The 141411-nt window shown below is 31.8% G+C and overlaps 17 protein-coding genes and 2 long non-coding RNA genes across 38 annotated transcripts in view; 8 read left to right on the top strand and 11 right to left on the bottom strand.

Annotated features, from left to right (window-relative positions):
- Positions 1–6485: 6485 nt before the first annotated feature.
- On the top strand, positions 6486–10877 carry LOC114380160 (aldehyde dehydrogenase family 2 member B7, mitochondrial-like). The gene is made up of 11 exons (XM_028339110.1): positions 6486–6866; positions 7506–7640; positions 7903–8045; positions 8157–8310; positions 8566–8795; positions 8915–9004; positions 9225–9398; positions 9492–9629; positions 9752–9889; positions 10124–10185; positions 10274–10877. Exons 1-11 carry the CDS (start codon positions 6785–6787, stop codon positions 10545–10547), a joined length of 1620 nt encoding a protein of 539 aa, XP_028194911.1. The 5' UTR covers positions 6486–6784; the 3' UTR covers positions 10548–10877.
- Positions 10878–10946: 69 nt separating this feature from the next.
- LOC114380167 lies at positions 10947–14080 on the bottom strand. The gene is made up of 4 exons (XR_003659672.1): positions 13954–14080; positions 12485–13760; positions 12039–12132; positions 10947–11295 (listed from the first exon to the last, which is right to left on the bottom strand). It is a non-coding gene; the product is annotated as an uncharacterized LOC114380167 (long non-coding RNA).
- Positions 14081–16617: 2537 nt separating this feature from the next.
- LOC114380173 (U-box domain-containing protein 19-like) lies at positions 16618–19002 on the top strand. Its single transcript, XM_028339129.1, has one exon. It carries the CDS (start codon positions 16624–16626, stop codon positions 18763–18765), a length of 2142 nt encoding a protein of 713 aa, XP_028194930.1. The 5' UTR covers positions 16618–16623; the 3' UTR covers positions 18766–19002.
- Positions 19003–21586: 2584 nt separating this feature from the next.
- On the bottom strand, positions 21587–27694 carry LOC114380184 (RNA-binding protein 25-like). Of its 11 annotated transcripts, none has more exons than XM_028339212.1 (9): positions 27140–27315; positions 26692–26773; positions 26435–26488; positions 25707–25963; positions 25224–25376; positions 24182–24596; positions 23379–24047; positions 22716–23299; positions 21587–22102 (listed from the first exon to the last, which is right to left on the bottom strand). In XM_028339212.1, the coding sequence occupies exons 4-9, from the start codon at positions 25929–25931 to the stop codon at positions 21851–21853; spliced, it is 2298 nt and encodes a 765-aa protein (XP_028195013.1). In that variant the 5' UTR covers positions 25932–25963; positions 26435–26488; positions 26692–26773; positions 27140–27315; the 3' UTR covers positions 21587–21850. The 11 variants fall into 11 exon arrangements, with proteins under 11 accessions (XP_028195013.1, XP_028194995.1, XP_028194985.1 ...); XM_028339194.1 differs by having other exon boundaries at positions 25707–26167; XM_028339184.1 differs by having other exon boundaries at positions 25707–26167; positions 26435–26544.
- Positions 27695–29720: 2026 nt separating this feature from the next.
- On the bottom strand, positions 29721–36604 carry LOC114380230 (deoxynucleoside triphosphate triphosphohydrolase SAMHD1 homolog). 5 transcript variants are annotated; one of them, XM_028339232.1, is made up of 19 exons: positions 36153–36593; positions 35113–35150; positions 34996–35018; positions 34359–34465; positions 34221–34272; positions 34051–34135; positions 33182–33272; positions 32711–32749; positions 32525–32583; positions 32345–32428; positions 32115–32170; positions 31953–32026; positions 31767–31859; positions 31594–31695; positions 31349–31429; positions 31116–31204; positions 30984–30999; positions 30318–30428; positions 29721–30216 (listed from the first exon to the last, which is right to left on the bottom strand). In XM_028339232.1, exons 1-19 carry the CDS (start codon positions 36249–36251, stop codon positions 30100–30102), a joined length of 1416 nt encoding a protein of 471 aa, XP_028195033.1. In that variant the 5' UTR covers positions 36252–36593; the 3' UTR covers positions 29721–30099. The 5 variants fall into 5 exon arrangements, 4 of the variants coding, with proteins under 4 accessions (XP_028195033.1, XP_028195042.1, XP_028195050.1 ...); XM_028339241.1 differs by having other exon boundaries at positions 32366–32428; positions 36153–36588; XM_028339249.1 differs by lacking the exon at positions 32345–32428 and having other exon boundaries at positions 36153–36590.
- A 4955-nt stretch (positions 36605–41559) lies between these two features.
- Positions 41560–44190, bottom strand: LOC114380259. Its single transcript, XM_028339265.1, has 4 exons — positions 43293–44190; positions 42922–43134; positions 42595–42686; positions 41560–42484 (listed from the first exon to the last, which is right to left on the bottom strand). The coding sequence occupies exons 1-4, from the start codon at positions 44019–44021 to the stop codon at positions 41797–41799; spliced, it is 1722 nt and encodes a 573-aa protein (XP_028195066.1). The 5' UTR covers positions 44022–44190; the 3' UTR covers positions 41560–41796.
- A 1982-nt stretch (positions 44191–46172) lies between these two features.
- LOC114380267 lies at positions 46173–49057 on the bottom strand. The gene is made up of 3 exons (XM_028339275.1): positions 48840–49057; positions 48591–48712; positions 46173–46519 (listed from the first exon to the last, which is right to left on the bottom strand). The coding sequence occupies exons 1-3, from the start codon at positions 48992–48994 to the stop codon at positions 46500–46502; spliced, it is 297 nt and encodes a 98-aa protein (XP_028195076.1). The 5' UTR covers positions 48995–49057; the 3' UTR covers positions 46173–46499.
- A 10092-nt stretch (positions 49058–59149) lies between these two features.
- Positions 59150–62227, bottom strand: LOC114380278 (polygalacturonase 1 beta-like protein 3). The gene is made up of 3 exons (XM_028339283.1): positions 62102–62227; positions 61425–61784; positions 59150–61317 (listed from the first exon to the last, which is right to left on the bottom strand). The coding sequence occupies exons 2-3, from the start codon at positions 61479–61481 to the stop codon at positions 59488–59490; spliced, it is 1887 nt and encodes a 628-aa protein (XP_028195084.1). The 5' UTR covers positions 61482–61784; positions 62102–62227; the 3' UTR covers positions 59150–59487.
- Positions 62228–78958: 16731 nt separating this feature from the next.
- Positions 78959–83735, bottom strand: LOC114380289 (uncharacterized protein At4g28440-like). Its single transcript, XM_028339291.1, has 3 exons — positions 83635–83735; positions 82833–83065; positions 78959–79512 (listed from the first exon to the last, which is right to left on the bottom strand). The coding sequence occupies exons 2-3, from the start codon at positions 83053–83055 to the stop codon at positions 79322–79324; spliced, it is 414 nt and encodes a 137-aa protein (XP_028195092.1). The 5' UTR covers positions 83056–83065; positions 83635–83735; the 3' UTR covers positions 78959–79321.
- A 2333-nt stretch (positions 83736–86068) lies between these two features.
- Positions 86069–89684, top strand: LOC114380297 (uncharacterized protein At4g28440-like). The gene is made up of 3 exons (XM_028339303.1): positions 86069–86203; positions 86776–87008; positions 89157–89684. The coding sequence occupies exons 2-3, from the start codon at positions 86786–86788 to the stop codon at positions 89345–89347; spliced, it is 414 nt and encodes a 137-aa protein (XP_028195104.1). The 5' UTR covers positions 86069–86203; positions 86776–86785; the 3' UTR covers positions 89348–89684.
- Positions 89685–92415: 2731 nt separating this feature from the next.
- Positions 92416–102987, bottom strand: LOC114380301 (carbonic anhydrase 2-like). 3 transcript variants are annotated; one of them, XM_028339313.1, is made up of 10 exons: positions 102859–102987; positions 102377–102448; positions 97396–97457; positions 96909–97049; positions 96053–96101; positions 95433–95549; positions 95020–95073; positions 94117–94202; positions 92948–93053; positions 92665–92829 (listed from the first exon to the last, which is right to left on the bottom strand). In XM_028339313.1, the coding sequence occupies exons 2-10, from the start codon at positions 102431–102433 to the stop codon at positions 92665–92667; spliced, it is 837 nt and encodes a 278-aa protein (XP_028195114.1). In that variant the 5' UTR covers positions 102434–102448; positions 102859–102987. The 3 variants fall into 3 exon arrangements, with proteins under 3 accessions (XP_028195119.1, XP_028195114.1, XP_028195121.1); XM_028339318.1 differs by lacking the exon at positions 102859–102987 and having other exon boundaries at positions 92416–92829; positions 102377–102433; XM_028339320.1 differs by lacking the exons at positions 102377–102448; positions 102859–102987 and adding an exon at positions 97820–97975.
- Positions 102988–104723: 1736 nt separating this feature from the next.
- On the top strand, positions 104724–107038 carry LOC114369554 (AMSH-like ubiquitin thioesterase 2). The gene is made up of 6 exons (XM_028326785.1): positions 104724–105125; positions 105302–105391; positions 105492–105554; positions 105648–105722; positions 106317–106379; positions 106907–107038. The coding sequence occupies exons 1-6, from the start codon at positions 104934–104936 to the stop codon at positions 107036–107038; spliced, it is 615 nt and encodes a 204-aa protein (XP_028182586.1). The 5' UTR covers positions 104724–104933.
- Positions 107039–112708: 5670 nt separating this feature from the next.
- LOC114380320 lies at positions 112709–113823 on the bottom strand. Its single transcript, XM_028339325.1, has one exon. It carries the CDS (start codon positions 113657–113659, stop codon positions 112925–112927), a length of 735 nt encoding a protein of 244 aa, XP_028195126.1. The 5' UTR covers positions 113660–113823; the 3' UTR covers positions 112709–112924.
- Positions 113824–118870: 5047 nt separating this feature from the next.
- LOC114369564 (probable glycosidase CRH1) lies at positions 118871–120912 on the top strand. The gene is made up of 2 exons (XM_028326797.1): positions 118871–118875; positions 120226–120912. Exons 1-2 carry the CDS (start codon positions 118871–118873, stop codon positions 120755–120757), a joined length of 537 nt encoding a protein of 178 aa, XP_028182598.1. The 3' UTR covers positions 120758–120912.
- A 706-nt stretch (positions 120913–121618) lies between these two features.
- On the top strand, positions 121619–125577 carry LOC114369572 (proline-rich receptor-like protein kinase PERK12). The gene is made up of 7 exons (XM_028326809.1): positions 121619–122048; positions 122160–122246; positions 122865–122935; positions 123033–123109; positions 123728–123875; positions 124298–124459; positions 124975–125577. The coding sequence occupies exons 1-7, from the start codon at positions 121619–121621 to the stop codon at positions 125272–125274; spliced, it is 1275 nt and encodes a 424-aa protein (XP_028182610.1). The 3' UTR covers positions 125275–125577.
- A 2481-nt stretch (positions 125578–128058) lies between these two features.
- On the bottom strand, positions 128059–128919 carry LOC114380329. The gene has a single exon (XM_028339333.1). The coding sequence runs from the start codon at positions 128725–128727 to the stop codon at positions 128272–128274; it is 456 nt and encodes a 151-aa protein (XP_028195134.1). The 5' UTR covers positions 128728–128919; the 3' UTR covers positions 128059–128271.
- Positions 128920–132120: 3201 nt separating this feature from the next.
- Positions 132121–133248, top strand: LOC114370396. 2 transcript variants are annotated; one of them, XR_003657824.1, is made up of 5 exons: positions 132121–132184; positions 132307–132412; positions 132509–132578; positions 132711–132874; positions 133143–133248. It is a non-coding gene; the product is annotated as an uncharacterized LOC114370396 (long non-coding RNA). The 2 variants fall into 2 exon arrangements; XR_003657823.1 differs by having other exon boundaries at positions 132711–133242.
- Positions 133249–133332: 84 nt separating this feature from the next.
- On the top strand, positions 133333–138761 carry LOC114380350 (type 2 DNA topoisomerase 6 subunit B-like). Of its 2 annotated transcripts, none has more exons than XM_028339356.1 (4): positions 133333–133412; positions 135726–135921; positions 136470–136614; positions 136873–137682. In XM_028339356.1, the coding sequence occupies exons 2-4, from the start codon at positions 135818–135820 to the stop codon at positions 137161–137163; spliced, it is 540 nt and encodes a 179-aa protein (XP_028195157.1). In that variant the 5' UTR covers positions 133333–133412; positions 135726–135817; the 3' UTR covers positions 137164–137682. The 2 variants fall into 2 exon arrangements, 1 of the variants encoding a protein (XP_028195157.1); XR_003659697.1 differs by lacking the exon at positions 135726–135921 and adding an exon at positions 138257–138761 and having other exon boundaries at positions 133334–133412; positions 136873–137856.
- Positions 138762–139066: 305 nt separating this feature from the next.
- Positions 139067–141411, bottom strand: part of LOC114380336 (ADP-ribosylation factor 2) — a 3229-nt gene continuing 884 nt past the window's right edge. For both annotated transcript variants that reach the window (XM_028339340.1, XM_028339346.1), the window contains exons 3-7: positions 140979–141049; positions 140716–140835; positions 139879–139997; positions 139710–139791; positions 139067–139433 (exon numbers count right to left, since the gene is read on the bottom strand). In XM_028339340.1, the coding sequence (XP_028195141.1) occupies positions 139428–139433; positions 139710–139791; positions 139879–139997; positions 140716–140835; positions 140979–141049 (398 nt within the window). In that variant the 3' untranslated portion in view covers positions 139067–139427. The remainder of the gene's footprint in view (positions 139434–139709; positions 139792–139878; positions 139998–140715; positions 140836–140978; positions 141050–141411) is intronic.

Below are 141411 nucleotides of genomic sequence, written 5' to 3' on the forward strand. Positions count from 1 at the left end.
ATATTAATTAGGCGCATTATTCCTTCCTTTTATTTCTAAAGTGCACTTGCTGTCCTTTAAAAGAGGTTAGTGTAATTTTAATTACCTCTTTGGGAAGAAAAAAACATAATAAATTATAATAAGAATAATATAATTTCAAGAGAATTGAAGTGAAAATATTTAACTTTTGAGAATGCTAAATGTAATCATATTAAACTTTATTGTATTTTATTATAATAACGATATATATGAAAGTTTTAATTTCACGTTCAATTAATTCTTCTCTCATCAAATTAGCATACTTTGAAGTTAAAGTGATATTTTCAGTAATTGATAAAAGTACACCTTGTGACAACTAGAAAGAGAAGAATAAGTAATTTATAAGATTGATAATGACTCAGTTTGGTTAAACTTATATATTGAAATTTGTTTAAATTTATCTTTTAAAATAAATATTTATTTAATAAAAAATAAGTAATTTTTTTTATTTTTTATTGTGTTTGTCTAAATTATTTTTAATTAAAAAAATAATTTTCTATTTATTTTAAGAAATAAATATTATCTATTTCTTAAAAAATATTTATATTAAAAAAAATTATTTTAAAGTTTAAAGAAACTCAGTCAATATGTTAGTTACTGTAAAATAGAAATAGAAAAAAAAAACTAAAAAATTCTTTATAAAGTGTTTATAAATTTTAAATTTTTTAAAATATCACCATTCATGATTCGCCCACTCAATATAAATCCTCTCAAGAAAGATGGTCCAAACTCCAATAGGGTCCAATAGAAAGTAAAAAGGAATCTGGTTTTCTTTTTTTTCATTGAGGTGTGTTCTGATTTGGCAATGTGCTTCCGACTGCAGTACATGCCAAGATCCGCACACGTTAGTTTACATGAGTAGTAATTTGAAAAGTACAAGTGTGAATGATAAGGCTCTCAATTAGGGTTTCTTTTGGATTAATAGGATATTTGACTAACATGCTTTTTGATTTGCATTCGTCACTGACATAGTGTAGATGTAGAATCTTCTCACTCAAACCTTACATGAGTTACATCACAAAGCGATGCTACCACGCCCTTTTGGCTTTTTATATTATAAATATAGTTGTAATGATATTTGGATATGATTTCATACAGATTATTTAAGTTTCTAACCACTAGTCTATTGTTAGTGACTTTTATATTATATACCATGTTATATGTAAATATTAATGGATATACTTTGGCATTAGTTAAACAAATAAACAAATATTTATAAAAGAATATTTCCACATTAAAATAAAAATTGTTAATTTTTTTAAGTAAGTGAAAATATTTTATAGAGCTTATTAAATGCTCCTCAATTAATATACAGTTGTTAACACAAACAATAAGGCAGCAAATTCAAGTAATTAACTTCTATTTTATATAATAAAAAAATGCATAAAAAACGACATCTACACAGTTGGCAAAACATATGATGAGAACGAGCTAAATTTGGCAGGCATTAACATGTGATGAAAAACTCATGACTATTAGTTTAATATACTTTACTAAATTTATCTTCAATGTTAACTTTTTCTATAGGATAATGCCAAACTATTCTATAACTCAAATTTTATTCTGATAATATCAAATAAATTAAGATGATAAGATATATTTTTGGTCAATCTATATATTTTTTAAGCTTAGTAATAGTTTTACTCAAACATATGGAGCTATTAGATCAACCAAAGTCAACCTAACGCCACATTCACACATAAAATGTTAGTTTTTATTACTAAAAGTGAGAAACCAAACAACTAAAATTGAACAAACATATTTTGAATATTTAATTCTCAAAGGTGTATGTAAATTATACTTTTCCTATTTGCATGTCGAAAAGTAGATGAAACAAATAGAAGTGTTGACAAGTTTTAATGTGTGTTTGGATTGATGGTAAGAAAAATGATTTTAAAGAATTGATTATTTTAAAATTAATTTTGCTATAAGTAGAAGATACTCCTACTTATTTTAATTCTACCATAATTTTTTCATCATAATTGAATCTATCATGATTTTAAAAATAATTCAAATATATAAAATTTAATCAAAATCAAAGTTAATCCACTTCACCATGATTTATTATGATGGGAAGGTCATCCAAACACACACTATTATAAGATTAACAACCCATTATTAAATAAGTTATTACAATTTATTGGTGGTCATACTTTAATTGAATCATGGATCAACAATTATATTAAAAGTGTGAAAAAAAATATATAACATATAAATTTTCTTATTTTGAGAAACTAATGTAATTGCACTATATATTCAGCAACAAAATGGCCTTTTACCTTACAATTACCTTAAATTGCAAATACAAGTGGAAACAATTGTTTCCTGATCCCAACTCGTGAGAGGAGAGAGAGAGTAATAAGGTTACAACCTTAAAGGTTTTTAATTAATTAAGCAAACCATATGACTGATAGTCGATCCAAGAAAAATATCTGCATATTATATTTGGCCCTAGAACGAAGAATCTTGGAATGGAATAAGTCAAAATACTGTTTGGAAAGAGGTTGACATCCTCAATCAGAAGATAATAAAGACAAATATGAAATCATAATTAAATTATTCAATGGTCTATCTCGAGATTTGGGTCACCATTCCATCTACACCTAATGCATTGTAATTTATAACTTATAAATCAAGTTAATTTATCGAGCAAAATACATAAATATTTTGGGATCCCAAAATACTCATTATTTTGGGATTTCAATCACATTAATATTCCTTTTTCAATAATGATATTAATTTTGTTTACCCAGAATAGTCATGTGTTGGTTACATGATTCTTTAAGAGATTTTTTATAACAAAAATATTCATATCTTTTCTCTAACAACAGTTTAAATCATATATTTTAGGAATTTTTCATGTCTTTGTTGATTTTTATGTGATTCTTGTTAGTCAAATTGATTTTTTTATGCCCTTGTTTGATTTCTTTATGCATTTGTGAGCAATTGTTCTACCCACAGTTCAAGTTGAATCGCAACCAAACCAACATTGACCAACTCAAATCACCGACCAAACAAAATTGTCGAAGCCAACGCAATCGAACACCATTGTGGAGAAATCAGTGGAGGAATATACTTTTAACCCCAGCAAATGCATGCGGTGGCCGTCGAAATCCTAGCATACAAAGATGGTGGCCATCAAACTCGAGAGAGAACTCAAACCTTAGCATAATACATTTTGGGGGTTTCAGAACTATGAAGGATAATTTCGATGTTTCACAAGCCCACTAACAATGTTAATTAACAATTTCAATTAGAGGTGCAAAAGAAATGCATTTTAAGAGAGAAAATGCGCATGTAATATGTTTAAACTTGAGAGAGTGTTTGTGTAATTTGCTCTAATCTATTTGATGTCAGGCGGCTTCGGTATCCAAAGGCCCGAAAGAACATTTTTTTTTTACCGATGATACAACATTATTATAATCCTTCTTATTGCTAAAATAAATTCTTAAACTATTAAAATACTTTTCACTTTAATTAATGTGTGTGTATGTGTGTAATTAAAATTAAAATATTTTAAATTTAAATCAAAATTTTATTTAACCATAAAATCTATAAAAGATTTATCAAACAATATCTTGAAAATTTAATTTTTTCATCCTAAAATATCTCAAACCACCAGCATGTACCACCCTGATTTCATCAAATCCTAATATATTAAGATATACTATCCAATAAGTTTACCGAATATAATTTTCATCAATCAAAGTGTAGGATTATACTTTTCTATTATACGAGTTGATAATTTAACTAGGCTTATGCTAAATAAACCTCCCATTTGTACTTTTACACCCCTTCCACTTATTGAAAAAATAATAAGAGATAGGAGGTGTACAAGTAAAGAGGGATGCGTGTTTAGAAAAGCCTTTGACTCGTTACCAAATTAAACCCTAATTGGTAAGAAATAAAAAAAAAAGAAAAACAAAAATGGGCCATAAGTGATTTTCGGGCAATAGAACCACAAGTGATTGAGTGCAAAAATGGGTCAAAATAAAAGGAGAAAAAAAATCCAGAATAAACAAAAATCAATCTTTTGCTATATCCACTTCTTTATTTTGCTAAGTACACTTATATTTATTTACTTGTTGTGATATATACCCTTTTATACCCATAACATTGATAAAAAATTATTATTTTTCAGAATTTAATTTCTGGAACAAATTTTTATTTTTAACATTCCAAAAAATACTTTTCAGGATGTTTAAAAACAAAATTGTGTTACATTTTTTTCCTTAACCTTTCCAGAATACTGTTTTGTGTTTCAGAACGTATTTTTTGAATGTTAAGAAGAAAAAAGTCAAGCAGGATACTAGGACCTTTAAAAACCTCACATGAAAGGAAAAATTGTACAATAGTGAAGCCATTGAAGTGGAGAATGCATGCAATTGATATTGATCGTTCAATTAGACAACTCTAAGAGACACTCACTCCACAACAGTAACTTGGAATTTGGGGGATGAAAAAACCCTAATGATAGAACAAGAGACTAAGCAAGGGAAGCATAAAGGAAACCAGGAGACATCGAAGGTGATGAAAGGAGTGAAAGATAGGAGGGGGTGTGATGAAAGAGAAGAGACTGTGTTGTTATGAAAAAGAGAATATGCTGTTGCGCTGAAAAGGAGAAGGTTATTTAAGTATTTTTATTTGAAAAAAATAAAAGAAAAGGACATTGTACTTAACAAATAAAATGAATATAATAAAAAGCCGAGAAAACCAGCTACATAGTGATGTGAGCTTCAGGAACTACTTTCGGCCCAATAAGAAAAGAAAACAGAAGAAGAATAATGAAAGCCCAATTTAATTACCAATTAGTCAAATTAATTTAATTGATCACTCACGAATTTATTTTAATATTCCTTATAGTTATTAATTGTGTATTAAATATTTTTTTAATATTAATAAAATCACTAATTTTTTTCTTAAAAAACATCACTAACATTTAATTGGTGTCCAATGATGGATTTATTTAAGTTTGTGAATTTTTCTCCAAAAGAAAATTAAAACATCTTTCAAATTTTTGTGAAAGGGTAACATTTCATCAGTTTTAAAAATTAAAATATCAATTTATTTATTTTAATAATAAATAGATTAAATTAAACTAATTAAATAACTAGAAGAACTAAACTAATAATTTAGTTTCCACAAAAAAAAACCCTAATAATTTAGAAGTAAATTTAACTACACACAATTCGATCTACACCTCGTACATAAACAAAAATCAACCAAGGAGAGTCTAACTTTAATTAAATAAGTGTGTCAGTGTTATAAATCTTTTATACATAAAAAACAAAAATCAATCAATAAAAGAAGAAAAAGGAAAGGCAAATTTGGATTAGTCATCATAACATGGAATGCCAAATCAGTCGACACAATGCTGGCCAATCACAACAATATATTTCCGGCAAAATTTTGAATAATTGAATCACAGTCATAGTGACGTGTACAAAAGAAATACTATATCTTCCCAAAATATTAATAATATTTAAATAAAAAATATCAAATGAAAAAGAGAGAAAATGTTTCTGGTCTTAAAATATTAAATACATTAAATTTAATATTTTTTATTTTTCAAATTGATTAATTAGGATGATTCAAAACTTATCTTTGAAAACCTGGATCCCATTCATTTACATTAAATGTTAATCAAGAAAGTAAAAAATAAAAATATTAACCTTAAAAGGATGACTGTATTAGTTAAAACTTAAAAGGATGAAGATGAACCTTAAAATAAAAAGGTTACCCAATTTAACCGGAAAAAAACTGAGTGTCAGGATAAGGATAAGAATAAGACATAAAAGCTAGGAACAGATCAACAAGAAAAATAAAAGCTTGGAATATGGAAAAATAGAAGGAAACAGCCAAAAAGGCTGAGATTGCCGCCATAATAGTCTTTCCATTTATTCAACGCTCAAATTGGGTAATCATAAAGGCTGGTCGACCAACGTGTGCTCATCCCTATGGAATTAAATTTGGATATTTTGAATAAAATTTTAACTTTAGATTTCATGAATGAAAATAAGTAATTAGGAAGAGAAATTTTATTAAGAAAACTAATCAAGATATTTAACATCAATCATAACATAGTAAAACAAAAAAGATTTGGTTGACACTGAATGTTATTTAATATTTAACAAGAGAAAAAAATATAAAAGTAACATGTAATGAAATACTGAGATAACAAAAAATATACAAAAATAATAAGTATTAGTATTAGTAGAATACTTGATACAAAGAGATGCATATGTATTATCATTCAAAACTTTTAATAATGTCTAAATGAAATGAGTTCATAATATCTTAAATTCAAGTTTTCAATAAAAAAATAATTCTGACATGATTAATAAATAATTTTATTCCTTAAGTTCATAACTATTAGTTATTGACTTTCAAGTTATCATTGGTTCGAAAAAAAGAAGAAGCAGAAAATCTATTAATAATAGCCAGTTAGCTTTCCTAACAAAAATTGAAAACTAGTAGTTCATAAAGTGACATATATTTTGTACCTATAACTTGATTGGAAAAAGAACACCTATTATGGAAGGTGTGCTGAGCAGAGATGTCAACGAATTATGGTTGCTCATATGTTAATGTCACATTATTTCTGGGGTGATTGATAACAACATTTAAGACTTCGTTCACAATGGGGTAAAGGGTCAGTTTCCCATTTGACTGCAACTATATAACACTCGTAACAATTTCACAAAGTTCATAAAACTTTACTATAAACAGTAGTGGAGAGAGGGAGAAAAACCAAAGAAGATTGACCATGGCTTCTTCATTGAGGATCTCAAGGCTCCTCTCTCGTTCTTTTCTTTCTGCTTCCACTACTACTCCTTTGTTTTCTAGAGGTACTTCCTGTTTATCATCACTTCCAAGATTTTGGGGTGGTGATCTTGTTATTTTTTCTGCTTGGTTCTTGAGGACATGTAGAACATGAAAATGAAGTGACTCAATTTTGCACCTTTTTTATTTGATTAACTTGGTTTGTGAGGGATTTGGATGATAGGATCATTTTTTTTTTAGGAATGTTTTTTATATTGGCAAATGTTACTTTGTTATTTTTGTTAAAAATATCACTGAGATATTCTGAGAATTAAAACTCGCAACCTTTCTTCCTTTGTTTTTAAGCTTCTTTTCCATCCATTAGACCAACCTTATATCTACTCTTATCCTTAGTTAAAAGGATCCATAACTAAAGTGCTATTTACGGTGAGGCATTATGAAGTCTGAACTGTACTTTATTGGCTGGCCCCTGTTCCTTTTCAGCTACCACCTGTTTTTTTCACAGTTTCACTGCCCTTTCAAGTACATGTTTTTTCTTTCACAATTGGAGGCTACTTTCTGGGACCATTTCAATATATGCCCCCTGCCAAGATGATGAATGATCATGCCTTTTGATTGGTGTTTTTAGGCTTTGCTTTTGCTTTGGGGCTTTCATTAATGGTCTTATTTTTTTAAATAAATTGACCCTTTCTTCTGATATTCAGGCGGAAGTGGTGCTCTTGGTGCAGGGCTCAGTAAATTCAGCACTGCTGCTGCCATTGAAGAACCAATTAAACCACCAATTAAAGTAGAACACACCCAGCTCTTAATTGATGGAAAATTTGTTGATGCTGCTACTGGTTAGTCCTTTTTTTTCTCCCTTCATAGTTTTATCCCCATCTATAAAGTGTGTGGTTGGGTTAGCATTTGCAAATCTAACTTTGAATGAAATTAATTTTACAAAATTGACTTTGATGGAAATTGAGTTTGAAGTGATGTGATTTATATTTGGATTTTTTTATTCCAAAAGCCAACATAATTTTTTGTTATTTAATGCAAATATTCATCATTTGCACAAAAATTAAGCATTTTAAGGTGGTCATAACTTACTGTTGACATCAGGCAAAACTTTTCCAACGTTGGACCCCAGGACAGGAGATGTGATTTCTCATGTTGCTGAGGGTGACCATGAAGATGTTGATCGAGCAGTTGCAGCTGCTCGCAAAGCCTTCGACCGCGGACCTTGGCCAAAGATGACAGCCTATGTATTTCCACCCTTCTAATTGTTCTTGAATAATGTGCAAAGTCCATGGTCTTTGGTCCCTTGATTACTCAACTAAATCCTTGTTTTGTTTGCTTGTTGTGTAACCGTGTAGGAAAGACAAAGGATATTGCTGCGTGCTGCTGATCTGTTTGAAAAGCACAATGATGACCTTGCTGCACTCGAGACTTGGGATAATGGGAAGCCATATGAACAGTCTGCTCAAATCGAAATTCCAATGCTGGTTCGCCTATTTCGATACTATGCTGGTATGTCGAAATGTTAACAACAGTCTTTCAAATAGATTCTTTAATTATTGATGAAAATATTGAAAATCACAATTATTGGGGGTGTCACTTCTTATTTAACGAGTTTCACTCAATTTTATAATTGTAGACGGTATGCTAGAACATGTGTGTTAGAGAGTGTGCTGTTAGCATTTCTCATGTAGAAATAACTTGTCCGATTATCTCTTTGTTGTTCAATGAAACCAGTACCAACACTTCTAATTCCAAATTGCTCAGGTTGGGCAGATAAGATTCATGGTCTCACAGTTCCAGCTGATGGGCCATATCATGTGCAAACATTGCATGAACCCATTGGTGTTGCCGGTCAGATCATTCCGTGGAACTTCCCTCTTGTCATGTTTGCCTGGAAGGTTGGGCCAGCATTGGCCTGTGGTAACACCATTGTTCTCAAAACAGCTGAGCAGACTCCATTATCTGCTTTGTATGCATCAAAGTTGCTTCATGAGGTGGGTCACATTCCATACTTTTTCAAAAACAGATTGGTTTTAGTTTATTTTGTTGGAAGAAATGAAAAGATTTGTATATATATGTTTAATGCTTGTTCCAAATTTATCATTTCTGACAGGCTGGACTGCCTCCTGGTGTTCTGAATATAATATCTGGCTTTGGTCCAACTGCCGGTGCTGCTATTGCTAGTCACATGGACATAGATAAGGTATTAAGATATTTAGTCTTTCAATAGTATTCATTTTCACCCTCTCCACCCTTTTGACAGTAAGCTATTCACTTGTTTTCTCAACATTGGCAAATCCCTTTAGTGAAAGTGTGAGGATTTTGATTGTGGTAGGAATGAGTGTCTTGTGTATTCACAAACAAGAAGCTTATAAAAGTGTGTGTATAAACTTAAGTCTTTGCTTTGTTGCATTTTGTTGCAGCTTGCTTTCACTGGTTCAACCGAAACTGGAAAAATTGTCCTTGAACTGGCGGCTAGAAGTAACCTTAAGCCTGTAACTTTGGAGCTTGGTGGGAAATCCCCATTCATTGTATGCGAAGATGCTGATGTAGATGAGGCTGTTGAGCTAGCACACTTTGCATTATTCTTTAATCAGGTATATGAGTATATCCCAAATATCAAGTTGTTTATAAAATTGTCTTTCATAGAGTTCAGAAAAAAATTAATTGGTGGTTTTTGTGACATTCAGGGACAATGCTGCTGTGCCGGGTCTAGAACATTTGTACACGAACGTGTGTACGATGAATTTATTGAGAAAGCAAAGGCACGCGCTTTGAAGCGTGCTGTTGGTGATCCATTCAAGGGGGGAATAGAGCAAGGTCCTCAGGTAACATACCCATACGTTTAGTATCAAAATGCATAGGAAATATTACACTAATTTGATATTTCCTTACTTTTTTTTAAATGTCCGACTCTATTGACGAATTTTGTGTATGATCCAAAAATCAGATTGATTCAGAACAATTTCAGAAAATACTGAAGTATATTAGATCCGGTGTTGAAAGTGGAGCTACTCTTGAAACCGGAGGAGATAGATTTGGCAACTCGGGCTTCTATATTCAGCCTACTGTCTTCTCAAATGTTAAGGTATAATTATAATAAGAGGAATGTTAGCAACACATTCTCTGATAGATACTCTGCTAGAAAATTTTTGTAATTTTTGATATATTTTTGTAAATAATAGAAAGTTTGTTTAAAAGATTGTGTTATAGAGTTCTTGCTAGCATTTCTCTAATAATAATATCTTTTAATTTCACTCTCATTGTATCAAGGATGCTTAAAATGTGAATTCTTTGTGTTACTAATTGTAAAAACAACCAGGATGACATGCTGATTGCGAAGGAAGAGATCTTTGGCCCAGTGCAAAGCATATTAAAATTCAAGTGAGAACATTGATTCCTATTGGCAAATAATATCATTATCTTTGCACTTTTGCTTCATACACTAATTGTCTTTTGTGTTTGATCACAGGGACCTTGATGATGTGATTCAAAGAGCAAATAACACACACTATGGCCTTGCAGCAGGGGTGTTCACAAAAAACATTAACACAGCTAATACTTTGACTAGAGCATTGAGAGCTGGAACAGTGTGGGTGAACTGCTTTGATACATTTGATGCAGCAATTCCCTTTGGAGGGTACAAAATGAGTGGTCAAGGAAGAGAAAAAGGAGAATACAGTCTCAAGAATTACTTGCAAGTGAAGGCTGTTGTTACATCCTTGAAGAACCCAGCTTGGCTTTGAACATCATTAGCTTTAGATTTATTTGATGAAAAGATTAATAAATAGGCTCCAATAATAAAGATCATTAAATTGGGTTTATTCCATTCATAGTTTCTGATAATGATGAAAATAATCTAGTTTCTTTTTCTGTTTTCCCCCCTGCATTTTATGGGTAGAGCGAAATATACTATGGAGTCTATGGTATAAAATTCAACGTAGAGGTGAATTTCTGGTTGGGACTGGAATCAAATTTGTATAATGATGGATGTAAATTTCATATTACCTGTTCTCAAAGGACATTGTTCGTTTTTAGTAAATGGCAATGTTATGATTTGAACTGTGATTCAACTAGTAACGACTTAATATATATTTTTAATATCATATAATCGAACAAGAATCAAGTTACTTGAGAGTTTTTGTAGTTTTTTCATTCAAAAACTCATTGTATATGTAATATTTTAACAATTCAATTCATATTTGTTGAAAATCTACCATCTCCAAACCATGTACCTCCTTCATCAGTCATCACTGAAGAAAGGAAGACCACATGAAATTTATTTTTCTAATCCTTCAACATTGACCATTCTCCAATCCTTTTTGTTTAGAGTAGTAGCCATTTTCAGATGCATATATTAGGTACGACCCACTCCCCATTACTCTCTACATTGACCCTTTTCCATCCTCATCTTCCACCAAGTATTCAAATGACATGTTAGAAGCATCACACGCTTCACCTTTTTCTAATTATGCCTTCTATTGCTTCAGTTACCTGATATAAGATTTACAATACAATAGTTAGTAAATGTTATCATACTAGTTGCATAACCCAAACATATGTGCATTTTCAAATTGATTTAGAGTCTCTTTGGATGAGACAATTTAAAATTTTAAAGAATTTTAAAAATTTCAAATACTTTAATTGAAATTCTCTCATTAATTTTGTGTTTGGATAAAGAAATTGAATTTTTTCATTTTCAAAATTTCTTATTTTTATAAAATAGTCAAATGCATTTTTTTTTAAATTTTATATTTGAATAAAATAATTATTTTTTCATTAATAAATTCCATGTACTATTTGTCAAGTGTGATATTCCAATAAATATGTACTATTTTAATCTCTTTCAATAAAAAAATATATTAATTCACCTATTTAAATTGTTATTCTATTTACAACCCACTACAAAGCTCTATAAGCTTTTAAGGTAGAACTATTTAGTAGATAAAATGACATATATTAAATGTGATCTTAGAACCATCACAACATAAAAAATATATAAATCAAAATTCACAAGATTTTTTTGACAATAAAATCTAAGGTATGAATGTGCAGTTTTACCTTGGAATGTTATTTAAAAGCCTACAGATAAAACTTATTTTTTCAGAATGTACAGCATTGTGGAAATTACATTAGAAGTATCGTTCTGTCATCATTGGTGTGAAAGTGAATATATATGAATATTAAAAGGTATCATATCAATTTTCCTAGGGTCATTGCATAAAGGCATATCTTACATCTGTTCCACCCATGGTTGGTGCCATGATTAATGGGATTAATACGAGCGAGCCAATGAAAGGTAGTGCTGCAAGCCGTAATAGATAAGAGGTACTGCAGTTAAAGATAGGTAAATCAAAAGAAGTAACAACTTCTTTAGCAAGTCATAGAAGCAGAATTTAGCCAATTAACTTTGCTACTTATGAATATCATAGTGACAGTGAAGGTGATTTGTTAATAAAAATGGGGAAGGGAGAGATTCACAAAGCCCCTTCATCAAACAAAACTTGATAAATGGCCAGAGATGTGTCCTCTCTCTCTCTCTCTTCCACTTAAATTACTACTCTACTTGTCTTAAACCTTGTTATTTTGAAAAGTATTCAAACCAAATTGATGGCATCCATGCTCAAATCCAAATAACAGATACATCATCAACAAACTAATTTATCAAAATAAATGAAATTACATTATTAAAATTCATAACGCGTGGACTTAAACTTGAGGATCAATCTCCAGCTTATAATTGAACAAACTGTTGTTGGTCTTGTGATTTGTGAATACCCAAACACAGAAGCTAGTAACATTACTACATACCAGAAAGTTAGAATGCAGAAAAAATAATACTATGCCATTCAAAGATCATATGATTAATGAAATTGATTAGAATATACTATATTACCATCAGGCTAAGGCATAACTGTTAAGACATTGAATTTTAGTAACCAAATTCAAGTTAAACCAATCAGACTATTTCAGAATTATCCAAAATTAGCACTCTAACTTAGACGTGAGAAACATAAAATTAAACTCAAACTAAGCAAGACCCGGATTTTTTGTGATCTCGTACTTCAATCCAGATGCTCCCTGCCACCCTCTACCAACAGGTTCCTCCCCCTCTGGAAAAAGATTCACCTTCACATCTTCAGCTACCCCTTCCTCTTCCTTCTTCTGCTCTAGCAGAGGAGCAACTGTAGGAACTCCATGACTATTAATATCACGATTCGTGCTCACTGTCATTCCATTAGCATCTCCATTCCCTCTTAACCCAATTTTCTTGTCACCATCACCAGCCAAAGGCAAAGCAGGCTCATCCCCAATTTTCCTCTTCTGATTTTGGCTCCCCACTGCACCATTCCACACATCCTTTTACCTCAAAACTCTCTCATTCTCACCCCTCATGTCTCCATGCTCGGTCACAAAGACTGGTTTAATCTCATTGTCTCAATTAGGCCTCGCCAATCCCAGCACCAGATCAATCTCTATCTTTGGAGGGGACCCTCCTTCTCTCTGATCATCAACACCATCAAAATTCTCACTAGCACTAGTCCCAGCTTCCCCAGAGTAATCAGACACAAACCCAGTTCTCTTTGCCCATGACTTCAACTCTTTAGGATTATGATCACTTCTTGCCACAAAAGGCTCAACTTTGCATCATTAACAACATCATGTCTCTTGCCAGTGCCACCCCTCATAGCCTTCCTTCTATCTAAGAACTCCAAACTCGACCCGGTTTCCATCGAACCATTTTCTTTTGCTTTCTTTCAAAATTGGACTGCCAGTTTCCACCCATCCACACCGCAAAATGATTGCATGAAATTGAAAAGATTCTCTCCGACCTTCATCGCCAGCCCCTCGATTCGCTTCTCCGCCGCCATGTCTAGCAACGGCAGGGACGCCAAATCCTCCACCGACAGGGGGGAGCATTGTGTTTATGTGCACGAATATTTTGAATCTAAAACATGCTATTACACCAAAGAGACAATAACAAGAACAAAACACAAATCAAAAACACAAAATCAATGAATTGAAATCGAGATTAAGAAACAAAATAAAAAGCACAAACCAATGACAAAATCTGAATCAAGAAACCCTAGATTAGAGAAGAAAAAAAAAAGCAGAGATGAGAAATCAATGAACCAGAGAGAGCAACGTAACTGCGAAAGTGATAGTGAGGGAGGGTGGGGCGAGAGTGTGAGGAAGGATCGGATGAGCCAACGCAAAAATTTTCAAATTCTCTCCTTTTTAGTCGGGAATTAAAATTTCTTAATTTTAGGTAACTGAAATTTTTGTTTAAAATTTCTTAAATTTTAAAATTTTTTAAATAAAAATCCAAACGAATTTTACCTTAACTTTTTTTAATTCTTGTTTAAATTACTTTTCCTATTTTAAATACTTCATCCAAACATACTCTTAACTTAAACTTGTATTAACCTTTTGTATTTCAATACATCATGCGCTTCCTCTGGATCAATTCACAATCGACTTTGTCTTCCAGGTTTTTGATAGATTCTTGATGAATAATACCCATTTCTTGTATCAAGTCACTTTCTATCCCAGATGGCGGGAAAGAAATGACAGTAGACTTATTATGTGATCTCTAAATTCTCCTTTGAACAAACATGCAATTTCTAGAAGTATGTCCTGCTCAGTAGGATTGATATAAGTGATCAAAACTCATTTTTAACACTAGAATTTTCACATTTGGACTCTTTTGGAGCTTTCTAGATTCACTTTTCCATGCTTCTTTCCCAAAACTTTAAAGGCAAAGGATTGCCTTTGCAATAGGCAATTACACTTTCTGATACCTTAAAAAAAAAAAAATTCTGATAGCTCTTCATATCCTTGTTAGGATGCTCTTCTCTGAAGGCATTCAAATGGAAAAGTAGAAAAAAGTCACAGTCATTCAATTCATTTACCTCACATATCTCATCAACATGGCTAAATATGTGCTTATCTCTAGTTGATACAATCTCTCTACTTCCTGGTCCTAAACAATCAAAATCACTGATTATATCTTCTAACTGTTCTGAGGAAGACACATCATCCAAAACAATTAAAACTTTTTTACGTCTAAGTCTTCTCGTTATAAAATAGGATTCAACTTTGGCACATGTGCATGAATATTTTTTCTCGTGGGAACAACTCAGGAAAGTTTGTTGCGAAAGACATCCATGCTTTTCTGATTGTTCCCTTATATTTGCAAGAAAGTTGACTGTCAAATTTAGAAAACAGTCTTACCTCTGCCTCCCATTTCCCATATTCCAATCACTCAAATATTTATTGAGCCAATTTCAAATTTCAATCTTGGCATAGTTCCCCGAGTCCAATCAGTTCTTTCAATTCATTGGGTATATGAGATTCAGTTTGTGTAAAACATCTTTTAAGAATGTCCTTAATGATTCGGCCTCGGTCCTAGCATAAAAATGGTAAGAACATTAAAGGAAAGAATGTATCACAAGACAATCAAATAAAAAATCAGAATAAGAATGAAAATATGGGTGATCAATCACAATCTATGGACAAACAAGAGAGTTGAGGATGAAAAATTCATTTTCTTAAAAGAAGCAACTATTTTTCTCTTAATTCTCTATCTTTACTAGGCAAAGCATTCCTCCAGCTTCAGCAGCCCCCAGAACTTGTTGAGCAATTGCATGTGAGGCTATATAAAAATCTAGAATGTACAAATATCCTCAGCAGCATGTGAGAATTTTGTATACAAGGTCTCACATGTAGATAGAGGAAGGAGTTGGCATAAATGGATCTTTCACGAATCTGTCTAGAGAGATCGTTATTGCAAGATAAGGTGCCTATCTCTAGACGTCCACAATGAGATCAGAAAAACTTGGTATGGTCCACTCGATGAGTATCCCTGGAATTCACCTTCCAAATTGTAAAGAGAAGGTCTTAGTCCCTACCGTTGAATGCGTGTGGTCAACTGTGTAATCGAGGAAGCCAACATTGACTGAAAACATATTGAGACAAATCCTCTAAATGATATACTCAGTATGGCACAAGATAGAGTACAATATTTAATAGCATTGTGTTGGCAACAAGTGATGTATTATCACACCTTGTGGGTTATCCATGACCTCTTCTTAATAAACATTTGCCTTTTTCAAAAAAGAAAAATGAGTCACTTTTGGTTTGTCTGTCTTCGGCCCCTTTTCCCCTAATACTAATAGCACACAACATCCACTTTTTGCAACCAACTTGGTCCTCTCTGGGCTGTTGCTTCCTGCACTTGCCAAATTATTCTTACCTTTCGAATTGGTTATTAAGAAACCAAAAAATGCAAAAAGAGAGTGCAGGAAACAACTGGGAAGTGCATGAAGCAACAGCCTTTCTCTGTGTTTTTGGTTAGATAGACATGGGCCAATAGCCCAACAAAAGAAATAGGGCTAATTGGACACTTAGGCCGAAATAAGCCTGATCCAGAAACCAACTTGCAACTTGTGTTTACCAAAAAGCAAAAATCAGAAAGTTTGACCAGAAAATGGATAGAATAATTAATTAATCTAAAATCCAAATAATTGGCCAACCCTAGTCCCTAATTTCTTTTATTCCAAAATTGACGTTGAACTTACAATTCCACGTTGTAAACCTCGGCAGCTGTCGGCTCCCTCTCTCCAAGCAGCTTCAGAAGCACGTTGGCATTCCACTTCTCCCGCGCCACGCGTCACTCCCTCATAGCCCTCCTCTTCACGGATCCACAGAACCCCACGTGTCTTCCGCCTCAAAATCCCAAAACTCCACCACCATTGAATCACCTCTCGACGCGTGTCCCCATCCCTACACTTCCTATAAATACCCCAAACCTAAGTCTCCATGAAAACAAAACAAAACATAGATAGTAGAATCCAAAACACTAAACTCCAACACGTACCTTTTTCCATGATCCGAAACACAAACAGGTCGGATCGCCGGGTACTAACCTCCCCGGTGGTTCACCCATGCGATAACATCGCTCTCTCTACCCTTCTCCCTTCCCTCATCACTCTCTCCAACGCCATTTCCAATTTCCAACACAGTTCCTTCCCTTGCAACAAGCGAAACGCGAGAATCGCGATTCGCTTGACCCGGCTTCTCCAACCCTTCCTTCACGAGATCCGAGACCATCATTCGGGTCTTGCAGACCCGGCAACCCTGAGCCTCTCGGAGCTTCATTTAACCTTCCAGAAGCTTCTTTTCCTTCTTGAAGATCTCACACGTAAAGGTGCCAAGCTTTACATGTTAATGGAATCGGATCGAGTCGCAACTCAGTTTCGGGTCATATCCAGATCCGTGGCCACAGCTTTGGACGTTTTTCCTTTCGGTTCTGTGGAGATCTCTGAGGAAACTAAAGAGCATGTTTTGTTGCTGAACGAGCAAGCAAGGAGGGCAAGGCTTGAATTTGAGCAAGAAGATAAACGGGTTGTGGTGAGTGTTGTGTCGGGTTTGACCCGATTTGAGAACCGGGTTCCCCCGGGTGAGGGTGATTTGAAGTGGGTTCTTGAGTATATTGGGGTTAAAAAGTGGAGTGAGTGCAACAAAGAGGTTAAGTTTTTGGAGGGTGAAATTGGGTTTGAGTGCTTGAAGAATGAGGAGAAGGGGAAGATGGTTTTTTTGAGTAGTTTGATGGGGTTCATGAGTTATTGTAGATGTGTGGTGATCGAGGATGTTGATTGTGAAGAGAGTAACAAAAAAATTAATGTAAGAGAAAGTAGTGTTGAGAGTGAGGTGAGTCTGAGTTTGACTTTTCTTAACTCGGATGATTTTAGATGTCCAATCTCTTTGGAGTTGATGAGTGATCCTGTGACTATAGAGACAGGTCACACTTATGATCGTTCTTCGATTCTGAAGTGGTTTAGTAGTGGGAATTTGATGTGTCCCAAGACGGGTAAAAGGCTTAGCAGCACTGAAATGGTTCCAAATTTGGTGCTTAGAAGGTTGATTCAACAACATTGCTATACGAATGGCATAAGCATTCCCTTTGTTGATTCGAGTCATAGGAATCGTGAAATTACTAGGACAGTGGAGCCAGGGAGTGTGGCAGCAGAGGGAGCAATGAGAATGTTGGCTAGTTTTCTGAATGGAATGATTGAGAATGGAAGTGGAGAAGAGAAGAATAGAGGTGCTTTTGAGATAAGGCTTCTTTCCAAGACAAGCATTTTTAGTAGATCTTGTTTGGTGGAAGCTGGTTTGGCTCCTCTTCTGTTGAAGTTGTTGTCATCGAGTGATTCGTTGACTCAAGAGAATGCTGCTGCAGCCCTTCTCAACCTCTCAAAATGTGCAAAGAGTAGAAGTGTGATGGTTGAGAAATGGGGTTTGGAATTGATCATTGATGTCTTAAGGAAGGGGCTGAAGATTGAAGCTAGCCAGCATGTTGCTGCTGTGTTGTTTTACCTTAGTGCCGAGTATGGAAACTTGATAGGTGAAGAGCCAGAAGCAATACCATCATTGATAAGGCTAATCAAAGACGGCTCTTATCGAAGCAAGAAAAATGGGTTGGTTGCAATTTTCGGCCTTCTTAAGCACCCGGAAAACCATAGGAGGGTGCTAGAAGGTGGAGCAGTTTCTTCGCTAGTTGACATCTTAAAAGGGTGTGAAAAGGAAGACCTTATCACAGACTCGCTCGCAATTCTAGCAACTCTGGCAGAGAGGAGTGAGGGGATGTTAGCAATCCTTCACGGAGAGGCTTTGCATGTAGCTGTTGAAATTTTGAGTTGTTCTACTTCAAGGGTGGGAAAGGAGCACTGTGTGGCTTTGTTGCTTTCTTTGTCACTACATGGTGGAGAAGATGTGGTTGCTTATTTAGTGAAGAGAACTTCTCTAATGGGATCTTTGTATTCCCAACTCAGTGAAGGCACATCGAGAGCAAGCAAGAAAGCCAGTGCTCTCATCAGAGTCCTCCATGATTTTTATGAAAGGAGGTCCTCTGGTTTCAAGGCTTCAGTTATTCCACAAGAACAGTTCATTCATGTTCGGTAACCCAGTATTTTTTTGTTCACCTGGGTATTCTTTCATTTGTTTGAATTTGTAGATACTGTTGTATAAATGTGCCTAGTTTTTTTTTTTTTTTGTACTCTTGTTATTAGCTCAAGTTTTAAAGAGCTAATAATTTCGTCAGCTTCTGTTTTTAAAGGTGAAGCTTGTACAAATTGTTGTAATTCATTGCTCTGTATTGATCGAATAAGATTGTATCATGTCTATTAATCAGGAATAGTATTCGGATTTGCCTCCTCTTTTCTTGTTTCTTAAGGCTAAAGTTTTAAGCTCACGTTTCTATGCCTAGGCCATGTAACTTTCTGTGTAGATGCCTTCTGGATCCACACCTGGCTGGCTTTATTTATTGTGTGACAGTTACTGATTAATTTAGTCCTTGAAACCTATAACAACTTCGTAATTTGATTTTTAATGTTATATAAAAAAGTAATTTCGTCACTGATATTGAGAATTATAAGTCATTTTAGTCTATGATTTTACTGCGTATTAATTAATTTGATCTTTAACATTAAGAATTAAATTCAGTAATGATTTTAAAACAGGTGAGCATCAGAAAATCACTTATGATTATTAAATCTGTAAACTGAAGGTCTGCTTGTATTGCCATATGACCAACGTGAACAGACGTTCTGTGGATGTTGAAAATTTTGGCTTCCTTACTGTGCATAAGAAATTGGGCGCCAATGTTCCGAAAACCGTTGGTTATTAAACTTGGTACTTTTTCACTTTTGGTTAAATAAACAAAATTTGACTAATAATAACAATCTATCAACAATCTGACCAAATTAACGTTTTATACAAGACTCCGGTAAACAGGTTAAAATTTTGGAAGAAAAACCTAAGGGATATTTAGTGGTGTCAAGCCAAAAGGCTAATCTCACAGTAATGCATGAAAAAAAACACAGCATATTCTTAGCAAAAAAAAGTAATTGTTCCTAAGGCATTCTTGAGTATTGAAGATAGAAAATTCAGAGATATGACATCCTTGAGCAAATTTTTGTCCTGAAATGCTAAGACCAATGGAAGAAATAGGGGAATTTTTAGTTTGTCCTGAAATGCTAACTCACCACATGGAACTAAAGATTTAAGCTCATAAAATTTCATATTTCACTTCTGTAGTTCTTTTTTACCTTTCTGAAAACTAATGTAAGAGAAATTTTCAACACCAGCCCAAATTATTTTCCCATTGAATTGTAGTGACGATGTAGACACTGGAATTTCAAGAATAATGACAAAAGGGGAACATAGTCACTCTGGATCAAGGTTGCAAGGTGAAAGAAAATTCAAATTGACCTTTGCTACTGAATCGATATGTGACACGAGACCAAAAACAAAGCCGCACAAGAGAAAAGAAAAAAAAAAAACTAAAGGTGAATTCTACCGTGGACCATATTAATATATGGTCCATCACTGGACCACAAAAAATAACCTGCTATCGTAGGTAAACACGCTTAGTTCCGGTATGTACAATGTTTTTTAAAGATTTCGAAAATTGCAACCATAGTGCTTAAGAAAAGTTTTTAAAATTGCAAAATAGCCCTCGAAACTCAATCATCCTCTCACCCGTGGTTTTTTACTTTCCGTCCAGATCTGCATTTATCTTTCATCCACATCCATGATTTTTTCCTTTCCAAATCCAGATCTGCAAGCCTTTTTATCTTTCTTTTGCTTTTCTTTGGTTATTATTTTGAATTTTGAAATGTAATTAATTTTTTCACAAAAAGCTAACTAGTCATATGTTAAACTGATTGACTCGAAAAAACTTCAGAAAAACACTTCAAACATGATTCAGACATAACATAGTTCAGAAATACTCTTGAATCAAAGGAAAAAAATCAATGGAAATCTTGTTTGCACGATTCAGAAAGAACCAAAAAAGACCCATTCATAAACAATCTGGGATCTCATATGAATCAACAAATCATATTAGGTTTTACAAAAACCCAATTAAAAAAATTATTTTTCAGAAACACAAAAAAACTTGCTCTTTTACATTAACCACTTTGTGACTCAGATGCTTTCTTGCTTAAGAGGTCTGCCAAGCCTCTGACATTTCGATCTGATCCTTTTTCTTCCAACGAGTAGGAAAAATGTTGAGAACCACAAAAACGATGCATGCGAGACTTGTTTGAAGATGGATTCAAAACTTATTCACAAATGTTTCTTGAACAACCTCGTGTCATCATAGAACAGTCACTCACGGCAATTGTCGCACCTGAGACATACAGTACTTGTGGTAGTTGTGCTTTGAGGCAATTGTCACCACAATTGTGGTACGCAGTGGTGTAGTCGAACTTCTGCATTGTTATCACTAGACTTGTCACCATAGTTGGAGGTGTGACTTCCAGGAATTGTGCTATTCTTGGAGACTAGGATTTGGTCTGCATCATCATCATAATTCGCCACTATTCCCAAATCTATCATGGTTATTAGGGTTTCAGTTGGGCTCAGTTGACGGTGGTGCTCTAAGACTAGGAGTTGGGATGTGCCTTTGCTCTTCTCTTCTATTAGGGTTTCAATTTCCCAATCATTCAAACGAAAATTTACAAATAGATCCAATTCTTGCTTTTGATATAAGGACCTAACTGCAAATTATCTAATTCTATATGAATAAGTATCCGGTATTCTATCTCATTTAATCTTATCCATTCAATTTTTTTAGCAATATATCTAACGGTTATCTTTCATGGTCCACAGGTGAATCACTTAATTCATGGTCCACCGTAGAATCTACCAAAACTAAAAGGTTAAGTATTTTTTGACGGTATTTCTTATTTTATTTCCAAAGAAATGAAAGAAGCAGGAGTTCAGAACAATCATTTAAAAAAAAAATCAAAGTTCTACACTATTCACTTACAAAAATTGCCACCGGATTCTCATGGATGAAGAAAACGGGGTTTTAAACGGTAACTACTTGAATGCTGAAGCAATACATACTGAAAAATTACATTCAACCGTTTATGATTATGCAGCCATTTTACAATTTAGGGTAAAGACATGTCAAGGATCAATGTTAAAATATCAATCCAGCAGCAAAGGAAAGGAAGAACATATAATAATAATAAAAAAATCATGATTTTGACCTCAAAGCTAGCCCTGACTCTACCTTCTTTATTTCAAAGATAAGCATCCTCCACATCTTCAGAACGAACATTTCAGCCTCTTCATCCAAAATGATCTGAAGTCGCTCAAGCATTTGTGATGCTTTCACATGTTCTTGTGTACTGGAAACAATATAATCTATCAATGTAGTTTCTTCTTCCCCCAAAAACTCTTGGATTTTCTTTGAAATCCACGGTCTCATTCTATCATGTAATTGATGCTGAAAAAGAACATAATATAAAACCAAATATTTAGACCATAAAACAACATTATCAACTTTTCAGACTGCACAAACTCAAATAATAAAAAAACAAGTACAAACAAAAACAGTTTAAACAGTTCCTGTGCAAGAGCTGTTCAACTCAACTGAGCTCGAGTGATGCAATCTTGTTCAAAAATAAAGGATGTTCTTGATGGATAAAATTTCAAAAAATGTAAAGTTGATTATATTTCTAAAAAGATGAGAAGGTTCCCATCTGGCCTCCACTCATTCATATTTTTATGTTTCTAAAAATCCCAAAATATATAAAGAAAACAAGGGATCTAAAGGTGTTTTTCCTTTCCAATCATTGGTGGGAAGTTCATTCTTAAAATTCTATAGACTCCTCAAACTTTTTCGTGGTTTTTCTAATTTCTAGGCTCCCAGAACAGTTCCTTCCACACACAACTACTACTACAATGCTTCACTCTTTCTGCCAATAACCTTACACAAAAAGCAATCAAGGTATACCAGTCTGACTCAAGCCAAATGAAATATAGATCTGCCAACTCTCTTTTTATTCATTCAAAATCAAATAGTAACAAATCAAAATCTGCAGATTAGGATCATGTACCTTATCATATACTGCCCAGTCTATCTCATATGAGAACAACTCCTCCTTCGTCTTTGGTATCATATCAATCAATTGTTTTGCATCCAAAAGCCTCTTGTTATCAGAAGTCCTGAGTTTCTCCGATCCATGATCTCGATCCCTGTCACGGCCAGGAATTCTCTCCTTGTTTTCATCTCTGTTGTGAGTGCCATCATCACTCCTGTCCCGGTGGTTAGACTTCTCATTTGAACGCCTACTTCTATCCCGTTCACCATCCAGCTTCTCTTCCTTGAAATTTGTACTGGATATACGCTTTGCAAATTCTGCAGCAGCAGCCAAATTTGGTGGCGTTGGCCCAGAAACCGTAGGTTGAACTGCCTGCAATTCTTCAGTTGAGTAATCAATTGGAACCAATGGCCTCATTTTTTTGGCCTCATTATCATCCTCTTCATGGAAAACAGAACGGACAGATGTTCTTTTCCCTGAACCAACTAGACCAAACCCCAATTTCTTTGTAGGAGCATTGCCACCTGACTGTGCATCAGTTGTAGCAACAGATGCTATTATTGATTCATCATTGATGACATTTATTGAATCACCGTCACCTGTCGTTGTAAAGCATTACTACATTTAATTTGAGAGAGAGAGAGGAAACCAAAAATTGAGAATAGTTATTAAAATTACCAATATGATATTCATGATGATAATCAGCTACAGTATCTTGTTCAGCAACGATGCTTTTAACTTCAATAGTAATCTCTTCAGTAATCATATTTTCCTTACCAGCATTTACCACATGCTCAGATAATAGCTTTAATGCATCTCTTTGTTGCTTCTGTTCCTCCTCGGCCTTCTTTTTGGTCTCAGCAATTTCTTCCTCTTCTTTTTGTCGGTCGACCAGGTCATCTTCCTTCTCACGCAGCCTCTTCTTTCTCTTATCCTCTATCACACTTCTGCGCCACCTCTTCCTAGAATCCTCATCCTCATCCTCTTCATCATAAAGTATCTCCTTTCTCCTTTTACGTTCCCTTTCCTTCTCCTTCTCTTTTTCATACTGACGCTCTTTCTCTTTCTCTCGTTCTCTATACTCCCAATCCTTCAAATATGTTTCATACTGACGCTCAGTCTCCTCAACCCTTCGTCTTTGTTCCCTCTCTTTCCGAACACGTTCCCGCTCTGCTTCTCTTTCATATCTTTCAAGTTCTCTATCTTTTTCTCGTTTTAGCTCCCTATCTCGGTCCCTCTCTCTGCTTTTTCTATCATGCCTTCTATCAGGACTTTCAGTCCTTTCATGTTCACTGGTTGGTTTGTTATCATTGTTTGTCTCTTTCTCATTTTTATTTTCAGCAGATTCTACACAATTTGAAAAGAAAAGTTTCAGAATAATAAATTTACAAATAAGGTATCCTGATGATAAAATATAACCCTGTTGGGTCTACACTCAACAGCAAAATAGATACAGGAATTGAAGTGTCTTTTTCCCTTACCATTCTTCTCGGTATCCACAACAGAGTCTCCATCCCTTGCTTTAACAGGTTGTTCTGAAGTTAAATTTACAGAACCATCACCAGTCAGCTGAGCAGATGGTGCAGGCAAAGGTCTAATCTTCAACCTTTCCTCTATCATCTTTGAAATCTTTTCTAAAGCCTCACGATCAGCTTCTCTATCTTCATCAGTGACAATCCCAAAGTTTGCCACATCATGTGATTCCTTGTTTGATGATTCAAGAACCTCTTTATTTGAGGGTTCTGTGTCAGCCTTTGCATCCTTGTTTGCATTAGAAGGTTGTTCACCTTCGTTTTTTTCACCTACTCCTGCCTGAGTTTTTTTGTTCTTCAAGTTCTCAGTTTTTGTCTTATCATACCGCTCCAGATTTTCTTTCATAGCTTGATTCACATTGACCTGTTAAAAAATATATAATAAATGGCTAAGATCCTTAGATGTACAAGGGAAAAAATGTATTTGGTCAAGATGACTTTTAATATAACAATTATGTGTCTTGTTCAGAGAAATTTTATACGATTGGAAAATGCAGATGCAATAGTACTATCAATATAGAGCTCAACATTCATGGAATGCACCAAACAGTTACGTCAAAGACATTCTTCAACTAATTCATACCCCTCAAGAAAATTGGTTAATTTAGTTAGTGACATTAAAATTTGTCCATAATTTGTAACATTCTTCCAAATAATTTGTTACAAATTTTAAAATTAATCACCTCTCTCTTTCCACTTGCTTTTCACCAATTTTCTACTTATCTTCTCGAATCCTAATAAGAGAGAGAAAGTTTATCTCATTAATTTCTAGCATTTATTTTTCTTTGGCTAAAAAATTTGTTAACTAATTAAGGGTACTTTAGGAAAAAATAATTAATGCAACAAACAATTAGAAAAGGGTCTTATAAAAAGGGGAGGAGGGAGTATTATTAGCCAATTAGTAGCCATGCCCAAAAGCAAAATATCAAATTGATACCTTCAATCCTATAGTAATATAAATAAGGCAAAGACATAAAAGATGAAGACATACCTTCAATTCTTGCCCATCAATATTCAGTTTAGTAAGGAGACGCAAGGCACGAAGAACCCCTTCTGCAGACTCAAACTCATAAAACCCAAAACTTGTAGGAGTTCCAGTTGATAAATCCTGAGGACGTTTCCAGGTCTTGATAGTTCCACATAACTTTAAAAAAATAATAGAAACAGCATATTTATAATTATAACCAAGGACTTTAAGATACCTAATGTCTTGTACATATAAAAAAGTCTGGAAAGAGAATAATTGAGAAAAAGTTTTTTCAGTTAAAATATGTTAAAAATATTATAACTACACAAGTTTTTAAAAGAAAAGGCAAAAACCTAAAAAAAAGTTGATTTAGTGCTTTTCTCAAAGCCAAAAGTAGCAGCTTCTAAAAAAAAACTCAAAAAATAGAAGTTGCATAACAGAATCCCTTGCACTAAATAACTAAACCCTGTTCTCACCCCAGAAGAAAGAACAAACTTAAAAATTTACTTGAAGGAGAGAGAGCATGAACTCATTTTCCACAGTTGGTGCAATCTTGCCAATGTAAACTGTGTTTTGAGGCTTCTCAGCTGGAGTAACACTAGGGGCTACCACAGGTCTGACTACAGGCGGAATAATTGGGCGAACTGCAGGGATCCCTGCAACAGGCGGGCGTGATATTGTAGGTATGTTAACTGCTCCAGGAGGGCGTGCAGGAAATACAGGACGAACCATAGTTCCATAAGGAGGGGGGTAACGAGGAATTCCTGTACAGAGTAGAAAAACATCTATGCAAATATATTAGAGCAGATTATGAGTGAATATGTATACACCATAAGCAAATCAGTACAACACTAAAGATATACGCAAGAAGAAAAAAATGTGGCAAGAACAATGGAATGCTGTTACCACACATCAAAAGCACAACAGAGATGGCAGCACAGCCAACAATCACCAGCTGAAATGACAACCTGAAGAAAACAATAACAAATGCTATCGAGTTTTGAAATTCACGAATGTGTAAAAAGTGCTTACCTTTGTCTGACCCCTTGCAACATAGCAGGCTTCTCAAACTATCTCATCCACCAATTGCAAATAGTAACTTGCATAATCTTATGTACGTGTGGTTTAATAAGAAGAAATTCTAGTTGAATTATAAGTTCATTTTTATACAGCAGCATACGTTGCAGCATTAAAAAATTAAATGAAACTGTGATAGAGAGAAAAGATTGCAATACCTCATGACACAAGGCCAACGTGTGCATTCATTCAGTTGCAAACATTGTCGGCTTCTGGAATTCATAAAGCCATTGAAGGGAAAGTACTCTTATAACTAGCAGAAAGTGGCCTACTAAAACGAGAGCACGACACAACCATACATTATTTAGATCTACAAAAGAACAATCACTCTTTCATTTTTTTTAGTCAGCATCGCTTCACTTCCAATTCCAGTAAAAGACAAGACAAGCTAGAAACCAGACAAATATGTGCATACCAAAAAATGAGTTGTTTGTAGAGAGGTGGTCTTTAAGCAATATGAAGCCCTCCAACCTTTCTCAATGAATTCAATCAAGACACTGTAGGAGAAAACATCCCGTCATCGATACCCCTTATCCAACCATTAAGAACTCTCTCAAATTCTCAATCTCTCCGAACACAACCCACTCTTCCAAAACAAACCCATCCCCTAATAAAACAATAACTATTAATCTATCAATCAACGCCATGACTGTCTTCTATAGCCACCACTCACTCAATAAACAGTCTTCACACATTTTCACAGCGCAATAAAGAAACCACATTGATAATAACTAATAATTCCAAAGTCATAAAACATTGAAGCAACCAACGAAGGAGCGTTGAATTAAACTAAATTAAATCAAATTTAAATGCAAATTCACAAAGGAACATCAAACGATTGAATGAATGAATGAATGACCCACCCGCGGGAGTTATGGTCGGAGCTGCAGCGTAACCGTTGGGGATCGGAGCGAAGGGCCGCAGGGCCGGATTACCGGGTTGAATCTGGTACGAAAGCATCTGCTGCATCTGCGGCGGCGGAACTGCCACGGCGGCGCCGGTCACGCCGGGCGGAGGAACGGCAGGGCTTTGGAAGGCCGGGTTGGGCGAGGGGACGGGGGAGAATTGCGGAGCGAGCGGGCGGAATGAGGGAGGGAGTACGCCGGGGACCTGCGGCGGAGTGCCCGCCGGAAAGAGGAGAGCGGGCGGCGGAGGAAGAAGCGTTGGATTGGGATTAGGGTTTGTGGCGATGGGCGTGGATGAGGGTGGTGTTGCGGATTGGGGGAGTGGATCTGGTGCGGATTCGGAGGGTTGGGGATTGAGGGGTAGGGTTGCGGGGGAAGAAGCGAAATCCGCCATTGAAGAAGTTTGGGATTTGTGTGTGAGAGAGTGAAAATTGATCTCTGTGTGTATGTGTGTGCGTGCGTGCCCTAGATACGATGCAATAGAATAGAAAATGCCGCGTCTGTGTTTCGGTACGATTTTTCGGTAAAGTTCGTGATGATGCGACTTCGCTCCACGTAAGAACCCTGTCTGAAATCGGATGCGTTTTACACTATTTTTCCAATTTTAGCCAACAAATTAAATTGACAAATTTTATCCTGAAAATTTTAAGAAACTTATAAATTTTACTTTCCATCATTCTACTCCAATGGAGAGTTAGTATCATAGCTAGTCTAAAAGATTAAAACTTGTTAAAATACTTTAATATCTCATCGAAAAGCTAAAGATCTTAATTGCAGTAGATGAACACAAACATATTCTCTACCCTTGAGTTATGCAAATGAAGTGAAATGAATTAGAATCTAATAGGATGAAATGAATTAGATTGGAATAGAATGGAATAAAAATACTTTTTTATTTTTTGTATTTTATAATGAAATCAGTAAATAAATCCATTTCATCGTTTGAAGATAGATGACATTGAGTTGTAATTTTTTAATTCTATATTATCCTTTTTTGTGGGATGATAAAACAAAATAAAAAAATAAAGTAAAAAAAAAGGAAAAGGTGTAATTGTTATAGGCTTGAGAAAAACAATATTGCATAATGACTTAATTTTTTTTATAATGGGAACAATTACAACTTGTTTGTTTGGAAGAAAAGACATGTATAATGGTGGTCTAATTTGTGTAATGAAAGTTGAAAGATTGTCATGGCCGATTCATATGAAGATAAGGCATACAATGGTGAGTGTTGCTTCTTGCACCCTCTTGAAACCCCATTACAGTATATAATGCCCAATTTTTAATGTAATTTTGTATTATGAATTGTGCATTCCGTAATATAATGGGTGCCTGAAGCAAATTTTGAAGGTGCAAGAAGTTTCACTCGGGTAGGATTGGATTGGGTCTATGCAATGGGGGTGACTAATTTTAACTTTTGTTGCAATAGTGATTATTGGACTTGAGAATTGAAGAAAACTTAGTTAAACAACGTTGCATAATCTCAAGAAGATAAACTAAGAATAAATTGTTTTGAAGGATATTAAGTGTGTTTTTAGTGGGTGGACAATAGTTATTGACTATAGTTGTGTTATTCAAAATAATAATTTAATATCTTTGTAATGGGTTTTACATTTTAGTGTATTTATGTTTCTCACTGTTTAAAAGTAAAATAAAAATAAAAATAGAAGAGTCAAAGGTAAAAATTGTCAAGCGTCAATTTTAAAATACTTTTCATGGGGTGCATGATTTTAGTCCCTGCAAATACTTTTTTTTATATGTAGGAATCAAAGACAATATCAAAATATTTATAAAATTCACATACTATGTTTAACTAACTAAAATTAAAATCAATTTTAAATTCAATAAAATTAACCTTTCCATTATGAAAGGACGTATAAGATGAGATATATGAATTGTGAAGTGTAAGAAGAAAAGGCCTTACATGATTGACTAATTTATAAGAATCAAACTTTACATAAATTAGTTAATACTTAATAGGTAGTCGGTCTCGGACTTCAATCATGCGAAGTACTATTTTTTTCCCTTCATCTCTAACGACCATTTCTTAAATGCTCCATTTTGTAGGATGTCTCATTTCCTTGATTTTTGGTTCTGGTCCTCCATTCATGTACAATTTTATTTCATTTTAACCAATTAAGGCATTTCTTTTATTAGAAAATAGAAAAAATTTCCGAAGGAATGACAACCCAGCCCAAAACAATAAATCCAAAGCAAGAAAGCCTCTTAATTCAAAGAAACGCTTACACAAAAACATTTATATTTACTTCACTCCAAAAGACAAGTGGGGTTTATTTTACTCATTCACTTTAGAAACATCAAATCTAAACTTTAACTAGAAAGAAGAAGAAAAAATAGTTACATGGTTATAAAGTGCCTGTTTAATTTTAACTTTACAAAAACAATCACTTTTTATCTGAAAAAAACACTTATTTATTTTAACTTTTTAAGATTTTTTTAGAAAAAAAAACGAAACAATCATTTCCCTAAACTTAAGCAAAATCAAATGTTAAAAAACAATTGACAGAAAAATCAAATGTTATAACCACTAGTCCACTAGTCGATAAGACATTTAAGTATCGAGAATTCAAGATCATTCATTTCCCTTGTTTTCAGGTTACCATCACGACTCATTCATTTCATATTCTTGCCATCAAAATTAATAACTAAACAATCTACTCGTTCTAGGCCTTTTCTCAATATATTGAAATTTTGTTCGAGCAGAACCTGGTAGACACATTCGTCAACACTTCAAGTACAAAAACACTGTATTTTTGTATATGTGGAAAAGTTTCCATGGAAATGAAGAGGCTCCACACAACCAGCGTCGAACGCAAGATATCAACTAATATTTGCTATTGGGTCCAGACACTAGACCCGCTCGTGGCTTAAGATGAAGATTGTTGAGTAGTAGATACTTACAAGCTTGGAAAGTACTTTGGACGTTTCTTTTTCTCAGGAGTATCGTGCACTTGTTTTTTCCTTCCAAATGTCTTAAGCTGATAATTTTCAAAAGCATTAGAAACAGCTTCCACCTATACAATAAATGTCGAAAAATCAGTTCATGGGCATAAAGTGCATATTGAAAATAATTCCAAATTGTGAAGGTACTATGTTCCTTCTTGTTGCTACTAACCTGCTCACGTTCCCTACTGTATACTCTCACTATCACATCTTCGCAATATGCTGGTAACAGATGACTGATGCAATCGTTTGGGATGCGGAATTTTTCTTTACTACCGTACTCCTGATACAATTACATAAATCAGTTGAGCCCTTGCCATCTGAACACATTAAGAAAACTAGCGGATTCAGGAAAGAAAACAATTTGAACAAATTATAAAATGGTAGTAAGAATACAAGATGTTATTTGGAATATGATAACTTGATGATGCTTCTTGCAAAGAAGCTCTATATTTTTTTAAAAAAGAAAATGTACATTACTTGAGTTACACATAAACAGAGAAAACTCAAACGCCATTATGACAAAAGTCGGCACTTAAAATCACCACCCAACCACCAATTGATTAAAATAAAATACTAATTCAAGATACTCTATTTCTTCCAATTTTTTAATATTTTTGTTTGCCTTCAGTAAAATATGTCACTTAATCAACTACCACAACATTTGGAGTTAGTTGCAACATCCAAACACTATCTTGCAATATTATCAGTTGAAAGTAGTCAATTAAAAAAATTTCAATTCTTACTTCATAGACATTTATCAATCAATATATTTCCCAAAAAAAAAGAAAGAAAATGAAAGTAAAGATAACAGAAGAGAATTCAAGTGAATTAGTACCTTGAAAAAATTAACACTGGATCAGGAGATGCGTGCATAAAGAAGAAATACCACTAGTCATATATTATGTTGCCAAATAGAAAATGTTCAGGAATACCTAAATTTATTAATAATTGTTTCTTCAGCAAGTACCTTCCAAGAGGATTTGCCCTTCCTCTTGTTAAATCAATTTTAACATAGCTCACAACAACATCCTCTTCTTTCAGATTGGCACCATTAGTCTATTTGAAAAAAAAATGGCAATGAGATATAATGAGACAAGTATCACATTTTGCAAGGCACCCAAAAAAGAGAATGTATACATATAATACATGTATTGAGTGAAAAGGCAAAATTTGATCTTATTAATAAATAACTTTTTCAACCTGGGAACAAACGATATCTTGGGGTGTGATACTTCTGAAGTGGTCCAGTCTTTCCTTGGGAACAGAAAATTCATTGCAGTACTACAAAAATGGAGTAAGATATTTTGTCAACTTGTCACATACTATGCATGTATTATTGTATCTACACAAGGAGTATTAAATTCTCTCTTCCGATTAGAAAACAAACAGAAAAAAAAAAGGTAAGGAGTAAGGAACTCTCCTCATAGATTTATCAGTTAGAATACCTGGTATAGATCCCTTCTTCGAATGCGTTGGATCAAGTCCCTGGATTCCTTCAGCTCTTGTTGAGAAGAAGATTCAATCGTTTTAAGAATTGAATCATCTAACTGAAATTGAAGAGAGTTCCGTAAGGCTAAATAAAAAATCCAAGCACCAAAAACTTGCAATGTACTAAGACCTTCCAAAATTCAGATGGTTGATGAATTAAGGATGTAATTTGAAGAAACGGATTTGCTTTGACCAGTGCATCTATGACCATCAATTCTATTGCCTGAAAAAGAAACAGTACAAAAGTAATGTGTTTTCTTTCTAAAACACAATAAGATTTCGAGTTCAGATCACTAAATTTTGGTAAAATACTCACTTTTACTTTTGCATGTGTATAGACTGTTTGATGAAGATCTGCCCGAGTTGCAAATAACTTGTGAACAGTTAGATCTGACCAACATATTAAACAGGAATGATGTACTATAACTTCCAGTCTTCCACATTAACAATGATATCAAAGTTTTCAGTAAGTACTAACAATCATTAGCACGGTAACAAATTTCATCATCCACAACATGCATGGTCTCCATCAATCTGCATAGTCAATAAAAACAAATGTTCAGTTACAAAATTGCAAACTCCATTTTGAGAAAATGTTCATGGAATGAAGTAAGCGCCACATATTTCAAGAAATCAACATCATTGCACTGGTGACTGGTGAACTATTGTCAAACTCAGAGCAGTCAGCCCAACAAAGTAATGCCACACCTAGAATATAAAAATAAACACCTCTCATGCTGAAAGTTGCACCCTAGGCCACAAGCCCGGGAATCACGAACAATGTAGTCAAACCTGCAAATTGAATAACATATAGTTCTACCCTCAACAGATTGGGTATCAATAAAGTTGTACAAAAGGAGAAAGAAAGGCAGAAAAATATCAACTCACTTGTCAACATCAATTCCATTGCGACCATTTGCAACAATATCATACAAGAACCGCTTTTCCTTTATATAGGAGTATTTTTTTTTATAACAAGGAAATTTGTAACAAATAGTGTTAGGAAGGCAGTATGGCATATATTAAATCATAAAATAAAAGGAAAACAAATCCTCCGACACTAGGATGACCTACTCTTTGTGAAGAATGGCCTGGGCTAGAAGTGATCATTTCCTGCAAAAAGAATTAAATGCATCAAAGTTCCTTGTCTAGAAACTGAAACCATTGGCCTAAAGAATTATAACATCAAACTTTTTTACGTGAAATACTTTCATTAGGCAACACTAATGAAAGTAGAGGTGAAACAAAAAGGTGTTCATTAAAACATTCCAGCACCAGAAGAGCAGACTGCATCAGTGTTCAACAAGCATTTACTTGCCACATTTCATGGTATAAAAAGAAACAGCCATTTCTAATATCTCATGGAATTTCAGCTTTGGAAAAACATATAAAGAAAATTTCAGCTCTAGAAGAGCAGACAGCATCAGTGTTCGGCACATTGCATGGTATGAAAAGAAACAGCCATTTCTAAAAGCTCATGGAATTTCAGCTTTGGAAATACATATAAAAGAAAATTGAGAAAAAATCATCTAATTACAGTCTAACCTTCACTTTCTTTAGGAGTTCAGAATCCAGATCAATTTTGTGTTGATCAACAATGTGATCTATCATCTTCACAGACATTTCCTCGTGTGACCTGAAAGCCTTAATATTAGCAATTCAAAAGCATGGATTCTCCAGAATGAAATTATTGTAGTTCTGTGAAGATCTAGTTAATTACAGAAAAGTTATTAAACAGTTGAACAAAACATAATATTTTGCATACAAAGTCAAAATAATAACAGAGTAATATATTATTGTTGAAGGCTTGAAGCAAGATCCATGTCAAAAGCATCTGAAAAGGTAATATCTGAGCTATAAGCCACAGTATCAGAGAAGAGAAATTTTGCTTCAATTACAGGCCTAGAAAAAGGTGGTGGTGTGGCTTCATGTCAAACTACTGATTTGTGCTGTAAACAATGAGTTATTCAAACTTAAAAGAGGCTTTGATATTTCATCATTTGATATTTAAACTAAAAAAGGAATGATAGTGGCATAATTAAAATTCATCAAATCTACTAATTGGTTGCTCAACTTAAAAACAAAATTTATACAAGTTGGTTCTCATGATCTAAAACTTCATAAAATATTATGATCTCAAACTTCGATTTTAGGGGGAAACATTGCTAATGAAATATCTAACAGAAAATTAAGCAAGAAAATTTACAACAAGCTCTAAGTTGTGAAGTTTGCTATCCACAGTTTTGGTTATTAAATATTTTTCTTTTTGACAGTTATTAAATATATTTTTAGGAAAAGTAATTAGAAACATATAGTTATTTTCATTGGAAGCTAAAAAATAATAGGCAAGTTATTAAAAGATTAAAAGGGGAAAAACCGTATTAAATTGTTTTATCCAGAACACGAATAAGTACCAAGTGGAGCCCTGAAGAACAAGCGGAAGGAATCCACGCTCAAAAGTGTGGCTGAATGGACCATGACCAACATCATGTAGCAATCCTAGACACAAATGATTAATTAATAATGGAGTAGTAGAATTATATTCGTAAAAACAAAGAACTAATTTGGTAGATATGTCAATTACCTGCAAGTTTTACTGTCAATACATCAGTATGTTCAATACCAAGCTCTTGGCCCTAAAAGGATGGCATTATTGGTAAGTAATATAATCTCATAACTTACAAACAGTATCTAGATAAGACAATTTAAGAACTATATTTACTTGGTATTTTTTAATGGCATCAATAGCTTTTCCAGCCAGCCAATAAACACCCAGTGAATGCTCAAAGCGAGAATGGACGGCTCCAGGGTAAACCATATAACTTAGGCCTGGATCATATGAGTTGGCAATAAAGTTAAGTCCATTTAAATTGAGTTTGCTTTTATCATTTAAAATTAAAAAAATACAACAAATATATCTCCACTTTTAAATCACCTTGGTTTCTTGGGTATAAACTGATAAAATGATTAAAATCACATTCTATAAACACTGATAATCATTTAATACATGATTGACAACTATTCAATTAGAGAAAAGTAATATCTCTTTTATCTATCCTTCTTTATGGTTCATGACTTGATGCTTATTACAGCTGCAACCAATCCCACAACGACAATAAAATAGCATGCAAAACAAGACACAAAAAAATGATGCTAGCAGAATTGTCATAGTAATGGATAAAGAGAAGCTAAAAAGTTGAATATAGATTGTCTTAGATAAAGCATGCTGATATTTCGTGCAAGACACGTTTCAAAGAAATTGTTCCGGGTGGTGAATGTTAATTGCTAATCCTAAAATTATTCCCTGATAGATATTCATTTAAAACGTATCAAGCGGTGAATGTTAATTGCTCACTTACCAAGTTGTTTCAAATCACGAAGTCTGCATAATGAACAAAATCGTAAGAAATAAATTAAATAAATAAGAGTACATTAAGTGTAACTATTTGATTCTATTTTTGGTAACGTATACTTGCCTTTGAAATTGTTCCGTGTCCATAAAGCTCAAGAATATCTGTGAAACAAATGAGAAGTTTCCAAGTTCCACCAAAATATATTGAATGAATAGTGAAGAAAAAACTCCAATGCACTTTTTTACCAAATAAATTGCATACTTGGTCAATGATTAGTAAGATACCATACAAACAAACAGTTACGAGCCAATAATTAACATAATATAGTATATGCTACTTCTTTTTTTTTTACAGAATAGTATATGCTACTTATACAATTACATCAATGTGACAGTAACGTCAAACTTTCGTGTTCCATACGAATAAGCATCCCTAGCTAATGGAGTACATATCAGAATATCAAATGTATCTTTATTTTATTTTTTTCAAATCTCTTTCGTTGACTACAGGACAAGATTTACAATGTATTACATTAGCCTAAACAGATTATATTCTCAAATTAATTTAAAGTAAACCGATATTTTACTATTCTATACTTATAGTAGTTCATCAAAATCAGTTATAGGAATTCCTCATTTTCTTTCACAGATAACGTTAACCAAGACAACTGCATATTCTAACTCTTAACGAATCTACTTCAATCTCCTCACAATCAACGATCCAAAATTTCATGCAACAACTCTGCATTACAGAATGTATCTTTATTTTTTTTTTTCCAAATCTCTTTCGCTCGCTACAGAGCAAGGTTTACAATGAAATACATTAGCCTAAACAGATTAAATTCTCAAATTACTTTCAAGTAAACCAATATTCTCCTATTCTAGACCTCTAGTAGTTTCATCAAAATCATTTATAGTAATTCCTCATTTTCTTTCTCTGATTACGGTAACCAAAGCAATTGCAGACTTAAATACTTGAAGAATCTACTTCAATCTAATCATAATCATCGATCCGAAGTTTCATGCAACGAATCTACATTATAGAATCATCGGCGCACAATACTATACAACGGAAAACAGAGAGAGAATCGTCAAAGTAGAAACGCATTATTCGAGAAGGAAAGTTTCAACAAAGAACGGAGGCGCGAAAAAAAAAACGGTTACCGGCTCCAGCAAAATGTTGCCGTGAACGTTGTCACGGATATGCTTAAGGAATTTCCTTTCCGTATTGACGTAGCCGAGCGAGGAAACAGGACCAGCCATGGCAGAGTCAGTGATCACGGAACGAGGCAGAAAAACGAGAGCGAAATACAGTGTTTGCTAGGGTTTCTAACAGAGAAGAAGAGAGGAAGAGGAACCGTGAAGAAGGTGAAAGAGGTAGAAGTGAAAGGATGGAAGAGGAGGAGTTTAAATAGACAGCAAGCGAAAGTTGTTTTTGAAGTGATCGTAATGAAATGAAAATGAGACGTGAAATGATGCCGCCAAAAAGGAGTAAAGGACACTCTCACTCGTCACCGGAGTGTTAGGCGCGTGTGCACGCGATTCTTATCTGGTTGAAATGTAAGGCCATTTTTTGGATTATGTGGCCTGGGATGGGAAACAGAGAACTAAAATGGTTTTCAATTTTTCGTACCTTGCCCGTCCTGAAAATCACTTCTGAACAGATTTTTTTTTTTCATTGATTAATGATGAGTGTCAATGCTGAACAGCTGTTTTATAGCAGCAATAAATATGTAAAGTGATAATCACTTTAGCCCATATTACCCTTAAAAAATAGTTAAATTAGGAGTGTGTTAGATTAAGATTTTAAAAGATTATTTTGGTAATAATTTTAAAAGATTTTGTAAAAATTAGGGGTGTGCTAGATTAGGATTTATGTGAATTTTAAAAGACTTTGTAAAAATATAATAACTTTTAAGATTTTTTTTAAAAGATTTTTATAATTACGATCTTGTGGTTTAGATTTTAATGAATTTATAAAATATCTATTCATAAAATTTGAAAAAATATTATGGATGTTTAAGATTTTAAAGGATTTTATGAATTTTTATTAACAATAATTCATAAATTTTGTCCACCTAGTACTTTAAATAAAACTTATCTTATATAAAGAATTTTAATCAATTTCTCCTAACATATTTATAAGCACAATAGATTTATTCTCCTTCAATTATCAATCATGTTAATTGTATAAAAATTATATACTACAATGTTTGTCAATAATATGAATGAATATTTATATATTTATCTACTTATATATAATTCAATTTCTCATGTTCATTAAAAATATATATTTCTCATGTTCATATAAGCACGTAGTCAAGATGTCCCCCAAATTTAAAGAATTGAAAAAATCTCTTATATTATGTTCCAGGACATGTTGATCATTGGTAAAAAATTATGAATGTCTATCACTTTCAACAAATATACAATGAATTATATGTGATGGGAAAAAGAAATCATGTCAATATGCACAAAAAGAAAAAAAGAAAGTCTTATGAAATCTCACGGATTGTATAAGATTGTTTAATGTGTATTTTTCATAAAAAATTTCATAAAATCCAATAAAATTTATCATAAAAAAGAGTGCATCAAAATTTGCATACTTTTAAAAATTAAAATACTTTTTTTAAGTTGTAAAAAATCATAATAATCTTGGTTGAATAACACGAAATTTATTTATATTATTTAAAAACCTTTTCTGAATATTTTAAGACTTTTTTCTTAAAAAAATTAAAATTCTTTAAAATCCTAATTAAATACACTTCCCTTAATTAATTTTAATTAATAATATTATAAAATTAAATTTTATTTTAAAATATTTATAGAATTAAATAGTTTAAGTCAAATTTTAAGATTGAATTGGACTAACTAGTTGGATTGGTTTGGTTGATCCATTAACTCTGGACCATTTCAAAATCGGTGAGAAACAATTAATCTAGTCCAAAAAACAATTTGAATTGATATTTTTAAAAAAAATTATTCTTTAATTTCTAAATTTAATTTGAAATATTTTAAAGATAAATAAAAATATATATTTAGTAAGGATTAAATATGTATGAATTATATTCAGAAAAAAATATATGTATGAATTATTCTATCAATTATTTTGTTCTTAAAAACCTTTGAATTATGGTATATTTGATTTAGACTTTTATGTATATTTTGAATGTTAAAAAATTTAAAATAATGTTTTATTTTAAATTTTATTGTTATAAAGCTATGATATTGTATTGATTTAATTATTATTTAATATTATTATTATTACTTTTTAGTATCGGTTCAATCATGGTTAAAACATTAAATCTTTAATAAATATTTTCACCGATTTAGTATGAGTCTGATTTTAGCTTCTGTAAACACAATTTGTTTCTAGAACTATTTTAGGTTTTTTAATAAATATATTTAGTGGGAGTAAATACTCATTCTTGGTGTTATATGTCGATGATATACTGCTTGCTAGCAACGATATAAGCTTCTTACAAGAGACTAAGAAATTTCTAATGAAAAATTTTGAGATGAAAGATCTTGGGGAAGCCTCTTTTGTATTAGGAATCAAGATACTAAGAGATCGCTCTCAAGATATCCTAAGGTTGTCACAAGAAAGTTATGTCGATAAGGTCCTAGACAGATTCGGCATGAAAGATAGTAAACCAGGAGATACCCCGATAGCTAAAGGAGACAAATTTAGTCTCAAACAATGCCCTAATAATGACCTTGAAAGAATAGAGATGCAAAAGATTCCTTATGCATCAGCAGTAGGAAGTCTAATGTACACTCAAGTTTGCACTCGTCCCGATATAACATTTGTAGTAGGAGTTCTGGGCAAATATTTGAGTAATCCTGGAATGCTGCATTGAAAAGCAGCAAAACGTGTGATGCGTTACCTAAAGAGAATAAAAGGATACATGCTCACTTATCAGAATTCTGAGAATTTGGAGATCATTGGGTACTCAGACTCTGATTTTGCTGGATGTCAAGATAGCAAACACTCCATATCTGGATACATATTTATACTGGCTGGAGGAGCTATCTCTTGGAAGTCTGCTAAACAGACTCTCATAGCTTCTTCGACTATGATCGCGGAGTTCATTGCTTGTTTTGAGGCATCCAACCATGGGATATGGCTGAGAAATTTTGTCACTGGTTTGTGTGTGGTTGACGGTATTGAAAGACCATAAAAGATTTAGTGACAATAACTCAACAATTCTTTACTCCAACAACAATAAGAGTGCAACCAAATCAAAGTTTATTGACATCAAGTTTTTGGTTTTTAAAGAAAGAGTTCAGAATAGACAAATTTCCATAGAACATTTAAGGATTAATGATATGGTAGCTGATCCACTTACGAAAGGTTTGGTACCTAAAGTTTTTCAAGAGCACACTGCTCATATGGGAGTGACTCCTTATAGTACCTTAGTTTAGTGGGAGTCTCATTTATGTTCTATATATGCCTTATGTTTTTTAGATATTTGTATAGATTGATTTTCTATAAAATAAAGTTGAAGATTATCATTTCATTTTGAGCTTGTTTTGTTTGCAATATTTATACTGTGTTTGGATTGATCTCTATAAAGAATAAAGTTTGGGCTATTTGGAAATGAACATGAATAAGATCACATTGCATGTTATTTTCATGTCGTTTATCCATATTTGATTTATGTCATCAAGTATATGTGACATTAGTGATCATTATGGCTCAATCACGTTGGATTGTGAGGAAAGCTGTAATGATTCTGTGTTACTATATAAGATGGACCAGATTGTTTAAGGAAAGTCTAAAAGTAAATAACATATGATTACGCGTCTAAAGACTTTTGCAATATAAATGATTAAGGTTAATATGAAGCTCAAGTGGAAGATTATTAGGAATTTTATAATTCTTAATTAATTAATTAGTGTGGGCTACATATTATATTTATCATTTATATTAGTTATTTACATTTATGGACTCAATAAAAGTGATCTAATTTGGTGAGCCTATTGGACTATCATAAAAAATTAATATGGACTTGATAAGCGGAAACCAATTTAGTCCGTTAGAGAATAATGAGAACTCTAACAGGTTAAAACCTAAAGCAATGTTGTGGTTCCCAATACACTAAATCAGAAATTGTATTCTCTTCTCCCCATCTGACGAGAAACCTAAGGACCCAAAAGAAAAATGGTAATTTGGTTGAGAAATAATACAAAACTAACCGTTTATCAGACTCATCAATTCCGCTGCTTACCATGGATCCAGGTATTTTTCACAACCTTTATTGATAATCTAATGTAACGTGTTTCCGGTGATTATTGATATTTTATTAAAATCCCTAAACTGCCAACAAGTAGACCCCAAATTAGTTATGGATGTATCTTTGACTATGAAGTTTAGATATAAGATACTAAGACACGGGTATGACAGTATATGAATATAACCATAAGATAAATTAAGGATAGATATGTCTTTGACATGTTAATAAAAAAATGTAAAAAATTATATATGTATGCAAACATGCAGATTTTTTTTATGAAAATGGATTTTTTCTCCTTTTAGCATTTTTTTATTTTAAAATTTCAATGCAAAAATATTAAAATTAAAACAAACTTTAAAAAAATTAAAAAATACTCAAGCTGTATTGGAACTGTATTCCAATATGGATTGAAGCGTGTCCCCTAACCTAAGTCGTATCTTAGTCGTATTCATGCCTTATTTATTATCTTTTAAAAATATTTTTTTTCAATACTTTCCGGATACGTATCAAGGATGTATTGTGACCGGTACGACACCGATACGTTGATAGCTTCACAAATCTTTGATAATAGAACTTATGTTTTAGTCACTACCACAAAATTGAAATTAGCATTGTAAAATTGTCGAAATTGAAAACGAATATGCTTTGGCCACACTATCGCCAGAGGCCCTCCCCCTGTTCTTTTTTTCTTTTCTTTTCTCCTATTTTTCGTCGTTTCATGTTCGATGAGCTGCTAATTTGTTTGAGAACTAACTCCAATACCTATTCATTATTTGTTCTAGAAAATGAATTAAATGACAATTTCAATTTTTTCAATGCAATGAGATTAAAACGATGAAGCAAGTCACACTATAAGGAATGTCCACTCAAATCGTTACTCGCAGGCTACCCCATCTTTTCTAAGTAAGAAGCACGTTTGAACTCTGCAACCTCAAGACTCTCCAATTTAGGGTCAATGAGAATTAGTTAATGCAATGAAATTTTGAAAGATGCAAAACCTGCTAAAAAGGAGAAAAGTGTTAATAAGGAAAAGGAAGAGAAGGAAACAAAGAAGGGAACAAATGGTTGTATAGTACTAAAACGTACATTATTTTTAAGTGTAGGGAACAGATGTATATTTTTAGGCGTAAAGACCAAAATGTACATTGTTTAGATATAAAGACCAACAAGTAAAAATAGCACAAATATTAACGGCTATAAAACATAAAGCACAGACATGGTCAATGTTGTGTCATTGCCATAAACTTGAGTTTTTGCTCTCAGAGAACTAAAATGAGTGGTTTCTAGGTGTATACTAAAAGATAAAGATTACATAAGTATAAAAACCAAGTGAGTAATTAAATCTTCAAAATTAAAGTTGACATTTCATTTATTTCAGAATTGCTTGAGTTGAGTGAAGTGGCCCAAGATTCTAACCAAACAATATCTATATATGTATATAATAAAACAGTAATGAATATTACAAACAAATATCAACTTTAAAAGACTCAAGTGGCACGTGATAGTAGAATTGATCTCTACTAAGTATCATACACATCTTGAACCTTCACCATTTGAACAGAATTATATCATCAAGGATTTTTCATCTTTATTCTCAACTTTCGAGCAACTTGTGCTGCTTTAGGATGACCAGGCCGCTTGTTACTTTGGCACTGTTCTACCTCCACCCAGTTCATAACTTTCAGTATGAGAGACTGAGGAACTTTCCTGACATCACCATCTGATGCATCCTTTGTTTTCTTCAAACCTGTTTCCAATGCCTTCTCAATGAATTCCATAAACCAATTTCCTGCTTCAGTTTCTATCTGCTTTCCCAGTTTGATTGTGTTGCTTAAGCTGCATGATCCTCCTGGTTTCTTATTCTCATCATTTTCAACAATAGGTCCCAGAGGCATTTTTGTAAGAGGAGTTGAACCTTTCTTCTCCAAAATCTCCTTTTGGTTGGTACTGGATCTTAGGAGCCTCCCCATGTTTGCTTTTTGCTCATGCTTTTCAGGAATGACAGCCATTGACTTGTACAAAGCACCCCTTCTTTTGGACAAGTTTGATTCACTATTCTCACAATTGTCCATAACTTCATGCAAAACCTGCAGTTCTTGTTTATCTGATTTCTGAGCCAACTCTGAGGCTGAAGTAGCAGCTTGAATGGACACCATTTCATTAACTGCTTGCACAATCTCCATATGGAATTCCAGAAACCGTTCAAAACAAGCCTTGGGAGCATCAGTTCGAGCGGACTTGCACAAATTCGAGAACATCCTGAAAGATAACAAACACAAACAAGAAATTTTACATCAGTTGCTAGATTGGTAGAAAAACAACAAAGCTCAAATGCAAAAAAAAAAATTGAAAGAATCAAAGAAATATACTTGAGGGACCGAACTACTGTCTCAGTAGCTGAAGCATCTCTTAAAGCCTGAAGGGCAATCTTTTGAGCCACTTCTCTTTGCTGCACAGCTTCCTGTAAAGCAAAAAACAAGTAGAGTTCAATCATAAAAGAGCTAAAAAAAACTTGCAACATATTTAAAGTGGACCAACTTAGTTCCTAAGGTGCAATCTTGGTGATTCGCATAATAGAAGTTTGCATTATTAAATGTCAACATAGATTATAGATTATTGAAGTGATGAAACTACAATTTTAATTAGAAAACAACACAAAGAGTACTTATCTAACTTTAATACTTCTAAGATTTTACCTTTCCCAGCGAGCTCAGCTTTCCTGGTAAATTCATGGGTATGCTGAGGTTGTTGCAATTATCAAAAGCTGAATTAGCAGTAGACTGAGATTGGGATTGAGAAGAGGAAGAGACACTCGTGTCCGTGTTTTGACCCTGAGCATCCCCATAAGAAGAAGAAGTTATCACTCTCGCATTTCTCAACCGTGGTGGCGTAGTCCCGAATTTCTTCTCCTGCACACGAAAAATTCATCACATTCACACACAAAAAAGACCCTACTACTAACAAATACTCTATATTTTTGGAGATACCACATGTATTCTTCACCACATACTCTATTAGTTATTGTTAAGCATTTAAACATGGAAGTGGAAACGAAAAATGTACCTACAGCTGACTTGAAGGGGCTAGCAGGGATTCTATGTTCCCTTTCAGAAACACTCCTGCTCCTAGCAAATTTCGAATTAGAAGTAGCAACCACGCAACTTTTCCTAAGCAACGCAGGACTTTCCGCTTTAGCATCACTCATTTTCGCTAGAAGAAGCCCTCCACCAACAGAGCACCGCACAGCAGAGCCTGGAGTCCCTCGAATCAACGGCGACGACGACACCGGTTGAAACCCGCCATTCCTCACTTTCACAGGGGTACATTGGTCAAAGTCCAAATTCACCGGCTTAAAATTAAAACCCCCGTCGCCACCGGTTCCCCAAGACCCTCTTCTGGGAACAGAATTGGGCTTTTGGTTTTGGTCTCTGAGGCCCATTAAGGGCTCTGGCGTGCCGATCAGAGGGTGTCTTCCGGGGAGAGGCTTGGCCCCTTTGAGAACCGGAACCGGCGAGCCCGGTTCGAGCCGGTCGACGTAGATGAACTGCCCGAGCTGCATCTTGTTGCTGAGAACGACGTCGTCTTGGTCCGAGGGAAGACTCGCGTAGATAGAGTGAGAGGAATCGGAGACCTTTATGAAAAACCCTTGTTTTGGGATTAGGTTTTTTTCGTCGAGATCGGCGGGGACGATGTCGGTCACTTGCAGGAGCGAGCTGCGGTGCTCGTTCGTGGGTTTCACGCCGGTGTTCAATCCGTTGAGGAGCTTCAACAAAATCCCGGGAGCGAGTGTTGCCATAGTTAACAGTGATGTTGATGTTGGTTACAGAATCTATGAGAAAGTTTTTATTTATTTATTTATTAACAGTGATGAATATGATGATCAAGAAAGGAATGAAAAATGATGAAGAAACGTGGTATTCTTGGTTTCTTCTTCAGAGTGATCTTTTTTTTTTCTTTTTTGTTTTTTCGCGAAACATGAGGCCGTTGGTAACGGTAAGTAAGACGAAAACTTTTCGAAATTCGTAAAATTTTGGGAACGTTGGGACTAACGGTCGTATTTAGTGCGTCCGTGATAAAAAAATAATACAGTTAAGTTAACCTAACAAATTTTTTTTAGGATTGATTTTAAATAAATAAAAGTAGAAAGATTTTGTCCAGAAATAGAATGTTTGTTATGACAATGAATATTGTTTTTATAAACTTGTTTTACTTTTAATGACTTAAATAATATTTAATCTTAACAAAATACGAAATGTGAAAGGATAATGCTATTTTTACGTAAAATCTTTTCATAAAATTCAATCAATTAAGATACATTTTTTTATATATTTCTAATTATTGTCTAAAAAAAGATACACCATTTTCTTTTTCAATAACACAAATGTTTTGTCCTGATAAATGGTAAATTATAATGTTCAATCAACAGATTAAAGGTTTTTTGTAACACTCCCACATTCAACCAGCTAAATTCTCTTAGTATTTAAAGGTATGTTTGATTGTTTATTTTAATTAATAACTATTTCATAAGCAAAGTTTTAAAAACTAAATTTTAGATTATAAGATACAAGAATTAGGGGAGAAGATGAGATCATGCAAGAAAACTAAAATCTAAAAGATCCTTCAATTGTGAGGTTGAAACTAATTTTATGGGACTAAAATCACAATTGTGATATTTAAAAAAAACTAAAATTGTACCATTACAATACTCAAAGACTCAATTAACACAATTGAAATCTAAAAGATTAAATATCTGATAACAATTGCACAATGGTGATGTCTAAGAAACCAAAAAGTGTAACTAAGCAAAATAATATATATATATATAAATAATTTAAAAAATAAGAAACAAACAAACCTCTAGTGGTATGTTTAATTTAGAAAGGAATGAAAAACTAGAAAGAGATTATTTTTAATTCCTGTTCCTTTTGTTTGATTGTGTATAAAGGAAAATAGAAGCAAGTTTATAAAATAACATAAATGAGACAGTCCATCCTGGTAAAATGAGAATTTCGGATCCCAAAAAAAAATCAAGAATTTTTTAATATATTATTAGGATAAAGATGCATAGGGAATTTCATAATAATATGATGATACATAGGCATTCATATATCATGAATACCTATTTAATATTTTCTCTATTTCTATCAAATCATATAAACTATTATATTTATACATACCTCTCCTCTCCCGCGTATTTTAATTTCAAGTTATAAAATAAGAACTTTTATGAAAATATTTGTACGCAATCTTTGTCCCACACAAATTCGTACCACTAAGCATTTTTCAATGGAGAAACCTTATTGGATAATTTTAAATTCATCAAATTTCACGAGTAACTTTCGTACCAAATAGCAAGATTCAGAAGCACTGTACCTTCTTATTTGAATATGATGATTTTAAATTTTTAATTATTGTCTACTTGATGTCAACATAATTGAAGGCAACCGAAAAACATGCAAACACTAAGTGGTAAATAAAGTCAACACAGCTTATCAAAAACCTTCAAGGCTTTCAACCCAAACCATAAACAATTGTGCCAAAATTGGGTAGTCTACGTATAAGTTGAAGATTGGTATACACATGAAAGTTGAAACCACTTTTAAATTCACCTCTGTAGAGCTAAGTGCTCCATTTATTGACCTACTAAGCTTATCGATATTGTGCCAAAAAGTTGTACAGGAGATTTACATCATGAATGGATTTAAGATAGTTCATTCGGCAAGGAGACCCCTGTACACAAGTTCTTGTGGTAAAGGCTTAGTCAAAGCCAAAAGAATGGTATTTTACATCATGAATGGATTTAAGATAATTCATACGGCAAGAATGTGCACAAGTTCTTGTGGAACCAAAAGAATGGTGATCATGGAGTCTAGGATGTAGCACGCATTTGTAATGTATGAAATGCCATACAGATATGGACAAAAAGAAATTCATAATTGTCACAGAATGACAAAAACAGGAGATCACATAACATAATAAAAAATTCAATTGAAGATTCATGCAAAATAAAAACCACTTCAAAATCTGGCATTGATTTTACATGGAAATTTCCCCCAAATTGAAGGGTTAACTATCGTGAATAGACTGATCTTTCTGAAAGCTTGAACAGCACAGTCACCTTGTAAATGTCAGCAGGACAACAACGCATTTTGACAGTCTCAACAGATAGAGAAAAATTAATCAAGTTACATTGTTAAATAATCGCAGAACCTACTAGAAACAAGTATTGAAACAAAACCAGCGCCTAATGGTATCTGGAAGTATCATTCCCATGTTATAGAGGTGTTGCAAAACCTGTCATAACATAAAGTAAATGTCAGGGTTCTCCAGTATAAAAGGAGGTTTCTTGGGTATCCCAAGTTTTTTGGTAACGTTAAATTTCTATAATTAGATGCTGCCATCAAATTCATAAAGCAGCCATCCAGTGGTCAATAATACTGCTAACTGCCACTGGGTAGGAGTATCAACCTCAGGGGAACTAGCGAATTAAAACACCCAACACAAACTTGACAGCAATCTATATATCAAATTATCAATGAATAGAGAAATATGTCAAAAAACATATTCAAAATGATATTGTTTTTTTTTACAATATTACAGTGGAAGATTTCAAAAAGAAATCCTATCAACACTATATATATTGATCAATGAAGCTACATAAGTATTATGATGATAGGCTCCATAAATTTTTTCACAAAGAAGCAACTTTAGCTATTATCTAAAGAAAAAACATTATAAACTGATAAAAAAAGGCATCTAACTATCAAGCAAAAGAAAAGAAAACACTTTAAAACAGATACTAGCAGACATAATACTGGCCTTGATGTTATTTTATCAATACACACAGTTTAAAACTTTACACTAAATTGCTCAAGAACAGCTAGAAATAGAATGTAGCATAAACTGTCAACTAAACATTCTAGTGAAACCCTGTTCATAAGGTTAGCGTTAAGCACCTGTCTCAGAAAATAAGAATAGACTTGGTGCAGCCTGCCATAAGTACTTTGTCAAACTTTTGTCATAATACAATTACAAGCCAACCTTTTCTTCAATTTGGCTTAGTTGTAAATTAGGGGAGCTACAAAACAATGTGTAAGCCTCTAACCCACCAAGTCTTAATTTAGTTAAATTAATAGAAATTATTATAAAACAATACCTCAGAAAATTCTCTCAATCCATTTGATTGAGATTTTTCTTCAATGCAAACTAGTGTTTCCATCTTGGCTCAGTTTTCAAGTGTTTTACAAAAGCATTTTCAATAAACAACCCCCCATCACAAATGCACAAACAGACTCTTAGTTGAATATTGCCATTATGCAGCAGGGGTTGCTATAGATCTCCTCCTTGACTGCCATTTCTAATTGTTTCTTCAATTGGCAAGTAAGAGTATCTCTCAAATTTCATCTGTTTTTCCTCATGGCATTAAATTGATTCCATAAACTTTCCTCATGGCATTACATTGATTCCATAAACCCCCTTTAATCAAGCCAATGTTAATTAACAAACTCTTTTAGGCTCAAATTTCACTTATTTGTCACTCAATTTGCCCATATCTGTCAGGGACACAGCATGAAAAAGATATTTCAAATGTCTGTTGGTTCTCCCCATCATCCCATGCATAAATTAAGACTTAAACCCTTCTAACATTATTAATTCAGAACCATTTCACTAACTGCAGTTGCTAATGGAATCAGGATTAATTGTTGTGAACTGATTACAAACTAACTAATCAGGAAATAAACGCAAGTATGAAGTATCATGTCAAAAGACCATTACAACCTTACCACTCCCAGCCACAAGAAAAGGCAAGTTTAGTGACTAAGGTCTTGTTTGGACTTTGGATAAACTTCTCCATAAACACTTTATAAAGAAGAAAATAAGAGGATAAAATAAATTGAGTTTTTTCACATAAGTTAAAATCTACAAATGCACTTAACTTTTATAGATGCTCTCTCTTTAACTTCTCCAAAAGCAGCATTGCACAAGTTGATTTTAGCTCAGGAGAGAAGCTCGAATTATTTTACCCTTTTATTATTATTATTATTAGTCTTCTATAAGTGCTTATAAAGAAGTTAATCTAAAGCCTAACAATAAAATGTACAAAAGAATATTATTATCCTTGAAGAAAAATTAAAAATGGTTATGTTAGGACTTAGGATGATCACTATATTATCTTATACCTGAAATGCCAAAGGTATCATCATCATGCCAATTTTTTATATTACGGTTTCCCCATGTTGGTAATCCAAAAAAAGTAGTTATTAAGATTAAATGCATGGCATTAACAATTAAAATGAAAAATGAGAGAGCAACAACTCTTCCAGTGCAAGACAATCCATCCAAAATGTGAAGAAAAAAAGGGTACCTTCTGAAAGACAACCCCAGTTAGTGTTGTGCAGAGAAAGCAGAGAAGTGAACAAGGCAGAGGCAGTAACACTATGCAACGGCGTCAAAGACACTTGTCCACCAACCAACTGCACCGGAAGCCTAAACAACAGAAACCATAATAAAAATTGAAAATTTTATCCATTTCGATATTTCACAGTGGAGTGAAACAAAAGGGGCAGAGCAAATATGAATATGCAGTGAGAGAAAAAAAAGTGATTTTTATTACCGGGAAAACGAGAGGGCGCGTTTCTTGGAAGAAGAAGAAGAAGAGGCAAGTCCATTGAGCTTAGTGGCGCACGAAGATCGACGAGAGAAGAGGGTTCTGGTGGCAGAGGAAGCTATTTGGAGGGTTTTTCTTGCAGAATTGGCCGCCACCGCCATCTCTTTGTGCAACTCTGCAACACTTTCTCTCACTTTGCTCTGGAGACAGAAGGAAGGAAGGAATTGCCTTATATGCTGGGCCTAATTAAATGGTTTTCTGTCCACAACCAAAATGGCCCTTTCGTGAAAAAAAGGCTTTAACTATTTCCACTGCCCCTTATTACTAGTACACTACCCTTGATTTTCCCACCCAAAAACAAAACACACTCCCCTTTGCACACACCCATACTTCCCACTCCCAGCTTTGCCCCAAATAATAAAAAAAAAGTCATTAGCCATCAAACCTACATTTAATTTGGAAAACCACAAATTCTCCTAAAATCATCATTCCCTTCACATTTAATTTTTCCTTGTTGCATCGTGGCCACAAGAAGCAAAGTTGGTGCAAGAAACATTATCGATTTTTCACTGTTGCTGGATTTTACGGAACGCCAAATACAACTAAAAGCACAAGACTGATCCTTTCATTTGCAAATTTCAATTGCAGAAACCAAAAGGGGATTCTCTCTCCTTCATTCGATCCCTTTTTCTTTTTGAAGAAGTTGCCCTCAGATTTGCATCGCTGCTTCAGTTTCCCCTTTCAAATTGTATTGTGATCTCAAATTTCGATTTATTTGACATAAAAAGCTTTACCCTTTTGTAATTTTTTCAGTTTGGTGCAAAAAGGTGCAGAACTTGTGTGCTTTAGGTTGTTTTCACGATTCTGGAGGGAAATGTGCTTCTCATATTGCATTTGGGAGTCCCTTGTCAGAAACAGATGGTTCTTACTATCTTCCTTAAATTTCCCTTCTTCTTCCATTCATTCCTTAAAAAAAAGGTATTATTTGCATAATTGACATCACAATCAATCTTCTAAGATTCAAGTCTCTCCACGGTCGACCAAGCCTCACCGTCTCCTTCGTCACCATTTGTTGCATCTGGGGTGGAGAAGCCTTCTCTCATCGCCAACAGACTTATGGAGAGAGATGAAGGGGAGTGTTTTTACGGGATATTTTTGGAAAATAAAATTAAAAGGAGAGTCTATTAGCAAAAAGGGGGAGTACAAATAGCATTAACAAAAAACACACAAAGATTTGCTTTGCACTTTTTTTGGGCTACTGATAAATTCAGATATTATTATATTATGGATAAAATTAAGTGGGAGGAATACTAGCAATATTTTCTCTATTATTAACTAAATTTTATTGAAAATTACATATTTTAATAGGTCTTCTAATTCCGGAGAGTTATTACATAAGAAAGGAGACCTATCAAAATTTATATTTTTAATAAATTTAACCTAATATTAGAGAAAATTATGATTGTGCGAAAAATGGATTTTTTTTTTAAATTCCGAATTGATTCATTTCTAAACCACTTTATAAAAGTTATTCGGTTAATCAAACCATTTTTATAAAGTGAATTGATTTGGTTTTTTTCTAAAATGGTTCAATTTTTTATATTCGATTCGATCCCATTCAGTTATCCGTTTTATACCTATATATAGATCGCTTTCCTAAAGAATTGAACTAAACTTCCTTTTATACTCCATGCTTAACTGGAAGTGTGTTTAATAATTTGGCTATTCTAAAAACTAAAATGCAATGAGTTCAATTTAGATCAAAAAATGAGAGATCAGAACCATTGATAAGTAAACCTTGATATATAAAAAAATAATTCATATTCACCGCAAATTATAGATTTGTTAGATTCTATCCCTTTGATTTTCTCAATAATAATTAAGATTCCTCACTTTAGGAGTCAAATGCAACACGAATGGATAATTGAATCAAGCAACCCCTCACTTATGTTCTGTTTAGTTAAATATGCTAAAAAAATATTTTCAACTTTGATCCATGTGCTTTAGCCATTCCAGACTTTAATAAAAAGACAAAAGTTGACGTATAATTGAGTAACCTTTTCTGTGATGGCACTATCGAATTATCAATTGAGGTCAGTTTGGTACTAGTGTAACTTAATCTAGGGAAGGTTTTGTAGTTATTTTAAGAAAAAGGAATAAGATCAGACCACAAAAAATTTCACATTTCTCTCTCTGCTTTACCTTGCAGGGTCACAGATGGACAAACCGTGTTCTCTTACAAAGCCTTTTATATTTTATGTAATTCCTAGTTAGAGAACACTAGTGCTAGTACTTGAAACTAGAGTGTACGTAAAGGCATAACAGCCAAACTAAAAACATCAAGAAATTCACAAATCAATCCAAATCAAGAGATGCTACAAAATTGAAAGGCTTATTATAAACAATAGATTTATGCATACCCAACCCTGCAGCTAGCATTCTGAGCTGCATACTTTACTCTGAAACAACTCCACTTCTTAGTTATACTCTTGTTTATCAAATATTCAAATTTAAATATCAAAATTTGTACAAAAAGAGAGTTTGTGCTGTAGTTCACATGAAAGTTAAGGATGTAGTGTATATAGTTATTAGTTACTGAAACATGTGACATGTACAGTTTTACCCAAACTACGAACCATTGCTCCTTCATGACAATTTTTTTGAGATTCAAACGAAGTTCCACGTGAACTAGCACCTAACTTGTGCGAAAAAGCATAATGCTCCTCGTGTCCAAGTCCCACATTGCTCACGTAGAAGAACTGAAGTCAAGACTTCGGCTAGAATTAATTGTAATATGTTGTCATCAATTAATATAGCCTTTGAACCTTTTTGATACATGTGTTAATGGCCTTTTTTTTTAACACTAACTAAAGTTGGTTTGGTTTAGAGGTTGAAGTCGTACATGGTATTTTGAGACCTGTTCCTTTTATAAACCTTTCCTAGTATAATGAATGGACATTTATATCATGCAATGCCATTATTAATTATATCGGACACTTTTTATTACATTCTGAAATTCAGAATAAACTTTTCATAATGTAATGGGAGATATAATATGTAATCATGAGGTGTAAGATTCAATAGCCTAATGAATAATATGATGAGTTGAGATTATGTAATTATCATCTAGCGACAAAGTGGGAGTGCATGAATCATCAATTGTTCGGAGAATAATGAATGATATGATTGAGAAGTTTATCAATAAAACAGAAAAAGTACACTAGACAATCAATTAATCACAATTTTAATACAAAAAAAAAAAACTTTACTTTAGTTTTGTTTCTTATTTCTTATTCCACAACCATGAGTGACACTTACGATTTGTTTGGTGAAAGAATTAGGGTGGACAGACAAGAAATAGAAAAAATGAGCGTCTTTGTTAAATAAGAAATGAGAGAGGAGAGAAATAAAAAAAATATGGGTCTCACTTTTTTATTTTTCTTCTAAACTGTGAAATGAAAAAAGAGAGAATAGAGAATTTAAAAAAATTGTCATGAAATGATCATCGATTGTCTACACCCATGCATGCAAAATGTGTGCTTTTGAAGAGTGATAATCAGTTATGAGTTTGATATATAATTGATTATCAAATTATTATTGATCTTTTTTCTGTTTCTCTCTCTCCTATTTATTCTGTATTTTTTCTTAAACCAAACGTTTATATTTTTATTCTATTTCTTACCAAATTTAATTCATGCCATTTTTATTTTCTCTATTTCTATTCATTTTATTTCCATTTATTTATTTCCTTCGCATCAAATACCTGTTAGAAAGCATCGGATCGAGGTCGTATTTGAGATGGTGACAGAAACTTTGGAAGCTAAATAAACACTGGTTTTACCTTCATTGGTATATCACGTGGGGAGGGAGACATTTTACTAGACAATATAATGATGTGGTGGTATTCCAGACACTTTATCTTTATTTAGGATGACCATCTTGCTAAATAAGACACCTACATATTTTTTTATAGAAATTAAAGCACTGAACATTCATATATACTTCCGAATATCATAAAATATTTCTTGATAATATCATAGGTTCATCATATGAATATCTTGTTTGGGATTAGGATGTGAGATCCTGCATGCATGGCACGCCGGTAGTTAAACATGTGCTCAATTGCCAATTTGGAATTTAAACAAGAGCTATTGCTAAGAAGAATGCTGAAAGAATTAATATAGGTTTTGTTAGTTCTCGTCAACTAATGTCTTTTAAGATATTAGTTAAGTAATTAAAAAAAATATTTATTATGAAAATTATATAAGAGTATAAAAAAATATAAAAAACACAATTTGGTGTATTTCAATATAAATATTTATCTTTTTAATTTTTTAATTAATATCCTAATTAAAGGTAATGTTTGACATTTTTCAAAAGAATATAATTATTATTTGTCATTGGACATAATTGCTGGATAAGTAAAAGTTGCCACAATACATTCTTTTTTTTTCACACTTATGCCTTTAATTACTTCATGAATTTAATTACAACACAATACTAATGTAAATAATTTTTATATTATCACTCGATTGGTCATATCATTAAAAACCGATCTTTAATATGAAGATAAAACCATACCATATTACCATTGCATGTCTTCGAGAAAAATGTTATGAGAGCTAGCAATAACTTCAGCATTAATTCTCTGCTGAAAGTGAGTCAACTTCAAACATTTTGAGAACACAACAAATTTGCACATCATTTATTCCTGTCAATAAATTCTCTTATTTTAATGTACTTGTTGCATCTATGGTTCCCTGATATGACTATACAGAAGAGGAAGAGGAGAAAGATAAATCTTTTTTATATTAATGTAGAGATATTATAATTATAACTACTCATGCATTCGTTTTTTGATTAAATAGTTCTGTTTCATATCAACTTCTAATACAAAACTCATAGGGGATTTTTTAATCAAGGACTCCAAAACAGAAAACAACTCCTCTTGCAAGGATTTAATAATTTTTAACAAGATATTTAATTTTTTGAAGAAGAACTTATCTTCAATTTTTATCAAGATATTAATGACACTCAAAGTCAAACAACTGGAATCACAGTAAAACAACAGAAAGCAACTCCTCTTGCAAAGACTTTTTTATTTTGGTAACTAATCAAACACAAAACATGACAAAAAAAATTTGGTAATATTGATGATGAGAATAAGAAGAAGAAAACAAACCAATAATGGACAGCGATTTGCAAAGCCGACGATTGAAGCTTTTGCTTCTTGGGCATGGTGGTATGAAGGTTTCAGAGAAGGAAATTGAGAGTGAAAAGGTTGAAGGAGGGGTGGGAGTAGAGGGGCAAGCTGGGAAAAGAAAATAAAATAAAACATGCAAAATAAAATATACTAAAAACACCTACTATAGCCGGTTATATTTCTTTGACCACCAAAGACAAAGAAATTTCTTAGTGCACCATAGCCTGTGCCATTAATGACCCCAAAATGTGGTCTAGCTGTATGTTCTATTCCATGGTACAAAATACTACTAGTACTCTAGAAGCAGTGGTTTTCCAGTTGAACTCTTTTATGGCTTCCAATTCCTAGCTACCAAATTTATGGTTTGGGTTTCTCATTATTTTTCAGTGGTCCACTGCAGTGATTATAGGTCAAGTTAGATGAGTAACACTAGGTAAGCTGGTTTGAAAAATCAAACTTCTTCTGGCTGACAACTTAACTAAGGAATAAGGTGAGCTTGACAACAGAAGCAAGGTACTAAGGTGTGAATGTCTAGTGTCTGCCTCTGACTTCAAAGTTCAAACCATTATTATATGTTCCATAATATAAAATTGTAGCCTTTGCAGCACGGCACTGTCTGTAAGTGAGCTGAATGATTAATGTACAACTTTTCTTTCATACTACTTCCATTTTTCTTCTGGCTAGTTTGAAAAGTAAGAAATATAATTAGTATATTCTTGTTGATATTAAAATTATTTTTAACTTCTCAATATAGATCTATTTACTATTTCTCTCCAACCATGATAATGATGTAAAATCTTTAAGAATCAGATAAAGGTAAAGAAATAATTGTAGAAATAATAATTATTACTATTGTTTAATCTTTTTAAAAAAAATAGTTGATTAAGGTGAAAAAAATAAGAAAAACACAAATACTTTTTTTCCTTACAAATATCTTTTTTTAAACAACTATGTTGAGACAGTTAAACATTAAATACAATTTTTTTTTATAAAGATATAAATTGTGAACTGTAATTTACTGTGCGGAACAGTATTAAACTGTACTCCTATTCATTAAAAAAATAATATCTCCTACTTAAAGAATTAAAAAATTTATTCTCTTAATTTTTATATATAAGATTTAAGTTTGAAATATTTTCTTATAAAATTCAATTTATAATATTTTTTATATTAATTATTCTTAGACTATAAATATCTCTTAATAAAAAAAAATATTAACAAACTATTAAAAGAGAATAAAATATTAATAACAATAATAATTTTTAAAAAAATATAAATTTCAAACAAATTTATTATTATTAATTAAATTAATATTTTTTAATCTTAATAAATTAAATAATTAACTATTATATACTACTACTATAAGAATGGAGGGAGTATCTTTTCCTTATTCAAAAAGTGTCTGTATTTATTGGAGGTGTTGCCGTGTTGCAGTCTTCCAGAACAGGCAAAAAATCATATCTGATCCACACACCACCACCCATTGATTATGAATGACAAAGTTAGGTTAATGTATTTAAGTTATTCCTTGGGGTTTGCACAAAGTTTTAATGATGTATGTAATCCTCAGGCAGCTACATTAATGCATATAAATTTGTACCTGGGGCAGTTGAAGCATTACTAGATTCTTTAACAATCCTACCTTATTCAATTTCAGCATCAAAGCTCATCAAAATTATTTTTCCTAGTTGAAGGAGAGTTTCTATCTGTATTTTTTAAAACTAAAAAGAAAAAATAGTTGAAGTATAACGGCAAACAATTATATTTTGAATATTCATAAAAGAGATACAAATAATTATATATATTAAAGGATAGTTTACAAATAAAAAATATATTCACCAAAATAAATAATTACATATTCAGCCTGCACCAGATAAGTTACCAGTTTAATGCTTATATCACCTGATTAACGCGCGGCGGAAGTAGAATAAATATATTGGGTTGGCAATCTATTTTCCAAACAAATAAATTGTTGTTATTGTTATAAAATAAAAATGAAGCTTTACAAAAATTGAAAATAAAGGATAATTTTTTTCTAATTAAAAAAATAATAATCATTAGAGCATAAACACCAAAGGTACATGATTCATCCCTGGTGCACCTAACCCGCAATACAATATTTAAAAAAAAAATAAAAAAATGTACATGAAAAGGAATAAAACCTCTCTAGAACTTCTTTATATATGATATATGCACGATTGACACGAATCTATCTATCTTTAGTAACTATTAACTAAAACTCGATAATTCAAAACAAGATTAAGCAAGCTCCTTTATTCTACAGCGGCATTAGTTCTTTGCTGAGTGGAATTAGATCCTTTACGGAGTGGATTTCTTGAGTTAAAGTGCAAAAGAGCTTCCATTAGCCATAGGTTATTTGATGGGCTTGAATTCTTGTCTTTATGTTTTATTAATTATGGCTTGAGTTCTTTTTAATTTCTTTATTAAAGTGCGTTGAAACTTTGCATGCTATTTTTATTAACGTTCTACTATAAGTAATTAACGGTCGATTTGAAAGTAAAAGTTGAGAATTTTATTGGTTTTCAAATCAGCACCAATTCAGCATCGTATTCTTCTTCCCTTTAATCAAACACCCGAATGACTATCTGTCATGCACTGATTATCCACTATGTGAAGTAATAAAAATTTTAATCATGGTACCGTTGTGCTTTCCCTTTCGTCGTTGCCCATGCACATTGCATTCAATTAGTGACCCCAGCTCATAGTTCAAACTACTACACTAGCAAGTCAAGATTTTGGAGTGTCACGCTCAAAACAAATAATGCTTAATTTATACACACTGATTGCAAGGAAAAGCTTACGTTTGTTTCATTGTTTGGAATGCTCATATTTTTATTTTTATAAAATTATAAAGATAGATAGAAAATGTGCTAAAGTTCTGTAATATGATTCTTTTAAAAATGTTGTGATATTACATCATCGGAGCAATAATAAGCCACAAATAAAACCAAATTATGAGAAGACCTTCTCTACCAGCATCGATAAAATAGTCGTTGGATAATTGGAAACAGTGCAAGTAGTGAGAAACAAAAGCCACATTAGGTAGTTAAATGGTTCGTTTGATCCTTCGCATTATTGCAATAATTAGCATATATGAGAAGTTCAGTCAAAGACAAAAACAAAGTTAGGCAGGCCCCAAATTTTAGAAAATAAAATAAAAATAAATAAAAACATAAAATAAAAGGCAGCTACCTTTTCTAAATTTATGTATCAAAAGAAAAAAAGAAAAAGAAATAAAGGGTTCCACCTTAGGGAGTTATCACATTATAGCCGCAGTATGCTTTCACTTGAAGTTCATTTTTCACACTGGGTTTTTTGGGGGGGACATAGGGTCCCCTGCCCTAAATTTTTGTGGACTATTCATGAAGATGTAGTAGAAAGATGGAGAGAGGGAGCTTGGTATACTTGTATCGTTACAAAATACCATGATGATACAGATTAGATGTTCATGTTTGATCATACCAAACACATGACGAAGTTGGGAATACAAGGGATTCAATAATTCCACAATTTTCGGTATGACATGTACCACTATAATTGTGAACCCTTTTTAGTGATAATATCATCAAGCATTATGATCAATAAGAGTAAATAGTATCGTACCAACTCATGTAGTACTAGGAATTCAATAATTCCACAATTTTCGGTACCACTATAATTTGAATCATTTTTCAATTACTAATATCAATCATTAAAATGACAGAAAATAGTATCTTACCAACTGATGTAATTACATAGGTAATTTTCATGCTTCAAGTTCCAAAAGGGGATGTTAGGAAGGTCCTGCTATTAGGAAGTTAGGGGCCATTCATTGCGTTAAGGCATGGTTTGAAATGTTTCAACTTGATCCATTGCTACCGAAGCATAGGCAAGTTCTTCCATTGGTAAGGTGCAGTATGTAATCATGCTTGAGGGAGATGCTCAAGTGCTCTGTTTCTAGCATCATTGATATCATGTGTACATATTGGATCTTGCTTCCAAGTTCCTTTTCCTAATGTCGTAAAGAATACTTTTACCAAGCACTTTCCAAATCGGTTATGCGTCACGTTTTTTCAGACCTATCACTATATTATTCGCATTGCCCATTTTTGTCCAATAAATATTTTTTTGTTGTTACTAACATTGATTTTGTGCGGAATACAGTAAAACATATTTACTAGACTATGTTTGTAACGATTTTGCTAAGATTTTTTTGTCCACTGACACATTTCTTATGTCATCTAACATAAAAGCACCATTGTGATCAAATTAGGAGTGGTATAAATAGATCCATTAGGGTTTGAAGTATTTCTCTCTAATTTTTATTAATAAAAAATCAAACCGATCTTTTTCTTCTTTCTTTTATAACCACCCAAAAAAAAATTATATTTTCTTATACATATACATAATAATGAAGATTCTATTCGAATATTTCAGTTCAGGACGAGACCATTAATTAATTATTTGTAAAAACTTTGATTTGATAAAACTGTAAAAACATACTATAACAAGAGTTCACGAGTTAAAATTTCACAACACACATTAAGACACGTACATACATACGGGATGAGATTGAGAGCATGCCCCTCCTTGGAACTAATAAAAGCAATTTAATTAAGAATGGTCTATTATTGAAGGGGACAAAAAGAAAAATAAAGAGGTGATTAAACGTATTGTTGAAAGAAAAAAAATCAGCAATTTTCTGGACTCTAAATTTGAGATGACCTTAGAGCTGAAGCCATGGTGGATGGAAACGGGACTTACTCTCATTATTATAATTTTCTTTTAGTCTCTCATTTGGACATTGGCCAACAATAGCTGTCCCGTGAACTCCTCCCAGACCAATACAAGAGCATGTTTTGGGTGGTTTAAGGACCACCTCATCCTTTAGTTCACATGGCTTTGTATATATGCGGAAAATCCAATTGTTCTCCCCCCTCTAAAATTTATCAACATGCAGAATCTGGATCAGGTCTCTTTTTGTCTCGTCATGAAATGTTCTAGTGTGTTCTTATCAATGCCCCCATAATTGAACCAAACCAATCACAAGAACCGAAACTCAACAGTAGCATGCCACCAAGTGAAAATTAAAAATCAGTGAGCGATAAAAAGCAATTAGTAACATTTTATTATAAGAGCATCAAATCTTGATTCATTGCCTCCAATCATTAGGAAAGACATTTACATACATCTTGCCAAGCTAATAATAACAACAATGATCATGAGTAAATAATAATATACCTTCTTCTTCCAAATGTAGTAAAAAAAACATGACTTAAACTTTTCTATCCAAAAAAAATAAAATTACATTACTTAATTTTTAAATTAAAAACAAATAATTCTCGAGACTGCTAAATTTTCTTAGCAGAACAGAAGTTCTTTTTTTGTTTTAATTTAACTTTAATTTCCTATAGAAGTGACTCTTATTCCTTATTCTGATGGTCTCTTTTCTCAATCCGCAATGGTCCACGCCATGTCGTTCTCAAAGATCCAGTGGCACACCTCGATCCGACCCGGGACCGACCCGAGCGAGAGAAACGCTCCGTGTGTGGGGCTCCAATCCGATGTATCCAAGTGGCAGATGGCAACTCCGCGGTTAATCTTAGCTTTTGTTTTCGGGTCGAGAAGATCCGCTTCGTAGACCCGAACCTTAGGAACCGCGTGGCAGTAGTAGAGCAGGTAAGGGAACAGGCTCTGGTGGCACGACACTGATTGGGTGACTTTACCACCGTTGATTCCCCTGACGGGCCCCACCACCACACTCTTCTTGGACCCGTTCACGTTCTGGGTAGTCCGAACGGCGACGTTTCGGCCCAAAACAGAGGTTGCAAAGTCGATCATGTCCTCGAGCGACCCAACGCAGCGTTTTGTCTCGCCGCTACTCGGTGCACGCTCGCACTCCTCCAACGAGTCCTTCATCATCTTCTCCATGGAGCCGTTATCAGAAGCCTTGAAGACTTGCTTCAACTCATCAATCTTCGAAACCGAAAACGGTAATTTCGATAAAATGCTCCGGGGCAAAAACGACCTTTCCGGCATTTTATCTTTTATGTCAGGCATCGGCATCACGGTTCCTTCCTTCATCATCTTCTCACGAAAAAACTTACCCGGCTCCACCCACTTATTTACCAAACTGCCACTGACTGATGAAGCTGAAACTGAGAGGGTCGTGCTAATGTTGGTGTACCTGGCGAATGAGACAGTGGTACCCTTTTTCTCGTAATCCTTGAAAGTGTTGTTTACGCCGTAGGAAGTGAACCCTACTTTTGTTTCGCCATCCGAGGATTTAGCGTACGTGGTGAACGTGTCGGTTCCCTCGTTGAAGGACTTGCCGTAGTTCGAGAATCCGATGTCTGCGGCGTTGGCGGCTTTGGCGTACGAGGTGAAGGAGTCGGCGCCGACGTTGGCCTTGTCGCGGTAGCTGGAGAATCTCTCGACGGCGCCGTTGCCGCCGGCAGCGTAGTTGGAGAACGTGTTGGTGGGGTTGTTCATGTCTATGCCGTAGCCTTTGAAGGTGTCGTTGGCGGCGTTGGCGGTCTCAGCGTAGTTGGAGAACCCGGACCCGACAACGTTGGACTCTGTTCCGTACGAGGCGAACACGTTGGTCGGGCCGTTGCCATTTTTGCCGTACGAGGTGAATGTCTGCTCGCCGGCATTGCCGTTTTCGGAGTAGGAAGAGAAAGATTGGGTTCTGCCGTTGGCGTTGTCGGAATAGGAGGTGAAGCCGAGGTTCGGGACGTTGGTTTCGTCGGCGTAGTGCTTGAACTCGCCGGTGCCGCCGGTGGCTCCGGCGGCGTAGGTATGGAAGCTCTGCTGCACCACGTTGCCGTTCGTGCCGTAGCTCAGAAAACCATCTTTATGCCCGGCGGAGTCGCGGCTATATCGCCGGAAATCGTTCACCGGAATATTCTCTCCCTCGGAGTAGTTTTTAAACGAGTCGAGTCCACCAGGTCGACCCGTTCCGTAGTTGGTGAAGTTATTGTCTCTGTAAACAGCAAAGTTCGCGTCTTTGTCGTGTTTCTCGAGGCGGGGCCCCACCTCCGGGAAGCAGAGGAGCTTCGCGGCGGCGCAGAATTCCGGCAGCCGCGTGGAGAGCGAGTTCCCGGAGACGAGCTTTAAGAACGCCGCCGCCTCCGCCGCGCTCAGCGGCGACGCCTTTGATACAAGAAACGGTGGCTTCGGTAACCCGCTGCGGATCTCTTTGTCCCAATACCGAATCGCGAAGGCTTTTGGGGTGAACGGGTTTTTCTCCGCCGCGTCTCCGGCGCCGGCGAAACCCACCTGCATCGAATGAACACACACCCATTTCAGAACTGGCAATGGCAGGAATAAAACAATTGGAAAAATCGAGACTTGGAACAGTGACAGTGAGGAAAAGCTGTGCTTACACAGAGAAATAAGGAGAAGAGGATAAAGAGACAGAGCAGCCTGAGTTGTTTGTTCATGTTATTCTCACTCCTTCTCCCTTTTTCTTTTCTTTCTATTTTTCCCCTTTTCTTTAAAAAAAAAAAAAAGTTCCCGAGAGTGAGAAATGAAGAGAAGGGTTTGTGTGTGTGGTGTAAGAAGTGTGAGACTCGAGATTTGAAAATGTTTGTGGACTTTGTTGAGTTGCAACCAGAAATTTATATTATGTGGAGTGAGAGTGAGAGGGAGAGGAGTGTGTTATGAGGAAGTGTAGGAAAGAATGTGACTTTAGATTGGGCCTTCAATGTTCCATGCTCCTATGTGTGAATGCTGAGAACTTCTTCCTGCAATGTACATTCACAAAATTTCAAAAAAATACACTATTATATAGTAATTAGCACTATTACTAATTTGCTGTTGACATTAAATTAATGATTAATTAATTTGATTAGTATAATGCATGAACTAGGGAGAGAGGGCGAACGGGTACAAATGGTGTAAAAACAAAATTAAGTGAACTAACTAGTCAGAGAGTAATGATACCACATAGTAATAGAAACAAGAACAATAAGTCATTAGCGATAATGGAGTGGGATGGGGGGAAAAAAAAATTAGAGTAGACAGTGAATTTTTTTTTTGGTATGGAAGATGGAGGACGCACCTTGATTGCTGGAAAATTTGCATGAACCATACACATGGGGATAGGGGCGTATTTATAGCCCTTGAAAAAACAAATAACGCGCATTCTAATTCTAATGCAGGGTACGCGGTAAGAAAAATTAGGGATTTGGTTCAATTCTCTTTTTCTAGCCATCCCTGAAAATTTTCCTGAATTTAATACATAAAGTTTTAAAGATGAAAGAAGGTAGTATCTAAAAAAAAAGTAGATAGTGTGGACACATCAGCACATAAGTACAATGCCAACTATGAGCCAACAACAAAAAACTTAATAGCCTCTTATGTCATCTATCTAATATAATAGAATTTTGTGAATAATTTTTGTTATTCGGTATTCATATGTCACTCAATCAGAAGCTCTCGCGGTTCACATGTCAATAATATATGACTCGTACCACGATTTAATACTTTGTCAAAATTTGATTCAGTTACATTAATTACAATAACTAATGAGTATAAACTTTGTCCAAAATAACGGTGGCAAGTAATGAATGTAAATATATGCAATTGATTTCCTAAAACAATTCGAAATATACGTTATTAGGTAAATTGAATTTTTATTATTATATGATAAAATAAAAGGACCTTATTATGACATTTTTTATTTTTTTATCTCACTTTTTTGCCCCATTATTTATTATTTGGTTATCCTTTATTCCGAAAAAAATCACAATTTCCTCAACCTGTAACACTGATTTGGATCATTATTTTAGGTTTTTAGTAATATTGTAATTAATTTCGATTAAATCTAACATAAAAACTCTAATCTGTTTTTTGGACTATAAATTATTGGGAGTATTTTTTATAATAGTATTTCTTAAAATTATGACGATGATATGAATTTTGGTTATTTAAATTATATATTATATATTATAAATGATGATATAAAGTTTTAAGTATATTCATACTTATTTTTTTTAAAAAAAATAGATCATAAGAGATTTTATTAAATAATTTATTAATTTTTCATATTTATTTTTAATTAATTAATAAATCTTTTCATATTAATATCCCTAAAATGATAATTAATATACACTTTAATTTGTGTATATTATATTTTAGAATTATAATATCATCACTAAATCATATTAGATACTCAATAATTAATAGAGAATAATATTATTAGAGTCTTTTTAGTAAATGTAATATTAGGGTATATGATACCTTTTAATTTATCAACTAATTATTTTAGATTTTTAGTATAAATGAATTTTTTTTATTTAAATAATGTTAATTATATATTTATATATAATAGATACATATATAATTTTAAAATTTTAATACATATTGAATTAAATCGAGTTAATTATTGATCTACTGATTGGACGACTAACCTATTATCTCAATTAAATCAAACTAAATTTCAAAACTATAACTTTGATATATATATATATATATATATATATATATATATATATATATATATATATATATATATATATATATATATATATATATTTGCTTCTACAACGGGTTCGAACCTAGACCATACGGCAGAATTATAACACAATGATTCTTCTGTAATAATTTATATATCACTTTTTTTTACCATGAATAGTTTATATATCACTAATCACTCTATCTGAACTATGTACTAAACAAAAAAAAAATTTATTTATCTGAAATTTGTACTCACAAACCCGTTTGCAAAGATTATTTTTTAAATCTCTAAAAATAATATATATATATATATATATATATATATATATATATATATATATATATATATATATATATATATATATATATATATAAAGGATCTTCCAATATTTTATTATTAAATAAAAATTGATGATGATTATGATTTTCAAACATCGCAACTTTATGTGAAAGTAAATTAATAGATATTATTAATCGCAATTTAAAGTTTTGAATATTTTGGATTTATTTGTTTTATATGCAATATTGTTTATTTATGTAAAACAAAATTATGAAAAGCCTTTATTTAAAACCACTCAATTTTACAACCTAGTTTAAATCACCTATTGTATACAAATTATTTGTTTTATAGCAAAAAAAATATAATGCAATAATATTATAAAGAAATCTATATTAAAAAAACTTAATCGAGTAGTATAATTCACAACTTTTTTACTTGATATAATAATCTTGTGGATCAACTCTCTTTTATTTTATGCTGTAAAAAAAAAAAAAACTCTCTTAGTTTATGAGATGGAATTTATTTATTTTTAAATATACATGCATTATAGTGTGGTTTGCAAGCATTTTTTAAATGCTCAAATGTCAATACAGTCAAAATTACTTTTTTAAAATTAAGCTAACATGTTTCAATTTGTGAAACTTATGTGTAGGCGTCTGTGAATTTCCGAAGTTAATTTTCTTTTTAAAATCAATACTTTGCATATAAAATTGTCTTACAAGTGAATTTACGTATTAAATGATTATTGTCTGACAAGTAATATTTTATAATAATGAATGATAAAAAAATCTTCTTTAATGATGTTATGTATTTGGTCACTCGAACAAAAATAGTAGTCTAACTCTGCCCCTGATTGGCTTATACTACAAATTTAATACATTATAAACTTTCTAATTTTCTATGTTATTTTTTTGGAAGGGAAATTTATATGCTATTAATAAATAGTTTTTATATTATTATAATATTCAAAATTGGTAATATATGTTGTAAAATTTTAAAATGAATTATCTTATATAATATGCTAATGTTACAAAAATTTCCAATAACAATTAATTACATGAAATATGTGCATATATTTTTTACCTAAATATTTTGCTTAAAGTTCGAATAAATCATACTCAAACAATTCAACAAAATATGCCAATTAAGTTTTAAAAAATTTCAACAAAAATATTTTTTAATGAATCCAATTATATTTTTGTCTCAGCATTTGACTTTCTAAAGAGAAGAAGTGCATTTTAGATAATATAATACATTTACAATCATTGAATAAAAAATCAACGATTAAAAAGTGTGGTAAAACTACACACACATATTAAAATCTAAAATTAATTTTAATTTTTAATTAATTATTATTATTTTACTTTATTGTTTAAAGTACACTTTTCTCATTTGCAAAATCTTTTGCTTTACACATGCCATGTCCTCAACGGATTAGCCAATTGTGGGGTCAATTTTTTTTATTAATGATTTGTGCGATTTTCATAGTTTCCATTTTTTATTTTTAAAATATTAAATTTTGTCAAAGAAAAATTCATGCCAACACATTAACCTGTTTGAAAGTGAATTAGAATATAAATTTTTAAGGTTTATTTTTAGAAAATGAAGGACATGTTTTTTCTCACTCTAAAATTGTGTTTTAGTTAGAATACATTAATAAGCTACCCTTAACCTTAACTTGTATTTTATGTTAAAAGTTGACGCAATGTAAAAGGAGAAGAATTAATGTACTTTATAAAAATGTATTTTTCCCCCTTAAATAGCAGCCTCAATCTTAAAAGACTGTGGTTTCAACCTTGCAATTTAATTATACGGTGACTTTCATTTAAATTATTAGACGATCACAATCTACCCTACCTTGAGTATTGCTTAGCCAAAATGAGAAAATAATAAAGAGAATGGTTAGGTAATAATAATAAACAATACTACTAATAAACAACACAAACATGCAAACTAATAAAGATAGATCCGATTAATAAAAAACATGTCCGTATCTTATGAGAATGTGTGTTTGGTTTTCACTGTTAATATGAAAATTTTATTAATGAATAATCGATAAATATATTTATAAGCGTTGTTTAGTATCAAAACATATTCTGATCGTGAAGAGTTTTTGAAATCTAATTTATCTATATTTTTATCTCAATAGAACACAAGCATGCAATATCAAAATGTTGATCTCAAGCCCAGAGGCAATATCGAATAATTTGATTTAAAATAAAATAAAATTGAAGAATATGGCAATTCTGAAAATTGATCTCAGACCAAAATAGCACGTTTCTCAACTCTCATACCCTATTTAGTGAAATGAGGTAGGGAGAAAAAGACAGAACCAGAATCATAAGTCATGGTAACACGTGGCACTCGATAATTGGTGACACATCATGTTTATTACAAAATTTAACGCGTTTAGCCGCTAATGATTTTGTTTTCTAATTCCAACCTTTTCGTGATCCATCTTTGGTGTTTGTATAATGGTGAAGGACAGTCACAAAGGCTCGTGAAAATGGCACAATTTGCAATTGATGCAACGGGAAAAGGTTAGTTTATGGAATTTACTTGTTTGCATTTGTGGTTAAGGACTTGTTGGGTCAATTGCTTGTAGATATGTCAGTTACGATTGTCACCAAACTTTCATCCTCATAAAATGTTACACGAAAAATTATAATTTATTACGGTAATTTGTTTTCCCCCCTATTCAAACCGTCATTTGAGATTAAAATTATAGGTATTTATACTTGTTAAATTGGATCAGTCTAAACTCTAGTCTACACATGTTCACTGGGTTATGGGTCAAGTGAGAGAATTAAATATGAATTATATAATTATATATATAAAAAGTTGAAATTTGATGTCAAAAAGTCACGTAATTTTTTAAATAATTATATAATATTAAATCTTAATTATTTATATTTAATTATATGGTTTAAATTTAATTTGACTCTCATATCAGATGTATTTTTCTCATATGATATGTTATTTGTTATAACAATTATAATAATGTTATAAGAAAAGATGGATAAAAAATAAGAGAAAAAAAAACAAAATAGAGTTAAAAAATGATACATTACATATGGAGATTTTTGATTTATCACTTAATGAATCAATTTTTTTTCTTTTCCGTTCAATATTATTATTAAATTTTTTAAAATATAATTTAATATTTGTTACTTTTTAATATTGGTTATTCATACATAAAGTATTATTTTTCTAAAAAATAAATAAATAACGTAGAACAACAGTTATTCAATTAATTGGAAAGTTGAAGGACGAGACAGATGATGACAGTGGTGCTGTGTGGTCGTTTGTTTGAACTTTAACGGCAGTTGCGATCTTGCGATTCTGTGGCAGTGCTTGTTACAGATGGCAGAGAACGAATAATCAAGAGGAAATGTGCACCACATTTTCTTCTTTATTATTTCTCTTTGTCTAGACAACCAAAAACCCTTACTTTTACCACAAAATTCTAATACAATTGTTTATGCTAGTTCCTAAAATTAAGTATTTTTCTATAAAAAAAATAAACGAGTTTTTATAATAGTTTCTTATATAAATGGGATTACTTATTTTTTTAAAAAAAATTCAAGTCAAAACATATAGGTGGTAATAGATTAATTAACTAATTATCCCTATACAATCCACAAAAATAGGTGGGTGGTAATGGACTAACGCTTCTTTATGCGAGACACCTTCAAAAGACAAAACAGTAAAAACTTATATGTACGTTTAAAAACCCAAGTATGGCTGTAACTAAGTAAACAAAGAAAGAAAAAAAAAACACTGTCAGGTTTTTTGATTTAAACTTTACATTGAATACTATGTAAATATTTTATATACCTTTATTTATAAATAAAACAAATAAATTTATGATTTAACAAATAAAATAAGTTTGAATTAAATAATGGTAATTGCCATGTTTAAAGTATTTAAAATAATCTGGAATTCAGTAAAAGAAAATATGGAATGAAAATTGATGATATTTACTATTTTTGAACGGTATATTTTATCCATGAACTCTTCTTGTCTTTTTTTATAAAAAAATAATAATATCAATTTGGAGGTTAAGAATAAAATCAAGTTAAATCAATTTATTATTTGTTAATCACCTTATCATTTCATCTGCTTAATTCCCATATAATGAAAATTAAAACTTTATACAAAATATCCATCTTATGATAATTTTATTTCATTCTATCTCATCCAATTATAGCATTGTCTTATTTTAAGAATGCAAACATAGTTTTTTAATAACTGCTATTTATTTCTCGGCAGTTATATGTGTTATGTAATCTAATTAATATTAATGTTCCTGTTAGTAATGATATTCCTAAAAGTAAATGTGAATGTAATTAAATGTTTTAACATATTAAAATATCAAATACTTCACCATAAATCAAAGCCTATCGCCAATGGATCAAAGTCTCACACATTAAATGTCATATTAATGTTGGAAAGTTCATGTTTTATCAAATTTTTTTTCCTTTCTTAACTGATTGCACTTCTAAAACATAAAAACTCTATTAATTTGACTCTTTTTTTTTATATGGCGTGTTTGTATAAATCATTCTTTAATTATATAATTTGTAATATATTATTCTGCAAGTTTCTATGTTTTTAAATATAAATTAATCAGCATATTTAAATTTAATTTATGATGGAACATTTCTCTCCCCTCCCCCAGCTAGTCCTTCTCTCTCTTACTCTCGGATCTTTCTCTCTATTTATCTATCAATATGAACTAAATTTTGCAACTTTTTTTTTTGAACTACCATGCATGACTCGATTATAAATTTTAAAATATAAAACATACATAACAGTTAACTAGCTAAAATATAATACTGATAAGAAAGAAGAATTACCCACAGATTCTTGAGAATCTCCCAATAGTAGCTGAAAGGTAATCAAACACAGATGTGGAAGGACAAAGGAGCCGATGGCACAAAAAGGAAATTAGATGATCATTGTAAAAGCTTTTGTTTGATATTATAAGCTACGCGGTATTTAGGACACATGTGAAGATGGACCCAATTAAAGCTCATAGTCAATACTACTACTAAATAACAATATGTGGAAAACAGAAAGGAAAAAAGAATACCGGGAAAATGACACAATAAAACTTCATGATTTGGGAGATTTAATGAGACAGCAGCATACTTGTTGCGTGTTGAAACAATAGGCTCTTTAAATTTTGTGCACAACTTCCTCTGTGCCATTATAATAATTCATTTTTAATTTTTTATTCCATATCATTAATTAATATTATAATAGATATAAGTGAATAAAAGTAATTAATATTACATTAAAAAATAATTATTTTGAAATATTTTTTTCTTAGATAACATTTATTATGGGACAAGAATTTAATAAGTACTTAAATTATAAAAAAATATAATTAATTAAGAGATTAAAGTAAGTCAAACTTTTTTTCATAAATTAAATCTTATTTTTTAAAATTATTTATTTAAGCTCTCTGTAAGTTCATAAATTAATGTGTATAAATTAATATTAGTTTATGGAAAGAACCAATTTATTTTCTTTTTTTTTCTCATAAATATTTATGAAAAAATTATTTATTTCTTTAATCATTGTCCTTGAGGTGAAACCGTATAAAAGATTGCACAAATTTGGTTAGGTCAGCTTTTGAGAGTGTTAGTTAGGTTCAGTTAAATTGAATTAAGTGCTTGAATAGATTGGCAGAACCGTAGCTAATTCAAGAATGAAGAAGGGAAAGGACATGAATAAATCCTCTATGCTTATTTATGATAAATATGTTCGTTTATAAAATTTGTGCTTTCTTCTATAAAAAATAAAACAAAATTGTGCTTTCCCTTTCTCTCCTTGATGCCTCTTTCTGCTTTAGCTTTAATGGCAGAACATAATAATTCAGTCTTTAGTTCTGTCCCATTCTTTTTTCTGTAACTCAAAGGAGTAAGGACCTCTGTTGAAATCAGAATGGTTGTAGATGATGGGTGACTTTTAATGTGCTTGTTTACAAAGAAAATGAAACCAGAAGCATATCTCTTCTTTTCATAGAAATTTCACCTTTTTTATAATATTATTTTTGAGAACTAAGAACTTTGTCAGCTAAACTTTAATTTATTTTATTATACTTATTTATATGCAAGTCAGTCTTAACTTTAATTTTCCAGCAAATTTTTCATCATTAGTGTAACATCGCCTCCAAAAGCATGCCTCTCTTGAAATTCTGAGTAGAGGAATTATGTCAACACACCAGTCAAGGATCTTAATCTTTGTTAACAAATAAAATATAGTGAAATATACAATTTGTAAGGCCAAGTTCATCTTTACAAAGAGTTAAATTTTCTCTTTCATGTTCAGTATTATGATTAATTGATTAGCCTTAAGATTTTGAATATGTCACCATGACGACAGAAATGGCACTATCACCAACTTCCCTACATGGAATCCATCAATGGGTTTCAGTGGTGCCGCACATAAAAAGCTAAATAGATTTTCTGATTTAGATATGGGAAATAAGTGCTGCTGATCTGTTGGTGATGATGATGGACTTGATGGTACATGCATGTCTGATAAGCCTCTTCATTAAATTGGTTCAAACTTTATAAACATTTTTGACTTTGATCGAATGGTCGATGTGACTTAAATGGACAAACTTAAATACAATGATTAGGATATGCTTCAAGGTTGAAAGAGCGGCAAGAGATAATTATAAATTACTTCTCCATGAAGTTATTGTATCAGGAGTAGAGCATCAGATTTACGTTCTTGTGGAATATAAAATTTTATTCTTAACAATTAGATTGATCTTCATTGGCTTAAACAATGCCCTTTAAGTGTTTTATTGTTATTTTTCAATAACAATTAAAGTTTTACTACAATAATTCATTAATTACTTCCCCACAGTCATTATATCGGGACTAGAACAATATTTGGATTCACTTCTTGTGGAATATGAAATCCTATTCTTACCGATTGAACCAGTCTTTATTGGCTTAAACACAAATTTTTAAGCGTTTTTATTGTTATTTTTCAATAAGAATTAAAGTCTTACTTCACTAATCCATATATAAAAATTTGCATTAAAGATTAGTATGCCACAAGAAATGCATGAACTAGAGTTGCACAGCAGAAGTTTTTAAGAAATTGCATCTCAGTTTTGTTCTTCTTGACCAAATTTGAAATCCATCAATGCTTTATGCATGGTACTGGTACCTCCCACCATCATTGATGTTTTTATATCTTTGGTTTTTAGCTTCATATGTACAAAGCAAGCTCATTAATTATGAGTAGGTTCCCGATGCATCATAAATTCATAATTGATGTCATTTTGAATAGATTCAAATGTAGCTCTTCATCTTATATTGTGTATTCTTATCCTTGTTGGCATTTTCCACCTTCTTTAATCAGTTAATAGAATTTAATGCATATATATTCAGAAAAGAAAACTATATTAGCACTGATGCACTTTGTCAAACAAAAAGGAACGGATTAAGTGGCAATAATTCAGTTTATCCTCTCTTCCTCAAAACATCTTTCATGCATTATTGTCAAATATAGGAATCTATATGTATGTAATTGTGAGACAGAGACATAATAATACATGCCATTGACCCCAATGTGATCCTTCAAACAAGAGGATTCTTCTCATGTATAAAGTATTTTAAATTGTCTCTGGCCAATGTCTGCAATTCTGTGTTACTGATTCCCACGTTTTCCATTATCTTGGTGTTCTCCAACTATTTAGATGAGCTACCATTCCTGATGTTCATTTCATTATTAAAGCAAAGAAGAGTTGTACAACATTTATTTATCTGAGTACCCTACGTGCCTAACTTGATTATCATCTCTTCATGATATGTGTCTCTCTATATCCATGCTCCAATTTAAAAAATGGAAAGCCTCTCTATCTAAAGAGAACCTATTCACCAAAAAAATGTAAAGAGAACCTGATTCTTTTTCTTGCCCTCACTCTGTGCATTATTTAGTTAGGTCCTTTCTGAGGCATTCATGTTAAGTATAAGAAGAGAGCTCAACTCAAAAGACTGAGAGGAGAGTTTCATGACTTAAGTACTACATTAACACTATATTTGGTAGAAGAGAAAGAAATGGGGTTGATGAAAATAGGAAAGATAGAAATAGAGAAGAAATAAGATGAATTTTTGAGTTATTTGATTTGAAAGAAATAGAAGTGAAATTGAGAAGAAATAATATTGAATTTTTTTCTCTACTTGTTTGCTTTAATATAGAAAGAGAAGAAAGAAATGAGTAGAAAAATCATAAGACTATGTTACCCCTGTCTCACCCCACTCAGATTTACTATTGGAAGGGTGAATATGGACAAGAAACCTTATAATTTACCTTCTCTCCTCACCTCTCATAACTTTCACTCTAAGCTTTTTTACTCTGTACATTGCATCTAATTAATCCAGTGATATTCCTTTTTCCCCCTTACATTCACAGCTACACTCATCTATCGGCATTCTGTACATTGCATCTTAATGCAACCTATATATAAGTAGTCTTTTTTGTAGTCCAACTCTCAATAAAAATAACCACGTTATGACTTAATCACAAAAGAAGAGTCCAATCTAAAAGATTAATCATCATCTGAGAGAGTTTCATGGCTTAAATATCACGTTAAACCTTTTTATTTTACTCGACGTGGGACTTAGAAAGGTTCACATCGAAAATGACTATTGGATGTTGCTGAAGGCTTGTCCTATTTAGCATTGGACCACATAACGTGCCTGCTAATCATCATGAGAGGAAAACATAACTGTAGCTGCAACTGGTATGATTAGACCTCTAACATATGACAAATTCAGTAAAAAAAAATTACATGTTAAGTTCAAGAAGATACATAGTAGCTATTAGATAAATCCCAGAATTTATTACTTGTGCAAAAAGAAGCCACTTGTTTAATTCCAGAGGCATCACTAGATTAGTATGACACTAAAACCTAACCCACATGCTATGATTGATTACACAGTGAGATAGAAAATGACTTTGCTAGCAGAGTCATCCTAATCCACCAGTCAAAGATAATTGATTGGCAGTCCTTTATTTAGTATTAAGTGTCTAAAAATAATAATTGTTTAACTATTTCTTATCATACTTTTTGTAATGCTTATGAGTGTCTAAAAATATACTTGTTGCGTGGGAAGAAGTAATAATGATTTTCATTTTCAAGCTTTCAGAAAGGAACACTTCGCAAAATTCCTGCATAGACCTGACCAGTTGTTTCAATGAGGAGAATTCTCTCCATTTGGCTTTTCATATTAACTTCTTGAGCTCATGTGACGCCACATGCATTCTCTTTTCTTGGTTAAAAGACAAAGCATTAGTGTGTTTCTATCTTTAATTTTTTATAGTATATGTAAAGAATAAGATTCTGTAACTCTTAAGAGCTGTGCCTTCCTGATAATATTCTTTAATTCTGCTGCTGCAGAGTATCTCACTTCTATTTTACCTATATCAACAGAGGAAGTGTCATACTCTTCTAGTATTTAAAGTTGAACTTTTAAGAAGAAAAAAAATGAAGAAGTCAACATTCCACATGTTGTTCGGTTGGAAAGCAAGAAATGTTCAAGTAACTAGTACTCTAATATTGAGAGTGAAGCAGCATCTTTGTCTTCACATTTTACTAGATATTTTGGCAATTCAAACAAATACTTTATGAATAAATCATTTCACTCATTAGAATTGATTATGAATTTCAAAGTCAATATTGATTAAAGCAAGAACTGCTGTGTATGATAACTGTTTTTATGTCTAAATCAATGCTATTATGCAGGATATGAGGTCCATCCATCTTTTGCAAATGGATTAAAAATTGTTTAATTTAATTAAAAAATATATCATGTGCTTCATGCTTCTTTTCTGTTTTCCTTTTTCTTTTCATTTACCAAGTCCTTCACCTTTCGTTTTATCACACTGAAAAAGATCCTTTTTACTTGCATGTATGCATAAGTGGAGAGAGAAAGAACAACAACAAAAGTCTTATTACACTAAATGAGGTCAACTAGATGGATAACACAACAGGATGCCAATGAATTTAATAAAAGATCAAATTGGAAGAGAGAAATAATCAAGGAAAACTTAAGCATGATGTTACAGAGGAAGTGCATGTTTGGTTTCACATTTAAATTCACTTTCAATGTAAAATCACGTTAAATTCAACATAAAAATAACTATTAGTTTTGGTTGGGAACCCCATTTAACAGAGTGTTTCCAAACACACTAACATACTGAATTTTCTGTAAGGTAATCTGAGAGTGGAACCCTACAAGGAGTTAGTAAGATATCAAATCAAAGTCCCATATGAAGCGAAACTCAATGCCCTGTACTACATGGTATCTGAAGTGAAGTACTAAGCTTTTTCATTTGTTTTTGTCACTAGATAAGCTTCAAATTGAAGCCGCAATTGCACATGGTATTTGATAGATATGGACCACATGACAGAAAATTTTTCGGTTTGATTTCTTTAGTACTACTTTATATTATGCATAAGGACCGATTGATATATAATTACAAAATGAAGATGCCGGTTAGGTGGTAGATTTATTGCACTAATCTTACTAAGGATCACATCGCACGTTATTTATAATGGAAAGACCGAAAGACTGAGAAAGTTGTGTAACTACAAATAATACTATGGGAATCACAAAATATGGTATAAAGTATTCATGAAATGTTGGCTTCAATATATACAAATTAAATAAAGGTTCCAGCTTATCTACGCGTGAAATCGATAATATGGCTTCCATTACTTGTCAGTGGTGAAGAAAGGATTTGAGAGATCATTGACATTGATTATTTTCAGAAACGAACATGTTTGTTGTATTACTAATTTAAAAATTAGTAAAGATTCCACCGTATTCACATGTATTTTAAGCTAGGATACGAGTTTAGTTTAATAAGTCAATCTAATAGTTAAAACAAGTGAAACTAATGACGCAAAGGAAACTACTAATTTATTATTTGAGATACAAAGTTAGTTCAGGGAGAAGGGAAAAGGAAAAAAGGAGAGGTGTACGATTCAAATCTTCTAACTAACATTTCTAACAAAAATTAATAAACTAACATTTGTTGATAAAACATATTATTGTTTTAAAAAAAGTATATTAGAAGGCTATAACTTCAAATTTATCAGTATATTTCAAAAGATACAACCTTTTTCTCGTCTTTTTTGTGATGTATACAAGCAAATTAAGGTCTAGAAACGGAAAGGAAGAAGCATGCCATTTGCAAATAACAACACAAAGTGTTTTTATTATTATCATTGTTAACAATTGACAAAATGTTTTAAACATTAAATGAGCCAAATATATATGCACTTACACTGTGCAAGATGCTACTCTTTGATTATTTGAATTGGTATGTAAATAAAAGGAAGAATTTGCGGTAATTTGACTAATTTCCAACACAAACAATAGTTATATATTAATTGCATGTGCTTGTAGATTGTCTGGTTAGGTTGTTCAGATTTAATACAACTACACAGTTAATAATACCCCAGGAAAAATCTACAGTATAAATCATAATTATTCTGCTTGGTTCTACTCTTGCTTATTTTCATTGAGTAAAAAATTTCGTCGATCATCCTTATATGGTTCGGAACACGAGCAGTACTATTTGTTTTTTTTTTTTTTGAGGAAGCAGTACTATTTGTTACGAACTATAGTTTTCACGAATTTTCGTGAACCAATTAAAACCTAACATCTATTGGGGCCTTTTACTGTGCTTCCACCGTGCATCCTTGGATTTACCTGTCATAATAATTATTGACAAATACAAGCCAAAATCTATTTCAGAGAGTTTCTCTATTGGAAATATAGATATAGAGTATATTTTTAATAGAGAAACTCTCAAAACTTATAACTTGTATTCAACCATATTCAACTTATAGGATATAATATTTATGCTTTATCTCCATAATTTTTATTTTTATTTTACTATAAAAATTGTTCAAAAAATAAAAAAATATTAAGATTTTATTAGAAAGCATTCCCTCTATCCTAAAATAATTTTCATCCTACGTTATTTTACATAAATAAATAATAATTTTACAAAATTAATTTTATATTATCATTATTTTATTTCTAAATTTCACAATTTATCATTAATATATAAAAATATAAGTAAAAAAATTAATTTTATATGAAAAATTAAAATAATAATTATTTTAAAATATTTTTTTTACACAATAATAATTATAATGAGAGAGAGGAGTGTAACATTTAATATTTTCAATATATTTTATTGTGATTTTCAATAACAATTTTTTTAATCATTACTTTTAAGACAATAAAAATCAAATCATTTTTATTTTAGTATTTGAAATGTTACTGTTACTGGTATTACTACTGCACAGCTACCCTCAGCTCCAACTACCATCAACTCAAACACAAGGCCATTATTGGCTAAACAATTAATCTCTAAGCATTGAAGTTGCCATTGTCATGTCACATCCATTTGCAACTCTTAGCTTGTGCCTCAAACGAGCCACCTCTATTATTATGCCAAAATCATGGTAAATCTTTGTGAGACAATATTATGTGCATAAATCTTGCAATTCTGAAACTGAATCCTAGCACATTAAATATTATGTGCCTCGTCTCTTGTGTGATCTTTACTGTTTTTTGTAGTATTCTTTTTACTTGTTTTCCTTTATAATTCTTCTATAAATAGAATCGCTAATGACTTGAGTGCTTACCTCAATCTCCACTTTTGAGGTTAGGAATAAATTAGCCACAGATTAAAGTATTTAATCCTTAGCTAGGAAAAACAATTTTGCACTCCATATCCATAACTTTTAAGAAATCAGAAGTAATATGATTTCATTTGTATATATAGCTTTTCATGTAAATTAGTATATATTTAAGCGGTTCCTTGTAAAAACTAACATCATAAATTGCTATATATCACTAAAAAAATATTACACAAAATGGCACTATATTTTTTGATACATATACAAGCAAAAGCAAACCAGCACTTTAGTAGTAATTATAATAACTAAAATTGATCACTTATACAATTAAGCCAATGATATATAAGAGTCAAACACATATTTCAAACTTGTTAGAAAATAATCTTTAATATTTAAAATGTCATGCCACATTTGGTAAAGCTTTATCATTAGTCATAAACTCTAACTGAGGTCTGACCTCCACCCCCTAAATGACCTAGAAAACATATATAGTTAGCTAGGCCTATTTGATTTATCTCATCCTAATGTCGGTATTCATTTGTCCCCAATCAACTATACAAACTACATATTATAAGGTGGTAGTTATCAGGCGCTACGTACCTTCCAATTTTTTCCACCAACATTACCAATTTGCTATATAACTATCATGACGTTGATCGTTCGTCACATTTTGTAGCCTATGAAACCCTTTCTTTCTCCTTTTGTTTCCATCCAATCCCTCTTCTTCGTCAACGATTTTCTTCTCTTTTTTTTTTATTGATTATATTATCTTATGCATTAGCCATGTGAGTGAGTGGTCCTTTCACTAGTTAAAAGGGTATATATGATAACGTATGGAGCTTGATCAGTCCCACGGATACAAAGACAAATTAAGATGGTGTGGTGTATATGAGTAGGACCTGCTATTGTAGCATGCCCACTTGTTTGTGATCCTTTGTTTTTGTGTACAACTAAGCCGCTAACTGGTAGAAGGTAGGTATGGTACATGAAGATGGATAAAAACCATGGTTTAATTTTTTATGTTGGGGGTTTTGTTTTTGTCCTGAAATGTATATACTTAGAACCTAATACTCTATCCCCAAGACACATCTCTAGTTAAATATTATGTTAATCTTTCTGTCTCACTCATAATATATGTGTATGTGTGTGTATTTTTTAATCTTTTCCACTGAACAAAGGCTGATTTAGTGTTAATTTGATAAAGAATTGTTCAGTCAATTATTTCATAAATTATGCCTTAGACCTGGTCAGTAATATGCTAGTGAACTAAAATGTTGGGTCATTTTGAAGCAAAATGAGTGAAGATGGAAAATCATAAATAAAAAACATTTTCTTTTGGATGTTTCAATTATTTTTATTTTGCGGGGGAGGGGGTTGGAATTGGTCAAACAAATACTTACATCATTGAGAATATTTCAAGTGGGTGTTCTTCCCATTAATGTAGGGCATGGCTTGCTTAGACCACAAGTGACAAGCCCAAAGACAAGTCCAATGTGGTGCCTCACGTTGATTTTGTCAACGTATTGAAGAATGTCTCATGACTTGTGATGAATTATGAGTTGTGGACAGCCCCAACAGACTATCACACTCTACATTGTTGATGAAATTCTACACCTTTATTCAGACCAGAATATAATGACTGCATGCTAGTAAATTTCTATCAGCTGCTGCTTTGGATTCTCATCTGCAAGAACGTAGCAAATTTCTAATGAAACTGTAAAATCAAATCTTTGTGCATTATAATCCGTTAGAGCAAACACATCAGGACGGTAAAGGATTAGAAAATCTTCAATACTGTTCATATAAATAACTCCACTTTATTTGTTTAAGTGACTCCATACATTCCATCTTAATTTTAAGTGATTGAATCAATTTTCACTTTAACAGGGATTTCTATTAGTAAGTTGCTTAACTCACATATATTTTATCTTTTAACATCTTACATTCTCTTTCTACATGTACACACATTTTATGCAACCTATAAGAAAGGATTGCTTATATAAGCAACTCTACAATTTTAATCGACCCAACATCACATGAGATACCAAAATCGTATTTTATTGATAAACAACTTATGCAGTGTAATAAAATAACACTCATTGGAGATGTTAAAACATTTCTAGATGTTTAACCATGTTATCCACATTTGTATCAAATTGTATAATGTCTAATAAAATTAGTATTTAAATTTTATTTATTTTTAATCACTTTTACAAAAATATATTTTCAGCCTTTTATTGCTAGATTAAAAGTAAATAATTTTAGTAATTATAAGGGCTAAAAGTATTTTAATGGATAAAAACATATATAAACCTAAAAATTATAACTAAGATTCTCCTTTATTATGAATTTTTCCTTCCCTTTTGCACCAGCAGTTAAGAAGAATGTTCAAAATGAATTGATGTTACCATCGATCTAGGATTTGAGTTTCCACACGTATCTTCCGAGATATACTTCTTCCTTAACACAAAGATTGCGAGGCTAGCAGGTGGTAGAACATGATAAAGATTATATTGAGATTAAACAAAGGATTTTCTCAAATATAAACAACCATCTGCCATATATTAATATTCTGATACATGCAATCCGTAGTAGATGAAGAAACACATAATCTAAAATGTCAACAGAGAGCATAACAAAAAGCATGATCTGGAAGCCAATTCCCATTTTCTTGCACTTCAATCCACCATCTGTTCAGTGGTTAAGCTACAAGATCCACATAGTCTGTTGCAACAGTAAGAAGCAACTGTTGGTACTACTGGCTTCTCAAATCTCTATTCCTAAACTCAGGTGAACTGTGATGAGCATGATGAGTTTTTTTCTCATTAGAAATTCCAAGAGGTCCCAATAAGTCATTCCACAACAACATTCACCAGTTCATACTCAATGAGAGACAAGTTATTATCTTCCTTCACAGTAAAACTAGCAGGTTCTGTGACTTCCACACGGCCCCACTTGTCCACAGCAAACCTCATTGATCCTTTGAACATGTCAATTTTGGCATTGCGCAGGATCACAGTAGCAGCCTCTTTCATCATATCCACTGAAAATTGGAACCAAAGAAAAATCTTCAACATCAATATATGTCATCGTTTTCAGCAATACTGCTGAACATTAGATGCTGTGCCAGGCAAAAAAATAGAAGTCAACTCATTCATGGGCATCATGACACAATGAGGTCATAAACAGCTCATTATTTGCAAATCAGCATTTTAAATCATATTTGAAATATTTGGTCACATAGCAATTTAGTTTGAAAATTGTGAATATAAAATATTTTCAAAATTGTTTTTAGGTAAAACAAAAATCAGTTCCTACCAATGAATAACCCATTATTTTCTCTTTTAGCATTCCAAACCACTTGTTTGGTTAAATTGTTTCTAAGATTGAGCAAATCTTTTTTCTAAATGGGAATTACTTTTTCCTATTATTTCCGAATTTTAAGTTCTCCATCATATAATATCTTATGAGAAGACTGAACTTCATTTATTAGTAACTGCAATGGTCCAAAAACACATTTTAAACAAAGTCAAGTCTTTTAGTATGTGAAATGACAGAGTCTTTAATGTAAAAGAAAGCAATCAGTAGGTATAAACTTCCACTTCATGCTAGTAACTCTTTCTAAACTTCACATCTGTAAACAAAGTTGCTCTTTTGGTTTGACACTTCTGAGGCCTCAGCCATAGGGAGAAATCAAAAGCAGGATTAGGGTATTTTCAAATTTCAATGCAGACAATCAAGGGAATCTAGCATATGCATCATCGCTTAACATTTTCATAAAAAAGGGTTCATTCTTTTCTAATTTTCTTATCTCTCTCTCTCTCTCCATCCCACCCCCCCACAAAAAAAAATCTCTTGAACTAATTTTTGTTTCTTATTCAGAGCCTAGGTACATCCAAAACAAGATACAGAAAGTTATTAGAAACTGACACACATTTATATTGTTTCCTGGTAATCCAAGGCTGTGTAAGCCCAATTTAACCCTAAAAGCAGTTCTTAGTAGTGATATGATAGGAACTGATAGTCAGGTAAAGTTATGGTAGATATGTGTAGAAAATAACTTTTCTGGTAAACACAGTTCTGTGTTAGAAACTCCAAGATGACAGTTATGAGTGGAAATATCTGTTAGTAGTTAGTTTAGTATTAGAAACTGCAGGATGATAGTTATGTGTGGAAAGCAATTGCTGGTAGTTCTGTATTAGGAGTATATATATCTAATAGTAGGTTGTGTAATTGGAGATGTGAAGTTATTTTCAGTTTGTGGGCAGAGAATACTCTCAGTAAGAGACTTCTGCCTCTGGTACAGCAAGTGTTTTGCTGTATTTGTGTAATAGGAAACTGTTTGTCTCTGGGACAGCAAGTGTATTAATGTATTGTTGTAATCAATATTATCTTATCTTTTATTACCATTATAAATTGGTTTTCTATCATGCTACAAAATGTTAAATAAAATTCATAATAAATAGTTATATACTAGCAATCTATATGTAGATCTCATAAATGATCATTTACTTATATAAAAAAGAAAAAAGGAAAAAGTTCAAATGATTTTTACAGCGGTTCTTACCCGGTTTTGGCCACTTTTTAATCAGTTTTTTGCTCTGTCAATTTTTTAGATTGATAGGATTAGTGACCTAACTAGTTCTCAATCAAACTGGCAGGTCATCCAGTATGGTTTTAGTAACTATGCTAAACCATATTCAATTAGGCCTAGACATTTTTTATTTGAAGTTTTGAACCAAGAAATTAGTATAAACCAGAATGTAGTAACTCATGAATGTAAACTACCCATGGGCTTCTCTGCCCTATGTCCTGAAAAGTAGTTTACTAAAAAAAACGAAAAAAGCAAAACTAGGGAAGCACCTGAATTACATTGTGTCTTTGCAACCATATCTTTTTCCCAATTACATCATATTTTAATTTCCATGATTCCAACATCTCCTCTCAGTCACTTCAAGTCTTAAACCTCTTCTATGGTTCAAGAAGAAATAACAATACAGAAGCGAAGATAAATTTCAATTTTCAACATTAGATCATTAGATGAGTGGACAACCGGGATTGAGGAAAAGCATGGAATTTCTATTATTTTTCTGGTCTTTTTGGTTGAATCATTTATCCCCATCAATGTAGGATACATAGTACAAAAAAATTATTTTATGATTACTGAGGAGAATGGAAGACTGTAATCATATATTCATATCCATGGTGTGTAAATTTTCCATTACATGTACACCAGAATTGAGGGACATTAACACAAAGCTAGCTCTTGAGAAATTGTCAAAAACTGCAAATTTAATTGGATTTAACCAACTATAAGACTGGTTTACTCACACAAAGTAGCAGCCATGCCAATGTCCTATTAATTGACATTCTAGATTATTTGGCATAAGGAATATTAACACTATCCAACAGACTTTTTATGATATTATATTACAACACCTTATTGATTACCAATTTTCCATATACAAATAATAGGATAAAAGAATCGAGACACTCTTACCAGAACCAAAACCATTAATCAAAGGCAAATTGGAGGAGGCCCTGAATCACCTAGCTTAAATTAATGAACTTATGTGATTTTGATTCTCACAGACAAACCACAAGATTTAGACTACTCAGAAATTACATTTTCCTTTGGCAGTTTGGCGTTAGGTCACAACAGCCTCAAATCTATATGCACGACCCAAATGGGAAAATGTGTAGATTTTTAATCAGGTGACTGTTGATGATAAGAACCTTGGGAGAACCACACCACAAAAGCTAGCTGGTAGCTGGAGAGCCCAAGACCTTATAAAACCCACAATGGAATCCCATACTTCCGATGTGGGACTCAAGTCCCATACCTTGCAATGGGATACTAACATATGCTAAACACAGATAGGAAAAGACATTTCCTTCTTTATTGTTCCTTGAGCTTTAACAAAACATGATAAAAAAATATTTATGCGGTTCATGATGTTAGTGCTAGAAAATGCTAATGGACACATCAATTAGGATCTTTTGGGTAAAAAACAAGAAAAATACAACACCAATTGCCCAGGTTCATCTCCTATTAGATAGATATTATAGATGTTTTGGAAGATATTTAGATCAATTAGTGATCAAATTAGCAATGAATCAATGATTTATGGAATATCCAAACAGAAATGACAGATGCCCACAAAATGGACAAAACAGAAGAACACTTGACAGTTGATGGATGACATGTGAATACTCCATGCAAAACAACCAAAGAACGCCCCTTGGTCCAGCCAAAGAAAAGAAAAATACAACAAAATTGTTACAATAACAATACCATAATGCAGCGAGGAAAACTTATAATAGGGGCACTGGAACACATTGTGAAAGCAGTAACATATATACCTTGATCATTTCTGGCAGTGAATATGATCATTCCAGTCTCATCGCCAACCAAACATTCAGCAATTCGCATCTGACGGGATTGAGGACCATCAGAACGACCTTTCTGCATCACCATCTTAGCATTGACCACCTTCACAGTTAAAGTGTGCCCGCTGGTCCCCGGGCGAAGCTGATCAACCTTGGTAAACACTGGCTTCCTCAATCCAGCTTTGGAATCTGCCATTTTTCAAATCCTACAAAAAACACAAGAACCTCCACTAAGACAAGACAACATAAAAACTGCAGCACTGCACACTAAGATTATCTTGTAAGATCTTAATACATAGCTCAAAATCAAAGTTTTAATGAACGAACTGTTTCTTGTACATAGGTTTTGAATATGAAATGCTCCCTTATTCAACTTTTCCATCCAAAATTTTCAGCTAAGGGAAAAAACCTAGTTTAGCGAATGTGAACTAAAAATACAAGAAAAAGCAAGTAAAATCAACTAACATACATAGCAGAGCCTGGTAATCAACCTAACCTAACCCCAGCTAAAAGGGGTAAAAAGGTTTTGAAATTTTCAATATCTCAGGGTCAAATATTGATAATAATATCAGGTAGTAAAATGGACAGAGAATGAGATCCAAACTCATACCAAATTTCCAATTCCACCAAACATACTTAAGAAATAAGTTTTTTTTTCCCCATGAAAATCGAGATATGAGATTGGAAAGGAAATAAATAGATTGAGGAAAAAAAAGGGGCACGAAAATAGAAAGAAAAGCGAAAAGGAAGAGGAGATTGAAGATTGGAATGCGACCTGAAGATTGGTGTGAGGGAAGAGAGAGATCCAAAACTGAAACTGAGACGCGAGCGTAGAAGCCGGATTTAAAGATGTGAAAGTGAAAGAGAAGATAGCATTCATTACTAGTAAGCAGTAACTATATCAATATTTTCTTAAAAAAAATTTCAAAGAAGAATTACAATTATATTTCTTGAAGTAAAAAATATAATATTTTATCACTGCACCTAAATACTCAGGTAAAATATAATATTAATATAAATTTTATGTAAAATAGTTTAAAATTTAAATTTTATTTTTTTTTAAATTATTTATATTTTTATAATTTTATATATTATCTTTTAAAATATAATATATAAGATTAAATTTTATTTTTCACATAAGTTAAAATATGTATATTTATATAAATTTTATCTTTATTTTATATATTATATTTATCTTTTAATATAAATAAATAAAAATATTTTATATATTTTTTTATTCATGTTATTTATTATAATATAAATAAAAATATAATATCAATAAATTATAAATATTTTAAAAAATAAAAAATATGTTATTTTATTTAATTATATATTTTGACTATATAATTTAGTTCTTTTAGAAAATTTTGTAGTTGATTAAATAAAATTAAATATAAATAAAAAATACTATTATAATAAATAATAAGAATATGTTAATATAGGTAAATAAAATATTATTATTAAAACACAAATATAAATATTAAAAAGGTGATAAAATACTCATTTTATGAAATTATAATTTATGTAAAAAAATATACATTAAAGATAAAATTTATATTATATATTACTTTATAAAATAAGTTTTGAATAGTGTGATAAAAAAATACATAAGATTATAAAAATATAATATATAAAATAAAAATAGAGATTATATAAGTATATATATTCTAATTTATGTGAAAATAAAATTTAATCTTATATATCATATTTTAAAAGATAATATATAAGATTATAAAAATATAATAAATTAAAAAAAATTGAACTATTTTGACACCAAACTTATATTAATATTATATTTTACACCAAATGTTTAAATGAGTATTTGAATATAGTGATAAAAGAGTATGTTTAGTATATTTTGAAATGTATGGAGATTCAAATAGTGAATTAAAAAATACGATAACCAATTTAGTAGAATAGGAAAAATAGAAGATGAATTTTACAATTAAGCTTAAAATAAATAAATGCTTCATTTATCAGTTTAATTTTAATTTAGGTTAAATTAACAAGTACAGGTAAGTTTTTAAATAATTTCACATTTATTGGAAAAAATTTATGATGCACGGAATAGTAATATGTATTGGTAACGTTAGATATTAATATATTTTTTTGGTTGAAGAAAAAAAAAGAGAAAAGTTAAATTGTAAATACAAAAATGATAACTTTTCTTTTATCTCATTTTCTTCGCAATTTAAATTTAAAATTTTCTTTTATCTCATTTTTTTTTTGAAAGAGGGGCCATAGTTCCTAAGAGAAGATCTTATTAAAAATCTAGAGAAAATTTTGCATTAGTAACATATGCTAAAATTGAACTAGATGAAAAACTTGGTACAAAATTAAAAAATTACCCTAAGCAAAATTACCATCCTTAGCCATTGCTCCATGACAATTCAGCTTGAAACTCCTCTCCACCATTGAGCTATCACAAATCTTCCCAAAAGCCTTTTAGATGATTTGAAGAACTCGAATTCTGCTTCACACTTAACACCATCCTCCTTATACGCCAAACCATTTTGTCAACAGAGAGATGGTTAAAGAATGAATCATTTTTGTTTCTCCAAATCAAATCTAAAGCAATGTCTCACTTAATACACCAATCATCGTTATTATACTATTGAAGTCAACTAAAAAATGATCTTATTGAAGTCAACTCAAATCATTCCTAAAGAAGCTTCACCTATCAGCACCATTAAGTAGACTTCCACAAACCTGTTTATCAAATGAGCAATCGCTCATTGCATAAATAGGTGACCCTGGATCTAATTTATAAGATAGAAGTAATTTTTTAAAATTATTAAAACTGAATTTAGAAATATTAAAAGATGATAAATTAAAAAAGGAGACAATAATTAAGGAAATCATATATAAAAATAAAAATAAGATCATAATAATTTAAAATAATTGAGATACTTTTTTACAAAGAAAAAGTTTAAAATATTTAATGATAAAACTTTATCACTTTTTAAATGTTTTTTTTTTTATCTCATTCTTGTTCAATGAAGTTGCATTCATGATTTTATAACCTTTTTTTAGTAAATTTTAACCAACAATAAAAATATTAAAATATATTCTTAGCAGTCTTCTACTTATTTATCACATAGATTTTTTTTAAAATAAAATAAAATTTAATTTAAAAATAAAAAATGGATATAGATTAAAAAAAATTATTACTTAATTATTAATAATATTTATTTTTGTCTAAGGTTGAATCAGGGGCAAAGTCCCGTGAACCTGATGATAAACTTGTATTTCTCTCCTTAAAACCCGACCTCGACGTTTGCCTCTCTCAGTCTCAGTCTCAGTTTCAGTTTCGGATCTCTCTCTTCTTTCACACCAATTTCCAGGTAGCATTCCAATCTTCAATCTATTTGTTTCCTTTCCTCACTCATATCTGGATTTTCATGTGCAAAAAAGAAATCACTTTTTACTTTTGGGTTTGTCGAAAATTTTATACTTTTTTCCCCCTTTTTGAATTTTGTTTGGAATTTCTTAAGTGTCTTTGATGGAATTGGAAAATTGGTATGAGTTTGGATCTCATGGTTTATCCTTGCTACTAACCTGATATTATTATCAATATTTGACCCTGAGATATTGAAAAGTTCAAAACTTTCTTACCCCTTTAAGCTGGGGTTGGGTTAGTCTGTTTACAGGCTCCACTATGTTAATTGAGTTTCCTTGCTTTTGCTTGTATTTTAGTTCACATGGACTAAACTAGGTTTTTCCCTTAGCCGAAAATTTTGGATGAAAAAGTTGAATAAGGGAGCATTTCATATTCAAAGCCTCTATTATGTACAAGGAAAAGGTTCATTAAACCTTTGATTTTGAGCTATGTATTAAGGTCTTCCAAGATAGGCAGTGTGCACTGCTGCAGTTTTTTGTGCTGTCTTAGTGGATGATGTTCTTGTGGTTTTTGTAGCATTTGAAACATGGCAGATTCAAAATCAGGATTGAGGAAACCAGTGTTCACCAAGGTTGATCAGCTTTGCCCGGGGACCAGTGGTCACACTTTAACTGTGAAGGTGGTCAATGCTAAGATGGTGATGCAGAGAGGTCGCTCTGATGGTCCTCAATCTCGTCAAATGCGAATTGCTGAGTGCTTGGTTGGTGATGAGACTGGAATGATCATATACACCGCCAGAAATGATCAAGGTACATGTGTTATATTGCTTTCACAATGCTGCCCCTGTACAAGTTTTCCTTACTGCATAATGGTGCTGTTGTTGTCATCATATCTTTACATACTTGTTGTATTGCTCTTTTCTTTGGCTGGGGGAACTGTTTTTGGTTATTTTGGATGGAGTGTTCACATATCATGTGTTTTGTTTGGTCCATTTTGTGAGCCTCTTGCATTTATTTTGTTACTTCTGGTCTTTGTTTTATACATGGTCATGCATCGGGTGATTTATTTTGTCAATTTCATGGTCATTTGTAATTACTGTTTGGGCTATGTGTTGTGACTTGTGAGGCAAAAGGTATGTTTCGAGAACATTGGTAAATATTTTTTTATAATAAAATACTAGGGCAAATATATGCCAATTCGGTTAATGGAAGTACTTTCAGAAACAACTTAAACCTAAATTTAACATTATTATCACATATGAACTTTAATGTGCTATTTCAATTATTAAAACCCTTATGTTATAACTATAGGAAATTCTACATAAATCATAGTTTCATAGTTGATTTTGACACTAAATGATCTAAACAATTTCTGAAATATCTATCTAATAGAAGATGGACCCGGGCAATTGATGTTGTGTTTTTCTGGTTTTTTGACCCAGAAGAAGACACACAGCAGTACACAGATAGGGAGAGAGCAGGATAGAGGAAAAAGAAAGTTGTCATTATGTAATGATTACTGAGTATTTGAGAGTCTTGGTCCTCTCCTCCACAATAGTTTTCCTAAAAACTACTACTGCAGTATCTACATATAGCAATTAACACCTAACTTCCTAACTGACCCATATAACCACTTAGTAATTGACTTGTGAATTAGTTGGGTTTGTCATCTAGAATACACTTTAGTTATAGGCCCTTTATTCTTATGAATTGCCCTCCGTCCCCCCCACCCCCACCCACACACACAGAAAAAAAATTGTCCTTGTCTTCATGGTAGGCCTGGTGTAGATTATGCTGCCTCCCAGCTATCTTCACAAGGACGGAGGTTCTGCCTGAGATCCAACATATTTGCTGGTTCAACCTGGAACTCCATGTCATCAGCTAAGGCCAGGGGAAAAGTTGGAACAAACTGTGGTGTGCTGACTGCCTTCTTGAAGAGGCACAAACAATGACACGGAAGCTGGTTGAATCCTGCTATCCTCCTGTAAATCAAGCTCATAGGCCACCTAATCTATTCTTTCCAAAACCTGAAAAGGGCCATAAAAAGAGGACTGAGCTTTTGATTAGGTTTTCTAGCTAGAGAGCACATCTTACTGGGCTGCAAATTGAGAAAACCTGATCTCCCACAGCATACTCCACACATCTCCTATACTTTTTAGCTTGCTTTCTCATTCTGTCCCGGGCCTTCAACAAATTCTGCCTTAAATCATCTAACAGCTCATCCCACTGCTGATTCATCCTGTTGACCTCTTCTTCCACCTTTGAAAGAATGGTTTTCCTCTTCAACAAGGGTGGATCTCATCCAAACAATGCCTTGAAAGCTGAATCCTTCCACTGCAGCAGCCCCAAAATATCATCAACCCCTCCTGGGTCAAGTACAAACAGAATTCACATGTTTCCAACTCCTTCCTTCCATGTGGAAATTCTGTTCTTTCCATAGTTATTATTCCCTTTAGCTACCTTACTGTCCATATAGTGGTCTAGTGCCTTACGTCCTCTAATTCTACGTTCTTATTCATCACTTGTTTTGGTTATATTTCTTCCGGGATGTCTTAGATTGTAATTTTGTCTTGATAATAATAGTGTAATACTTGCCAAGTTGTATTCAACATGAATGTTAAAATGAAGTTTGATGTCTATATTTGAAGAACAATTTTGAAAATATTTTTTATGCACAATTTTCAATTCCTATGTGAACAAATATTTCAAAAATAATTTAAAATGTTGATTTGCGAATGATGAGTTGTTTATGACCTTATTGTGTCATGTTGCCTGTGAATGAGTTTTGGTTTTTGCCTGGCCCAACATATAATGTTCAGCGGTACTGCTGAAAATGCTGATATATATATATATATATATATATATATATATATATATATATATATATATATATATATATATATATATAGTTATAGTTATTGAACATTCTCCCTTGGTTGCAATTTTGGTTGTGTTCAGTGGATACGATGACAGAGGGAGCTACTGTGATCCTGCGTAACGCCAAAATTGACATGTTCAAAGGATCAATGAGGCTTGCTGTGGACAAGTGGGGCCGTGTGGAACTCACAGAACCTGCTAGTTTCACTGTGAAGGAAGATAATAACTTGTCTCTCATTGAGTATGAACTGGTGAATGTTGTTGCGGAATGACTTATTGGGAATCCTGGAATTTCTTTTGAGAATAAAACAAATCCAGCGAAGAAATCTTTTGTTTTTTGTCTGAGACATCTCATCATGCCCATCACATTCACCTTAGTTTAGGAATAGAGATTTGAGCAGCTAGTAGTGCCAACAGTTGCTTCTTACTTTTGCAACAGACTCTGGATCTTGTAGCTTAACCACTGAACAGATGGTCGCTGTAATTGCAACAAGAAAATGGGAATTGGCTTCCAGATCATATGCTTTTTGTTATGCTATCTATTGACAATTTTAGATTATGTGTATCAGAATTTTATATATGGCAGGTGAGTGTTTATATTTGACGTAATCCTTTTTTTAGTCTCAATGTTTGTCGTGATCTACTACCTGCTAGCCTCTCAATCTTTGTGCTAAGAAGTATGTCTCAGAAGTATTGATTCAACATCATCAAATGATTTTGGAATGTTTTTTTACTGCCTAGTGCAAAAGGGAAGGAAATCATTCATAATAAGGAAAATCTTAGTTGCAACTTTTAGGCTTATAAATGTTTCTTTTTTGTGCATGAGAATTTAACGGATTTTTGTTTTAATCTTTTTTTTTTCGTTTCTAGTCTTTAAAATTGTGTTTTTTTGTCTAGTGATAAAAAAATTACATTATTTTTTTAAATAGCAATTAAAAATAAAGAAATTTAAATAAATGCCTATTTTAGAAGATTTTACATTATTCGGTGCACATGTGGACATCTAACTATTAAGCATCCATACTCTAATGGTTCATCATTACCATGTTTATTTGTCTCTTGCTTACAATTGATTTCTTCGTCATTTTGTTATTGTATATGGATAGGCCCCAACAAAAATTGAGTTTAAGAATTCAAGCATAAATTGACTAAGTAGTTTGGTATGAAAGTCTTTACATCAACAAACAAGATTTTAAGGGTGCAGATTCATCAGGACAATAAAGATAAGAATATTTGGCTTTCTCAAAAGAATTATTTACAAAAAGTTGTGATACTTTAATATGCGTGAATGTAAGCATATCTCTTACTTTTTGTCATTTAAATTATCATTAAATGTGTATCTTAGTAGTGAAAAAAAGAGGATAGGAATGTCTTGAGTATTTTATGCGTCAACAATGAGAAAGTTAATGTATTTAATGATTTATATAAGTCCTAATATTAAACAATTGAAACAGTAGATCCTAATAAAAAAAATTGAAACAGTTGATTGTTTTATAATAGGAATTGACCGAGTGCATTGAAATGTTACTAAGGTCTTCAAAAAGAAACCTCAATTGTTAACTTAAAGTTTAATGGTTTAATTATAGTTGAATCGAGATTGAATTAATTTTATATTTTTTAATATTATATAATTAGAAAAAAAATCAGAATCTAAAAATTATAAATGGTTAAATTATATATTTTATAAAATAAAAATTAATAATAATTGACAAAATAATTAATACTCATGTAAAACAAATATTAATTTTTATTTAGTTTTATTTAAAAAAATACCTAATTAAAAATTATTTTTCGCACCAGTTTAACATGGTTTTGATTAATTTTGGACTAATTTGACTGATTCTTTATCAATTATGAGATATTCCAATTTTTTGAATGATTAGACCAGTCCCCAATTGAACTGTTTGGACCGATTGATTCGGTTTGATTTAAAAAAAAAAAAAATGCACTTCCCTTTGGAGGATAAAAAATCATTGTCAAATGTTTTATTGATTAAAATTTTGCCAAGTGATCATGATAAATGAAAATCGATTATTAGTTATGCGTTTACGTTCGTAGAAAGATCAATAAGCTGGTTGTTGTAGCTCTATCTAGTATCTATTATAGAAGTTGAATACACGCTGATTACCGAAGCTTATAGGGAATCATTGAATTTAAAGAATAATAACTAGTGAGTTAGATGAGGACTATGCAAAAACGTAATCCTATAAGCTTTTTCCTTAATTCTATATTACAAATTGCATTACTACATCACAGCATTATAATCATTTTCAATTGTTCTCTCTCCTTCCTTAAAAAAAGTTTAAATTGTACTTTTATTTCCACTATTTTTTTTCATTCAGAAGCAATTTTAGTTTTTTTTTTCTTTAGTTGACTGTTAACATGACATTTATATGAAAAAAAAATTAAATGAAGTAAAAAAAATGTCTTAAAGAATTAAACTCATCGCCTTATTTTATTTAAATAAAAGGTAATAAATCATGAATTTACTTACTTTATTTAGTTAAACATATTAATATTATTTTCTAGGTATCATTAGTCAAGAATTATTAAATTTTTTAAAAAATTATCAAAATTTATAAATTAAAAAATATTTAATATATAAATATTTTTAATTTTATTTTATACCATTTTATATATTTTTATTTTACTAATTGATAATTAAATTTCATAAATTAATATGTAAATTATTTACATAATTTTTTTTATAAATTGATTTTAATATACAGATAATTTTTATATTTACTTAAAATTAAAAATATTTATATGTTAAATATTTTTTAATTTATAAATTTTGATAATTTAAAAAATTAATAACTCTTGACTAACTATACATAAAAAATAATGTTAATATAATAAATTAAATAAAGTAAGTCTTTTAGTGATTTATTCCTTTATATATAAATAAAGAATTCAATTCTTATTAACATAATTTTTTTTCAAATAAGATGAAAACTGTTTATTTTAAAAAATAAGATGATTAAGTGTCTTAACTTTTAATTTAAAAATAAAGAAACCAAAATTATAATTTAGAAAAAAAAATCTCTTCTTTAATCTCGGACTTCCTCTTTCATAGTATAGAATGCAATGTAACCAACAAAAAAAATGTGGATCGTATTAATAGAAAAATGTATTTGACTCTTCCAAAACAAAGAAATATAAAATAAGCTAATCACTGATTGATAAAAAAAATCAATAATTAATATTTGAACATATTTGTAACTCATTATATAATTTTTTTATCAATCACTGAAATTATTTGTTTTATCCTCTAAATAAATTGCACGCTTTGTGTGGGATTTAAATAACAAAATAAAAAAGTAGGAAGACAAAACTATGCTAGTCTGGGAGCATCAAATCATTAATATATCAACAAAATGAAAATAAAATAAAAACACTGTATACATAACAAAGAAATGAGAATGATACTTTGCTAGAAAACAAAACTAGTTTAATAATAGCTCACAGACCATTATTATTATTATTACTATTATTTTCTGAATATGTCTGCTTTTCTATGGAAACCCTTTTGACTTTGCCAAAGTGTACAATCTTGTACTTCAGGTTTACTATGTTGCTGGAGAGAATCTTAAACGGATATAGTGGGCAAAAGTTTGAAGTTCAAATCCCACAGCTCAAAATTGCCATTAACGAAATCATAATGTGCTCCTTTCAAAGCCAGAGTTTTGTTAACAACACCATCTCTAACAAATGGATATGTTAATAGGTTACCAAGTGATACATTCACAGCTTCCTGCATTGGATTAAGAAGCAAAATCTTAATTAAAGGGTATAAAAATTTGTATAAACAGTAACAATAAATTTAAGCTCTTTTTGCTGTATGCATATATATAGCAGTTACATTTTCTTACCTTCTCACAGTTAGTACATTGCTCTGAAAAACTTAAGTCACTTTTTCCTGCTTTAACCTTGGACTTTGCTGGAGTACAAATTTGGACCCATTGCTCTATGAATTCACTGAAATATCACAGAGAAAGGAAATGATTTTCAAGGTATAGTTAATTAGTACTCACCAAGAACAGTTAAGTTCATAAAAATCACTGTGTGGTATTGTAATATATCCGTCAGAGGAATCTTGTATGCAAGAATCCAATGACTAGCTAGTTAGAAAGGATTTACACTTAAAATTCCTCAAAAAAAGGAATCATCCATATAATAATCTTCTCCTTTCCCATGAATATACAACGTGATTTGACATGGAAAGCCAGCAGTCAAATAATGAAATGTTTCTCTATGTTAATATGCTGGACAAAAAGGCTATAATTTGTTCTTGGTATATGCCCAAAGCAACATTTCTAAAAGTTTTCTTTTCTTTTCTGGTTTAAGAAGCCTTCCGGTTGTCCCCAATAAAGTGGAACCAAAAACAGGGAAATTAAGAATGCTGTGCATGACTTTATATTCACTATTATTGATACTGGGTTATGAATGATGAATCTACTAAAGTACTAAACATTTGGAGTAGTGTTATTGATACATTAGATTTTAAAAAGAAATTATACGTGAGAGACATAGAGATATATGAAAAGAAGAAAAAGAAGTGTGTATATATAGGTCATATGATGAAAGTAAAAGTATGTGAATCACCACTTACTTGGAAGTACTGAAAAGCTATCGTGATCGTCTAAATAATTAAACTTTCATTATATGTATGTACTTCCAGTACATACTCGCTCGTCCTTTTGAAAAAAATTCTTTATTCCTTCTAAGAGAACTAATCAACAGTAACATATTGTTCCATCGCATCTTTTAAGAACATCTCAAATGACAGATTTGTGAGGTTCTTAAGATTAATTAAGAGTCAATTCTTACTCAGAATCATCGTTAGAAGAGGCTGACATAACTTAATTACAAGAACTGGTTCATATATATAAACAATCCATATTATATGTAAAATCCATTTTAAGTTCTTAGACAATTATATCGTTGAAATAAAAAGTTATTGAAATGCTTAAAAACCATTAAAGATGCTTTAAGAGACATATATATATAGCAATAATAGTAACGTATATATAAGACTTGCCTTGCAGTGGTCCCGTCATCTGGGATAGACATGAGCCCCTTTATACCTCCACAGCAACTGTGTCCAATAACTACAATATTCTCCACCTTCAAGTTATAATACCCATTAGAATCTAAAAAAAAGGCACCAAAAATGCTATTCCGTTTTTAGAAAAAGACGTTCTACTTTCATCAAACTATAAAAATAAAAAAATGGGTCAATTTTAAATGAGATGTTATCATTCATACTTACAGCAGAATACTTTATATTCATCTGTTTTTTATTTACTCAAGTTTAAATAATTTTAATATACCCTTACATAAAGCATTTTATATTAAGAAAATAAAAATAATGCGTTGAATTTTTTTTAACAAATATTAGTTTGTTAATTTTTTTAAGAAAATGTCAGTTGAAAGATTTGAATTCAATCTCTTTTTTTGTTTTCCTTTTTTTTTTCTTTCTCAACCGGTGAGTCAATCTTATATATTTTAAAATAATGTGTTGAATATACTGGTGACATATAATTAATTAAATAAACGACTAAACGATCATATTCGTAATAAAACATAGTGGGAAGGTGTGGTGGCTAATCACTAGCTGCTGGGTTATGATTTATGAATTTGACTACCACTATTTCAGTAGATATATATCTATCTGCGTGTGGTAGTTAGTTGAATGTTTGATCATTCTTTGCTTTAGCAATATGTGCACCAATTCAAAGATTCCTTACACTGTTCATGTACCATTTTTGTAATTCAATACTAGCGTCTTCATGAAATAGAATAAGTCATGCAACTTGAGATGCGTGTGGATCCCAACAAATAATGATGCAACGTAACAAATTGCCTCTACCACCAAACTTTCTTCCTTTCCCACATGACCCACCATTATTAGAGCACAGGATGATAATTGATAAACAATTACCTTTAAATGCAACACTGCATATTCTATGGCAGCCCCTGCTCCTGAATACTTCGTCTACAATAACACAAAGCCAGTCAAACTTTTGTGCTAATTTGAACCACCAAAACGGCAACCCAAATTAGAAGATTATTTTGAACGACAAATTTGACAGAGTTATGTTTATGATATACAATCTCTTGTATTTTCAATTTGCACGTCAAATTTAAGAATTGATTCAAAAGTAAGTGATATTTAAAGTAAATTTTGCGAGATTTTTTAATTTTAAACGAAAGTTATATATTGAACATTTTTATTATCGTATATAATTTTTTTGCTTTATATAAACAAATAATAAATAACTTTTCTGTTAGTGCACTTAAAGCTTGACTTATATTGACCCTGCAAACATTAAGCATTTAGGAAACATAGTAAACCTTGTCATATGGGGGAACCATGTTGGCAATGTTTCGGACCATAAAGGCCTCACCCGGTTGGAAATCCAGAATATGAGATGGACAAACTCTCGAATCTGAGCATGCAAATACCATAAACTGCATGTGTGCCATAAGAATGTTATATAATAGTATTCATTAATGGCAACATAAACTTATTAAAAGAGAAGCTGACTTTATAATATAATGAAAAACATCAAGGTCAATGCTTAATGAAAATAATCTATATGTGCATCAAAAGTCCTAGATGAATACATTATGCCATCTGAGAAAGTTAGGACCAATTTTATATATGCTGTGTATGACTAGAATATATAGTTGACTAATAATAGTTAGCACATGCCCATGTTGCACAATAGTGTAGGAAATAGGAATAGAGGATTTAATTATTGAATCAGAAAACAATTGTTCCTTTTGCATTTATTTTGTTTGTCTGTTTTCATGTCGTTATAGTTGAAAGTACCAAATTCAATTTCACCATAAATTAATGTATCAGAAAGGTGCATGTGCCCAAACCCAAAGGGCAATTAGTAATTAAGAAGACTAATTAAGTAACTAACTAGCTAGTGATTAGTGAGTATGCAACTGAAAACATGGCTGACCTTTGGGCTCTGGCCTTTGGCAAGTTCGCCATATAGATCAGGATTTTTCCTGGAAAATACAAAGCATATCACCCAATATCAGAGAAACTGTAATTCCCTTACTAGCTAAAAAAAGTAAAAATAGAACATGCATTGAATACCAGCCTTAATTTCCTAGAGGCAAAGGTTCAAATTCAACACGAAAAGTAAAGTGCCCTTTTTGCAACAAAAATAAAACAACATCTTTCGTCATTGGCCATCTCATGGTTTACATTTATTTATGGTTGATTAAACATATGCTTACGTTGCCACTTAATATTGTAAATATAAAGTGCCACCGTCTGCAATGCTTTACATTTTATTTGAGGTTATATGGCGGAAAAGGGATAAAAGAGGAGCATTTTAAATAGTCTTGTATGTATGCATATTTTTATAAAAAAATATATTAATAATATGTTTTTAGTTGTTAAGTTATATAAAAGATTATTTATTTAGTTCTTTTTTATTTCAAATTTTTCTATTATTTTGTATTAAAAATTCAGATAAAATCAGAAACTAACAATTTTTTTTTTAAAATTACAAGAGTAAAATATAATAATAAATTTTTCTAAAATTAAGGATTAATTTTTTTTAATGATTTTAACTAACAATGATTTTTCTTATCAAGATTCTTATTTTATTCTTTGTTTACTTTAAAGGGAGAAAAATACAAAATTTTTATACTATTATTTAATTATAAAAGCAAATTACTATTATATACTAATGAGCTCTATTTTCATAATATAGCAAATTCGAACCGAGAAGGTTCCTAATTCTATTATGGCAAGGTAGAGGATAAATGAAGGAAAAAGACAAAAGAGAAATTAACGATACGTACTCAAATTTCTCATTCTTAAATTGGATGAAGCCGGTTCTGATCCTCTCCTCCGGGTTAAACGGCTTCGAACCGGCGGCATCAAGCTCCGCCGTCAGATCCTTGATCTTTGCGGCGGCAACACCACCGAGGTCAGCTTTTTCACTACAATAAAAAAACAGAAACTGTTACATTTCACAGAAACCAAAACGCGTACCAGGTGCTAAGGGTCCCGCATGAGAAGAAGGAACCACACCACAACACCTACAACCTTCTGAAACGCTTATGTTTTTAACTTGTATCACCATAATCATAATTACGGTCACATGAATCGCATTTTCTCATAATTGTCAGTAATGAAAAAGTTTTTTACTCACCGTGCAACTTGCACGCGATTGCAACCGCAATTTAAAAACATGAACGCTCTATCTCTACGTACGTGGTCGTGTTTGTCACCGGAAACTAACGGCGGAAAATGACAAAAAAGGACAACAACGTTTGTCTGAATTACCTGAGAAGCTTGGTCAGACTCGCGATGGCTTCCTCGTATGATTCTCCTGCCATTTCTTCCTTCTGTTTCGCTCCCAAACACAAACAACACAAATAGATTCAGACGGTCGACATTCACTTAAATCCAAACATTAAAACAACGTATGATGAATCTCTTCATATAATGCTAATTAATAATAATTCATTCTGCGACATATATATATAATGGAAATCATAATCGATTAATAGATCAATATAACTAGTATATGCGAATTCTCTATATATGCGTTTAACAGGTCAATAACAATGAATCAATGATTGATCATCAAACAAAGAGATTGGTGGAAACTGGAAATTAATAATTAATCGCTGTAGACGTGAATTGTGTATTGCGTGATCTGAATCTGGTGGACGAAGAAAAGAAGAGATTAGATATGTGTATGTACCTTTTGTGCGAGGTACAGGTACTGGTGAGATTTGGAAGAAAACAAGCAAGTGTGTGTGTTTGTGATACGACTATGACTGTTTGAGTTTTTATTGGCTGTGTAGAGAGGCAAAGAGGGGAATTAGGGACTCACTTTTGGTCTAGCACTCAACACGGGTCTAAATTTATTGCCAACAACACAAACATTTTATTTCATTTCAATTCAGAAAATAAAAAATAAATGTTAGAAACACACTGTTATTAAATTTTACACTAATTTAAAAAATTAGTTGACTAATCTCAAATAAAAAATAATTTTATTTTTGAAACCATTCATTAAACTTAATATCATAATAAAAAATATCATTAAAATAAAATTAGAATTAAATGAAAAATATTTTAAGAATAACAAAATTCATTAGATTTGTTTATATTTTTTAATACGCCTTTCTTGTTGGTTGGATTAAATTTATTGAAAATTACAAATGAGTGGATCTCTCATTTTATTTGATGATTTTTTTATTTTAAATTTTTCAATTAATACTAGCATAAAATATTACTATTAACATGGAATATTATTAACACTCATCTAAAAAAGAAATATAAGGAAAAAAAATAAGTGAAAACCTTTTTTAATTTTTTATTATCTTCTTATTCATTTAGTAAAATAGAAAATAGATTACAAAAATGATACAGTATTTTCGTAAATAAATAACCATGTCTTTATAAGATATGTAATATAATATTAATATTATATTTTGTTATAGTGTGGCTAAGGCCGAATCCATTTCCCTATTTTTTTTAGTATAAAAAACTATAATAGTATATTATTGATAATTTTAATTTTAGTTTAGTTTAGTTTTTTCTTCTGTGTAAAAAGATCCTTTCTCTTTTGTTCCCCACTTTCTCAAGTTGACATGAACTGCCCATTTGCTCTCATAAGAACAGTATTTTTTTTTTTCCTTTGAAAGTGATCCAAAAGTGACATAATTGGAAAGTAAGAAAAAACCAGCTCTCCTTTCCGACTTTCTTGGCATATAAGTAGAGACTGAAAAATACGTGGGCACCATTTTTTCTCACATTTCAATTTTTTTGGCTAAATCAAACCCATTTCATTATCATTGTTTATTTTCTCTCTCACCCATTTCTTTCCTTTTCCTTTTTTGTTCACTAAATACAGAAAACAATACTAATAGTATTTACCAAGTCATTTCGATTAACTTATAGTAGTTGATTTGTTTAATATATAACTTTATTAGACTAGAATAAAAATATTTGATGAATGAGTTTATGTGTGTATTTGATTTTGATTGTTTTTAAGAATTGTATTTGATTTTGATAAGACATTGATTTAGTTAATCCATAAGTTAGTCAACCAAATTATTTGATAAAAAAAACATGTTATTAGAAACATTTGGTTATAACTCTTTTTTAAACAACTACTAAATTTAGAAGTTTTAATATGATATATTGAAGATATTAATGTAAAAGATGAAATAATGTTAAATTTTTTATTTATTAATTATTTTGAATCAAATGGTTACTAATTTCAAATTAAAATTATAATATTCCTTAAAAATTATATTAAAATCTCCTTAACTTTTACAAATTTAATTTTAATTATAAAACAACATAAACTGCATCTAAAAACTGTTAGTTTGAACACCAGCATTTTATCTGCGTTTGGAAAGGTCGGAACATTAAATTAACTAGCATTGAAATTTTTAAAAAAAGAAAAAACAGTAAAAATAATAAATAACGAATTGAGTAATTGAATAAAATAAATAATAAATTTTAAAAACTGTGCAACTGATATGACATTAATAATTAGCAATGGTAATTAGAAAAACGAGGGAAGTGGAATGGAGTTTGGTGTGGTTAGGGTGTCACCCAAAATAGAAGCGTGATGGATAATACGTGGTGGGAATTGAGAGGTTGTGATGATCAACTATGACTATATGAGTGACTAAAGTAGTTTTTTGCGAAAGTTGACTTTATTGAGATGCAACATCAAAAGAGAAAGTGATGGGACAATTTAATTGCATTTAATTACAATAGATTAAACTTGTGGTTTCTCTTTTCTTAATTATAATTTTTTTAATTAATTTATATTTTTTAAGAAAAATAATTATTGTATTAAATTTATTAGTTATTTATATTATAATTTTAAAATTATTATTTTTTCTTTATTTATTTATTTTTCATTGTTTAAAGAAAAAATAATTTAGTAATAATATATTTAAAAATTAAATAAGAATCTCATACAAAAGAATAAATAAATTTTTTAAAAATATTTTATAATTAGGAATTAAAGGAAGGAGTAGCATGAAATTACAATTTTAATGTAATAAATGGAAATTGAAGAAGTTGAACATAGGTGTTGAATATTAAAGCAATTCAGTAATGCGTGAATCCTAATTTTGAGCGAAAAAAAATATATAAAAATGATAATTAGAGTTGAATTTATACAATATTTACAAAAAAAATTATACATAATAAATAATTTTTTTTAGCAACATGTGATTATTAGTTTAAGTAGAAATAAACTTAAATATCTTAAATACAGTAAAGTTGAATTCAAATTTTATAAATAAAAATACATGATTCAGGATAGCAATTATATTAAAGGTGATGAAAAAAATTTTCAAGCAAGAATTTTTAGTTGAAGTTATAAAATTGATTGAATGATAAAATGAGAAAAGAGAAAAAGAAAAATCATGAATTCAATTCTCCTAAACTAACAATTAATAAATAACATTCCTTGATAAAAAAACAAAAAAATATCGTTCATAAAGGAAATGAATATTATTTCACACCAATAATAAGAAATTAAGTAATCCTTTATCCTAAAATACTCGTCTCTTTCTCTCTTCATACATGCATGATTTCCACTTGAGATTTGAAAGTTTTGAAGTATTTGTTTAGTGCATGAAATTAAATATAGAGTTGGTGTATAAAAATAAAATTGAACTTTGAAATTTTAATTATGATATTTGATTTTTTTTTTCAAAAATAAAGTTAATACTCAAATTCATAAGGTTTTGCATGGTTTTAAGATTTGTATATTAAATGAAATTTTAGTATTAAAACCAAACTAATCAGCCGTTATTTTCCCATTGCACTTCTTTCTCATAACAATTTTTTTCTTTCCTTTTTCATCCATTCCCTAATTTTCTTTTATAAAAAATGTTAGCTTATTTACTTTATTTAATTAAAATGTTATTAACAGAAATTTGAACCGTTAACTCATCTCTTCCTTCTTCCTTGAGTCTCCCTTCTCTTATTACACTTAAAGGGGACAACAATAATGATAGGGGCACAACTATTATATACTCACATTTATAAGATTCTAATTATCTAAATTTATTAAGATTAAAAAAAATAATTAATTTAGTTGATAACAATAAATTTATCTTAAATATATAAATTTTTTCAAACTATCCTTATAATTAATACTTATTTATCTTTTAATTATTAGTTAATACATTATCTCTATTCTTTAAATTAGGAATATTTTTAATCTAAAAATAATTAATAAAAAAACATTATAGATCAAGTCTTATAAAAAAATAAATATCATTTAAATTTTGATCTTATAAATAAATACAAAAGGAGTATTATTGTCATTGTCATGAATACAATTAGTCTACCATTATAATTTTATGATAACCAAAGTGGTTATAGTAATAATGGTGAATTTAATAAATAGAAGAAAAAAAAAATCAAGGTTTGCATTAATGAGTTAAATTAGTCCAAATTAAGCTTCACATTATTCTAGCTCCGGCCATACCCAAGCTTTAAATTTGGCTTGATCAAATAAATTATTTATATTTAAACGTAAGTTTTTTACAAGATAAGTTTGAATGTCAAGTACTCTACTATATACTGTAAGAAAAAAGTACTCTACTACATCTAACTCCTTTATACTACTTTCAAAGTAGTTGACTTGATGCCTCCCTTGACCCTTGGCATTGACATACGTGTGTCATGTGAACTATAGATTTATATGCATATAATTTTTTTTTGTAACACTTTATATGCATATAATAAGTTTTGGTATTAGCAACTAGACAAATTATAATTAAGTAAATTTAATCAGTAATGTTTGAAAAGAAATGACAGCATATGTGAGATTCTCGTTATATAAGAAATTACGTGGTATATTGAGAGAGAGATATTAAAAAAAAAAACATTATAAAATTATTAAAAAAAATTTAAGTTTAATTTTAAAATTCTTGTCTTCAACTTCAAATTAGTTTTTAAAATAAAAATAAAAATACCTCACGTCTTAAAAAATAATTAAAACTAAATTTTAAATAAAGTTATATAATAAATTTAATAAACTAGTTTTGTTAGTTTAAAAATATTTCATTTTTTAAAATTTGCTTTGAACTTAGATATGCATTTGGGTCGATTCTAGGACATCGTCACCCATACCCTCACCTCCCCCCTTCTATCGATTCGTGTACTATATCATTACTTAACAACAAATAAAATTTTCTCACCAACACTTGATGGGAACAAAAAATGCAAGATAGACATGAGAAATGAAGCATGATTTAATAAATGAAAAACGTACCGAGACAATCTTGCTCGTGCAACACAGCATCATGCACTTTTTTAATGCTCCAGCCATGACTCTCTTTGCACCCTGCCATGCACACACAAATCAATAATCTCAATTTATTAATTACTCTGCAAGTAGGCAAATTAATTATTGCTATTGATAATCAACGAAAAGAGCAAAAGCAACTTGCAGTTGTGTTTGGAAATTGGGGTTGTACTATTAGCACATATGAAAAATACCACTTTAGAACAACAAACATTCACTGTCCAACGGCGAGAAAGTGGGTGAAAGTTAGTAATTTCTTATGGGTGCCAAAAGAAGTAAAAATTCTAATAATTACGTGGCATGACAGCACTTTGTTGGAAAATTAGGAAAGCTCTAAGTTCTTAGTTTGTGCAAATTTCAACAACTTAATTGGAAATAGGAGAGGAAATTGAAGAGATAACCAAAAGGGTATCGAATTTGTGGATTAGTGTGGTTGAACTTTATTCTACCTTGACTGAATGAAATTGTTGTTACTGAATAAAACGAGAGAAAAAATGGCTAAACTATTAGGTGTTTATGCTGCATTGGACCAAAAGGCCATGGGCAAGCACAAAGAAGGGAGAAGGAGAATGAAAATCAATTTGAAGGGAAAACATTAATTTACCAAAAGGATAAAGAAAGCGAAAGGTAAGTTAATATTAGCTAGGGGGTTGTAATGGACACTGCTTCCTTATCTCAATTCTCATAGCCAATATTACGTGTCCTGAAGCCACAAAAAGTGGTGACAATGAAACTATCATCCTATCATTGTTGCATAAAATGTTTTCTTGGAAAAATAATATTTTGTGAATCTGATTTGACGCCGTTGCCGATTTGTCATGTAATGCATTTCAATGGATGGTATTTGTATGCATTTCAACTAGTCCGTTCAGAATTGAGTTTTTTTTATATTATTCACTTCATCATTTAAAAATTTGTAAGTTGTGATATTTTTTATATAATTTATACACTAATGATAAAAAAATCTTGTTTTACGAAAGATCAATGTTACCTAAATATAATTTGGAGAAAATATTTTTGTACATCATATACTTGTATAATTAATAGTTATATTAAATTTGTCTAAATGTCTCCATGTGTTACTCATTCAATAATATTTTTTCCCTGCTTCCATCATAAAAAATATATATTTTTCCTTGCTTCTGTTTTTTTAGAATTTTATTTTTTATCGGCAAATTGGAATCAATTGACTTTCTCACTTTATCTCCCGTGCTGTACGTTTATTGTCCTAGTTTCTGTAAAAAAAAATAGAGAAATAAAAAGGAAAAATACAAAATAAGATTATTGATATGATAAAAATTAAATGAAATATGAGTTATAAAAGTATTCTATAAAAGTCTGTTACTTGAATAATATAACTATTGTTTATTGGTATAAAAGCAGATCGAAATTAACTTGCCGCTGATCTGATTTCTGATTTTACTTCCTTTATCCTTCTACTGTTTGAATGAAAGGTAACGAAACAAAGGGGATCAGAAGAAGAAAAACAAGTTTTCTAAATTGGAAGTTTATAATAAATATGTACAAAAATGAATTTTCAGTGATTTTTTCTTCCTTTATTCAGAATTTTTTAAAAAAAATAAAAAAGGAATTCGAAATAATATAAATATTCTTCATTTGTTTGTCTCAGCCCAATTTTATTCAGTTTATGCTCCAAACAGAGTGTTAAGTTTTTTTTTTATTATTATTATCATTTCTAGTGATTGTAAATCACGTAATTATTTATTTCGATTCTTTTTTAATGTTTATGGTGAGGCGCTTTTTATATTTTAATGTTATATCAAAATCACAAATATAAAAAATAATTTATTTATATTGAAATCATAAATTAATTTTCCAAATAAGAATACTTGTAAAAAAAATAAAAAAATATAGTCTTTCAAGTAAACTTAATTTACACTAAACTGCAGGTTGGTGTTCCACGTGGCTTTTGGCGTGACAGATAATGTCTTATTTTGTTCAAATGTAACCATATGCTGTGTAGTTAAGCAAGGATTGAATATAAGTGTTATTGTGCTGAAGGTTGAATTTAAGTATTATTTGTTTTTAACTTTTTTAAATAATTTTTTGTTAAATTTTACTTATTTTTTTAGACAAATTTTAAATTAGTCAAAGTGTGATTAATAGTGGAAGATTTTAAAAAATAAATATATGCTGCGCAGTTTTCTATTCAATATAACTCAGATTTATTTAATTATATATCTTTTATAGAAGAATATTACAATTTTCAGGATTGAGATTATGTACGGTCTTCTGAAAATTGTAGAAAGGATAGAGGTTTTTCAGTAGATTCAGTAGCAGATGCACTCAAAGGTGCAGGTGCATCTCAGCAAACTAAATCGTTCATCTCCGTTGATAAAAGAAAAACCTCACTATATATATATCAAAGTAACAAATATGGATCCTTTTCCTTAGTTTCATCTAATATACTTAGTACAGAAACAAACTAACAGATTTTTTGGCCAAAACCAAGAAAGAGGGGGAATCTATATGAAAGAAAATATTGATATTGATCATCTTTAGCATGTGCAGCATGAGTGTCGATGATGATGGCGAGGACACATCCGGGATTTCATCGTTCCCATTGGGAATTTTGAGTAACTCAGTGCATCAAGATTCACAAAGTTCTCACGTTACAGCTTTTAATTCAGGTCATGGATCCTCAAAGTTGGACAACGAGTCAACCTCGTCTAACACCATACGGGATGTTCATATTGTGAGAACCACCACTACTGCATCATGTCTGAACATATCTCACACTCAACATTAATATTGTCTATTTTCAAATTTGTGGCACTTATGTTTAACATCAAAATTGTCAGTTAACATCTTGGAGCCCATGACTATTGCAGGCTATTTATGTTTAATGAGTATTCGTTTCATGTTTTCTAGTCAATGCGGTTAATGGAGGACTTTCTTGATCTTGCTAAAGAAAATACAGGAAAGGATTTGGAAACTTGTGGTATACGTGGTGCCTATCTTGTAAGAATCATTTGTAAGGTTTTGTTTTATGGAAAAAAATGAAGAACCTGATCTGATCCTTTGCATTACAAAATTTGCAACTGAAATATGATTTATCCAGGAGAAGGGAACCCTCTACATGACTACCCTGATCATACCAAAGCAGGAATCAGCTTCCTATTCTGTTAGTATCCAGTTTTACAATATTTTAGCTCATATTTTCAAGAGGGCATGATTTTATTACTAATTGTTGCTAACTTGCTGCATTGAATCACAGTGTCAAGCTACAAATGAGGAGGAAGTTTTCAAAATTCTAAATGAAAGATCCCTTTATCCTGAGGGATGGATCCATGTATGTCTTCCTAGCTTTTTAGTGATGCTAATTAAGAGTTGGGGTGTTGCTGGTTGAGTTGGGGGGTTCAAGGAACTTTACAAATCAATTTTGTCATGGTTGGATGGGTCAGGTTTGTGGGGAAATATATCAATCCAAACAAACTTAACTTGCATTCGGAACATCCTCAACAAAACTCAAATAGGCTAGGGATTGCTTAGCTTTAAATAGTGGGGAGGGGAGGGGGTAATTAGATTCAGTGTTGGGTCATTTTGAGACATTAAATTTAAAATTGATCTTCAAACTTATTTTGGTTGGGTTGTTCTTAAGTGAGCTTAATTAGTTAGAAAGGGGTGCCAAAGGTCAACACGACTTGGCAATCTATTACATTAGGGGTTGCAACTTTACCCAAAATTACTAGGAGTATTTATCCATCTATGAAATGTTTTTCCCTTTTTTGAGATTATTCACTTTGATCAAGGTATACATCATTGGTATTATCTAGGGTATCGCACTATCACTAGAGCCCAAACTATTTTCAAATCATAAATCCTTATAGAAGAGAATATCCTTCTGGTTTGACTTCTCTAACCCTTTTCTTCTAAACATTTTCAGACACATCCTTCTCAAAGTTGTTTCATGTCATCTGTGGATCTGCACACTCAATATTCATATCAGGTGATTGATCCAAGTATTGGTGTTATTACTGGGCTTTTTTTTTGTAAAAGCATTTCTTTGTTCAACTATTGTCACCTTATACCGGCATTTAAAGTATTATCTCCTTTAAGAATACATGTTGCATAACATTTTATATTCCAAATTTTCGTTTGCACCATGGTTGCATTGAATAGTTGATATCTTCTAAGAGAATTTATAATAGAATTTGTAGCACATCCTTTATGATGTTGGTGGCAACTAGTGATTAGGGGACATTATGTTAGCGGAGAAGAAGACGTTATAAGAAGATCATTGTATGTGGTAATATATGCATATTTAATTCTTTTGCTAAAGTTGAATTGTGTGTATTATGAAAGTGCAATTACAAACTTTTTCCGTTAACAAAACTTAAAATGGTTTGCAGGTGATAATTATAATTAACCGGTTAACTATTAAAACTCGCATGGATATTTACTAGAAGTATAGTCTCGTTCTATTTTCCCTTTTTAGGCTAAGTTTGGGCTCATAGTTTGGTGTTATTTTATCAGATGATGATTCCTGAGGCATTTGCCATTGTCTTGGCGCCAAATGATACCTCAAGGTCTACCTACTGTCTCTTGTTCTACAATATGGACGATTTCTCACCAATTCTTCTAGTTATTGTTGTGCTTAAAAACTAACAATTGTCTTTCACATAAAATTTCGATATCTACTCTCTATTCTACTTGACATTTGTGCCTTTTTTTTCCTTTTCTTTTTAAAAGTAATTTCTTACACTTTACATCCAATTTTCATATTTAACATAATAAGGGGGCCGAGTGAATGTAAGATATTTTGAACAAAATCAGCATATATGTTCCTCTGAATCTGATTTGGATGGTAAAACTACTGTAGATCTAAAATACTTTGTGCTACTTTCTCTTTAACCACAATATATATAAACTTATTTCCAAGTACTTATCTCCAAGTACCACACCTTATATACCTTATGAAAGAGTTGAAGTCCACAAAATTAATGCAATAAATTTACTACTGTTGTTTTACATTTGTTTCTTAGTGAATGTTAAGAAAATATATACCAAAGTTATTGTGTATGTTGAGAGTTAGTCTAATATTTCTGCATTGAAAGGTTTGAAATCTTTGATTTAGGCTAAGAATGACTTTGATAACTACACAATGTGAAAGAACAATGTTGATACACTCTAATGTAATAAGGTAGGTTTAGTACTTCCCTCTTGGGACGTTCACACTTATTTTGGATGCCAACTATCCACATTTGAAAGCTTTAGGAATTAGGAAATAAATTAAATGAGGATTTATTTGCTTTCTAGTTTCTTGCCAGAATTTATGCATTAAGTTCACTTTGAATTCTAGAGGTTGAAGTAGTTGTAACTGTAACAAGTCATCCATGTTTAAACTTAGAAATTGATGCAACAAACTATTTAATTATTCAGGTGCGTAGTTTTTTTGCTATATGAATTAATCTTGTATATGTGAATTAATGGAATGAAATAAAGTGATGTTACGAACAAAATGAAATGAAATTTAGTAGAATACATCTCAATATTGCATTCAATCTTGTTCTGTTTTTTTTCTCTCATGTGGAATAAAATCGACCTTTTTTCTTTCGTTCCAATGGATCCAAATAAACCTTAACTTGTTGCTTAAATCTTTTCACCAAGGTTAACTTTTGTTTAATTACGTGCTAAACAGTCCAAGTAACAAATCATGGTTGTATTTGGATTAAACTCAGGAGAGTATTTTTATGAATTTAATATATAATTGTTAATTCTAATGCACAAAATGAAAAAAATGAGGATTTTTTTAGAGTAAAAATATTTTGATTTTTTCCAACTAAAATTAAAACATGAACATCACTGATATATTTTCCTTGAAAATTTGGTGAATCTAGGGGATATATTCAAATAAGATTTTAAAAGACATTTTTTTCATAAAAAATTATGCGAATTTTAGATGATTTTGTAGGAATGTAATGATTTTTTAGATTTTTTTTGAAAGACTTTTATTATTAGGATTTTGTAGTATAGATTTTAATGAATTTATAAAATATGAATTCATTTTGAATTTATAATATTTTAAAGGATTTTATAATTTTTTATAAAAACATTTAAAATTACTATAGTCAATGAAAAAATAATAAATAAATGATAAATGATTTGGATAAAGAAAAGTAAAATCAATATAAAATTTTTCAATCTTTTAATATCTAATTGATTCTAGTTTCTTGTCCTCTTATATAACATTTCTCCACATATCTAAAGCTTTTTACTAGTTTTGTAGAGAGAAAAAACATGTGAAAGCCTATTAGTTATATGCAATTATACAACTATATGGAACTCACCATACACTATAGTCACGATATTAGCAAATAGGGTTGTAGGGCAATTATAGGGATAAAGAACATGATTGTTGAGTGTGCAAGTCAATGGTGTTTCTTCGCATGGGAATTTGATGGTGTATCATGAGTACATTGTGATTAGAGGTTGCAGTCCTAGTTTTCGTCATAACGAAGTGTTGGGTGAAGTCTCTCTGATAGCATCACAATTGGAAAATCATACAATTATAGATATTGTCATGCTCAATGTCAAATGAAGAATTAAACAATCATATATAATGATATCAATTAATCTAGCAATAGCAATTGACCCGAAAAAAAAAGTAGAAAGAAATTTTTACCTGATTGCAGAAAAAGCATGTAACATTGAAAGAAAGAGATGCCCAATTACTCCATCAATGCTACCGCCTTCAAGAAAAAAAAAAAGTAAGGAAAAATGACAAAGTCTGAGTATAAAAGTTTCAAGAGTTGGGACCAAATTATTTTGTGTGAGGTATTTACGTACAATTAAAAAGTCACACGAAATCTATTTAATACTTTTTTAATTGAATACTGTAAAATTTTATTTTCATGAAAAAAATCTTGAAAGTCTAAATTAAATAATTTTTTTATCATTTTTAAAAATCTTGATTGAATATCACAATATTTTAAAATCTTTATGAATCCTAATTGAATACACCACTATTATATGGGTTTTTCGTTGATAAAATTCTATATTTGTCTTAGAAATTTAAATTAAAATTCAGTATCTTGGATTTTCCCACGTACTTGTCATCCACAGCCTTGACTCTCTCATCCTTTGTTGGATCATATTATGACTATTGACTGGAACATTTTGACTGAAAGATCACTCTGTGAAGTTCAAATTTTACTCTGTTCAAAAGCAAGCTCAGACATATTTGTTGTTTGCAAGCTTCCTCCAATACCACTCTCCCAAAAAGAAGTCTATCATTTTAAAAAAATGAGACTGAATGGGCTCCTCTTGTAACTATAACTCCATGCTTTCTCTCCAAATCACCCAATCTCCATATTCATTATTATTTTTTATACTTGTGTCTTTGACAAATCTTTTGCATGGTAACAAATCTTATTGTGTCTAGCTTCAACTTGTTTTCTTTTGCATATTCTTCTTTGCATGGTTTAGCACTCAGTCTTTTTAAACAATTTATCTTGCTTTGCTATCTCCATAGCCTCTCTAGTAGCATTTATTTTTCTCCTAACAATCTGCTCCATGTCTTTTCCTTGCATTCCAAACACCCATTCATTTATCAACATCTCCCAAAACGAAACACTCGTTTCTTGCGCTTCCTCTATCATCCATAGTTTGCAAACAAATTAATTAAATCAATTGATTTTGATTGGGTCTAAAGAAATCCAAAGCCTGTCTAGTAGCATTTATTTTCTCCTAATAATCTGCTCCATATCTTTTCCATGCATTATCCACTCATTCTAAATACCTCAGGCCTACTTCATATCTAGTAAGAAAAAGAGAAACAAATTACAGAAATGTAAGTACGATGGATTATGATGTAATAGAAAAAAAAAAAAAAGAGAGAGAGGGAAAAAAGTTAAGAGTGTAAATGAGTTCTCATAAATCATTAGAGATGTGGTGGTAGATATGAAGAAGCTACAATTAATTTTAAATAGAATTAATTTTCATTAAAATTGATTTTGAAGGTGATAATATGATTATATGTTTGAATGTTTTTATTATAAAATCAAATTAAAAATAAAATTTTGAATCTAATAACACAGAAACTAGTCAAATTATTTTAATCAAAATTGATTTTAAATTATTCTCCACCTTAAAATTAAACAAATAAAAATATATTAAAAATTAATTTTAAATTCAAAATCAACTTGTGAAGTGAAACCAAACGTACTGAAATTACCTTTGAACGCGGATAAAATAATTTGAGGCACGTAACCAATCGTGCACAAGTGGTTTGTGGACATGTTTGGCTTGGGAAGTTTCCTAGAAGAATTAAGGGCCCGCATGAAATTGATCTTTTTCCTAAAAAATTTGCACGTAAAAAGCTTGTTATTTTGGAGTGATTACTTGAGAAAGAAGAACATGAAGATTGGAATTGGAATCTTCTTCTTCCTTTCCCAAGAAGGAAGACAGAAAAATCAAATGTGATGTCATATCCGCGTAACGTATCTCACTGCTCTTCTTGCAACTTCCAGGATTCTAGTGCCATATACAAATCAATTTATCGCAAAAAACAAACTATATGTGCACTTGTGGAAAAATATTTTTATTTATTTGTCCTGCTAACATTATTTATTATTTTTAATTTTATTTTTTAAATTGTTATACATTTTACATATTTGTGATAAACCAGAGGAGAATAATAGTAGAGGTTGTTTTAAAAGGTTAAAAGAATTTTTTTTATGCTAATTATAAAAATATTAATTATATTACTTAATTTATGTATTGTTTTTTTAAAGTATACAAAATAAAACAAATTAAATAAGTACTCTAATATAACTTATTTTATTCACTTTTTTTTGTTTAAAATTTGTCACACGTTTTTTTCTAACAACTATTTTCTTAACAACTTAATAAAATCGTCAACAAAGAATCACTTACTTAACTTGTAATTCATGTAATATAAAAAAATAACAAATACTTCCTTCCTCCATTCTTTTTTACATGTCTTTTAAAGTTATTAGGTAGAAATCAAGAAATGAAATAAATTTTCTTATTTTATCCTTTTTTTCTTTCATTTCACAATAAATACATGAATAAATTAATTAAAAATTATGAGACAAGTGAGGATATAATTAATAAAATAATAATTAATATGATCTTAAATTTTACAAGCTATAAAAAATTCTCTAAAAATCTGACAATTTTTTACACTTTTTTCAACTGTCATATTATAAGTTAATTTTCTATCTTTCTGCTATTTCCTATCTTTCTCTATAAGAAATGAACCGTAAAGAAATAACACTGGCTCTCAACCACAGAGTACATTGTTTTGTGTAAGTTTTTTAGGCCTTGTTTCGTGTGTATTTAAAATACCAACTAGTATAATTTAAATAAATATTTACGTATTTAATTCTGAAAAATTTGTTCTAGTTTTGAGTTGAAATAATTATGATGATTTTTGTATTAGACAAAAAGTATATTCTAATTTTCCTATTAACTTAATTTTAGAATAAAAATATTTAAACACAGTTCACATACGTGTTTACTTACTGTATTAATTAATGAATGAGCATTGAACCAAAACTTGTTTATTCAGATTGAAAATTTATGAGTGGGCTAATTTACTCGTATTAAATTGAAATTTCTTTTATTTACATAAATAAAATATAAGTATGAAAAAATTTATAATTATTCAAGTATCATATTCAATCATATGAATTAAATTCATATTTTTTGAATCATTTATATGATTTAGGAATAGAGATTAACTTGCATAAAAAATAAATGACGAAAATGAAAAATAATTCTAATATGTAAGTTAATCTCTCTTCATGAACTAATAATATAGTTATAAATTACATGACATCATCTAATACACTGTTTTTTAACTAAAGATAATTTTACATGCAAATGGCCTAAATCAAAAGTCAAACTTTCTCTGTTTGTCATTCCGACTGTCACTGCTGCTTCTGTTTACATTTATGCCGCATGCAGAGGCTGGACCCACCGACGTTTTGGACAGATCATTCATATTAATTTTGTCTCTGATTCAAAGTAGTTGAGACAACAAAATTCTCAAATAAATGTTTGTGCGCAAACAATTAGTTATCCTTTGTTAATTAATTACGTTTAATTGAAATAAATAACCAAGTTTATTTTATGTCACATGTTCCTGTACTACTTAAGATTATATTATTTATGTTTTTTTTAGGATCTCATATAATTTCTATAACAAATATCCTTTTTAAATTCTTTAAGAAAATGTACTAAGGCATTAATTAACACCACGCTAATTTGATCTCAGCAATCGTTATTGAAAGATAGTGCCGTCGGCAGGTATACGTGAAAAATAAAAATGCTACGTAATTGAATTTGTCTGGATATCTTCATCTACAAAAAAATATATATCCAAATATTTCAACTCTAGGACATCATCCTCGAATCTAATTACATGATAGCAAATTAGGAAGAGGTAATTCCCTAGTTAGGTTGATGAATTTCAAACATTAATTTACATACAAATAAATGAAATTTCTGAATCAAATTAACGGATTCTCAATAAGGATGAACATTTCTGCTCAATCCACTGGCGTTGGCGAAGAACCCGAACAGATCTTGCTTATACGGCAAATACGACTTGCGTTTATCGCTCTCTTTCCTCGCTCTGCTCATAACGTAATGCTTCTCGTGCGCAGACGCCGCCGCCGTCGTCGTTTTCCCCTTCTTCACCTCAACCTTCTTCACGACGACGCTGCTCGCCTTCTCCGCCGGCTTCGCCGCCGGCGCGTGGTTCAAGAACACGAACGCGTCTTTTCCGTCGCTGTTGCTCCGCAGCTTCACGTCTCGGAACCTCCACAGCTTCGAGAATCCCGTCGAGTTGCTCTTCACCGCCGCTTTCGGATTCCACTCGCAGTATGTTCCTTCCGCCGGCGTCGTCGCCTCCGACGGCGACGGAGAAACATCCGCGTGTTCGACGAAGACCTTTATCGGCAGCCGGAGACCGTCGCCGCCGTTGTAATCGTCGGAGAACAGAAGATCCTGGTTGAAAATCGGAAAAATCGGACGAATATGGCCGTTGTCGAACGCGTCTTCGGCGGAGATCGGCGATCCATCGGAATTCGTGAGAACGAAGCTAAACTCTTCCTCTTCTTCTACCTCATCTTCGTTATGCTTCTCTTCGTTTTCGTTTTCGTTGATTTTGAGCTTAGCCACGAAATCGTGTTCGAACTTTCCAGCGAACTCGTCGGAAGAATCCCTAGACGACAAAGGTGAGAGTGAAACGGCTTGCATTTTAAGTCGAGTGTGCTGCTGCTGCGTTTTGAGATGTGTAACGAGATTGAAACGACGACAGTTATTAATTAAGAAGTTGGTTGGTTGGAGTTTGCAGATGTTGAATTGAGAAGAGGAAAATGATAAATGGTTCGGTTTTTATATGTGAGGTTAGGAGAGGACTTTGATTTTTATTCGGTCTTTCGAATTTCAATTTCAACTTTTCTAGTAATTTGCCTTTTTCACCTATTTTTTTAAGTGTTTTCACACGCTGCACGTGTTCGTTCAAAATAACACACGTAGACTCACCTCGCCTTCGTGGCTTCTTCCAGAAGTTAGGAATCTCCCTTGAAGTCTAAATTTGCAAGCTTCTTTTTTAATTGGATGGTGGTGCTTCTAGTAATATGGGATACTATTCATGATTTGATATTTAATAAATTTGTGCATGACTATTCATGGTAGTGCAGAGATCACGGGTTATGTAATTTTAATTAATGGAACTGCCAATGGCTGATCTCACTGATGATGACTTTGGTTCACTAGCTTTTTTGCCTAATTGCTTTGTTGGTTTTCTTGTTTGGTGAAGGCTACAAAATTAGAGTCAGATATTAGTTAACAAATTAAAAAAAATATTTATTATATAAATTATAAATAACATTATTTTACATATTTTAATAATTTTTTTAATTAATATCTTAATAATATTTATTTAGCATTTGTCATGAAATTAAAGTATCGAAGTATTTGTTTAATCATTAATGAAAACACGCATGACATTAAAATATCTAGACACGTGTTATTAATAATTAATGTCAATGGAGAAATATTGGTTTTTTACATCACAGAGAACAATATGAGGCATAAACTAAAGTTTATTCCAAGACATCGTCCAAGGATTTTCTGTGCGCGTTAGAAAAATCGATCACTGTGAGGACTACGCACCTACAAAAGATTATGTACGAGTATATCAATGTTTTTGTTTTGGTGAGCTAAAAAAATAGACTCGTTCAATTCTTCGTTTGTGTTTTTGGAAGTCAATCACCAGGTGACACGTTGATTAGTCAAGTTCTTGGGATAGAAGCAAATAGAAAGTGGTAGTTACGCGTATTATAGAACACATTATTTCATATTAGTATTTTCAGACATGTGATTAAATTATACTAGTAACGTAAAAAAGAAAAATAAATTTGCTTATTAACTCACTCATTCTACACACACATTCACCTTGTATACTAATCTAATTTCTAGCCATTAACTTTGGCAAAGAGGAAGATAAGAAAGGCTTCAGATGATTTGTCAGAGTTATCAAAAGGGGAAATGTCCATTTGTAAAAACTTTAACTCTTAAGTCGGTAAATCAATAGAGGAACTAGTCGTGAAGGACAAAATGTGCGTGGAGAACATAAATATACACACATGCATCAATGGGTGATGTGTTAGGTGGTCAAGGAGTGCTAATCTAACGTGTGTCATTAGCATAATTTAGGAAAACTTATGTTAGTTACTTACTAATAGTAAGTTGACTTAACATTTTCCTAAAGATCATGATGTTCAACCATTTCAAATACTTCATAAACATGAGAGCTATAAGGTGATATGGTGATTAAACAAAGGGACGTGTGAATTGAAGTGATAAAGAGATTACCGGATTGAATTTTCTCATTAACATTACATATTAATTACTAACATTTATTTATATAAAGGTATCTCATGAATGTCTTGATTCACTAAAATTTGATCAATTGATGGTGGAATCTTCATGATTGGTAATCTAATGTCTTTTGAACTGCTTGATGAGAATTGTGAATGACCATCAATATTTATACTTAAAGTGGAAGGTTGAGCATCACTCGCTTCGACCAATAACAATGTCCTAAAATTGCATTGATTGCTTTTACATAAAGAAATTTTGTATTTATTGATTTCATCTTTTACAATATCTAGATTTCGAGCTGTAACATAATATACTTATACGTTAATTTCATATTTTTTTCTACATCACATTATTTTTTGACATGTCATTCTTCATTCTTCACCTCACCTATATATTATCTTGCACTCTTTTACAATGCCCCCTTCAATTCTCAACTCCCACCTACTCAATAACTCTCATTTGATATGACTAATAAAATCTACCATGGAAAAATCAAATAATTTGTTAGAGGAATTACTTATTTGCCATGATTTTCGCTTTCTCAATTTGTGTGTTGTTCTCATTACAATGACAATAAAACTTCCCTAACTCCCATCTCTGCAATCACTCAAGAAAACCAAACAAACCTTGAATCACAAATTTTTGTCCTCTTTCCAATGCATAAGGCACTCGTTCTCATCCCCTTCAATAAATCACCTGTGAATATGACCAACAAGACTATATTGTAATTGTTCAATTCACACCCAACTTAACTAACTAACGCACCCAATCGTTGATTCTCCTTTATCACTCCCTCAATGATCGATCAATGATAAAGGATCAATATTCTTTACCCAATTATAGAATTAGAGGAAGCACCGGACGGATCTAGAAAATTTGTTTAGCGGGTAAAAAAATAAATTCCAAAAGAAAAATATTTTAAATTTTTATAAAATACATAACTTTATGATGAAAAAAAATTCCAATTACTTATATAAGTTTTTACAAATTAAGTGAGTCAAGGCACGTGCTAGTATCACTGACTTGCTTTATATGTTTAGTATTATAGGAGTAAAACAATACAAATTAAAAGAATAAAACAATAAAATCAGTATCATTTTATTTTAATTTTATCGCTTAATTATAACTTTTTACATTCATTTAGAAAAAGAATTGTCTATGGGGGCAACACTGGGGCAAAACTTTTTCTTAATAAAATATTATAAGTAACAAAAAATTATGGGGACAATTGCCCATAGTCATTAACATGCATCCGTCCCTGAAAGGACACATGCAATAATTTATCTTATCAATTTGTGATTAGTCATTTGTAGTTTTCATCAGAGAAAAAAATTATCTTCTTACTTCATCGTTTTTATTATTTAGTGTTTAATAGTTTTGACGTAAAATTATTTTACTACGCTATTCAATATCAAATCATAATTACTATAATTTTTAAGATAATTTTTATAAAATTTAATAAATTTATCAAATAGAATACAATTAAATGATAATATAAAATTATTTACATTTTAATGTATAATCTTTTTTTTCTCTATTATTTATCAACCAAAAAGTTATAAATAATTAGAAATATTTTGATAAAATTAGTTAATGAAAAACACAATTTTTAGAGAATCTTACACGAAGAAATAAACAATTTTATAAAATAGATTCTTATATTTCCATATTGATAAAAAAGAGTTTGAGGTAGTATCTTGATTTCCCATTCCTTGATAGCCAAGCACTACGCTGACCTATCAAACTTAATTTAATGCCTGAATGGTCCTAATCCAAGTTTGAGTCGTATATTTCCATATCTAGCAACGTTGGGCTTTATTGACATTGACTTTCAAATTTATGAGAGGTGGATGTGGATAAGCTCCTGCTTCTAGAATAGTATGAGTGCAAGAAATTGACCCAAATAACTAGATAACATTTTACTTCTTCATAGGAAAATTTTATCATAGTATTGCAATTTGTTCAAAATATTTAGTACTAATCTAATCGCGAAAAGTTGTTGAACTTTATTACTATTAATTATTGATAGATGGTAGTAGTTCGAAAGTAACCGATTTGGGGGAGAAAAAGGAGGAATTTAACTGACAATTCATTAGTATACACTTTTAATCAAGTCAACTGTTTTATTTAACATTATATTTTTTAATCCATACCAATCCTTTGTCAATTTAATAGAAACTTTTTTTAAAATAAAAAGTATAAAATCTGGAATAATTTTGATCGCCTAGTGTTAAAATAAAGACATTGTAGCTATTAAATATTATATTTTTTATTGCTGACTTGATATTTAAATTAAATAAACATTTATTTTGAAAATTTAATTAACTAATAAAATGACAATTACTTGGGTGTGATTTTAAAACACGTCCCACTAACACCTGTTATATATTATTCAATGATATAATTTCACATGACTTATTTTGTTAGATTTAATGATTAAGTTTTTTTTTTTGTTTTTTGTCATTGAAGTCTCATTATTATTTTATTTTTTTGTAAATTTGATATTTTTAATTTAATATTTTTTTATAAAAGATACTTTAATTCCTGGGGAACATTGTCGTCACAAGCTGAAGATCAACCTTATGGGTAGATGACGCTTTAGGTGTTTTGATTTTCGTAAGAGTTTTTTTTTATAACAATTTCTTTCTAAAGTTAAACTTTTACGTCAAATCCATGCATGGCATTTATGAAACTTTAGTTTCCTTAAATCTTCAACAAATTCCAACTCACTCAACATCTTTTCCTAAGAAAAAAGAAAAGTTCTTCTAGTATCTTGGACTCGCCAAGTCTATCCCATGATTTCCTTGATTTGTTTTGCTGGTAACTTATTAATTTAGAAGATTTTTCTTTTCTTTTAATTTATTTTCCTTCTCTTGCCTTGGACTTCTGGGTCCTGTAACCTATCAAATTTGATTTTAATTATCGAGTGTATGTTACACAAGTCAATGTCAAAACCCCTTGCAACGTTTCGCACTCGCTGCATCGATTGGTTTATTGTTGCTCTTCAGCTTCAGTTCAGTCACCAAAGCAAACAATATTGGTATTTCAATTTCTTTTTTTACAATTTGATTGTATGTAATATACTTCTTTTACACCCTAAGTGCAAACATCCAACTAATACTTTTTACTTTTCTCTATTTTTTTTCACATTACATCATTTATCAATTTTCTCTCTTCTATTTCTTTCTCTTTTTTTTCCCCACCCATTAAAATGTGCATGGAACGTTTTGCTGTCACTTATATATTGTTCCTTCATTCAGGGCGCTGACTACGGTTTACATGAAATGAGTTGGGACAAATTATATTTGTCCTTAATCTGAAAATTTTAAAAGAGTCATTTACTTGAATCCGATTTCGATCCAATGAAGACTGATAAATCCATACAAGATAAAATTGCGTCAACTTGATTATTAACACAATATATTAATTTTAACATTATATATAGTTAAATTGTATAATTTGAAAAATACAAAACTTAGATTAAGATATATTTTATGATATAATTTTAAAATAAATGATATTGATATAAATATATTTATATCATTTTCGATTAGGTTATCCTGATGTTTCTTGCGTGAAATGGCGTGAGAAATGTCTCACTGGAAAAATCCTATAAGAATCGTTACCTCCAATAAATTTTGAGTTACGATTCTGTACTTCAATACTATAATGAGATTCGTCGTTAGTTAGAAGATTCTCAGTCCATGCTTTTAAAACTTAGGTTTCACACAACTTAATTTGTCAACTGGACCCAAATTCTCTCAAGAGAAGTCTAGAACAAAAACAAAATCTCTATTTAGACACATGTTAAATTTTCATTTACCCACATTTTTTTGTAAATTTCTTAAACTTCTTGAAACAATGTCGTGGTTTTTTTTTTATATAGAAATGAGTGGAATAGTGCCTCTTTATCTATTTTAACTAAAAATAAAAATAAAAAAATATAATTAAAAAAATTAACAACATGAAAATAGTAAAAATAGGGAATAATTATGAGAAGAGAAATAATAAAAATTAAAAAATTAAAAAAAAGAATAAAATGATCTAGTAAAATATGTATATCAAATAAATATATTTCCTATAGATAATGTTGTTAAATGGGTTAGAGGCCCCTTAACTTAAAGCCCAATCCAATATTATAACGATAGGTTAGGTCCGAGTCCGACAATGGCTCAAGGGACCCACATATACTGTGACGGACAAACCCTGGTCGTTATTTAGTTAGGTTTAGGTTCCCAGTTGGAAGTTGCAACCCGTTAGTCATGAAGCCCCCCAACATGTGGCGCGGTAACCCGAAATTCAAGGAGAGAACCAAAGACAAGACAAAAACGAACACTAACTCTATGCATGCATTATGGATTATGGATTATGGATTATGCATTATGCAATGCAACCATGGAAACCAACCACCTAAAATAATGCTAACACATGTACAGAACGAACGAATGAATGTTCTGGGCTTCTGAATGATTGTTTTGCATTTTGCAGAGGCAATCAATAATTTTCAAAATTATTAGTATTATTTTTTTCCCTCTTCCATTTCAACGCGTCGTCGCAACGTGCTGGCATTTTGGTTTCCCATTTTCAACGATGCGCTGGCCAAGAAGACTTCATCATCACCACCATCCCAAATTCAATTCCATTCTTCAAACAACATGAACCCCATGTTGTTGTTTTTGTTCATCTTTCTGCTTTGATCCTCAAAATGCATTGAGAAACTGTTTCAGATTATAATCTCATTTTTTTCCCCATTGGCACTGGCATTTTTTTTTTTTTTTTTTTTTAAATTTTCTTGCCATTTCTGAGAATCAAGTTGACATTTTATAGAGGATCAGAAATGGCTAATGATACATCGTCAAATGAGTCGTCTTCATCCGATTCCGACAAGGACAAGGCTTCGCCTCCGTCGCCGTCATCTTCGTCGAATGATTCAGAGTCTCCGAAAAGTGCACCATCAAAGTCTCCGCCACCATCGCCGCCTCCTTCTCCGTCACCGCCACCGCCGGAAAAATCTTCTCCTCCGCCAACAGAATCTCTGCCGGCGCCGGAGAATTCTCCGCCGCCAACTCCGTCACAATCTCCACCGCCAACTCCGTCTCAATCTCCACCACCTTCCCCTTCTCCGCCAACTCCACCATCTCCGCCGCCATCGTCAACTCCCCCGCCTTCAAAAGATTCAGCTCCTCCACCCTCTCCGTCAGAGCCACCACCGTCGCCGCCCCAGTCGTCTCCGCCACCTCCACAAAATTCTCCTCCAGCACCACAATCTCAAGCCCCTCCTCCACATTCTCTTTCGCCTCCAACTGCAATTCAAACTCCACTTTCACCTGGTTCCCATGTTACTCCGCCGCCGGCACCAACCGGTTCAGGGCCAAACCACCCTTCACCACCGCGATCTCCGCCGTCTACCCAACCGAAACCAAGCGGTGCTCTCCCGAAAAACGACCCTCCGTCCACATCACCTAGCTCCGGTAATAATACAGGAGAAACTGTTGGTCTTGCTCTCGCCGGGGTTGTCATGATTGCGTTTCTTGCTCTAGTTATTTTCTTTATATTCAGGAGGAAGCAAAAGCGTGCGGGTGTCTATGCCATGCCACCCCCTAGGAAATCTCATATGAAAGGAGGAGGTATATAGTATATATATATATATTTTGTATGATCATCTTCAATGTTACTGGTGTTATTAGCAATTCTCATAAGAACATTGTTTATGTTGGCATAACCAAAATTTAAAGGTCAAGATTGAGGCAAGGAGTTGGTATTAACCAATTCTTGGTTCAAGATCAAACAAATAATAAAGTTTGTATTAAAAATTGCACTAAAGTATTTTAATGAGTTCAATAGGCTTGTGAAATCAATGCAAAAAGTTTTTTAACTGTTAACCAATTAGGGGTCACCTTGGTATTAACAACCTAGTCATAGTTTATGTATTCATAATGTAAAATATAAAATTATAAATTCTCATTATCAACTTTTACTATTCACTTTAAAAGTCATATATTTTATATTAAATTATAATTTATTATATATGACAAATATATTGACTTTTATAATAATTATTATTATGCTGTTGTTAGAATTGTTGTGATGTTATCCTATTATCTCTTTATGTATCTTGCTTTCATGTTTAATTAATGATATGTTTGCCAACTTTCACAGTAACTACTCTAAAAGTAATATATTTTATACTAACATTGAATCACAATTTGACATATATGACAAATATATTGACTTTTATATTAATTATTATGCTTTTGTTAGAATTGTTGTGATGATGTTACCCTTTGTGCATCTTGTTTTCATGTTTAATTAATGATTTTTGGTATTATGGCTTTTCATCAAGGTGCAGATGTGCATTACTTCGTAGAGGAGCCTGGTTTTGGGAGTGGTGCACAAGGTGCCATTAATCTAAGATGTCCTTCAGAACCGGCTCAGCACATGAACACTGGCCAGTTAGTTTTTACCTACGAAAAGATCGCGGAGATCACAAACGGTTTTGCTAGCGAAAACATAATAGGGGAGGGGGGATTTGGGTATGTTTACAAGGCTTCCATGCCTGATGGTAGAGTGGGGGCACTTAAGATGTTGAAGGCTGGTAGTGGCCAGGGAGAAAGGGAGTTTAGGGCTGAGGTGGACATCATCAGCCGAATCCATCATCGGCATTTGGTGTCATTGATTGGTTATTGCATATCTGAACAGCAAAGAGTGCTTATCTATGAGTTCGTTCCTAATGGGAATCTCAGTCAGCACTTGCATGGTAACGTGAGTTTCTTTTATTTTTTAAGATATGATATGAGTTTGTGTTTTCTAAATGTATGAAGTGATGATTCTCATGTGTTTATTGTTTGTGTGTGTGTTCTGCTCACAGGAAGTGAACGGCCAATTTTGGATTGGCCAAAGAGGATGAAGATAGCAATTGGCTCTGCAAGGGGCCTGGCATATCTCCATGATGGCTGTAAGTATATCTTGCATTTGTGCTATGACATATATTATCTATTCTTACATACGATACATTAAAGTAATTGATAGGTGCCATTTCACGAGAACAATTGATAGGGAAAATGGGATATGATTTTTGCACATGGTGTAAAGAAAAATGTGGCCTAGAACAGTTTTAAGTGGGTCCAATTTTCTTACAGCTCAAGAAACTCCTTTCCTTTTTTTTTTTCTCTACAGAACTCTCGGGTTGATAGTTTATTAATTTTGATTTTGTTACCCTCTCAGTGTGTATTATGTTTGACGAAATTTACTAAAAGATATCAAAGGAATGGAAAAAAAAATTTACAGCAGAGAACTGGCCGGAAGCTTAGGGGATCTTAAAATATGAATTTCTTTTAAATCTGTACACTATCTTATGAAGTTCAAATGACACTATGAATTCCGTGTTAATTTTGAGTCTCGTCTCTTCATGGGATGTTGACAGTGTTAGATTTTGTGAACATTTCTTCAAACACAAGTAACACTGATATGTCATAACTAATCTTGTGCAGTTTTTTTCCTATTCTATCTTTCAATTATTATCTCAATGATAATTTTGAAAAACTAATTGCTAAAGTATTTTATTTGTTTCTAGGCAACCCAAAGATTATTCACAGAGATATTAAATCAGCAAACATACTTTTGGACAATGCTTATGAGGCACAGGTCAGCATATACTTTTTTTAAAGAAAAAAAATCTAATTACTTATGTTTTGCTCCCTGATTGAGTTCTGGATCATAATTTAGCCTTGTTTTAACACAGGTTGCAGACTTTGGACTTGCCAGGCTAACCGATGATTCGAATACCCACGTATCGACTAGGGTGATGGGGACCTTTGGGTAGGTTTCCTCTGTCTAAAACATAAAGCACAACATTCTAATGTACATGGACTTTCATGAAGATTATCAATTGTTATCAGTGGGAAACAAACACCTCTTTAGTTGGAAAAAGAAAGGGGAACAAAAGTTTATATGATGATATAGTATAAAAGTGGTGGTTATTAGAACAGTATTACCAACAAGGTTCAACACAGTTGGTAGATGACTGAATTTCTTAAGCATATTGATAGGGGTTTGATTGGCCATGAGTATGAAAAAAATTTTGTTGGCAGAAATAAAATCCACTTTGGTGATATCTATGCCTCGAGGGTTATTCCCATGATTTCTGGATGTGGAAATACCTTGCTTCCAAAAAAAAAACAGCGCATTCTTAAAATACTCTTATAGAGAATTATTCTCATTTGAAAATTGAAATATTACTTTGTTCAATGATTGTTGTTTATCACTGTTATTTTGGAGGCCAAGTACACTCTTTAAAGGGGTGAACTGGTTATTTTAGGTTTTGAAGCCACCCTAAGGTTTGAGTTTATAATGGAAACATTATCAAAGAAAACCTTCAGTAATGCCAAATGCTAAACTAAAACTATCATACTAACTCATTCTAGCTTCATTTCGCAGGTACATGGCTCCAGAGTATGCAACAAGTGGAAAATTAACAGATAGATCAGATGTTTTCTCTTTTGGAGTTGTCCTTCTTGAGCTTATAACTGGAAGGAAACCTGTTGATCCAATGCAGCCCATAGGAGAGGAGAGTTTGGTTGAGTGGGTGCGTCTGAACATTTTTCTTAGTTTTTCAAGTGAAATATATACGTAGTATTGAATTTGGTTAAATTATTTACTCGATCCTTATAATTGTCCTCATTTCCCTATACCAAAAAAAACTGTAAGTTTTAGTCCCTATATGTATAAAAGTTGAAGTTTTAGTCTCTATTGCTAATACCAGAGAAAACTTTCTGGTGGTAAAAATGCCACAAAGTTTTTTTGGCGATGTAAACCGCCAAAAAAATTGTGTATGGACTAAGTAAATCACAGTGCATCAAGTAAATCAAATATTTCATATTATAAATGAAGACTTAAAATCACAAACAAAAATAAATGAAAATTTCATATTTCAACACAGTGCATCAAATCAAATATTTTTAACATGATCAACTGCACTTGACATGATGGTTTTTCCTCTCTCCGCAGGCTCGTCCACTTCTCCTTCGTGCAGTTGAGACAGGTGACTTTGGTGAACTAGTAGACCCCAGGCTTGAACGGCAATATGCGGACACTGAAATGTTCAGAATGATTGAGACAGCTGCAGCATGTGTTCGTCATTCTGCTCCAAAACGACCTCGTATGGTTCAGGTGATAACAATCAATTATTGACGATTATTTTGCGTTCATCAAAACCTCTATCTACCTATTATGCTTGTGATTATTTTATATATATATATATATATGGGAAAATATATCACTGAAAGTGCTGTCATGGATAAATTAATACTTTGAAAAATAAAAAATTTAAATTTAGTTTCCGAAGGGAAAAATGCAAAAAATTGATCTTGTGGATAATTTAATGATAAATTGGTCCTTAAATTTTACAGCTTAATGTCAAATTGATCTTAAAAATAATAATTTATTGTTTTAAATATTTGCAACTAAAATGATCTCACAAATTTAACAGAGGACCAATCTTTTTGCTTGGAAGATTAAATTTAAATTTTTTATCTTTTAAATATCAATTTGTTAATGCTTCATATTCTTTGAGACAAAAAATGATTATTTACTCTGTATGATTATATGCATTTTTAACATTTCTATCTTAATTAATTCTTAACTCGTTCAGATCATTTGGTAATCCGTCCCTTGGTTTTAATCAGGTGGCTAGATCCTTAGATAGTGGTGATCAACAATATGATCTATCTAATGGGGTGAAATATGGTCAGAGCACTATTTATGATTCTGGCCAGTATAATGAAGACATTACGATATTCAAAAGGATGGTTAATGGCAGCTTTGATGATTCTGAGTTTGATATGGACAGCACGACGGATTACCGTTCAACTGTTTCAAGAGAAATGTCTGGATCCAGACATGCAAGGATGTTATATAGTGAAGGTGGTGATTCAGATTATAGAGTTTTCCACGGCCAACGGAGCAATACGCAGAACATGTCTTGAGGGAACACACATGCCAGTGCAGTGCTGTGCATAGGCATATTGGAGTTTAAAGACTTCTGGTTTTAATCAAACTAATTTTTGCCCAAACACTTTCTCCTAAAGCCAAAACTAATTTCACCAAACTCCTCTTTCAGGCCGTTGCATCAACTTACAAAGCACCAAAGGAATTTTTGGTTTACCACCATGAAAGTTGAAAAATATATTGAGACTGTCTTTGTTTGACTTGAGCCAATCAAAAACATTATTTTTCTTTTGTATGTCTTCAATTTTTGTTTTGCTTTCTTTCCCCATTCTTTTTTTTTCCCTTATAGCGGGGACATTGAAAGCTTGTAAAGTACAAGTGTTTTTTTTTTCTTTTGAAAGGATGTAAAAAGTTTGTTGAGTTTACCTTTTAATATCTATTTATAGATATCTCTTATTGATGCGGGATTAGGAAGATTGAGTTTCTTAATGCATATTTGCAATGATAGATTGAGTTTATATAAGTCATAATACTGATAAGAAGCCTTATATTTTCCATTTTGAATTTGTTTTATGGCAGTGAGTAGTTGTGAGTTGCAAATATTGAGCAGTTTTGAGACGTAGATTTTAAGAGTATACTATTTATGCTTATAGTCCAATTTTATTTTATTTTCTCTCCACTTGTGGAATGCAAGTGGCATTTGTGGATAGCAAGATGATCTATCAGTTTATCATAATGATGACTTAGCTGATAACTGTTTCATACATACAAGTCCTGAAAATCTTAGACTAACTCATCTTGCTAACCCGTTTAAGGTTTAAAATGGTTCTCACATTTTGCCATCGACAATATATTGAAAAGACATTTATTCTCACTTTTATCTATTTAATTAAAAAGGAAATAGTAAATTTTTTTATTCAAATCTCTCTCACTTTTATTTCAGTAAAGACATTAAATTTAATATAACTTGTATTAAGATAAAATATTAAAAAAATATTTTAATAAATTGTGTGTTATTTTATTTGTACGTTCATTATTCGTCAAACATGATAAAAAAGTTGTTAATTAACTTGTGCCCATTATTCAGTATTGTTCTTGTTCCGTCAAATATCATAATTTAACGAACCACGGACCCTTAGTACACTAATTTAAACCACTTCTTGTATTCCAACTATCCCATTAAAGTTAATATAGTTAACTTAAAGAATCTAAACATTAACGTAAAATTTTAATTTTAAATTAATTATGAATCCACGCATTACAAAAATGCTGTAATTTTTTAAAATACGTAATTTTAAAATAAGTAAAATTTCACTTACTAATATTTTATTAAATCATAAAAAAATAAGTAAAAAAGAAGTTGAATATAGAAAACTATAATTCTTACCAATAATATATTAGTATTATTATCTTTCCATATAATCATATTCATCTTTTACCTAATCAAGAATTTCATGAATTTTTCTTTTTAGTATCCATTATTATGCTTAAGTATCATTTGATATTACTCTAAAGAAAAGTATCATTTGATGTTGTAAATATAGAAAAATATAACATTATAGGTGTTTTTTGATTGTACCCTTCATTCATAGGCCAAGCATATCAAGGAGGGCAGTGCTGGGGTAGTTTTGGGATTTTATAAAAATTTAAAGTCAAAGGAGGTGCAAGAAGCAGTATTTATGAGGTGCAGAAAGTAAATGCCTGAAAAATAACACCAAAAGAAAAATTCTCCATTGGGCCAAAATCACTGCACCTCTGAACCACGGACCCGGGCCATGTCATTCCCACTTACTTTTTCTTTAAGTTCATACCTTTTTTTTTTTTTTTACAAATATTCTCTTAAGGGAAAAAGTTCTCGTTGTGTATTCTACTCAACATAAACTGATTTCTGTTCTGTATGTAGAACAGATTCACCACAGAAACATGTTTCTATTGTGTTAAAGTTTTTCAATTGTGCATGCTCTAGGATCCTAAATGCTAGGCAAACCTGTAAAGCCTTGAAATGTCTCTCGTTTTGCCATTGAAGATATATTAAAGCATATCAGCCATTTGACCCATTACCTCCATCTCGCCTTAAAGTTCTGCATATCCCATTCCTAAAACTATTCATTAGCCGATTCAATTGATGTTTTAACTAATCAGCAAGAGAAATAGACAAACCGAATCCATGGTTAAACAAACCATAAATATTTGACCACTATTTTGAACCATCACATGTTAGAATTGAGCTAACGGTGATACGTTTGTATAGTTGCTAAGAAGTTAGACCCCATTATCAATAGTAGTGCAAAAAAGACACTTCGTGCCTGAACTTGAAAGTTTCCTATATATGTAGTTGAGTGTAATTTGTTAAAAAAAAAAAAGAATGTAACTGTTGTTGAAAGTTAAAATAAAATGTTGTAGTGGTTATACAGGTAGAGGATAAATTTTAAAAAATATTTTTTTTTATTAAAAATCACGGTATGAGTACATGGTAAAATGTTACACTTTCTCGTTACGCGCACTTGAAGACCTTAGCTTCTTTAATGCAGAAAGAGAGGTTATAAATTCATATGATCTGGATTAGTTTCTTTAACTTCTTTTATGTTTGTTTGCTGCACAACTTCTAGTGTAGTTTTTGGCTATCTAAATAGTTGTTTCTTTTGCTTTTACTAATCTAAATCCTGTTCAAATTAAGTTTCTCAAAAGAAAAATATCTAAGTCAATTTAATTACATATAAAATCATTCAAAACCATGATTATTTTTTATCCTATCAATCCATCAAGTTCAAATTGAACCATTTCTATTTTTTTTACACTCCTTTCACTTTCACAAATCCATATTGCGGAGAGAAACACAAGCTTTTGTTTTTTAAATGTCAAAAAGGCCATAAAAAGAGGAGAGAAGATAATTATACATTTCATCTTGCAGTTGCAAATCTATTAAGAGACTGAAAAAACAGATAAGTAGAAACACATGGTATAGAGGTGGAACAGTTTCCAACAAGAAGATGGACATGTCTACATAACATAATAATGTTCTCTAACAATTCCCTTCATGGACCTGGTCTAATTTTTCCTTGGTGGCCAAGCTTCATTTCAAAAGTTCTCATGTCACCATGATGAGGAAGTGGCTTGATTCCTCTGCCTGCTCCTGCTCCTGCTCCATTAGGCTTGGAAGCCGCGATTCTCTTGTCGAATCCGAATTCGATGTCCACTTCTTTCGGACGGAAGTTGTGGTGGTTCTGCTGCTGCTGCTGCTTTTGTGGCTTAACATGTTTCTGGTTGTGGCCGTGGCTGTGGCCGCGACGGTTGCAAAGCCTTCCAAGGCAGCAAGCAACCGCAGAAATGACTATTATTATAGCCAAAACAACAAACACTGACCCAAAAGAGCCATTTGAATGGTGGGGTGGTGACTCATATGTGACACTGGTAGGGTAGACCTGGACAGGTTGCTGTTGCTGCTGCATCAGTGGCTGTGTCTGTGACTGTGGCTGAACTTGTAAAGACATCTTCAATGAGAGAATTGAGAAGAAGAAGAAGAGAGAATAGTTGTGTTGAGGGGTATGAGAATTGTGGGGAATAGGTGGATTTGGTATTAAAGCTTCAGCACTTGTTCTTTGAGTGCAGACCAAGGTAGATTTGGATTTTAACTCCTCAAGCACTCAAAGGGGATTAGGTGTGAGAAGTGGTAATGTAAATTGGCTCACTAATAAATAAGAATTTTTGAATTTAGAAAAAAGGGGGAGGAGGGGAACTTTCTTTAAAAAAGAAGGCTAGTAAAGATATTCTTTGTGTTCTTTAAACTTATTGGCTCCTATGATTGCTTTGTAAGGAGAGAAAGCAAGATCTTGCAGCATCAGGACACACTACACTCTCAAGGCCCCATGAAAGTGCAGCTTTTGTTTGCTGGGGTGTTCCCACTCATAACCATTGAATGAGACAGTCTATGGCTCTATGTAGTCAGTACATGCCAAATAGTCATGATATTTTGTTGATAAGTGCTACTTTTCTTGCAACAAATTATAAAGTGATGTAGAGGATTTCATGATTTAAGATTTTCATAGTTTCAATTAATCTTTACATTAACTCTTTTTCACAAATTATGTGATGATAATGATATCATAACAAAGATCATACATACATGAACTATCTGATAAATTATTGATGAAGGACATTTTGTAAAGCTTAAAAACTTCTTATAACATGATAGTGCCAGAGACTTGTTTATTATGCACTAGTTTCTAGGCCATAGACAATTCTGTTCTCTTAGACAGTACTATACGGTCAGTTTTTCGTACAAAATACATACCCAGTGTCTAAACAAAGTAATTGTCTTTAGGAGCAGGAATAATGTTCCAAATGTGATGCATAAAGGAATAATCTAGTCAAGGATTTCTCCGAAATCTGTGAAAGGGGGAACACAGAGTGAGACTAGCCTTGTTTTATTAATATAGGGATCTGTGCAAAAGTATCATGCACTAACCATTCCAATAGCAATCTTATAAGCTTAATGGGGTCACCCTGCCCCGATTGTCCCTTTATTCCTTTTGAAAGATGGGAATCTGCTTGTGAGTGTTGAGTTGATAGAGATATTAATTTCAGGTACGTTAACTTTGTTATCATTATATCATACACTTCAGTTAGTTAAATCAGTGTCCTGATGATTCTTTTCTTAAATCAAATTTTATAGTTGACTGTTATAAACAAAAATAAAGTAAAAACGATTTTCAGGGATTAGAACTTAGAAGTTTCAGATAAAAGAATTATGGGTTAAGTGTATTTTTTATTGACAGGACCTTTTTTTCTATTTTATTCTTTATAAAATTTTATTTGATTTTAGTATTTAAAATTACAAAATTTAAACTATATTCTTTTTGTTAAATATAAATCACGTGTTTAACATTTAAAAACTAATTGAGTAGTTGTAATTAGATAAAATTGCTTATTATTCAGCCCGTGTAATAATCTTTTAGATAAGTTTTGACAATTTTCCTAGTAATATTGAGGACACCTTCTCATTTTACCACTTTTTTGTACAGCAAAAATAATAAGAATAATGTGTTTAGTTCTAGACAAGGACTAAAAGCATGTTTTAAATCCATTAGGATCAATCTAGTGGTGGAAGTTGGGATAGATACATGATAATTTAGGTTTCATCGTCAATGTGATCTTTGTAAAAAAGGAAAGAAAAAATAGGTTACTTTTATTGAACATCGGGAGTAATTTTTCTTTTTTTAATAAACAAAAGTGAATTGGAATGTTATTCTTTACTAAGCCATGAAATCAATATGAACCACCAAAGGATGAATGGGACATGAAACCCTGACATCTTTTCAATGGAGTAAAGAGAAAACAGTATATATGAAGCAACCACTTTGAAAAATGGTTAGATAAATCCATTAAGCAAGCCAGCAAGGGTTGAACAAAAGGAGAATAATTCCACTTACACTCTTCCATGAATGGGAATATAATTACCCGTGCAAAGTTTCGGTTCTCTTTCTTCCAGGAATGCTCTGGCTGGCATCATGTGAGTTCTCACAAAAAAGAGAGTACTACTAGAATAGAACTTTAACATGCCTGCATGAAGAAATTTTTTTTATGAAAACTTCAGAAAATGGTTCTGTTAAAACTTTCATTACAATTTATCCTTTAAATTTTATTTATCTTCATTGCATGTAGGTAAGCCAATGGTAATTTGCCTAAAGTGAGTATATTTTCTTATGTAATGAAATTTAAACCTAAAACTTTTGTAAGAGGTGTGAAAAAAAATACAACAGAACTAAATTATTTTAAAATTGAAACAAACCATGAAATACAAGTTGTTTGAAAAAAAATTGAACCGGAGTATTTCTGTAAAATAATTCGATATGAATTGAATCCTTTTTATAAAGTGATTTAGTTGAGTTATTTATCTATAATTTTTATAAATAAAAAAAATCAAGCATGATGTGTATAAAGAAAACTAAACTGAACTATAAAAACTTGAACACGAAAAAAAATGATCAAATTATATATATAAAATAATTTTGTTTGATTTTTTTTTATCAGTAAGAATTGAACACAACACACTCTCCTCAATCAATTAAATTAAATCTCTTTCTAGTTTTGTTTGATTTTAAATATAAAAATAATCACTAAACCAACTAGTGGGTTAATGAGAATGAGTATTCAAATTATTTGTTAATGTTACCTAATAACTATAAGTACCTCACATTTGAGAACACATATGTAGGTTCCTTGTTGTGTTTCTATTTAATTATCGTGCCACCTACAAATTGTTCCGCCATTAAGGGATATTTGTTTTTATCAATTAAATTTGCCCAAAAACAAGCTTCTTAACCCGCTATAATTTGCATGGGTCATGATAGAATTAGAATAATTTTCCTAAGTTAGACAACTGATATAGCCAAACATAAAATTACATGGCAGAGATTCAGTCAAAACAAGCAGCATCGTCATCAACAACATTTGTCAGCAATAGCATATTTGTCTGCAAAAGGATTTCATACTTGCTTGTCTTTGTGAGTGCAAGAAGTCAGAAATTTAAGTGTAACGTCCGAATGTAAAGCACTTTTTTGGGGACCCTACTGCTTCTTCTATCTCATCTTTTACAATAACAGAATGTGTGATGCACATTTTTTAATTTTATATTTCAGAAAGTAAAATTTATATTTATTTAAAAAACAGTCTTTGTTTTTTGGTGAATTAAAAGAAATACTAAAATAGTCTTTGTCATCCTTCTTTTTATGAAAAGAAAATTTGTTATATGGGCCAGACATGATTATGGATCAGTGAGGCCCATCCACACGCTAATGGGCCTGGCCATCGGGTCGTACCATGAGCCCACCGCGTTCAGTGTTATATATAAATTTGATTTTCGAAAACCGTTGCTCATTTCTGCCCGCGAATTCCAGAGAGTTTTGATTCTGAATGGAGTCTTCTTCTGCTCAGAAACTGTGTTTACATGTAAGTTTCTTCTTCTTCTTCCTCTTCTATTGCGAATTGTTCTTATATATTATATTTAATTTTTTGCCTGCGAGTTTCGTGATTTGTTCGTTTATTTATGTGACGTGAATCTGCGATTACAGTTAATATCTTCATCGTATCAGAGATGCCGATTATCGGAGCAGATTTGCAGACTCGCTGTTATTCTCACTCGCTCTTCATCTTCGCACCCTTCTCTTCGAATCTCAAGTAAGAAAATGTTTGCAAGTGTTTCTTCACGCTCTATCTATTGCACATTTTGTTATTAGATAAATTTTATTCGAAACAATTTGTTTGATTTTTCAGGCATTTAGGAGCTGCCTAGAGGAATTTCGGGACTTGAGGTTTTCTTCCACGGATGTTGCAGACAATTGGGGTAACTGAACAATTCCTTAATTCAATCTGAATTGAATTGTTTTCCCTCTCTTTTTTTGTAATTGTTTATTGATGGCTTGTTTTGACTCTTCTTTTTATCTCTTTTTTATTTATTTTGCTCCTTGTAAAACAGATGGAATGCTTCCTCTCAAAACCACCAGTAAGTGTAATAATGTTCTCATGTTAGTTGGGCTTTGATCTCATTGTGCATATAGATATCCCACATGCACAAAGTAGAAAAGAGATAACAATTCTTGTAGCCGCGTCAACTCTATTGCTCTTGCATTGATGTGGGAGGTAATATGCCAGGCCAGCCATTTTGCCTAAGGAAAATGGTTTTAATCTCTCTCTTCATATTATTTCAATAGTAGGTATAGGTACTTTTGATATGAAGTCATTTTTCACCAGCCATGTGGAAATTTGTCAAGTTTTATGTTTCCTTGGTGCCCGTGTAATTATACTATGTCACTGTTCAAGAGTGAAGCAGGTTTTCAACTGTATATTATATTACCACGTTTAGTTTAGTTACTGTCATGATTCTTATTGCAGTCTATGGACATTGTAGGCATCAGCGATACCGAGATACATAATTATCAGATAAACCTGAAGGGAAGTGGTTCCTCTAGAATAACTCGACTATCTCCAAACATAAAAAATGGGGAAAAAATCAGGCATGCAAGTTTTTTGAACTACATTAAATTAAGATCAATTGTTGGTTAAGTTTCTTTCTAATAATTGTGTGATCGTCTTATTTTGCAGTGGTAGTGAAGTTTGTATGTCTTCTTTTGTTAGCCTTGATCTCTTACTGGTTGATATTCATACCTTTTTATAGAAGGTATGTGTTGAATTTCTAGTGCTAATTTGTCGAAACTCTTTTGTTGCGAAAAGTAAATTACTTGGGATACATGAAACTTTTACTAAGCTGATGTTTTCAATATAAATGTGTTTGATCAAACAGCTTAATTATCACTGTGCCTCAGTCATGTGATAGTCCTATAGAAAATTTTAACCATGAACCAAGATCGAAACAATTAGGCCATATTTTTCAGTTGGAACTTGAAAGTAAATTGAGCAAGTTAAATGCTTACTGAATAAAGAAATTTAAATCTATTGCTTTAAAATAATATTGTTCAGTGGTATAACAAATGTTTCAATTATTAGAAAGTAGTGACAGCTGTAGACAGTTAATAAGGCTATATACATCAGAAATTTGTGTGATTTTGCATTTCTCTACTGGGGTGGTGTCTAAAGCAATTTGGTTTATCAAAATCTTTTATATTGAGAAATCGATAGTGTAAGTGTTCCTAGTTTCTAAATCACCACATCAAGAACAGGAAAAATCTATGCCTGACATAAAAAAAAAGAAAGAAAAAAAAAAGAGAGAAAACATTAACAAGCAGAAATATGAAGGTAACTTTAATGTGCTTCTTGAATGTGCTAAGTCTGCTGCAGTTTTTTTCTTTAATGCATATCAAAATTGAGGCCATATTATTTGAATGGTTTTGTTGAAGTTGTAATATATCACTCTGTTTATCTACAAAACAATCTTCTGTTTATACTCGTGTGTCAAATTTTTTATTCTTTTTATTTATTTATTTGTTGATTTTACCGATGCTAATTTTGAAGATTCTTGTAAGTTAAACTGACATAGTGAAGATTTTTCATATGTATTCACTTTTTTATCAAGCAACTATAACTTGAAGTGTGTTGTTAACTCTTTGGCAAGTGTACCAATTCGTTCAAGTAGTAATTTAAAACGGTAAAATCGAGTATCGTGATAAAACCGAATATCGCTTCCACATGGATCTTGTTTGTACTCAAGATGATGTATATTCAATTTTTATACAATTAATGAATAGATTTAAGAAGTGCACTTTGAGTCATTTTTGTAAATTAGATACTATTCTAAGCTATGATTGTGTAAGAAAAACAAACAATGCGAGTGGCGAAGGATCGTGAACACAGGAGTTGAATATGTTGGGGGTTTCCTATAGGAAACTACTCTTAATGTGATATAATTAATTTTTCTCTATTTAATATTACTCTAGTTATCAATCTATTAATGTACTCTAATCGTGATTCCTCACAGGAGAGCTCCTAATTTCCCTAATTTCTTTCTTAATCCCTCAAGAACTAAATTAGTTGAACCGCATGACTACTAAAGAAGATGCATAAACGGGCTAAACAATCTCACACTATCGCTAGCAATAAAGCATTTAGATGTTCTTTCTGGTTCTAAGGATTAAAATATTTTCCAATGCCTAAACCCTAAACCTAGCATATATATATATAATATATATATATATATATATATATATATATATATATATATATATATACATGGGTGATCAAATGAATAAGTATAGAAAGATACAATGAAACTGGAAATAACATTAAATAAATCGTGAAAGTCATTACATCAAGAAAATTTGATGGAAAGTTCCCCAACAATGGATGGTTTAGCCTCTCATTGTCGTGAGAGGCTTAACTCAAAAAAGAATAAAAATATGTGGAGGAATGGAAGGAAGATGAGTGTGGCGGTAATTGGTGGCTCTCAATGGGTTGTCTTCTTCTTCGAGCTCTAGGTTCTCTATTGTGCCATTAATCTGTAGTACCCTTTTCCCTCTTGTTTTTCCTTAAAAATCATGCTGGACTTCAAGCTCTCCAAGCAGCTTCCTCACACCAAGTGGATCTTCCCGCTAAGCGGCTTCAGCACGCTAAGCGAGCCTAGTGTGCTTAAGCAAAATTCATCAAAACTTCTTTTTCAATCCCTCATTTGTATTTCTATAAAACAAAAACCACTAAAACAGTATAAATCTAACAGTTTAGGCATATACTACACAAGAGGATGTCAAAATTCCAATGATTCACACAAAAAGAAGCAATAAAAGAGGAGAAAATTGATAATTCCTTTATGTCTTAATTACAGAATATGCTTATGCACATCAGTTATCATGTGTCAATGCTGTTGTTGGAGAGCTTTCTCCTTCTATCTCATGCTATCAGAAGTTAATAATTCCACCAAATCATATTGCTGATTTGCACTTCCAGTTCCTTATTGCTGACATTATCCAAAGCACTTGCAAATGTAATGCAGAATCCTTGACTTTGGCACAGTTTTAGTGATTCATTCAATTGTTTTGTCCAGAATGTTGCAATTCAATTAGTAGCTGAAGATTGCAAAGTTCCTGAATCGTACATGAAAAGGTTTTTCTTACAAATGAGTGCAACCAGTTACCAATGTCGCCATCAAATCTAGAACTTCTCAAGTCAGGCATTGAAGACTATGTACTTAAGCTTGGAAATAATTTAAGTAACAAGTGTAACTCTTGCTTCCCTAGTTGGTAAATTCATAATCTCAAGTCAGCTCTCATTTAGAATCATAAGCTTTTTTGTTCTAGACTTGGTAGATTGATTACTTTCCTGCGGTTAAGTCTCTCAGGAAGAGATCTTTTCTACTTTTATATACTTTGATCATTTGTAGGTATCATAATCATCCTAAAGTTCATGAGATATGTTGATTATCACTGGAACAATATATTCCCTATTTACCACACTTTGTACTTAGAGAATGAAATGCATAGTAGTTTTCAGTTCTTTATATGTTGTCATAGTTGTTACGTAGAAGAACCCTTAACGTGTGACAGAATCTAGATATTTTTCAGTGTCTATCAGCTACTAAGCTTATTTTGCATGTGAATTGTAGCAGGTTATTATTAATTGGATCCATTTAAAATGTTGATCTGTAACGTTTTATACTAATTTCGGAGGAAAAATGTCAAATCTAGAAGTAAATGCGAGAAATTGGTTTTCTAAGCCTTCTAAAAATATTTACTTTCTAAAAATATTTACTTTCTAAGATTTGAAAGTCTTCTTTTTGAACCTTTGTTAGGGAGCAGCGCAAAGTTGGGAGTGGGGAAGCTTGCTGCGCTGATAATCGACTACGCACTGAACTGGTGATGGAGGCAGTCATAGTAATAAGTAATATATCAATGCAGAACACAACGTGCTTCAGGGAATATGACAATAAAACAGAGGTCCCTCAACAATTTCCCTTGAATTTTATGCTTTAGATGTTCTGTTATATTTTATATAGAGAAAAAGTGTTATGCACCGACATGTGAAAAGTTACACACATCCAATCACAACTCATCATGTATGATAAATTTATTGATTTTTAAAATAATTATCTTAAAAGTAATTATTGGATGACGGTTTACACCGTCAGTACACAGGCATTAAACTTTTTTATATATCTGCTACTTAATTTGGATGATAACAATTTTTAATATCAGGTTTTGTATTTCAAGGACTTTTCACCTTGTACAATCTCCCAATCATCTGTGAAGGCATTGCAAAGCATTGACTGGAAAACATATGGTTTGAATTTAGGAGGCGTAGTGGAGCAAGATGGCGTTACATTACTACAATGGGAAAACTTGCCTACAGATACTCACATTGATATTTTGCTACACTCGTATCATAAACAATATCCAGCACTGGACAGATCCTTTTTATCTTTATCAGAGACAATTAAATGCATCTTGTTATTTTCTGAGATAATTTCTTTTCAAAAAAAATTCTGAGACTTTTTTTATGCTTTTACTGTAAGATGTTTCTTTGAAGAAAAAAGTTATATTATATTTGTTCATTGAATAAGTGACGGTCCAGTAGTTCTTACTTGAACTTTAGCAGATCTAGTGTATCATAACTCAAGCAGTTTGCCTTTTCTAGATGTGGAAAAGGAACTTTGTATTTTCTTTCTACCTTTTTCATACAATCATGGCTCAATATATAGCCTTTATTAGAGCATTAGAGATGCTACAAACACACACCCGATAAGGATCAACAGATACGCACTACTCCTATAACAAAGCATATTCCTACTAAGTGCTAACCACTCCCTCACTGCTAGCTGGGCTACCTCTAACGGCATTTGATCCTGTAATATTCTCCTTCCTATCACCCATCTTCATACAACCAATTTACAAATCTACATTTCAGGGTTAAAATTGCACTTTACGTTCTTCTCGGGCATACATATTTCCCTATATATGTATGAACATTGGATTTTGTATGGCAATGTATCTTCTGAATTTTCTTTATTTGTATGTAATTTATACTTCCTTGACATATTTAATATTTATAAGACCATGATACCAGCTCCAAGGAAAATGTCTCCACTTGTCAGAAACCTTGTTAAGAGAGCAGTTAAACTTTCCCTAGATGACTTGAAGGCGAATCATTCCCAGGCTTTTTTAAGTTCACGTGACGTCGAGGTAAATTCATCTTTATCATTCTCTCTTTTTCCCTCTCTCTAACACACATTTGTGGTCTGTGTAGACCCTCGGTATTTTTACTGATGAAAATTTTTCCTCAAACTGAGGTTTTGCATAAATGTCTTAATTCTTAATTCAAAACCTTGATTTTCCTATTCAATAAGCTGAATGTTTGGTGTAAATATCTGGATTATTATCTTTTTGGCCTTATATATCTTCTATGGCTCAAGCGGTAAATACCTTACAAGAAAGAGAGGAGCAATGGAATAATATACTGTTGTAGTAGCTGAAATAGTGGATTCTCCGGTTACATTACAATAACTCACCCCTTATACAAGAACAGCTCTGGCTGTCTTACCGCCAAATGTCTTTATTATTTAAAAATGGTTTTCACTTTCAGATTTGCGGTTATGCCCCTGATCTCGCAAGACAATTGCTGGGATCTTGTCTTCCTGTGACTTGGATTTCCAGGGAGAATGCATTTCTCTTCTTGGATTACAGTCCCAAGGGGTTGGAACTGAAATTGTGGAAAACTGTATTGAGGAAAGAATTGTTTCAGTTGTAGAGATGGACAACAAGAAGCCCCACAATTCTCAAGAACCCGCACCTTTCCTTTTCGAAGAAGACCCTGTCGAGGAATTAGAGTTTCAAGAAAACGATTTCAGCCCCTTGAACTCTTTACTGTTTTAAGCTTTTCTTGCGCCCCTAGTTCAAGTATATGTCATTGAGGCAAAACGGAGCAATAGTAACCACTAAGAACAATGAAAAGGCAATACTAATAGCATTTGGTCAATTTATTTTTCATAATTTTATTTCCTAAATTGTTTATTTGTGTACATGTTTTTATTGAAAAAATAGCTACACATTTTTGTGAATAAGAAAATAGTACTGTCAAAAACTGAAAATTTCTAGGAGAAATTTCAAAAATGGACTTGGATATCTTGTTACATTTGAATTGAAAATACATGAGCAGGAAACATCAAACATCACACCAAAATTGTAATAACTTGAATCTGTTTTGATTGTGTAATATTTAAAAATTGTTATAAAAGTATGCTCACGCTTACTATTATTACGGATTGCTGGGAACCTAATTCAGATTCAAGGCCCACTCCTTTGAAGTGTTACCCATTGCCCATGCTATCCACGAAGCAAAACACAAGGGAGACTTCACTGAACACAAATTAAGCATGCATATCTTTTAAAGGTATGAAGTGAATATAGTTTTTTTTTTCCTGGTATCTTACAAACAATAAACAAAATCTCCATTTCATTATATGAATGATACATGACCAAAATAAAACTAAAAATCAGACAAAACCTGGTGGCACATTGAATTAGTATCTCCATTACAGTTATGGGCGTTGCATCCAAACCCAATAGAAAGCTCAGAGTATTACACATCCCAAAAAGTAAAATCCTACTACAGTTTAGCACCGAGATGTCCTAAACCACATTACATGAACACAAATTCGAGTTGTCTTGGAAGAGGACCAAGAAATAAAAGCTAGATAATGTTCAACCCTGCATCCAGAAATACCAATCCGCAAGACTCCCGTCTCCCAAAGGCATTAAGCCTGTGAAGGAAAAAAAAAGAGGGGAAAATCACCTCAGCAATTGAAAAAGAGGTACATCTTTTCATTCATTTTTTGTAATGAACTAGGAACTCGGAAGGGTAACACAAACAAGTACTTTCAATAATGCTTTTTTTTATTTAAAAAAAAGGGGAAATAGTAAAGAACAGAAAGGTAGACTTTTGCTACCACTTCTAATGAACTAAACATATACAATTAGTATGCATTTTTTTAAGTCGTTGTTTTTTACTATAAAGGAGGAAAGAAACCAATAGCTACCTTATTGGCAATGTTGTTGGAAAGCCAGTCCAGACCTTCGTAAAGGCCCTCCCCAGAGGTTGCACAGGTGCTCTGAATGTACCTGTAAAAACCAGAAGTGTGTTAGATTACAACAGGATAGTTACTAATATAGGACAAGAAGGGCCGTGTTATTAATTTTTTTTTTTACCAGTGACGCTGTCTCAGAGAGTGGAGACCCAACTTGTCAGTAATCTCAGCAGCATTCATTGCATTAGGAAGATCTTGTTTGTTTGCAAACACAAGCAATACGGCATCTCTCAGTTCATCCTGAAAAGTTAATTAAAATAAAAATTTTATAAACATTGTCATTACATCACAAGAATACATAAAACAGAGAGCAAAAGAACAAGGAGACTAATAATTCTAGCCATGGATCATGATCCTTGTAAACAATGAAGTTGACAGACACAGAAGTATGTTCAATTAGAAGCACTAAATTTTCCTGGAGATTGACTGAGTAAGAACTGGTCATTCAATTTCCAAACGATGTCATAGTGACATCAATATACAAGAGTTATCAGAAATTATGGTCCAACAAAAAACAGATCATTTAACAACAGCAGTGAGAAATGCTTTCAGTCATAAGATCAATAAAAATTATCACTTCCATCAATAAAGACAACCATTGAGTATGAACATCATGTGCTAGACTAATGTATCGCTAGAAAAGCAAGAGTCATAGTAGATAAGCAAAATAATTACATTTTCTGCTTAAAATGAACATTCATTTCATTCCTTCCTCAATACCCAAGAAGTCATCTTTGAATGTTCCGTGACTACATAAAAGAATCTTCTTTATAGGTCAACACGATTCTAAAACCTTTCTATCTCAACTAATTTACAGGCCCTTTCATTTGGCCCCTATGTGATCCCAAACCTTATTTATAAGAACGAGTTCCCTCAAAATGTCAGGGTATCATCTAACATGAATAAATTTGAATATGAAGACAGGGCTTAAAAGGCCAAAATAAATTAACTAGAGTACCTCATTCAACATCCTATGTAACTCATCTCTGGCCTCAACAACTCTGTCCCTATCATTGCTGTCTACAACAAAAATAAGACCCTGAGTGTTCTGGAAGTAGTGCCTCCACAAGGGACGAATCTGCAAAGTAAACATAAGTATTCAGCCACAGACTGCCAACAAATTTCTTCAAGTAATGTTGTGCTGTTTTGAAGTGAAAGGTAAGTGATATATGCACTAAATATCTTGTATTTTAAGGGATGCATGAGAATCAAAATTTTCACCTTGTCCTGGCCACCAACATCCCAAACAGTGAAGCTAATGTTCTTGTATTCCACAGTCTCAACATTGAACCCTGAAACAAAACAAATGCATCAATGCATATATATATAACATAACATATTCAAAACATTCCAGCACTCTAACACGCCAAATAGTAAACCAATAATAACCCCCAACGTTTGTGAAAAGTAATATTACAGTTCGAAGATTATTTTATTTTCACCGCAATTAGATCAACTTCAATCCAGGATCTCACATCAAGCAAAACATAATAACCAACATAATTTGGGATCTCGGTATTCAATTTGTTAAGGTTTCTTCACAGGTTTAGAAACATGCTGATCACACTCCATCTTAAAAGATCATCGACGCAACTGGCCTAGTGGCCCTGAAGTCAGTTATTATCATGAGTCCTAACTAAATAATTAAGACATT

This window comes from Glycine soja, chromosome 2 (assembly GCF_004193775.1).
Source record: "Glycine soja cultivar W05 chromosome 2, ASM419377v2, whole genome shotgun sequence".
NCBI classification, from domain to species: Eukaryota; Viridiplantae; Streptophyta; class Magnoliopsida; order Fabales; family Fabaceae; genus Glycine; species Glycine soja.

Bases quoted from the DNA above. Each gene is read 5' to 3' on its own strand.
- LOC114380160 (XM_028339110.1), top strand. From the start codon at position 6,785: ATGGCTTCTTCATTGAGGATCTCAAGGCTCCTCTCTCGTTCTTTTCTT. The intron at 7,641-7,902 runs GTTAGTCCTTTT...TGTTGACATCAG, and splicing joins ATTTGTTGATGCTGCTACTG to GCAAAACTTTTCCAACGTTG. The intron at 8,046-8,156 runs GTATTTCCACCC...GTAACCGTGTAG, and splicing joins GGCCAAAGATGACAGCCTAT to GAAAGACAAAGGATATTGCT.
- LOC114380173 (XM_028339129.1), top strand. From the start codon at position 16,624: ATGAAAACAAAACAAAACATAGATAGTAGAATCCAAAACACTAAACTC.
- LOC114380184 (XM_028339140.1), bottom strand. From the start codon at position 27,575: ATGGCGGATTTCGCTTCTTCCCCCGCAACCCTACCCCTCAATCCCCAA. The intron at 23,300-23,378 runs GTAATTTTAATA...TTACAACGACAG, and splicing joins TCATCATGAATATCATATTG to GTGACGGTGATTCAATAAAT. The intron at 22,103-22,715 runs GTACATGATCCT...GTTCTTTTTCAG, and splicing joins ACTGGGCAGTATATGATAAG to CATCAATTACATGATAGAAT.
- LOC114380230 (XM_028339232.1), bottom strand. From the start codon at position 36,251: ATGGCTGGTCCTGTTTCCTCGCTCGGCTACGTCAATACGGAAAGGAAA. The intron at 35,019-35,112 runs GCAAGTATACGT...TTCATTATGCAG, and splicing joins GACACGGAACAATTTCAAAG to ACTTCGTGATTTGAAACAAC. The intron at 32,171-32,344 runs GTGTGGCATTAC...TTGACTATGCAG, and splicing joins TGTTTATTTTTATATTCTAG to ATTGATGGAGACCATGCATG.
- LOC114380259 (XM_028339265.1), bottom strand. From the start codon at position 44,021: ATGGCAACACTCGCTCCCGGGATTTTGTTGAAGCTCCTCAACGGATTG. The intron at 43,135-43,292 runs GTAGGTACATTT...TTTCGTGTGCAG, and splicing joins CTAGCCCCTTCAAGTCAGCT to GAGAAGAAATTCGGGACTAC. The intron at 42,687-42,921 runs GTAAAATCTTAG...TTTGCTTTACAG, and splicing joins AGCTGAGCTCGCTGGGAAAG to GAAGCTGTGCAGCAAAGAGA.
- LOC114380267 (XM_028339275.1), bottom strand. From the start codon at position 48,994: ATGGCGGTGGCGGCCAATTCTGCAAGAAAAACCCTCCAAATAGCTTCC. The intron at 48,713-48,839 runs GTAATAAAAATC...TCTGTTGTTTAG, and splicing joins CGCGCCCTCTCGTTTTCCCG to GCTTCCGGTGCAGTTGGTTG. The intron at 46,520-48,590 runs GTACCCTTTTTT...ATGTTATGACAG, and splicing joins CTGGGGTTGTCTTTCAGAAG to GTTTTGCAACACCTCTATAA.
- LOC114380278 (XM_028339283.1), bottom strand. From the start codon at position 61,481: ATGAACAAACAACTCAGGCTGCTCTGTCTCTTTATCCTCTTCTCCTTA. The intron at 61,318-61,424 runs GTAAGCACAGCT...CATTCGATGCAG, and splicing joins TCTTCTCCTTATTTCTCTGT to GTGGGTTTCGCCGGCGCCGG.
- LOC114380289 (XM_028339291.1), bottom strand. From the start codon at position 83,055: ATGGCAGATTCCAAAGCTGGATTGAGGAAGCCAGTGTTTACCAAGGTT. The intron at 79,513-82,832 runs GTATATATGTTA...TCCAATTTTCAG, and splicing joins CACTGCCAGAAATGATCAAG to TGGATATGATGAAAGAGGCT.
- LOC114380297 (XM_028339303.1), top strand. From the start codon at position 86,786: ATGGCAGATTCAAAATCAGGATTGAGGAAACCAGTGTTCACCAAGGTT. The intron at 87,009-89,156 runs GTACATGTGTTA...GGTTGTGTTCAG, and splicing joins CACCGCCAGAAATGATCAAG to TGGATACGATGACAGAGGGA.
- LOC114380301 (XM_028339318.1), bottom strand. From the start codon at position 102,433: ATGGCTGGAGCATTAAAAAAGTGCATGATGCTGTGTTGCACGAGCAAG. The intron at 94,203-95,019 runs GTAATTGTTTAT...TATAACTTGAAG, and splicing joins ATGCAGTGTTGCATTTAAAG to GTGGAGAATATTGTAGTTAT. The intron at 93,054-94,116 runs GCAAGTCTTATA...GTGATATTTCAG, and splicing joins GATGACGGGACCACTGCAAG to TGAATTCATAGAGCAATGGG.
- LOC114369554 (XM_028326785.1), top strand. From the start codon at position 104,934: ATGTGCAGCATGAGTGTCGATGATGATGGCGAGGACACATCCGGGATT. The intron at 105,555-105,647 runs GTTAGTATCCAG...ATTGAATCACAG, and splicing joins AGGAATCAGCTTCCTATTCT to TGTCAAGCTACAAATGAGGA. The intron at 106,380-106,906 runs GTGATTGATCCA...TTATTTTATCAG, and splicing joins ACACTCAATATTCATATCAG to ATGATGATTCCTGAGGCATT.
- LOC114380320 (XM_028339325.1), bottom strand. From the start codon at position 113,659: ATGCAAGCCGTTTCACTCTCACCTTTGTCGTCTAGGGATTCTTCCGAC.
- LOC114369572 (XM_028326809.1), top strand. From the start codon at position 121,619: ATGGCTTTTCATCAAGGTGCAGATGTGCATTACTTCGTAGAGGAGCCT. The intron at 122,049-122,159 runs GTAACGTGAGTT...TTCTGCTCACAG, and splicing joins TCTCAGTCAGCACTTGCATG to GAAGTGAACGGCCAATTTTG. The intron at 124,460-124,974 runs GTGATAACAATC...GGTTTTAATCAG, and splicing joins AACGACCTCGTATGGTTCAG to GTGGCTAGATCCTTAGATAG.
- LOC114380329 (XM_028339333.1), bottom strand. From the start codon at position 128,727: ATGTCTTTACAAGTTCAGCCACAGTCACAGACACAGCCACTGATGCAG.
- LOC114380350 (XM_028339356.1), top strand. From the start codon at position 135,818: ATGTCGCCATCAAATCTAGAACTTCTCAAGTCAGGCATTGAAGACTAT. The intron at 135,922-136,469 runs GTAAATTCATAA...AACCTTTGTTAG, and splicing joins AACTCTTGCTTCCCTAGTTG to GGAGCAGCGCAAAGTTGGGA. The intron at 136,615-136,872 runs GTCCCTCAACAA...TTTTAATATCAG, and splicing joins AATATGACAATAAAACAGAG to GTTTTGTATTTCAAGGACTT.